Source organism: Somniosus microcephalus, chromosome 5, assembly GCF_052327205.1.
Source record: "Somniosus microcephalus isolate GS21.2 chromosome 5, FLI_Smic_1.0, whole genome shotgun sequence".
NCBI lineage: Eukaryota > Metazoa > Chordata > Chondrichthyes > Squaliformes > Somniosidae > Somniosus > Somniosus microcephalus.
This window is the reverse complement of record NC_140991.1, coordinates 110896632-111040810: the sequence shown is the minus strand read 5'-3', so window position 1 is coordinate 111040810 and position 144179 is coordinate 110896632.

The following is a 144179-nucleotide window of genomic DNA, read 5'->3' as shown; positions in this document are numbered from 1 at the left end:
GAGGGCAGAGAGAGAGAGAGGGTGATGGAGAGGAGGAGGAAGATGAGGAAAGGAGGACAGGGCACGAGACATGCAGAGGGGGAATGGAGGAGAAGCAGAGGGGTAAAGGGAAAGGGGAAAGGAGGCAAGCAAGACAGGAGAGGGAAGGAAATGGGAAGGGCAGAGAGTGAGAGCAGGAAGGGGAGTGCTTTGACTGAGGGATGGCCAGGAAACGTGTTTATCGGGGGAGATGTTTTGAAGATCGGAAGATGTCATCGGGGAGGGACATTTGTAATGTACAAAATGTTGTTCAGTGCAGTTGTGAAAATGCTGCAAAGGGGATTGTAGGATGGCACATCGATATTATGGTGATCACGGTGAGGAATTGGGCACGTCGATATTATGGTGATCACAGTGAGGAATTGGGCACGTCGATATTATGGTGATCACGGTGAGGAATTGGGCACGTCGATATTATGGTGATCACGGTGAGGAATTGGGCACGTCGATATTATGGTGATCACGGTGAGGAATTGGGCACGTCGATATTATGGTGATCACGGTGAGGAATTGGGCACGTCGATATTATGGTGATCACGGTGAGGAATTGGGCACGTCGATATTATGGTGATCACGGTGAGGAATTGGGCACGTCGATATAATAATCATGTGAGGAATTGGGCCACATCGATATTATGGTAATCACGGTGAGGAATTGGGCACATCGATATTATGGTGATCACGGTGAGGAATTGAGACACATTGATATTATGGTAATCATGGTGAGGAATTGAGCCACATCGATATTATGCTAATCACGGTGAGGAATTGAGCCACAATGCCATGGGACCATTAAGCTAAAGCGCATTAAGGCCATCGGGCCAAAGTGTGGGGGTACCATCAGGATGGAGTGAGCCACTGCCTTTTAGGTTGAGATGTGGCCAGAGCCGTGAGTCCAATTGCAGCAGGTATCCCAGGCTCCCGCTTTCACCTAAATGGAGACAAAGGGGATTTAAGGTCAAAGCTTACCCCTAGAGTTAGCAAGTAAGGTTATGCATCAACTCAAGCATGAAATCCAACAAAACAGTTCAGAGTCAGCTGGTTATGGAGTTTTCAGAGAATGGTACCTAGATAGGCCAGAAAAATCCTCAGGATGCGATCCCAGTGATGACACCAACTGATGCACTCTAGCGTTGACCCTCCCAGAGTATGAGGGGGTCCACACAAGGGCACCTCATTTGCATGGGGCCAGCGGGTACAAGTGCCATTGCAAGCACATCTTGCACACACGCTTGCCCATGCAGCTGAAAAATCTGCTACTGGGGCGGTGGGGTGGTTCCCTAGCCTGCCCCTCCACAGACCCTAGCCAATATGTGCTGGCTGTGTAAGGGGGCTAATGAATATCTTTTTATAAATTGCCCCTTTCATCGTAGGACCAGGCCGCTTGCCTAACCTAAACCCTCCCCCCACCCCCCAGTGGAACCCACGTCTGCGCATCTGGAGGCCAGTACACCTTATCTCGCTCAGCATACCATCCTCCAGTAGTATGCCAAGTCCCAAGTGAACCATTTAAAATGGAAATTGGCAACTTATAGCATCAGTTACAGATGTAACATGGAGGTAGATGTTGACACTTTTATAATGGATTTCTCCATCGCCTGAACCTGACATAGGAATTTTCTATGGATTTTAAATAAAATGCTGCGACCCCTCAGCATTTCCAATACATAATAAATGTTACATTTATTGCTTGCATTCAAGTTGCTCAATCTAAATTTTAAGATGCATTATAAGATTATAAATAAAGGTACAAATGTCAAGTTCAACTGATTGAATAGGAAAGATTTTCCTGTGTTTTACACCTGTGGAATGCTTCACAGGGCACTGGGATTCTGAGGCTTCTCCCAAGGTGGTGGGGAGAGTTTGTCTACAGTCGGGCAATTATTCAAATGAGGTGAGAAGGAGTATTTATAGCTTTCCTGCTTCACTTCCTTCAATATTGCTAGTAGGAGGCCCTTTTTGAGAGGCGGCCAAAAGAAGTGGGCCTTGTGTCAGCCCTCTCTGATTGGAAGGCAGCAAAATGGCAGGGCTCAAAGATAATTCCCTTCTTTTATCTATACAAAGACACAAGCCAGGGATCAGCACTTGAGGCTTTCCAACCACTGTTCTTTAATTACATGGGGAAGCCACTGGTCTACCGCTGTAACTTGGTGAGAGACCAGCAGAACCCACAGGAAAACAGTTGACTGCAGGGACCATTTTTAATGGTTAGTTTGGGCCTGCTGTTTGTCATAACTTTGTGGTTGCTAAGGGAATCTTTGCCATTCACTATGGGATTGGAGTGGGCCTTTGGCGTAGCGGTAGCATCCCCACCGCTGGGCCAGAAGGCGTAGGGTTTCAAACCCCGCTCCAGACAGTCCCGGCAAGTGGAGTCGGAGCTCCAGCTCTAAATTCTGCGTTGACATCCAGCGGGATACTTGCGTCCGTGGGTGTGGGTGGCCCACCCCCTCGTATGGGTTGTGGGAGCCCGTAAAACCCTCCTGCCATAGGACTAACCACCCTAATGGCTGGTACGAAGATGGTTACGGTCACAGAAGGAGCGTTAATCGCAGCCAGAAATCCTTCCACCACTTCATACAGTTCCCCAAAGGGAACAGTGTGAAGACACGTACGACGACGACCATGGGATTTTATGTGGTACATTGACGAAAAAGAAACAACTGTTGATTAAATGCACATAAAAGGAATAAAAGATTTCCATAAGAATCATTCAGAATGATTATTTCATGGGCTGAACAATATAGTTCACAGTAAAAATGTTTTTTTAGTAGATTATTCCGAGAGTTGTGAGGCTGTGGAATTTACTTCCAGGGTTAGTTATTGAGGCAGAAACAATATCAACATTCAAGATTAGATTGAATAGATGAATGAAGGAAAATGAGATGGAGTGAGTGATACAGGAATAGGCTGAGTAAATGTGATTCGGAGTATTTGCGTGCATGGGGAGTAAACACCGATGCAGACTGGTTGGGCTGAATGGCCTGTTTTCATGTTTTAACTTCTATGCATTTCTATATAGATTGCATCAATAACGCCATGATCAAATTCAGGCTACAGGCCTGGCAAAAGGATGTGCAATTTAAACCCAGTTAGATGGACATAACAGAGGTGAAAATAATGGTGACTTTCAAATCAAATAATACAATATATTCTGTTCCTGAAGTAGTGGTAGGCCAGCTGTGTCTGGAGTGTTGTTATGCTTACAATTGGTATGTAAACTGTGGAAGTTTAAACTGTTTACTGTTTACAAAATCAACTGTATTGAAGAAGTTGAATTAGCTCTAATAGGAAGTAGGAAATTCAAGTGAATTACATTATAAAAAAATCCAATTTATTTATTACAGAACATATGGCAAAAAATGACATCATTGCTAGATTAAGAGTCTCCAAAACTTTTACAGTTAAAACATGGTTACTGGATTTCCAATTTACAGTGATTGCTGAAAATAAAAACAAGAGATGGTTCAATGGCTGAGGTGATAATGATTGTAAGTAGCATAAGAAAAGAAGGTAAGGACATAAGAGAGACATAGAATGTGTAAACACCCGAGCAAACATGCAAGCCGTGATCCTGACCAACGGCTCCACCACAGACCCAATTCACGTACGGACCGGGGTCAAGCAAGGCTGTGTCATCGCACCAACGTTCTTCTTGATCTTCCTTGCTGTAATGCTCCATCTCACCCTCAGTAAGCTCCCCGCTGGAGTGGAGCTAATTTACAGAACAAATGGAAAACTGTTCAACCTCCATCGCCTCCAGTCCAGATCCAAGGTTGTCTCATCCTCTGTCATCGAATTACAGTATGCAGAAGACGCTTGCATCTGCGCTCACTCGGCGCGAACTCCAAACCACCGTCAACACCTTCACTGAAGCGTACGAGAGCATGGGCCTTACATTAAACATCCGTAAGACAAAGGTCCTCTACCAACCTGTCCCCGCCACAGAGTACTGCCCCCCGATTATCAAAATCCACGACAAGGCCTTGGACAACGTGGACCACTTCCATACCTCGGGAGCCTACTGTCAACAAGGGCAGACGTCGATGGCGAAGTCCAACACCGCCTTCAGTGTGCCAGTGCAGCCTTCGGTCACCTGAGGAAGAGAGTGTTTGAAGGCCAGGACCTCAAACCCGGCACTAAGCTCATGGTCTACAGAGCAGCAGTGATACCCGCCCTGCTGTATGCCTCAGAGACATGGACCATGTACAGCAAGCAACTCAAAGCACTGGAGAGGTACCACAAACGCTGCCTCCACAAGATCCTGCAAATCCATTGGCAGGCTAGGCGCACCAACGTCAGTTTTCTCGCTCAGGCCAACATCCCCAGCATCAAAGCATTGACCACGCTCAATCAGCTCCGATGGATGGGTCACATCGTCCACATGCCCGATACGAGACTCCTAAAACAAGCGCTCTACTCGGAGCTCCGGCATGGCAAGAGAACCCCAGGTGGGCAGAGAAAACGCTTCAAGGACTCCTTGAAAAAGTGCAACATCCCCACTGACACCTGGGAATCCCTGGCCCAAGACCACACCAACTGGAGGAGAAGCATCCGGGAAGGTGCCGAACACCTCGAGTCTCTTCGCCGGGAGCAAGCGGAAACCAAGCACATGCAGCGCAAGGAGCACACATCAACCCAAGCACCGCACCCACCCGCCCCTTCAACCACCGTCTAACCTACCTGTGACAGAGACTGTAGGTCTCGCATTGGACTCATCAGTCACCTGAGAACTTATTCTTAATGTGGAAGCAAGTCATCCTCGGTTCTGAGGGACTGCCTAAGACTGAAGAAACACCCAAGGGTAAGTCTGGTCTGGAGCTGAAACAGGGGATGCTGACAAAAGGGGAACAGGATCCAGTGGGCTGAGAAGATAAAGAGGCCAACACCAAAGTTTCAGACTCCCCCTGCTTGTAGGTGTTCCAACTGAGTAGGTAGGTATGCTGGAGTCCGTAAACAGGTGTGGGCAGTCCACCTCTGGTGTAAGCACACCTCTAACCTGTCCTTTTTTTAATCTAACTCAGCACATCTAAAGCAGAGAGGTCAAGCAGAGAGTAGCAATAAATGCAAAACGTTTTTAGGTCAGGCTGTTATAGCAACCGAAAATACCTGTTCCCTTTTTAGGAAGTTCCTTCCTGGAAGGCCAGAATGTTTCTGTCCTTTTACATTCATTACATAGAGGTGAGCTATGTGTACACTTAGATCCCATCACAAGGAATGGGATTTGTTCCCTGATCTAATTTATATGTCATTTACATTAGATTGCCCATTTAAATGATGCTCTTACACTTTTCACTGATTTAATAGGCCAGCCAGAAATTTGCATACTTTGCAAGACAAGTAGGGAGCTAGCAAAATGCATCCTCATCCAATTTCTCGACACCCCCCGCCACCAACACTACTATTCAAACCATTTACACCAACCAGAAATTCCTCCCCATCCTGAGAACTTCCAATAAAGTAGACAATGCCCTGCATGAATCTGTTCCACTACATACATATCATGTGGTATATGGTTATAGGACATATCATTGTGCACAGGGTCTCAAATGGCAAAGTGGGTGGCCTCTTGACGGTAGGAAAACCAGCAGAGCTACAGAATTATGTAACCCTATCATGCTTCTGCTGTAGGCCAGTGACAAAAGTGATGAAGTTGTTGGACTTCTCAAGGCATCCCTGACTTCTTTGACATGTCTGTAAAGAGCAAATTTGCAAACACTGCAGAAGTCTTCTGTGATCTTCTGGAAGGAGTGATCACTTCAAAATTGAGTTCCAATTTGACTGACACTACCATACTGATGTTACATTTGTGGAGAGCTCCTCATGAAGGTACAGCTCTGTCACAGTCTCACTGCTAAACCTCAGTCACTTTAGGCACATCTCTACACTCATTAACTGGTAGTTGTGTAGTGGACTGGGGGTCTTGACGGGGTTAAAGGACTAGGGGTTAAAGGTAGTTACTCAAACTGGCAAAAGGAACGGTGCTGGGGCCACTGGTGTTCACCATTTACATAAACGATTTGGGCTCAGGAATCGGAAGTACAATTTCAAAATTTGTGGATAACACCAAATTGGGAGGTATAGTTAATAATGAGGAAGATTTTGACAAAATACAAGAAGAAGTTAACAAACTAGCAGAATGGGCATGTAATATAGATAAGTGTAAGGTGGTGCATTTTGGTTGGAAGAATAAGGAGCCCACATACTTCTTAGAAATTGTCAGGGCTGAATATTCCAAGCCCCGAGGAGGCGGGCATGGAGGCGGGACAGCCGGTAAATTCGGAGTAAGTGGGGGCAGATGGCAAACCCGCCCCCATCCCGCCTCCATGCCCTTTTGCCAGGAGGCAGGAAGATGTGCAGCTTCGGGTCCCATCTCCTGGAGGCGGGAAAGGCTTTTAATCCTTTTAACTGCCTGTTAACAGGTAGTAAACAGGCAGATAAAAGGATTAGTGCCATTTTACCTTCACAGGTGATGGTTTCCCAGCCTCGGAGAACCCCGCCGGGTTGGAGGAGACGTGGAGGTGGCCGGCGGCGGTGGGAGGCACCTGGAAGTAAGGTGAGTGATGGATGCAAGTGTGGTAAGTATGCAAGGTGAGTGATAAGTTTTAAAAAGTGTTCACTTAGCTTGTTTTGCTCTTACAGCCTTCAGCCGCGGTGGATTGGGAAAGCCGACATCCTCCTTGTCAATTTCACAGACTGACTGTTGGAACCTCCGTACAAAGTTGAAAGGTATGATGAGTCCTGAACACAAGGGGGGAGAAATTCAGTATCGCCCCATTTGGGGTGCAATCATCGGCCGGGCGCAAAGATTAGCGCCTGGCACTAATTATCGCCTCTGTTGTGTCCGTCAGTAGTAAGACACAGACTGCAGGAGAATGGTACAACAGGTGTTTACTCAACGTGGCTCACTCTGGAACTGAACTGTACAGATTACTACTCAGTGCTATATACAGGTGTGGTCACTGCCGGTACTACAGTATATATGAGCTGTAAAAAGTAGTTCCCCCCTTAAAGGTATATACATTACAATTCCTCCCCTTTTAGATTAACAGTACCAGAACACTCATTTAACAATTAAATATCAAACTAATTACAATTACCACTTTTAACATACAACGCTAGCTGAAAATAGTCCCTTTATATATTCAGTCTTTGGGGAGGCTTTCTGATCCTTTCTGGATAGCGCCTTTCCCGAGTGTCTCGCACTTGGTGCGGAGGCGATTCTGGCACCCTGTCGTCGGTTGGGTCATCAGCTTCCGATGCTACTGTTTCTGGGGTAGATGCAACCTGTACGTCGGGTTCCTCACCAGGTACGTATGGGCGAGGCATGGAGTTGACTTGTTCCTGTGACTCTAGGATCTGGTCAGCATGGCGTCTCACGATGTTCTCCCCAACGTCCACTGTGTACATTAGTGGGCCCTGCCGTGTGCATATCGTTCCTGGCTGCCATTTTTCTGTTCGGTAGTCGCGGGCCAAGACTGGTTGCCCGACATTGAAGCTCCTTGTTGGCTTCTCATGGATGTGCTGGAATTGCTTACTCTCAACATCTCTTCGTACGTTTGGTCTGAGCAAATCCAGGCGAGATCTTAACCTTCGGTTAAAGAACATCATGGCCAGGGCCTGGTTGGTGACTGCATGTGTCGCATTCCGGTAGGCGAACAGGAAATTTTCCACCTTATGCTGCAGCGGAATGTTGTCATTGTACATAGCCTTTATTGCCTTCTTAAAGGTTTGTACGAACCTCTCAGCCAATCCATTTGTGGCTGGATGATACGGGGCGGATGTGTAATGCCTTACCCCATTCTTCTGCATAAACCTCCGGAACTCTTCGGACACAAACTGTGGTCCGTTATCGGAGCAAATCTGTTCTGGCAAGCCGTTCCTGGCAAAAATGGTCCGTAGGACTGCAATAGTTTTCTCCGTGGTGGTGGAGGACATTTTGATGACCTCAGGCCATTTCGAGTGCGCATCCATGGCTATTAAAAACATTGAGTCCATGAATGGACCAGCAAAATCAATATGCACCAGTTGCCATGGAGATGAGGGCCTCTCCCATGGGTGTAGAGGGGCATGTGGTGGTGTAGTATTGTAGACAAATTTGGCAAGAACTTATGGTAGTAGTTTACCAGCCCGAGGAACAACCTCAGTTGTGACATGTTTTCCGGTGCTGGAGCCTTGACTACTGCCTCAATCTTTTCTGGGGACTTATGTAACCCCTCTTTATCGATAACGTGGCCACAATACGAGATCTGTTTTTTAAAAAACTCGCATTTGGGGTGGTTAGCTCGGAGCCCATATTCCTTCAATATAGTGAGCACCTGCTCCAGATTGGCGAGGTGATCACTGTCATTTTCGCCCGTGACCAGGATGTCGTCCAAATAACACTGCGTCCCTGGGATCCCTTGCAGGACTTGTTCCATTGCCCTTTGCCAAATAGCCGGAGCTGATGCTACCCCGAATACCAGCCGGTTGTATTGGTAGAGACCTTTATGGGTGTTGATTGTGAGGTATTTTTTTGATACTTCTTCTACCTCCATTTGCAGATACGCCTGGGCCAGATCAATCTTAGTGAAGCATTTCCCTCCAGATAGCGAGGCAAAAATATCTTCAATCCGCGGAAGTGGATATTGCACGGTGTGAAGGGCTGGGTTCACTGCTACCTTAAAGTCCCCACAGATGCGAACCTTCCTTGGCTCCCCAGGCGTGCTGCTCAATGACTTTTTCATCACAGGGACGATGGGTGTAGCCCACTCGCTCCAGTCTACCTTGGACAGTACTCCTGAACGTTCCAAATTCTCCAGCTCTGCTTCGACAGCGGGCGGATCGCATAAGGTACTGGTCTGGCCTTAAAAAAATTTGGGCTTGCGTTTTCTTCGATTTTAATTGTTGCTGTCATGCCTTTCAGTGTTCCGAGTCCTTGCTGGAACACTTCTTGTGCGTCGGTTAGGATCTTTGACAGTTGCCCAGGTGTGACGTCGTCATCCTTTTTGGCAGCCACAGTCAGTGCTTGTATGGAATGCCAATCCAGCTGTATTTTCCGGATCCATTCACGTCCCAGTAATGGTGATCCTCCATCTTGCAACACATACAGGTCTAGTTTTGGTGTTTCCTTACCGTTATATATAACGGTCACCCTTATTTTTCCTTTGGGGTAGACTTTTTGCCCCGTGTACGTCTTCAAAATAATTTTTGTGTCTCTCAAGGGTATGTGTGAGAATAGCTGCTCGTAGTCCCGTCGGTTTATGACTGTTAGGGCTGATCCTGTGTCCAATTCCATTTTTACCTGGACTCCTGCTATCTTGAGAATGACCCAAATGGTTCGGTGATCCTCCGTTTTGATCACATTATGTAGTTTCAGACAACTCAGCTCCCTGTTTTCGGAGTTGGTATCACTCTTTTGTTCATCTGAACTATTCTCCGTCACCTTATGTACCTTCTTGTACTTTTCTTTTGGAGGTTTCTTATTGCTGGTTTTCTTTCCCGACCTGCAGACTCGTGCTATGTGTCCTACTTTTCCACACTGTCTGCACACTTTGTCTTTGAACCAGCAATCATTGTGGTCGTGTGTTGTTCTGCCGCAGCGATAGCACTTCTCTGTTCTGTATGACATTTCGTTCATGCCATATTCTTGCGGTCTCTGTTGTATCTCTGCAGCGCCCTGTGCTGCTGCTTCATATGATACCGCAATGCTGAAAGCCTTGTCCAGCGTAAGGTCCTTTTCAGATAAAAGCCATTTCTGGGTTCCTTCACTTTGAAGCCCACACACAAACTTGTCCCTTAAGGTATCTGCCAGTCCCGTTCCAAACTGGCAGTGTTTCGATAGTTTGCGCAGTTCTGTTAAATATTCAGCATTGCTTTCATCCTTATGCTGGTTCCATTTGTGAAACTTGAATCTTTCTGCTATCAGCAGCGGTGTGGGGTTTAAATGTTCCTGTCGTATCGTCACTATGTCTCCAAAACTCTTTTCCACTGGCTTCGCTGGGGTTACTAGATTTCGTAACAAGCCATACGTCTTTGCACCCATTAAATTTAACAATACCGGCACTTTCTTGTCATCTGACACCTCATTTGCCTTGCAGTATACCTCTATTCGTTCGACATATGTAGTCCAGTCTTCGACTTCATTGTCAAATGCGGTGATACTGCCACTCTTCGGCATTTTGGGTGTGGTTTAAAATGGCGTCTCCCGCACTTTCCTTCCTCCCCCCGCTGCTGCCAACGCCGCTCTCAGCGGTCCTCGTGGCAATGGCGGCGCCCTGTAGGTTTCGCGCGCTTCTCCTGCGCTGCTGCCAACGTCGCTCTCGGTGGTCCTCGTGGCAATGGCGGCGCCTCACGGGTTTCTGCGCGTCTCTCTCCCTCTCCTCGACGCTGCTTGGCCCCTGAACACCGGCTGCGGCCTGTGCGCTCTGCCCTCTCTCTCTCTCTCTCCCATCGACGCTGCTCGGCCCTTTGCTGTGCCGCTCAGTTGGGCTCTAGCCCACCGCTGTCCGGGAAGGGTCTGCGCACTACCTGTTGCCAGCCCGTTTCGCTGGACCACTGCGACTGGAAAGCCAAGCCTGGCTATCAACAGCCTCCCCCGCAATTCTCGAGTCTCTGCTGGATAACTGGGCGGTTGCCCGTGGTCGACGCCCGTGTCTCTGGCCTTGACCTCCAATCTACTGGTCTCCAGGAACGAATCCCTGGGAGGTGATGCAGAGTTGCAGGTAGGATCGAATTTGCCTCGTCGCCAATGTTGTGTCCGTCAGTAGTAAGACACAGACTGCAGGAGAACGGTACAACAGGTGTTTACTCAACGTGGCTCACTCTGGAACTGAACTATACAGGTGTGGTCACTGCCGGTACTACAGTATACATGAGCTGTAAAAAGTAGTTCCCCCCTTAAAGGTATATACATTACAGCCTCCAATTGCAAACTTGGCTTTTATCGCCCCTGGAGGTGATTGGAGCGCTAAATCAGGCGCTTCACACCTGCCTTAAGGCGCAAAGGCCGAGGAGCGAGGCGCTACCTCAGAGCGCTGGCGAAGCTCATGTGATGTCAGTCAGCAATGGAACACAGACACACTGGCGCCGGCCAGTTCTTAAAGGGGAGGGTTGATCTTGCTCTCCATCCACATCCTGCTCATTGCAGCCTTTAATCTCGGCCTGGAGAGACCTGTACATCAAATCTGCTGGAAAGAACAATGGAGAGACCCAGGGAAAGAGCTCAGAGTGCAGCCCCCACAGTCTCTTCTAAATCGATACAAGGAAGGGCAAATCAAAATGAACCTGCAAAGTGCTGCTCAGTATCCAAAACTCATTCACACAGCGTTGAATATCTCCAGAAGTCTCTCTCTCTCTTTCTCTCAGAATGCGTGGTGCAAAAATGTCACCAACAAAAAAAGGCAGGAAGCGTTCGCCTTTAAATAGCGCTCTCCTAGTCCCTTCCTGACTGCAAAACACTGCCCTCAACCTGTCGTTGCTAACGGCAGGCGGTAAGGCAGGGGGCGCCACTCAATATCCGGTCCGGGGCTCTACCAGGGCGTTGCACACTCGACTGGCGTCATGATCTGTTGGCGCAGGAGATCATGATGGTAGTGTTTAGCGGCCACCGCAAAATGTCCAGTAAATTTTGTGAGCGGCACAAACATCGCCGCGCAAGGGCGCTAGTTGCTTTGCGCACCATTAGCGCCCTCTTAAGGTGTTAACGGGAGGCGCAAACCAACGGAATTTTTCCCCCAAGGACTCATCAAATTAAAGAGAATGTCATTGTTTGATAGCTTAACAGAGCTGTCAAACGCTGACATTTCTTCCTTCAAGAAGTCTTGACAGATAGCACGTCTGATGTTGACGTGCTTTGTCAGTGACTTCCTCCCTAAATGGCCTGCCGAGCCCGCAGGGCGGGCTTAACAAGGGGAAAATCCCTTTGGTTGGTCAGGCCAGGATGGAGGCAGGACAGTGACATGACAAGCAGCAGTCCCGCCTCCAACTCACCTCCATTCACAAAATCCAGCCCTAAGAGTCTAAAAGTGATCTAGTGGTACACATTCACAAATCATTAAAAGTAGCAACACAAATTAACAAGGCCATAAAAAGTGCAATAATAGCACTGGGGTTCATTTCTAGAGGAATAGAATTGAAAAGCAGGGAAGTTATTTTTAACTTGTAAACAACCTTGGTTGGACAGTTAGGCCGGAATTTTCTGGGGTCGTGCGGGCGCGATTGGAGGCGGGTCAGGAGAGAAATTTGAAAAACATTGGAGTGGGTTGGGAACCCACGTCAGCCCGCCCCCATGCACCTTTCCCTCGGGCACGTTTGCTAGTGCTGCAGCGACCCGAACAGCAGAGGTGGCCGAGGTCAGTTAGATCATTATGAGGTACTTGTCAGATTCTTAAACCTCTTTTTAACCCTACATTTCAAATTTCACTCGATGAGCATAGGAATCACGCAGCTCGTGAACCACGTCTGTGAACCTAAGGCGGAAGTTGAGTGGCCATTGATCCACCTCATTAGTGCACATCATGAAAAGTACCATAAAAACTCCCAGCTGACAGCTGGTCACTTTCCTAAGGCCGATGCTGTTCCTGAGTTCATTGTCAGCAAAGATTTAGCTTTCTAGAGGTTGCAAGTCTTTTCAGCAAAGTTAGGATCCACGGTCACCTCATTATTGGTACCACTTATCACATCATTGACAGATTGCTTCTGTCATCTCTACTTGACCTGCCTTTTATTCCATCAGCATGGGTGCTGTTTATACTGTCTCACCCTGGTCCTCAGAATCAGACCTTGATGAGCCCCAACACCAGCAGCACCAGGCACACCAGCAGCACCAACAACAGCACCAGCAAACTTCTCCTCAACCACCTGATGTTGCACAGAACAGAGGCCATTAGCGCAGAGCTGCACCGCGCCGGAGGCGATACCCCCAACACAGGATATACAGGCAGAGGATGAGCTTCCTCAACATGATGGAGCAGCAGTGCCAAGGGAGGCACAGGCTATCGTGCCAGGTCGTTGCAGACATTTGCAGATTGCTGGAGCAAGACCTGCAGCCCAGAGGAGCGGGTGGACAGGCCTTATTAGTGGCTATCAAAGTCACCACCGCCCTCAACTTCTTCGCCTCAGGCTCCTTCCAGGGATCTGCAGCAGACATTTGCGGCATCTCACAGTCAGCTGCCCACAAATGCATCACACAGGTCACCGATGCCCTCTTTGACAACTCAGGCAATTATATCAACGTTGTCACTGATAAAGCCAATGTTACTGAGCGGGCATTGGCCTTTGCCGCTCTGGCTAGCTTCCCACAGGTGCAGGGTGTCATCAACTGCACACATGTGGCCATCAGGGCACCCCATCATCACTCAGGAGTCTTTGTGAACCGCAAGGGCTTCCACTCCCTCAATGTGCAGCTCGACTGCACCCATAGTAAGATCGTCATGCATGTGTGCGCCAAATTCCCTGGCAGCTGTCATGATTCTTTCATCTTGCGTCAGTCCACCCTCCCTCAGCTCATCGCTCCTCCAAACAGACTTTCCGGCTGGCTGCTTGGAGACAAGGGCTCATGACACCCTTGAGGAGGCCAAGTACTGAGGCTGAGAAGAGATTATAATGAAAGTCATATTTCCACCTGATGTGTCATAGAGCAGACAATAAACATGCTTAAAATGCACTTCAGATTTGTTGACAGGTCTGGAGGAGCCCTTCAGTACACACTAGCCAGGGTCTCCAGAATCGTCATGGTCTGCTGCGCCCTGCACAACATAGTACAGCAGTGAGGATTAGCACTGCATGAGGAGCAAGGCACTGAGCGCACAGCCTCTTCAGAGGAGGAGGAGGAGCTGGAGGAACCCGTGGTCCAGATCCCAGCAGCACCCTACCACATTGCTGCCCGGGAGGCCAGGGGTGGCCTCACCATGGCCAGATTCACTTAACTTCCTGCAATACGCCCATATGGCTGCCACATGCTGCACCAGGTTTCCACCGCCCCACAGCAGCACCATAAAGCATCCCTACAATGATCAGGCCATTCCTTTCACACTGACCCCTATTGCTGGAGGTAACGTTATATCTCACCATTCACTCCAACTCACTAAGCCACTACCAAAGTTGCACACAAATTTAGTCATGACCGGAAAGTGGTAAAAATCTGTGACATCACAGTAAAGGAAACTTAACACAAACATTTATGAAAACACCCAAGTGGTTACCCTTGTGCATCTACTTGTGTTTCGTCTTTCTCTTATGTGTGCTGCCAGGTGCTATCCCTGTGGCTTCAGCAGAGGTAAAGGCAGCCTGCTCACTTCCCTGCTGTGACTGCATAGACACTTTTGGCAGATGTCCTCTGGATTTTGGAACCTGTGATGGCCCCTCAACTGTGCAGGGGCAGACTCGGCCATCGTGGTCAGAGGAGCCATCTGGGGCTCTGACTGGGGGTGGGGGGGGGGACAATGGGGGAGGAGTGTAAGTACTTTGAAAGGAGCCCTCACTTCCATGTCCCCTCTCACCATCATCCCTCTCATGGGCCACCTGCACTTCCCTGCTAGTAAGGAGCTGGAGAGCACCTTGCTGCACAGCACTGGGGCCAGGAGGACCCACGTCTACGTTGACACCCCTCCTACATAGGAGGTCTATGAGCATCTGCCATCTATTCTCCATAGAGACCATGTGCTCCTGTGAGTGGCGCATTAGCTGTTCCATGCAGGTGGCCATCCTATTCATGGAAGGGCCTACAGTCACCATCGCCTGCGACACGGTGATGCTCATGTTAGAGATGGACTCCTCCATTCTCTGCACATTTGCAGATATCGCTGTGGCAAAACCTGCCAGAGCCTCCTGCACTTCTTGCTGCACCTCCAGGATCGCCCTCTTTCTGGATGGCCCCCATGGCTCAGTGTCTGCATGCAGCTGAGCTGAGCTGGGAGTGTCCTGCGCCCTCTGGTGAGGTGTCTCCACTGCTGTCCCTGTCTCCACCATCTGCTCTTGCTCACTTGTGAGTTGTGAGACACCAGGTGGCAACACTACTCTATCTCACGTGGGACCCACCGAGGTGTGCGTATCTGTGCTGGTGCTGGGTGCACTTACGTCTGGTGACGGTGCGCCCTCAGAGGCTGCAGGCTCCTCTGAGGAGTCGTCTTCCTCTTCCTCCTGGACAGTGCGGTGGGGCGGGGGTGTGAGGGGGGTGGGGGGGGTGTATCTTGATGGACCTGTGGGAGAGTAAAGAGATGAGTTAGATCTGACATATCAAGAATGGTTAATGATACCATTATGCAAATGATGAACATTCACTGGCTGCTGACATCAATCTCCATATGAGTGACTGCTGTATGCCATGTGGCTGTATGAGAAGTAATTCTGTCACCAGGTTGCTGAGATGTCCCTCTCTTCGTCTCCCACCTCCAGTTGCTCTGCAACTCCTGATAATTCCAAGGCAACCCCTCTGCTGCTGTCAAGGTGGCCAATGATGGACGGTCATCTCCGGTTTTCTCCCTCTCCCTCTTATTGTGGGCTCTCTTTTCCTGCAAGGAGGGAAAGAAGACAAGGTTGAGTGAGAGTGGTGGAATGTGTGTAAGGAATGGATGGATTTCATCTTTAGAGGGTGACTATGATGGAGTGGGGTGGCAATGCCAAGTGGCATCCTTGTGTGTTGTTAGTTGGTATGATTGCATTAGGATGAGGGTGAGTGTGAGGGGTGGTTAGTCAGATGGGGATGTGATAATGCAGATAGAGAGAGGGATGGGTAAGCGTGCAAGGTATGTTGGTGTGAGTAATGATGTGCAGGAGTAGGGTTGGGAAAGCAGTGAGATGGGGATGTGATGAGAGACACAGCAGGATGAAGCTGAGCACTCACCTTTCCTGATCTCACTGCTTTTCTTGATATATATTAATGACTTGGAGTTGGGTGTACAAGGCACAATTCCAAAATTTGCAGATGACACAAAACTTGGAAGTATAGTGAACAGTGAGGAGGATAGTGATAAACTTCAAGAGGACATAGACAGGCTGGTGGAATGGGCGGACACGTGGCAAATGAAATTTAACGCAGAAAAGTGCGAAGTGATACATTTTGGTAGAAAGTATGAGGAGAGGAAATATTAATTAAATGGGACAATCTTAAAGGGGGTCCATGAACAGAGGGACCTAGGGGTATATGTGCAGAAATCATTGAAGGTGGCAGGGCAGGTTGAGAAAGCAGTTAAAAAAGCTTACGGGATCCTGGGCTTCATGAATAGAGGTATAGAGTACAAAAGCATGGAATTTATGATGAACCTGTATAAGACACTGGTTCGGCCTCACCTGGAATACTGTGTCCAATTCTGGGTACCACACTTTAAGAAGAATGTGAAGGCCTTAGAGAGGGTGCAGAAAAGATTTACGAGAATGATTCCAGGGATGAGGGACTTCAATTATATGGATAGACTGGAGAAGCTGGTGTTGTTCTCCTTGAAGCAGAGAAGATTGAGAGGAGATTTGATAGAGGTGTTCAACATCATGAGGGGTCTAGACAGAGTAGATAGAGAGAAACTGTTCCTATTGGCGGAAGGGTCAAGAACCAGAGGACACAGATTTAAGGTGATTGGCAGAAGAACCAATGGCGACATGAGGGAAAACTTTTTTACGCAGCAAGTGATTAGGATCTGGAATGCACTGCCTGAAAGGGTGGTGGAGGCAGACTCAATCATGGCTTTCAAAAGGGAGTTGGCTAAGTACATGAAGGAAAAATATTTGCAGGGCTACGGGGAAAGGGCGGGGGAGTGGGACTTGCTGAAGTGCTCTTCCAGAGAGGCAGCACGGGCTCAACGGGCCGAATGGCCTTCTTCCATTCTGTAACCATTCTATGATTCTATGATTGAAACATTTCTGGCACTGCAGCCAGGTCATCCTGACAACATCCCTGCTGTTGACCTCCTCTACTATTTGGAGTCATGTTTCTTTTGTCTGCTGGAAAGGTCTCTTCTGCCCATCTGAAGGGAAGAAGACCTCACTGCATGCTCTGACTCCCTCCACAAGCATATGGAAGGAGTAATCTGAGAATCTGGGTGCAGCCCTCTGTCTCTGTGCAGTCATGTTTGCCACTCTTTCCAACACTCCAGTGGTGCGGTGCACTGACTGCACTATCCTAGATGAACCTTCAAATGCAATGTGGCCATGGCTCCTTTAAATATCCTGGCTGAAAACGTGTCATCGATGACGTCAGCAGTCCCGCACCATGTAATAGGGGCGGGTAACGCGCAGGGCAGTCTTAATAGGCACCATTAACTGAAAGTCGATCTCAGTGGGAGGGAATGAGGAATGGGGTCGCGACCCGCCACAGTGACTGCCCGCACCCGACCCACCCAGGTATAGAAGATTCTGGCCTTAGAGTACTGTGCACAGTGCTGGTCTCCATATTAAAAATAGGATATAGAGGCACTGGAGAAGGTGCAAATAGATTTACAAGAATGATACCAGAACTGAGAGGTTATAATTATCAGGAAAGATTGAATAGGCTGGAGTTCTTTTCTCTAGAGGGGTGACCGTGACTTGATAGAGGACTTTAAAATTATGAAGGGGTTTGAGAAGATGGTTCCAATTGTGGGGGAGTCCAAAACTAGGGGCCATACACATAAGATAGTCACTAATAAATTGGAATTGGAGGAATGTACGGAAGTCCTGCCCCACTGGAAATCCACCCTAGAGAGAGAATTCAGTCAGTTATATTGTTTTATTACAGCCTTACTGCAAAACCATGTGTTCTATTTAGAACATATAAATATTTATTTTGTGCCACTCATGTGGGATATTGAATCATCAAACTGATGTTTGTAATCTAATGTCTCATTTGCATAATGTATTCACGGCGAGGGAAATGGGACTAATTTTCTACTTCACTCAACCTCCACAACTGCCTTAGTTAATACTCTGAAAAGTGTATACTTATTATCTTGTCTCAGATCTAATCTAAATTTCTAGCTCTGTTAACATGCTGGCACGGTAAATAGAAATAAGTTTTTTAAATGACAGGTTGGCCTGTAAGAGAAGCAGGAATGGTATCACTGTTAACAGAGGCTAATGTTGAGGCTCATTAAAATTATTTTGATTTGTCACAGTTTTGAGGACTTAAAAGTGTCAGCGAAGTTATAAGTATGGTACTTAAATGATATAGCTCATGTGGCCATTCTTCATGTGTAAGACTAGACGGTAAATGTCAGCACGCTATTTAATCGTGGGAGCCATCACCGACAAACCTAATATCCATACATGTACCTTCCAGCAGGGGTCACTAGATAGCAATCAAGAGCAGGAACCCAGACTTATTTTTCCTCTTCCCTACTCCAGGGGCATTGAAGCTAATTGTAGCAGTTCCTATTGTACCCCAACTGAGATAAGCTAACTTAGCACAGACCAGGCATCAATCCTGGGAGCAAAAGAAAATACTGCAGATGCTGGAAATCTGAAATAAAAACAGAAAATGCTGGAAATACTCAGCAGGTCAGGAAGCATCTGTGAAGAGAGAAACAGGGTTAACATTTCAGGTCGAGGACCTTTCGTCAGGACTGAAAAAAAGCAGGAAATGGAACAGATTTTTAAGCAAGTGTAGTGGCTGGAAAATGGGGGAGGGGATGAAAGAACAAAAGGGAAGGTCTGTGATAGGCTGGAAGGCAGGAGAGATTAAGAGACATTAAGAGATATTCAAGGCAAAAGGAGATGGTAATGGGACAGGTTAAGAAAAGAAGGATGGCTCTAGATGAAGTGTAAATTGCGCTGGCAGAATGAAAGACAGCTGCCATGTGAGAGAGAAGAACAGAACAAAAGTGTGGATAAAAAAAATATATATATGTTATGGTCTGAAATTGTTGAATTCTATTTTGAGTCCAGAAGGCTGTAAAGTGCCTAATCTAAAGATGAGGTGCTGTTCCTCGAGCTTACGCTGAGCTTACGTGGAACAATGCAAGAGGCCGAGGACAGTGAGGTCTGAGTGGGAGTGGAGCAGTGAATTAAAATGACAGGCGACCGGAAACTCGGGGTCCCCCTTACGGACTGAACTGAGGTGTTCCGCAAAGTGGTCACCCAATCTGCGTTTAGTCTCCCCAATGTCATAGAGTCATAGAGTCATAGAGTAATACAGCACGGATAGAGGCCCTTCGGCCCATCGTGTCCGCGCCGGCCATCAAGCCCTGTCTAATCTAATCCCATATTCCAGCATTTGGCCCGTAGCCTTGTATGCTATGGCATTTCAAGTGCACATCCAAATGCTTCTTAAATGTTGTGAGTGTTTCTGCCTCCACAACCCTTTCAGGCAGTGAGTTCCAGACTCCAACCACCCTCTGGGTGAAAAAGTTCTTTCTCAAATCCCCTCTAAACCTCCCGCCCTTTACCTTGAATCTATGCCCCCTAGTTATTGACCCCTCTACTAAGGGAAAAAGCTCCTCCGCATCCATCCTATCTATGCCCCTCATAATTTTGTACACCTCAATTATGTCCCCCCTCAGCCTCCTCTGCTCCAAGGAAAACAAACCCAATCTGCCCAGTCTCTCTTCATAGCTGAAGCGCTCCAGCCCTGGTAACATCCTGGTGAACCTCCTCTGCACCCTCTCTAACGCGATCACATCCTTCCTGTAGTGTGGCGACCAGAACTGCACACAGTATTCCAGCTGTGGCCTAACCAGTGTTTTATACAGCTCCATCATAACCTCCTTGCTCTTATATTCAATGCCTCGGCTAATGAAGGCAAGTATCCCATATGCCTTTTTTACCACCTTATCCACCTGTTCCACCGCCTTCAGGGATCTATGTACTTGCACACCCAGATCCCTCTGACCCTCCGTCTTGCCTAGGGTCTTTCCATTCATTGTGTATTCCTTTGCCTTGTTAGTCCCCCCAAAGTGCATCACCTCGCACTTTTCCGGGTTAAATTCCATTTGCCACTGTTCCGCCCATCTGACCAACCCATCTATATCGTCCTGCAGACTGAGGCTACCCTCCTCGCTATTTACCACCCTACCAATTTTTGTATCATCCGCGAACTTACTGATCATACCCTTTACATTCATATCCAAGTCATTAATGTAGACCACAAACAGCAAGGGACCCAGCACCGATCCCTGTGGTACCCCACTGGCCACAGGCTTCCAGTCACAAAAACAACCTTCGACCATCACCCTCTGCCTTCTGCCACTAAGCCAGTTTTGTATCCAATGTGCCAAGGCACCCTGGATTCCATGGGCTCTTACCTTCTTGACCAGTCTCCTGTGCGGGACTTTATCGAAGGCCTTACTGAAATCCATGTATACCACATCCACTGCGTTACCCTCATCCACACACCTAGTCACCCCCTCAAAAAATTCAATCAAATTAGTCAGACATGATCTTCCCTTGACAAAGCCATGTTGACTATCCCTGATTAATCCTTGCCTCTCCAAGTGGAGACAAATTTTGTCCCTCAGGATTTTTTCCAATAATTTTCCTACCACTGATGTTAGGCTCACTGGCCTGTAGTTCCCCGGTTTTTCCCTACTACCCTTCTTGAATAATGGTACTACATTAGCGGTTCTCCAGTCCTCTGGCACATCCCCTGTGGCCAGAGAGGTCCTGAATATATGTGTTAGAGCCCCCGCAATCTCCTCCTTTGCCTCACACAGCAGCCTGGGATACATTTCATCCGGGCCTGGGGATTTATCCATTTTTAGGCCAGCTAAAACCGCCAATACCTCCTCCCTCTCGATGTTAATATGTTCGAGCATATCACAGTCCCCCCGCCCTATTTCTATGTCTACATCGTCCTTCTCCATAGTGAAAACAGATGCAAAAAATTCATTTAGAACCCCTCCTACATCTTCCGGCTCCACACACAGATTGCCACTTTTGTCCCTAATGGGCCCTATTTTTTCCCCAGTTATCCTCTTACCCTTAATACACTTATAAAACATCTTCGGATTTTCCTTTATTTTGCTCGCCAGTGTTATTTCATGGCCCCTCCTTGATCTCCTAATTTCTTTTTTAAGTATCCCCCTGCACTTTTTGTACTCCTCTAGGGCTTCCTCCGTCTTTAGCCTTTTGTATCTACCAAAAGCCCTCCTTTTTTTCCTAATCCATTCTCTTATATCCCCTGACATCCACGGTTCCCTGTGGTTTTTGGAACCACTCTTGACCTTTACGGGAACATGTTGCCATTGTATGATCTCAATCTCCCTTCTGAAAGCCTCCCATTGCTCCGATGCGGATTTTCCTACAAGTAGCTGATCCCAGTCCATTTTGGCCAGATCCTGCCTTATCCTATTAAAATCGGCCTTCCCCCAATTTAGAACCTTTATTTCCGGCCCATCCCTGTCCTTTTCCATGACCACCTTAAATCTTACCATATTATGGTCACTATCACCAAAGTGCTCACCTACTAGCGCTTTTTCCACTTGGCCGGCCACATTCCCTAGAATTAGGTCCAGTACCGCCCCCTCTCTTGTAGGACTTTCTACATGCTGGCTCTAAAAGCTCTCCTGGATGCACTTTAAGAATTCTACACCCTCTGAGCCTTTCACACTCTGACTATCCCAGTTAATATTGGGGAAGTTGAAATCCCCCATTATTATTACCCTATTATTTGCACATTTCTCTGAGATTTGCCTACATATCTGTTCCTCTATCTCCCCCTGACTGTTTGGAGGCCTATAGTACACTCCCAGCAAAGTGCTTGCCCCCTTTTTGTTTTTAAGCTCCACCCATATGGCCTCATTAGAGGACCCTGCTAATATATCATCCCTCCTTACTGCAGTAATTGACTCCTTAATTAATATTGCGGCACCCCCTCCTCTTATACCTCCCCCTCTGTCTCGCCTGAAGATTCTGTACCCCGGAATATTGAGCTGCCAGTCTTGCCCCTCCCTCAACCATGTCTCCGTGATAGCAACAATATCATACTCCCATGTGTTTATCAACACCTTCAGTTCATCCACCTTATTTGCAAGACTCCTTGCATTAAAATAGATGCCATCCAGCCTTGCCCTTATATATTTGCCCTGTCTACCAAGCTGACTTGTTTTTTTCTCTATAATTGGCAGCACATCCCCCCCTATTTCAGCTCCCCTCTGCATCCCATCCCCCTGCCAAGTTAGTTTAACCCCACCCCAACAGTGCTAGCAAACCTCCCCGCAAGGATATTTGTCCCGCTCTGGTTCAGGTGCAACCCGTCCGACTTGTACAAGTCCCACCTTTCCCAGAAGCAGGCCCAGTGATCCAGGAAAGTAAAACCCTCCCCCCTACACCAACTCTTTAGCCACACATTCATCTGCTCTATCCTCCCATTCCTATACTTACTAGCACGTGGCACTGGGAGTAATCCAGAGATGTAGAGGAGACCACATCGTGAGCAGCGAATACAGTATACTAAGTTGCAAGAAGTACAAGTAAATCGCTGTTTCACCTGGAAGGGGTGTTTGGGGCCCTGGACAGTGGGAAGTGGGGAGGTATAAGGGCATGTGTTGCATCTCCTGCGCTTGCACGGGAAGGTGCCGGGCGAAGGGGAAAGGGTGTTGGGGTGATAAAGGAGTAGACTAGGGTGTAGCAGAGGGAGCGGTCCCTATGGAATGCTGAAAGGGGAGGTGAGAGGAAGATGCGTTTGGTGGTGGGATCATGCTGGAGGTGGCGGAAATGGCGGAGGATGATACGTTGAATGTGGAGGCTAGTGGGGTGAAAGATGAGGACAAGGGGAATTTTATCATGGTTCCGGGAGGGAGGGGCAGGGGTGAGGGCAGAAGTGCAGGAGATAGAATGGACATGGTTAAGGGCCATGTCAACCACTGTAGAGGGGAATCCTCAGTTGAGGAAAAGGGAAGACATGTCAGAAGTACTGGTATGGAAGGTGGCATCGTCAGAGCAGATGCGGCGGAGACGGAGAAACTGGAAGAATGGAATAGAGTCCTTATAGGAGGCGGGGTAGGAGGAAGTGTAGTCCAGGTAGTTGTGGGAGTCAGTGGGCTTGTAGAGAATGTTGGTCAATAACCTATCCCCAGAGATGGAGACGGAGAAGTCGAAGAAGGGAAGGGAAGGGTCGGAGATGGACCATGTGAAGGTGAGGGAAGGGTGGAAATTCTGGGAGATTCTATTTTGTATGGTTGAGTTACAGTATTCTACCAATTTAACCATCGGAGGAAGGGGGAGGCCCTTAGACTGCTTCCTTCACTAACTCAAATGATTGAAAATCATTGGTCAGGATTAATTTTCTGAAGTTAAAGAGATCACACCTGTGAAACAGGCACTCCAAATCAAGTCTGTTCAAGTCACTCTACAATATGTCATAAATGATCACTATGGCTGCCTGGTATTAGACGGGAAATTAAACGCTAATCTTCCCCCACCACACCCCCCACCCCCACTCCCAATTTCTCCCCTCTTTGTCTCAATTCACTGGCCATTTCTAGGCTACATTTCAATGGGCAAAAGCAGATTTTCTGCACCACAAACAAGTGACCAGAATTCTTCATGTGAGCTTATACGCTGTGAGCTAGCAGGGTATTGAACTGTCCTCACCTGACATCCATACATGGTCGCTTCTTGGCAGGAATCACTGAGCAAGAATCAGGCAGGGAATCCTTGGTCATTTTTTCCCCTCTTCCTGTGTTTATTTAAATTTCTTCAGATTCTGCTGTTTACATGTATGGAGTTATCTGCAGCTTGTTTCAAAATACAGCACTAATATTTGTCCACATTAAACATTGTCAAAGCACTTATATAATTGCAAGAAAAATTGTTTGATATTTTTTCTAAAGAATACATTTTACTATCTATAAGTGATACCTGTGGAGGAAGTCAGTTCAGAAATCGTTGATCTGATTTGGCTCCATCTGCTCTGTGTGATCTGCGGCTCTGAGTGTTACCTATGTTGTCTGGTTAACAACATGTTTACCATCTGTCAACCGGTATCATACTGTGAGATCTATTTGCCTGCTTAACTGCTTCCTTCAATAATCACAGTAGCCTAGTAAAAGCGATCGGTAAAAGACTTAGCTCCATAGCGCCCGATTTGTTTTCCCGCCACTACAGGTGCCTTTTTGTGACAAAAATGGCATTGGCGCCACACGCACACACTTCTGGTGCATGCCACTCCAGGTGCTGTCTTGGTGAGGGTGGTAGCATCACCGCTGGGAGCGTGCACCAGAAGTATGTAGAGTAGGCAGATCGTGACGTCAATCAGCGTGCAACACTGATTTGACACCAGCACAGCCATTTTCATCCTCAACGCTGGAACTAACACCCTGTGTTAACCTTGCACAGCTGCACATGCATTCAGCAGCGGCAAGGACCCCCTACCAGCGATATTTAAAGGGATCAGAAACCAATCTAAGTTTAGTTGCTGATTAATTTCTACTGGCTCTGTGTAAATTTGTGGAAGTGGTTGGAGCTTTCTAGAGTTATTTAAAGTTGGTGAGGTGACAGGGAGTGGTGCTGCAAGTGGGGGAGGCCTTGCTTCTTACTTTAAGAGTTCTGGTCAGACCACTTGCTCCCAGTCATGGGTGCTCTAGTTGTCAACCCCTTGGCCTGCAGCATGACAGGGAGATGGAGCAGAGGCAGTGAAGAAGAGGACAAGCTGCTCGCAGAGGGAGGAGAAGAAGGGGGAGAAGGGCTCTCAGCAGGAGGGCTTACCCACGTAGGGTCTTCCGAGAACAATTCTCTTATCTCAGCCTGAGCCAGAAACAATGTGTGAGGCCTCTGTGCTTTATGAAGGAGATGCTCACAGAACTCTGCCATCTCTTGGAACCAGACCTGCAGCCTCACACCAGCGCAAGGACAGTGCTGCCAGGGGCTGTGAAGGAGACCATGGCCCAGAATTTCCTCGTGTCAGGATCCTTCCAGGCTGGAGCAGGTTGTTGTGTCTGTGTATAATAAGACACAGACTGCAGGAGAAACGGTACAACAGGTGTTTACTGAATGAGGGTTGCTCTAGAACTAACTATACAGATCACTACTCAGGGTTTATATACAGGTGTGGTCACTGCCGGCACTACAGTATACAGGAGCTGTAAAAAGTAGTTCTCTCCCTTAAAGGTACATACATTACAATTCCTCCTTTTTAGACTAACAGTACCATAACACTCATTTAACAATTAAATATCAAACTAATTACAATTAACACTTTTAACATGCAACATTAGCTGAAAATAGTCTATTTATAAATTCAGTCTTTGGGGAGGCTTCCTGATTCTTTCTGGATAACGCCTTTCCCGAGTGTCTCGCTCTTGCTGCGGAGGCGATTCTAGCACCCTGTCGTCAGTTGATTCATCAGCTTCCAATGCTATTGTTTCTGAGGTAGATGCGACCTGTACATTGGGTTCCTCACCAGGTACGTATGGCCGAGACATGGGGTTGACTCGTTCCTGTGACTCTAGGATCTGGTCAGCATGGCGTCTCACAATGTTCTCCCCAACATCCACTGTGTACATTAGTGTCCCCTGCCGTGTGCATATCGTTCCTGGTTGCCATTTCTCTGTTCGGTAGTCGCGGGCCAAGACTGGTTGCCCTACGTTGAAGCTCCTTGTCGGCTTCTCATTGATGTGCTGGAATTGCTTACTCTCAACATCTCTTCGTACATTTGGTCTGAGCAAATCCAGACGAGATCTCAACCTTCGGTTAAAGAACATCATGGCCGGGGCCTGGTTGGTGACTGCATGTGTCGCATTTCTATAGGCTAACAGGAAATTGTCCACCTTATGCTGCAGTGGAATGTCGTCATCGCACATGGCCTTTACTGCTTTTTTAAAGGTTTGTACGAACCTCTCAGCCAATCCATTTGTGGCTGGATGATACGGGGCGGATGTGTAATGCCTTACCCCATTCCTTTTCATAAATCTTCGAAACTCTTCGGACATAAACTGTGGTCCGTTATCAGAGCAAATCTGCTCTGGCAAGCCGTTCCTGGCAAATATGGTCCGTAGGACTGCAATAGTTTTCTCCGTGGTGGTGGAGGACATTTTGATCACCTCAGGCCATTTCGAGTGCGCATCCACGGCTATTAAAAACATTGAGTCCATGAATGGACCAGCAAAATCAATATGCACCCGTTGCCATGGAGATGAGGGCCACTCCCATGGGTGTAGAGGGGCATGTGGTGGTGCATTTTGGACCTTCTGGCATCCTGAGCAGCTCTTTGTCAGGTCCTCGATTTGCTGATCGATCCCCGGCCACCACACGTAAGCCCTAGCAAGGCTTTTCATTGTCACCCCTCCCAGATGACCTTCGTGAAGCTCATTGAGCACTCTCTCCCTTAACTTGGGTGGAATTACCACTCGCGATCCACACATCAAGGTCCCCTGGCATACTGACAGCTGTTCTCTTCTGGATGATAATACTGGCAACAGTGAGTCGCCATGTGCTGGCCATCCCTTCACCGTCAAATCATATACCCGAGACAGTGTCGGGTCATTTCGGCTCTCCTTCTCTATACCAGCGTTAGTTACTGGCAAGCATTCAATTATAGTCGAATGAAATACTTCGACAGGATCCACTGCTGGTGCTTCCTCCGCAGTAGGCAGTGGTAGGCGTGATAGCCCATCAGCGTTTCCATGCTGTTTCGTGCCCTTATATTCGATTTCATATTGGTGCACCCCTAGAAAAAGGGACCATCTTTGTAGCCGTTGCGCAGTCATCACCGGAACGCCCTTCTTTGGATTAAAGATGGAGACAAGTGGTTGGTGGTCAGTCAGCAAGGTGAACTTCTGCCCGTGCAGATAGTGATTGAACTTTTTCACTCCCCACACTAGGCTGAGGGCCTCCCTGTCAATCTGGGCGTAGTTACGCTCGGCTGAGGTTAGTGACCGAGACGCAAAGGCTACTGGCCTCTCCAAGCCGTCCGCGAATTTGTGCGACAGCACCGCTCCAATGCCATAGGGTGATGCATCACATCCCAACCGAATTGGTAGTGCTGGGTTGAAATGAGCCAACACCTCTTTTGATGTGATCAATGCTTTGCTCTTCTGGAAAGCTCATTTACATTCGTCACTCCACTTCCATGGTACCCCCGTTTGCAGTAGGGTGTTCAGTGGGTGTAGTACTGTAGACAAATTCGGCAAGAACTTATGGTAGTAGTTCACCAGCCCGAGGAACGACCTCAGTTGTGACACATTTTCCGGTGCTGGAGCCTTGACTACTGCCTCAATCTTTTCAGGGGACTTATGTAACCCCTCTTTATCAATAACGTGGCCACAATACGAGATCTGCTTCTGGAAAAACTCGCATTTGTGGTGATTAGCTCAGAGCCCATATTCCTTCAACCTGCTCCAGGTTGGCGAGGTGATCACTGTCATTTTCACCCGTGACCAGGATATCGTCCAAATAACACTGGGTCCCTGGAATCCCTTGCAGGACTTGTTCCATTGCCCTTTGCCAAATAGCCGGAGCTGATGCTACCCCGAACACCAGCCGGTTGTATTGGTAGAGACCTTTATGAGTGTTGATCGTGAGGTACTGTTTCGAGGCTTCTTCTACCTCCATTTGCAGGTACGCCTGGGCCAGATCAATCTCAGTGAAGCGTTTCCCTCCAGATAGCGAGGCGAAAATATCTTCAATCCGCGGAAGCGGATATTGTACAGTGTGAAGGACTGGGTTCACTGTCACCTTAAAGACCCACAGATGCGAACCTTCTTTGGTTCCCCAGGTGTATTACTCAACGACCTCTTCATTACAGGAACGATGGGTGTAGCCCACTTGCTCCAGTCCACTTTGGACAGTACTCCTGAACGTTGCAAACCTTCCAGCTCTGCTTCGACGGCTGGGCAGATCGCATAAGGTACCGGTCTGGCCTTAAAAAACTTTGGGCTTGCATTTTCCTCTATTTTGATCATCGCTGTTATGCCTTTTAGTGTTCCGAGTCCCTGCTGGAACACTTCTTGTGCGTCAGTTAGCATTTTTGACAGTCGTCCAGGTGTGACTTCGTCATCCTTTTTGGCATCTACAGTCAGTGCTTGTATGGAATGCCAATCTAGCTGTATCTTCCGGATCCATTCACATCCTAGCAGTGGTGGTCCTCCATCTGGCAATACATATAGGTGCATTTTTGGTGTTTCGTTGCCGTTATATATAATGTTCACTGTAGAAGTGCCTTACTTCTTAGCTCTGGGTAATGACTCAATACACACTTGGATTCGTCAGACAGACAGGCCTTTTATTTCACTTCTTGCAAGGGGAATCAGCACCTCCACTCAAGGGGTGAGGCTACTAATCCAATGATACAGCGTAAGCGTTCCATATTTATACAGTGTAACAAACAAGTTTAATTGACATTCCTTTGTTCCTCAATCAGGATACATTTTAGATTAATCATTAGGTCTTATGACATATTGACAGAAGGATCCTGGACACATAAGTCAACGGTTAAGATATAACAGGATATGAATCATGTAACCGGAGGTCCTCCTTAATCTTAATCATGTATCTGGAGACTAGATCTAACAAATTATTAGGTCACTGGGTATTTCAGAAACGAAACCCATTGTTTCACTTCTACATTCTCATTAGGTGGGCAGACATCTGTTCTTGGCTGTAATCCAGGTACGTGCAATAGCTCTAGTTACACATCGACTCTTTACCTGTGTCAAGTCTGAAAACTTTTACCAAGCAAGCACTTGAAATTAACCCCTTATATCATGTAGATTTCCTCCGGTCTGGCCTTAAAAAACTTTGGGCTTGCATTTTCCTCTATTTTGATCATCGCTGTTATGCCTTTTAGTGTTCCGAGTCCCTGCTGGAACACTTCTTGTGCGTCAGTTAGCATTTTTGACAGTCGTCCAGGTGTGACTTCGTCATCCTTTTTGGCATCTACAGTCAGTGCTTGTATGGAATGCCAATCTAGCTGTATCTTCCGGATCCATTCACGTCCTAGCAGTGGTGGTCCTCCATCTGGCAATACATATAGGTGCATTTTTGGTGTTTCGTTGCCGTTATATATAATGTTCACCCTTATTTTTCCTTTGGGGTAGACTTTTTGCCCCGTGTACATCTTCAAGACAATCTTTGTAACTCTCAAGGGTATATGTGAGAATAGCCACTTGTAGTCCCTTCGGTTTATGACTGTTAGGGCTGATCCTGTGTCCAATTCCATTTTCACTTGGACTCCTGCTATCTTGAGCGTGACCCAGATAGTTTGGTGATCCTCCGTTTTGATCACATTATGTAGTTTCAGACAACCCAGCTCCTTGCTTCCGGAGTCTGTATCACTTTTCTGTTCGTCTGAACTACTCTCCGTCACCTTATGTACTGTCTTGTACTTCTCCTGTGGAGATTTCTTGCTGCTGGTTTTCTTTCCCGACCTGCAGACTCTTGCTGTGTGTCCTACTTTTCCACACTGTCTGCACACTTTGTCCTTGAACCAGCAATCATTATGGTCGTGTGTTGTTCTGCCGCAGCGATAGCACTTCACTGTTCCGTATGACATTTCATTTGTGCCATATTCTTGCAGTCTCCATTGTATCTCTGCAGCGCCCCATGCTGCTGCTTCAGGTGATACTGCAATGCTGAAAGCCTTGTCCAGCGTAAGATCCTTTTCTGATAGAAGCCGTTTCTGGGTTCCTTCACTTTGAAGCCCACACACAAACTTGTCCCTTAAAGTATCCGCTAGTCCCATTCCAAACTGGCAGTATTTCGATAGCTTGCGCAGTTCCGTTAAATACTCAGCATTACTTTCATCTTTATGCTAGTTCCTTTTGTGAAACTTAAATCTTTCTGCTATCAGCAGCGGTGTGGGGTTTAAGTGGTCCTGTAGGATTGACACTATGTTTTCAAAATCCTTTTCTACTGGCTTCTCTGGGGTTACTAGGTTTCGTAGTAAGCCATACGTTTTTGCACCCATTGAATTCAACAATACCAGTGCTTTCTTGTCATCTGGCACTTCATTCGCCTTGCAGTATACTTCTATGCGTTCGACATATGTCGTCCAATCTTCGACTTCATTGTCGAACGCTGTGATACTGCCACTCTTCGGCATTTTTGGGTGTGGTTAGACTGGCTTAAAATGGCGTCACCCACGCTTTCCTTTCTTCCCCACTGCGGCTTAAAATGGCATCTCCCGCGCTTTCCTTTCTTCCCCGCTGCGACTTAAAATGGCATCTCCTGCGCTGCTGCCAACGCCGCTCTCGGCGGTCCTCGTGGCAAATGGCGATGCCCTGTGGGTTTCGTGCGCTGCTGCCAATGCCATTCTCTGCGGTCCTCGTGGCAATGGCAGCGCCTCATGTTTTCCTGCGTGCCTCTCTCCCCCGTTGACGCTGCTCGGCCCTTGAACACCGGCTGCACTCTGCTCTCTCTCGTCTCTCTCCCCATTGACGCCGCTCGGTCCTAAACACCCGCTGCACCCTGTGCGCTCTGCCCTCTCTCTCTCCCCCGTCGATGCTGCTCGGCCTTTTTCTGTGCCGCTCGGTCGGCTCTAGCCGCCGCTGTCCGGGAAGGGTCTGCGCAGTACCTGTTGCCAGCCCGTTTTGCTGGACCACCGTGACTGGAAAGCCAAGCCTGGCTCTCGACAGCCTCCCCTGCGATGCTCAACTCTCCGCTGGATGACTGGGCGGTTGCCCATGGTCGACACCCGTGATTCTGGACTCGACCTCCTTCCACTGTTCTCCAGGAGCGAATCCCTGGGAGGTGATGCAGAGTTGCAGGTGGGTTCGTATCTGCTCATCGCCAATGTTGTGTCTGTGTATAATAAGACACAGACTGCAGGAGAAACGGTACAACAGGTGTTTACTGAATGAGGGTTACTCTAGAACTAACTGTACAGATCACTACTCAGGGTTTATATACAGGTGTGGTCACTGCCGGTACTACAGTATACAGGAGCTGTAAAAGGTAGGTCTCTCCCTTAAAGGTACATACATTACACAGGTGACATCTGTACTATATACCGTTTGGCCGTCCACTGCTGCATAAGACAGCTGACAGACGCTCTTTATGCCAGGAGAGGGGACTCCATTGTCTTCTCTCTGACCAGAGAGAAGCAGGCAGAGCGTGCACGTGGCTTTGCCAGGATAGTAGGCTTCCCCATGGTGCCGGGCACCATCAACTGCACGCACGTGGCTTTGTTGGCGCCGCATGTAAATGCTGAGATGTACCGCAACTGCAAAGGTTACTACTCGTTGAATGTGCAGTTGGTGTGTGACCATGCTCAGTACATCATGATGGTGAATGCCCAGTATCCAGGAAGCAGTCTTGATGCTTTTATTCTGTGCCAGTCTGCTGTTCCCTCATTCTTTGAGCCACCAAGACAAACTAGAGAGTGGCTACTGGGCTACAACGGCTATCTGCTGACCACCTGGCTCATGATGCCACTCCACAACCAAACCACAAGTGGGCAGCATGCGTACAATGAGAGCCGTGCTGCCACATGCAATCAGGTAGAGCAGACCATTGGCGTCCTGAAACAATGCTTCCGCTGCCTGGACTGCTCAGGAGGAGCCCTGCAGTACTCACCAGAGCACGTCTCAAGATTCGTTGTGGGCTGCATGCTCCATCACCTCGCCATCATGAGGGCACAGCCCTTGCCAGCAGGCATATGGTGACCAGCTGAGGAAGAGGAAGCAGAAGGGAGGAGGCAACCCAGACAGCCCCTTTCTCCCCGGGCTGTCCGTAATTGATTCATCCGCCTGCAGTACCAGTGAACATAACCCAAATTCCCCATTCAACAATAGACCCAAACCTTACCTTCCCTCTGTTACTGACCATCACAACTGTAGTGTATGTGCTTTAAGTCAGAACTACTTTTTACAGCTCCTGTATACAGTAGTACCGGCAGTAACCACACCGGTATATAAGCTGTGCACATGCCTCTGTACTCCAGTCTAGAGATGACCCTCCTCCAGTAAAGACCTGTTGTTTGTTTATGTACAGCATCCGTGTAATTCTTTATCCACTGAACCACGGATCTAACAACAACGTCCTCTTGGCCACAATGCTGAAATAAAAGCCGCCACAAAAGAACCATTCCAATCCGACTTTATACATCAATCCATCCAATATTACATAACAAAGTCAACTAATCACGCTTATGCATTCCCTTAGTGCCTATCTTCAGTGTACCTTTGCATGTCTTGTGCTCCTATGTGGTGCTACCCTAGTGGCTGCAGCATGGCTGGTGTAAAACTGCTGACTTTCAGTGGGGGAGACTGCAGATGGTCTTGTAGGACGACTTCTAACAGCTCTGGGCCTAGAAGGCCCGGCTGCAGACTGCGCCACCTCAGCATGGGTGGCAGCAGTCTGGGCTGGCTGGTTGACAGGCAACATCAAGGGCACTGGCGGAGTGGCAGGGGTGGGAGTAGGAATGCTGTCATCCTGAGAGAGGACAGCAGGCTTGTGCTCCATGAAGCCAGTCCCACTCCCCCAGGGCGGTGCCTCAGCAATCCTAGCCATCTGTTGGAGGACAGATTGCTGGACTGCTGTGACACCCTGCAAGCCCCTTTCCACAATGGTAACCGCAGCCACAATAGCAGCAGTCTGAGCTTGCATGGCAGCAAGCTGAGGCTGATGAGAGCAGTCTGAGCTTCCACTGCAGCACTCAGACATTGGGTGGCTTGCGCTTGTGCTGCAATGGAAACTGAGGCATCAGCCATCAGACCATGGTTGAGTCCACAAGTGCGTTAATGGAGTTGGCCATCACTTCCATGCTGGAAAGGCTGGGCTCCAAGCTCTGTGCAAAGCCCTGTGCAAGGTTGGTGCCGGACTCCTCCATGATCGTTGACATTGCACTCGGACTTTCTGGCAGGCCTATCAATGCCCCAAGCATTTTGTTGTGCATACCCATCAGTGTTCTTCTGTAGTTCGCCCCATCGAAGTCCTCATCTGAATCGTGTGCAGCAGAACTCGTGTGCAATCTCGCCCTCCATGGACTTGGCATCTGTACTACCCTTTCATCCTGCGCTGGCTGCAACCCACTCGTGCCCAGTGACTCACCATGTGCAGATCCCGCCTCTAAGCTACCCTCTAAAGTCTGTACCGTGTCAATATCTGAGCTGGTGGCTGTGAGTGTGAAATCGAGTGACCGTGTTTCTTCTTCATCATCACTCTCCTCTGCCTCTTCCTCTTGCACCACTGGCAGGGCAAGTTGGCTTTCTTGAGTCTCTGAACTGAGAAAGGTACAAGGGTAGGGTTGTAGTGAGGGGAGGCGGGAGGAAGCAAGAGGTGCATTCTTACACCGTGTGCAGTTTGTAAATCAGAAGAGATTCTGAGATAAGGGGAAGTGGGATGTGAGAAGGAGGTTTAGGTATGAGGACACCGTCATCTTGGATTGCTTCAGCCCCACTGCTGGCCATGGGCTTAGCAATTTCCCTCCCAAGAATGGCCAGCACCATCTTCTCCATGGGGCTACTCCTTTTGGGTAGCCCCTACTGCCTTTGATTGTTAGCCAGCTTGATCTGCAAGAGAAAGGGAAGTGTGTCAGCGAGTGTGGTGCAATGTGTTTGGGTGATATGCCTGTCATAGTTGAATAGCTGGCAGTGTGTGCAAGCTGTGAGATGTGGGTGTGAGGCTTGCAGCAGTGGTAAGTGCATAAGGGTGAGGTGAAGCTCTGAATGTGAGGTATGAGTCATGTTTAGTACAGATTGTTGGTAGGTGACTGATGGCGGTGTGGTGCATTGAGCAGTGTGTGAGGCTAGAGCTGTAGCTGGTGCGATATGGCATTTGAAGATTAATTAACTGACCTTGACCACTCGTGTGAGGTCATTAAACCTCTTCCTGCTCTGCAGCCGGGTCCTCGGGGCTACACTGACAGCTATGGCAGCGGACCTGAGAGGGAGCGAGAGCGGAGCCTGAGGAATTAAAGAGTGCGGCAGAGCGAGACCCGAGAGTGGAGGCAGCGGACCTGAGAGGGAGCGAGAACGCAGCCTGAGGAAAAAAAGAGCATGGCAGAGCGAGGCCCAAGTGCGGAGGCAGCGGACCTGAGAGGGAGCGATGGCCGAGCCTGAGGAAATAAAGAGCGCGGCAGAGCGAGGCCCGAGAGCGGAGGCAGCGGGCCTGAGAGGGAGCGAGAGTGGAGCCTGAGGATATAAAGAGCGCGGCAGAGCGAGGCCCGAGAGCGGAGGCAGCGGACCTGAGAGGGAGCGATGGCCGAGCCTGAGGATATAAAGAGCGCGGCAGAGCGAGGCCCGAGAGCAGAGGCAGCGGGCCTGAGAGGGAGCGAGAGTGGAGCCTGAGGATATAAAGAGCGTGGCAGAGCGAGGCCCGAGAGCGGAGGCAGCGGACCTGAGAGGGAGCGATGGCCGAGCCTGAGGATATAAAGAGCGCGGCAGAGCGAGGCCCGAGAGCAGAGGCAGCGGGCCTGAGAGGGAGCGAGAGTGGAGCCTGAGGATATAAAGAGCGCAGCAGAGCGAGGCCCGAGAGCAGAGGCAGCGGGCCTGAGAGGGAGCGAGAGTGGAGCCTGAGGATATAAAGAGCGCGGCAGAGCGAGGCCCGAGAGCAGAGGCAGCGGGCCTGAGAGGGAGCGAGAGTGGAGCCTGAGGATATAAAGAGCGCGGCAGAGCGAGGCCCGAGAGCGGAGGCAGCGGACCTGAGAGGGAGCGATGGCCGAGCCTGAGGATATAAAGAGCGCGGCAGAGCGAGGCCCGAGAGCAGAGGCAGCGGGCCTGAGAGGGAGCGAGAGTGGAGCCTGAGGATATAAAGAGCGCAGCAGAGCGAGGCCCGAGAGCAGAGGCAGCGGGCCTGAGAGGGAGCGAGAGTGGAGCCTGAGGATATAAAGAGCGCGGCAGAGCGAGGCCCGAGAGCGGAGGCAGCGGGCCTGAGAGGGAGCGATGGCCGAGCCTGAGGAAATAAAGAGCGCGGCAGAGCGAGGCCCGAGAGCGGAGGCAGCGGGCCTGAGAGGTAGCGAGAGTGGAGCCTGAGGATATAAAGAGCGCGGCAGAGCGAGGCCCGAGAGCGGAGGCAGCGGACCTGAGAGGTAGCGAGAGTGGAGCCTGAGGATATAAAGAGCGCGGCAGAGCGAGGCCCGAGAGCGGAGGCAGCGGGCCTGAGAGGTAGCGAGAGCGGAGCCTGAGGATATAAAGAGCGCGGCAGAGCGAGGCCCGAGAGCGGAGGCAGCGGGCCTGAGAGGTAGCGAGAGCGGAGCCTGAGGATATAAAGAGCGCGGCAGAGCGAGGCCCGAGAGCGGAGGCAGCGGACCTGACAACAAAAACAAGGAGTGACGTCACAGGAAAGCAGGGAAGTGATTGGTTGGTCAGTATTTCTCTCTTTATCTTGGGCATTGGTTTAAATTAAGAGCCGGGACTAAAAACTAAACGTTCAAAAAAAGGGAGCTGATTGGTGAGTATCTGGTAAGTGTTTTTATTTGGCTTTCTTAAAGTTTTTAAGTTTATTCCAGCTAGGTTAGTAAATAGTCTGTTAATTAGAGGTATGGCAGGGCAACTCACACCCATGGAATGCACATCCTGTGCCATGTGGGAAGTCCTGGACACCTCCCGTGGTCTGGAAGACCACATGTGGGGGAAGTGTCGCCAGCTACAGCAGCTCGAGCACCGGGTTACGGAGCTTGAGCGGCGGCTGCAGTCACTGCTGTGCATATGCGAGGCTGAGAGCTAGGTGGATAGCACGTTTCGGGAGGTGGTCACCCTGCAGCTTAAGAGTGTGCAGGCAGAGAGGGAATGGGTGACCGTCAGACAGAAGAGGAGGACCAGGCAGGTAGTGCAGTAGTCCCCTGAGCCCATCTTGCTCACCAACCAGTATTCGGTGCTGAGTACTGGTGAGGGAGATGGTTCCTCTGGGGAGTGCAGCCAGAGCCAAGTCCACAGCACCATGGAAGGCTCAGCTGCACAGGCGGGGGTGAAGAGGAGAGGGAGAGCAATAGTGATCGGGGATTCAATACTTAGGGGAGCAGACAGGCATTTCTGCGGTCACAGACGTGACTCCAGGATGGTATGTTGCCTCCCTGGTTCCAGGGTCAAGGATGTCACTGAACGGCTGCAGGGCATTCTGAGGGGGGAGGGTGAACAGCCAGAGGTCATGGTCTATATCGGTACCAACGATATAAGTAGGAAGAGGGATGAGGTCCTGCAGGCAGAGTTTAGGGAGCTAGGAAAGAGGTTAAAAAGCAGGACCTCAAAGGTAGTAATCTTCCGAATAGCCCAGCCAACAGTCAGGCTGCACAGCTGTACCAGGAGAACAAACGGGAATATGAAAAGCGGGTATCTGCAATAGTGGAACAGAGCTGGCGGGATTGTTGACCCTGCCTAGTGCCTACGAACACTGTCAGGCCATAAGAATCATGAAGCATTTGAGTCCTTCTCGTTCTAGCATCATCGCATTATTTTGCAAGCTAATGTACCTTGTGCTAGTGAGTACAGAAATAGGAAGATAGAGCAGATGAATGCATGGCTGGAAAGATGGTGTAGGAGGGAGGGCTTTAGATTCCTGAGGAATTGGAATCATTTCTGGCGGAGCTGGGACCTCGACAAGCCAGACGGGTTGCACCTCAACAGGAATGGGACCAATATCCTCGCGGGAGGGTTTGCTAATGCTGTTGAGGAGAGTTTAAACTAGCTTGGCAGGGGGATGGGAACCTAAGTATAGAGTGAATAGGGTGGGAAGAAAAACTGGAATTGGTAAACAAAAACGTAGAAAGTAAATTGGATGGACAGAGGAATCAAGGGCTAGATAGTAGTCAACAAGGGGGTTTGCCTGTACTAAATGGTATATACTTCAATGCAAGGAGTATAGTGAACAAGGCAGATGAGCTGAGGGCACAGGTAGATACTTGAGACTATGATATTATAGCTATTACAGAGACATGGCTGAAAGAGGGGCAGGTATGGCAGCTCAACGTTCCTGGTTACAGGATTTTCAGATGGGATAGAGAGGAAGGTAAAAAGGGAGGTGCGTTTGCGGTATTGATTAAAGAAACTATTACAGCTGTGAGGAGGGATGATATGTTGGAGGGATGATCAAACAAGGCCATATGGGTCGAATTGAAAAACAAAAAAGGGGTGATCACACTGCTGGGAGTGTACTATAGACCGCCAAACAGGGAGAGGGAGATAGAAGAGCAAATATGCAGACAAATTTCTGAGAAGTGCAAAGACTATAGGGCAATAATAGTAGGGGATTTCAACTACCCCAATATTAACTGGGATAAAATTACTGCAAAGGTATAGAGAGTGCGGAATTCCTAAAATGCATCCAGGAGAACTTTTTTAGCCAGTATGTAGCAAGCCCAACAAGGGAGGGGCCGTTCTGGACTTAGTTTTAGGGAATGAAGCTGGGCAGGTAGAAGGTGTATCAGTGGGGGAGCATTTTGGTGCTAGTGACCATAATTCTGTTAGATTTAAGGTAGTTATGGAAAAGGAAAAGGATAGACCAGGAATAAAAATTCTAAATTGGGAAAAATCAAATTTTACTAAGCTCAGAGGGGATTTAGCCATAGTGGACTGGAAACAGCTACTTGAAGGTAAATCAGTGTCAGAGCAGTGGAAGGCATTCAAGCAGGAGATCCGGAGGGTTCAGACCAAATATGTGCCCTTAAAGAAAAAAGGTGGGACTAAAAAATCTAGAGCCCCCTGGATGTCTAGGGACATATAGGTGTGATGAAATATTCGATTCATCACTCATCAGTATTTCTCTGCCTGTGACTGTGGTTGGTTTCAGTTTCATTTCCATTGTATTGTACTGTGTGTAGGGCTCCGCCCATACCTGGCTCCTATGTAAGTTGGCCCAGCCTGCAGCACATCCAGTACGGCAGGCCTCTGGATGGAAGATACATTCTCCTCTGTGTGTTACCTTCTAAGTCAATAAAAGCCTTGTTTTGTTTCGCTAACATCGAGTCTCGGATTTATTGAGGCACATCAATTTTATTGACTTAATTTTCAACACAACGGATCAACTTTTGAAACCCGAACGTTTGGATTTGGACCAGCATGCTTCGGACACATCGGCATGCTTCGGACACTGGTTTATGTGTATGGAATTCTTCCTGGACAATTCCGCAGCCGTCAAAGACGCTACGGACGCTGCGAGTATGAAACTCGGAATTCTGCGGAATTGGGTAAGCCACCGGGTTTACCCCCTCATCCAAGACGCCGACACGTACCCGGCCGCCTGCGACATCTTAAAGGCGCATTACCAGCAGCCTACGAATGAGGTGTATGCTAGGCATCTGCTCGCTACTCGCGCACAGCGACCTGGGGAATCGGTGGAGGAGTTCCTAGGCACCCTGAAAACGCTTGGCAAAGACTGCAAGTGCTAAGATGTAAAAGCCGCAGTGTACACTGACGAGCTTGTTCGCGATGCCTTTATCACAGGCCTCAGCTCCACTTACATCCGGCAGAGACTGCTGGAGAAAACGGGATTGGACCTGAAACAGGCTGCGGACACAGCACGATCCCTGGATGTGGCCCAGAGAACCTCGGACGCCTACTCTTCAGCCCGCGCCGTCCACGCCGCCACGTGTGCACCAAGGGTGCCGCCATCTTGGAAGGCATCTTCCCCGCCCGGCAGCCCGACACCGTCGGGGCCCCGCTCTCCCCCCAGAAGCCCCACGACAGCCGCGACGCGTCGGGGGCCCAACTGCTACTTCTGCGGGCAGCCGAAGCACACCAGAAACCTGTGCCCGGCGAAAGGCACCACCTGCTTTAAGTGCGGTAAGAAGGGGCACTTCGGGAAGGTGTGCAGAGGGAACCCCGCCGGAAAACCCGCCACCGCCGCGTGTGCGCCATGGGAGCGGCCATCTTGGATGCCATCTTGCCCGACCTCGTGGGGTCCGCCATCTTGTGAGCAGACAGCGTGGACGCCATCTTGTCTCGATCAGGGCCCGACAGTGGCATCGGTCACAGTGGACCAGACCAGGCCGCACCCGCTATCCAAATCAATGGTGGACATCGAGGTAAACGGGTGCAGGGTTAAATGTTTAAATGACAGTGGAAGCACGGAAAGTTTTATCCACCCTGAACTGGTACAACAACTCTCCCTAAAGGTGGTCCCTACTCGGGGTACCATCTCTATGGCTGATAAAACCCAGACATCGACCATTATGGGTTACTGCACGGTACAATTGTCCGTTAACGGAACTATATACGATAATTTTAAAGTATTAATCATGAAGAATCTATGTGCGAGCGTGATCTTGGGCCTGGATTTCCAGTGCTACCACCAAAGCATCACGCTCAATTACGGTGGGTCCCAGCCGCCCCTCACAGTGTGCGGTCTGGTTACCCTGAAGGTAAAGCCGCCTTCGCTATTCGCGAACCTTACCCCTAACTGCCGGCCAATAGCGACCAAAAGCAGGAGGTACAGCTGGGAGGACAAGCGGTTTATCACGACCGAGGTAGACAGGCTCCTGAAAGAGCGCATTATTGAACGCAGCAATAGCCCGTGGCGCGCCCAAGTGGTGGTGGTAAGGGGTAGCGAGAAGAAACGGATGGTGATCGACTATAGCCAAACGATCAACAGGTACACCCAACTAGACGCCTACCCGCTACCCCGCATATCAGAAATGGTGAACCAAATCGCCCAATACCGGGTGTTCTCCACCATCGACCTCAAGTCAGCGTACCACCAGCTCCCTATCAGACCAGAGGACCGCCCGTACACCGCCTTCGAGGCGAACGGACGCCTCTACCAATTCCTCAGAGTCCCCTTTGGGGTGACGAATGGGGTCTCGGTCTTCCAGAGGGAGATGGACCGCATGGTCGATGACCACCACTTGCAGGCAACCTTCCCCTACCTCGACAACGTTACCATCTGCGGTCACAACCAGCAGGATCACGACTCGAACCTCGAGAGGTTCCTGAAAACCGCACAAAAACTCAACCTCACCTACAACGAGGACAAGTGCGTTTACAACACCACGCGCCTCTGCATACTAGGCAGCATGGTGGAGAATGGGGAAATCGGACCAGACCCCGACCGATTGCGCCCCCTACGGGAGCTGCCCCTGCCCAACACTCCCAAAGCCCTGAAAAGGTGCCTGGGGTTATTTTCTTATTATTCCCAATGGGTCCCCAACTACTCCGACAAAGCCCGCCCCCTCTTGAAAGCATCCTCTTTTCCGCTCTCTGTTGAGGCCCATGCCGCCTTCAAAAGCATTAAGCAGGATATTGAGCGGGCCACGCTACAGGCAGTGAACGAGAACACTCCCTTTCAAGTGGAAAGTGATGCGTCTGACTTTGCCTTGGCGGCCACCCTCAACCAGGCGGGGCGGCCCGTAGCTTTCTTCTCGAGGACCCTCCAAGGGCCCGAGATCAGACACTCCTCCGTAGAAAAGGAGGCCCAAGCCATCGTGGAGGCAGTGCGCCACTGGCGCCACTACCTAGCCGGCAAACGCTTCACCCTACTTACCGACCAGCGGTCGGCAGCGTTTATGTTCAATAATAAACAGAGGGGGAAGATTAAAAATGATAAGATTCTTAGGTGGCGGATCGAGCTCTCCACCTTCGATTATGACATCATTTACCGGCCAGGGGCCCTTAACGAATCCCCCGACGCCCTCTCACGAGGGATGTGTGCCAGCGCCACCGGGGATCGGCTACAGACCCTCCACAATGACCTCTGCCACCCAGGGGTCACACGGCTGTTCCACTTCATAAAGTCCCGCAACTTACCCTACTCGATTGAGGAAGTTCGGTCCCTGACCAGGAACTGTCGCACTTGCGCTGAGTGCAAGCCTCGGTTCTACCGCCCAGATAGAGCCCACTTAATCAAAGCTACACGGCCCTTTGAGCGGCTCAGCTTAGATATCAAGGGCCCCCTCCCGTCCGTCGACCGCAATGTTTACTTCCTGAACATTGTGGACGAATACTCTCGTTTCCCATTCGCCTTCCCCTGCCCAGACATGACCAGCGCCACGGTCATTAAATGCCTCAACAGTCTGTTCTGCCTGTTCAGTATGCCGAGCTACATCCATACGGATAGGGGGGCGTCCTTCATGAGTGAAGAGCTACGCCAGTACATGCTGTCCAGGGGGATCGCCACGAGCCGTACCACCAGCTACAACCCCCGGGGTAACAGTCAAGTGGAGCGAGAGAACGGGACAGTATGGAAAGCAGTCACTCTAGCTCTAAGGACCAAAGGCCTCCCTATCTCCCGCTGGCAGGAAGTCCTCCCAGATGTGCTCCATTCGATACGGCCGCTATTGTGTACTGCCACTAATGCCACGCCTCACGAGCGAATGTTTTTCTTTCCCCGGAAATCCACCTCAGGCGTATCCATGCCGTCATGGCTCTCCACCCCAGGTCCGGTATTTGTGCGAAGGCATGTGAGGGGCCACAAGACGGACCTTCTCGTGGAGTCAGTGCACCTACTCCACGCCAACCCCCAATACGCGTATGTCCGGCACGCCGATGGAAGGGAGGACACCGTGTCCATAAAAGACGTCGCCCCAGCCGGTAACGACAACAACCACGACAACAGCAGCAACAACGACCACAGCAACTCTTACCCACCCACTACTCTTTCATCACCCCAGGAAGAACATCGACCAACGGTACCCCCACCAACTACCCCTTCAACAACCCTGGCGGCACCCCCGGCAGAGACCCAGGAGGCCACCGGGGACACCCAGCCGACACCCACGGCACCACAACAGCCACGTCGGTCGCAGAGGACTATCAAACCCCGAACAGACTAAATCTATAGAAGGGGTGAATGTGATGAAATATTCCATTCATCACTCATCAGTATTTCTCTGCCTGTGACTGTGGTTGGTTTCAGTTTCATTTCCATTGTATTGTACTGGGTGTAGGGCTCCGCCCATACCTGGCTCCTATGTAAGCTGGCCCAGCCTGCAACACATCCAGTACGGCAGACCTCTGGATGGAAGATACATTCTCCTCTGTGTGTTACCTTCTAAGTCAATAAAAGCCTTGTTTTGTTTCGCTAACATCGAGTCTCGGATTTATTGAGGCACATCAATAGGGTAGGATAAACAAAAAAGGGAGGCGTATGACAGATACCAATGGCTAAGTACTCCAGAATCTTTAGAGGAGTACAGAAAGTGCAGGGGTACAATTAAAAAGGATATTAGGAAAGCAAAGAGAGAGCATGAAAAATTCTTGGCAAGTAAAATCAAGAAAAACCCAAAGATGTTTTATAAATATATTAAGAGTAAGAGGATAACTAAAGAAAGGGTAGGGCCTATTAGAGATCCTGAGGGTAATGTGTGTGTGGAGGCGGGAGATGTCGGTAGGGTTGTTAATGAATACTTTGCATCTGTTTTCACAAAGGAGAGGGGCGAAGCAGACATTGCTATCGGGGGGGAGGAGTGTGAAATATTAGCTGAAATATACATAGTGAGAGAGGAAGGATTAAGGGGTTTAGCAGCTTTAAAAGTGGATAAATCCACAGGCCCGGATTAAATGTATCCCAGGCTGTTAAGCGAAGCAAAAGAGGAAATAGCAGAGGCCCTGACCATCATTTTTCAATCCTCTCTGGCTTCAGCTGTGGTGCCGGAGGACTGGAGGACTGCTAATGTGGTACCCTTGTTTAAAAGGGGAGAAAAGGATAGGCCGAGTAATTATAGGCCAGTCAGCCTAACCTCGGTGGTGGGAAAATTATTGGAAAGAATTCTGAAGGACAGGATGAATCTTCATTTAGAAAGACACTGATTAATCAAGGATAGTCAGCATGGATTTGTTAAGGGAATGTCGTGTCTGACAAACTTGGTTGAATTTTTTGAGAAGGTAACACGGAGGGTAGATGAGGGTAATGCATCTGATGTAGTGTATATGGACTTTAGCAAGGCTTTTGATAAGGTTCCACATGGCAGACTGGTCACAAAGTTTAAAGCCCATGGGATCCAGGGCAAAGTGTCAAATTGGATTCAAAACTGGCTCGGAGGCAGGAAGCAGAGGGTAATGGTTGATGGGTGTTGTTGTGACTGGAAGGCTGTTTCCAGTGGGGTTCCACAGGGCTCAGTACTAGGTCCCTTGCTTTTTGTGGTATATATCAATGATCTAGACTTGAATATAGGGGGTATGATTAAGAAGTTTGCAGATGATACTAAAATCAGCTGTGTGGTTGATACTGAAGAAGGAAGCTGTAGACTGCAGGAAGATATCAATAAATTGGTCAGGTGGGCAGAACAGTGGTAAATGGAATTCAATCCGGAGAAGTGTGAGGTAATGCATTTGGGGAGGGCTAACAATGAAAGGGAATACACATTAAATGGTAGGACACTGAGTAGTGTAGAGGAACAACAGGACCTTGGAGTGCATGTCCACAGATCCCTGAAGGTAGCAGGCCAGGTAGATACAAGGTGGTTAAGAAGGCACATGGAATGCTTGCCTTTCTTAGCCACGGCATAGAATACAAGAGCAGGGGGGTTATGCTTCAACTGTATAAAACACTAGTTAGGCCTCAGCTAGAGTACTGCATGCAGTTCTGGTCACCACATTGCAGGAAAGATGTGATTGCACTAGAGAGGGTACAGAGGAGATTTACAAGGATGTTGCCGGGAGTAGAGAATTTTAGCTATGAGGAAAGATTGGATAGGCTGGGTCTGTTTTCCTTGGAACAGAGGAGGCTGAGAGGAGACCTTATTGAGGTGTATAAATTTATGAGGGGCATAGATAAAGTGGATAGAAAGGACGTATTTCCCTTAGCAGAGGGGTCAAAAACCAGGGGGCACAGATTTAAAGTAATTGGTGGAAGGTTTAGAGGGGATTTGAGGGGAAATTTCTTCACCCAGAGGGTTGTGGGGGTCTGGAAGTCGCTGCCTGAAAGGGTGGTAGAGGCAGGAACCCTAACCACATTTAGAAGTACTTGGATGTGCACTTGGGATGCTCTAACCTGCAGGGCTACGAACCAAGAGCTGGGAAATGGGATTAAGCTGGATAGCTCTTTCTTGGCTGGCATGGACATGATGGGCTGAAATGGCCTCCTTCCATGCTGTAACTTTCTATGATTCTATGGCTATTTGCTCCCATTGCTGCTTGCAATTTTGCCTGGAGGGCCTTGTGACCCCTGTGGAAACAGAACATCTCTCCTCCTAGCCACATCCTGCACCAAGGCCTCCAGTGCTGCATTCAAGAACATTTGTGCATGCTCTCTCCCCGGTTGTGCCATCATAAGTTGTTGTTCCTGCGCACCCAGCTAGTTCAATGAGTTACTGCAGGCACAATTCACCTCCCCTTTATAAGGTGCAGTCTGCTTTTAAGTAGTGCCGTAGTGCGGGCTATCTTTAAGCTGTGCTAGCCTCGCACGAACTTGGGCCCCCTGCTTAGTATTCAGCCACTCAGCAGTGCGTTCAGCACTGGGCTGAACGCCACAATCGTGGAACTTGGCGTGCTGCCTGCATTCTTCTGAATGGCCGTGAGTTGATCACGATCCCCACGCCGGTTTTTGGGGGCTAATGAATTTCTAGGCCAATGGATTTAGTGTAACATAGGTCATCTACAAGGGCCATAAAGCTTTTTTCCCCACCTTTTGCAATCTCCTTTTAGTCTGTACAACAATCATTGCCACGCAATAATTGGCGTGTAATTATACCATATACCAGAAACGCTGTTTACGGAGGTCACAGACCATCATCAAAGACCCTACCCACCCCAGCCACAGTCTGTTCGCCCTCCTGCCATCTGGGAGACGCTACAGATGCATTCACACCCGAACGACCAGATTTAGGAACAGCTTCTTTCCCAGGGCTGTCATCCTACTGAACTCCACAAATAAACTCTAAAGCCTGCACATCTACCAATGCACTTTATTATGGTTATGTTTATGTTAATGTATTACAAGCCAAATGAATGTTGAATGTTTAAATGTCTTAATCTAAATGTACACTCTCGGGAGCCACAAACTACATTTCGTTATACTGCACTTGTGCACTAACAATGACAATAAAGTTGATTATTATTATTTATTATAAATAACTTCTGTTAGTTATGGATCATGGCTTTTTATCAAACCATTCAACATTCTCTTCATTACTAGACAGCTATACTGGCAACTGCCCCTTCGAGCACACACAACTGGGTTAGTTCATTTATGTGCCTTGGGATTACTTGAGCTGATAAAATTAGGCCTATTTTGCATTATGTCTACTGCAGACATCTATGTCACTGTGTATAATGAAGAAAGCATATGACACAAAGAACAATGTCTAAAATACCATTGTGGACAACATAACTCAAGATTCATCAGAACAACTTAAACAATTTGTTTCTCTGATTTCTTTCTCCTCATTTTTTCATTGTTGCTTTCTCTGGTTTTGAAACTAAAAAGATTTCAAGGCTCACAGTGTTTTGAGTATAGGGAAGACATTTCATGATCCATTAGAATCATTGTCCAACACACTAAGCATTAATGCTCAGGACAGTTTTGTTCTTGTGCTGCACAGCATTCATGGTACTTGCAGTGCTTCTCTTAAAATTTGTCACTTGCATTTAACTGTTGTTACAAACATCAACTAACATTCATGGCATTGGTCAGGTTTAGTTTTCTTAAAGGCCATTTAAGGGCACCTTACTTGGCCTTCCCACTTCAAGGATGCATATGTCACCTGCTCAGTTGCTGTTAGAATCATAGAATGTTACAGCACAGATTCAGCCCATTGACTCACTGCTGGCTCACTATTAAAACTATTCACATACTCCCATTCCCTTACCCTTTCCTCATACCCTTTTATTTTTTTCTTCTTCAAATATTTGTCCACTTCCCTTTTAAAAGTTATGGATTCTGCTCCTACCACAGTCTCTGGTATGGCATTCCATGTCCTAACAACCCTCCTCATCATATATATAAATAGAATCTCCTAACCTCTCCTTTTATTTTTTGATGTTGATCTTATATTTATGTCCTTCAATTATTGACTTACCAACCAGTGGAAATTGTTTTCTTTCCCAATTTATCTTATTGAAACCCTTCAGAATTTTGAACACCTCTATCAAATCTCTTAACTTTTTCGACTCTAATGAAGCTTTTCTCGTCTCTCCTTGTAACTAAAGCTTCTCATCCTGGTGACTCACTCCTTCACTCTCTCCAAGGCCTTGACATCCTTCAAAAATAGGGCACCTAAAATGGGTCACAATATTCTAACTGCAGCCAAACTAATGATTTGTACACTTCTTGCATTACCTCTGTTATTACTCAATAAAGCAGCGGAAGAAATGGGAAGGTAAAAGGGAAGAGCAGGAACACAGTGGGAAAAGATGGACTACCTATATTAATGGAGACTTTTTAATTTTTTTGGATGTACTCTCCACACACCATAACACCTATTCCTCATCCAATTGATCCTGAGTCACATGTTCAACATTGCAAAAGGTGATATCATTAGCATGATTGGCTGTTCCCTCCCTTTATCAAAGGGATGCCTGGATGAGTGCAGCTCCAACAACACTCAAGAAGCTCGACACCATCCAGGACAAAGCAGCCTGCTTGATTGGCACCCCATCCACCATCTTAAACATTCACTCCCTCTACCACCGGCGCACCGTGGCTGCAGTGTGTACCATCTACAAGATGCACTGCAGCAATTCGCCAAGGCTTCTTCAGCAGCACCTCCCAAACCCGTGACCTCTACCACCTAGAAGGATAAGGGCAGCGGGTGCATGGGAACTCCATCATCTGCAAGTTCCCCTCCAAGTCACACACCATCCTGACTTGAAAGTATATCACCGTTCCTTCATCGTCACTGGGTCAAAATCCAGGAAATCTCTCCCTAACAGCATTGTGGGAGTACCTTCACCACACGGACTGCAGCAGTTCAAGAAGGCAGCTCACCACCACCTTCTCAAGGGCAATTAGGGATAGGTAATTAATACTGGCCTTGCCAGCGACCCCCTAATCCCAGGAACGAATTTAAAAAATGCAGTGACCTTGATTACTGGTTCCTTTTGACCTGGACTATAGTTGCAGAGTGTAACTATTAAAGCTGAATGGCAAGCTGATAAATCTTGTGAATAATGCTTCATAAATGTATGGGGATTTCTCCATGTTGCTGAATAGATTCAATGGGATGGACATGAAATTATTTTTTTAATGTAAATGAGAAGTAACTTTCTGGTGGATTCCCTTCAGCATTGCCTCCACCAAGGCACCCTCCTTTACACTCCATGTGCAAGGTTCAAGTTGTGCATATAGTACATGATGATCAGATTCGCAGTATTCAGAGGCCAGCTGATTGCTCTGGTGGCATGGAATTTGGGCTTCGCCCAGCAGTCCTGGTAGCTTTGAGCTGGGTCTACTTCCTCTTTGCATACTGTAAGGTCAAAACCTGGCTTTTCAGGTCTGCTCACGCTGGTTGCAAAATCTTCTGTGAGACTGTAGTTTGTTTCTAACAAAAGATAATGAAGTTGTGTTACCATAGTTACCAGAACCTACAAGCTAAAGAACATAAATTCCAGCACATTTACAATGATTATAAATAGCTGGCTGAATATATCTTCGATATATTTATTTTTACAGCCTTTTAAACTCCATCAGACTGTTTCTGTGACCCTCCTACATTTGAAAACCTTTTATAAACCAGTCTCTGCACATTCCTTATATGACAACACACAACACAGTCTAAGCAAAAGTACTGATTGCTTTACAGGTGTCCTGTAAACTAAGGACATGAGTATCTGTCACAGCAAAGAAACTGATGCTTCAAAACAATAATCTGTTATCTCCTTCTCTAGCATTTCAGATAGTTAGAGTTTCCGTGTAAATGACATTCATCTTCTGGTGTATGTTATTTGTGTTGCATTAATATTACCATGTCCCACCTAAAGCCCCAGGATGGATGTATAAGAAGAATATGTCAGTGCCTCCAGTTGGCATGGAGACTTAGTTCATGCAATAAATAGCTGTGGGGTGTGGGTTGTCATTTTGTTCTGGTGATGGGTAAGCTGAACTCTCAGCTGCATAGACATGCCAGTAATGGATGTTTTGCTTTAGGAGCAAGACTGTAGATCTACTCTATATGGTAGGGGTGGGGATGATGTTATAGTAGCTCGTACAGATGCATCATTTTGTGTTCCAGCAGATCAGTATCATTCATGAAAATGGGCCACCCTGCAGTGTGAGGCTTACAAGTTTGCTCTCAAGTTGTCAGCAGTCTTGTACAAACACCAAGCCCAGCTCAAGTATCAATAGAACACACCTCTGACCATTTGTATTTAGAGGTAACAACATCCTGGGACTGATGCAGCCACTTCCTAGCAGCTAGAGGCAGAGTAGGGGTATTTCATGCTATCAGCCCCTGGTCCAGAGCCACGGATCACAACACAGATAGAAAGATTAGGACATACAAGTTTGGGAAAGAATAACAGAACCACGAGCACTGCTGTCTATATACGCACAGTGAATTCATATTCACCTTCATTTCATGGCACATATTTGTTATGTTACACATAAACCATTGTATGTAAGTATACCTTTTCATACATCACAATTCTGTCCATGCTCTCTATTAAAGGCACAAAGACAATTACAACACACATAGGATCTGCCCAGTATTGCACGTTACTGTTAAATAATTAAACCACTAATTAGAACATCATGCTGCTTTTGCTTGTTCTGTAAACACCAAGGGGTGTCACCTCATGCTCAGGTTGATGAGTTACTAGTAAGATGCAGAGGAAGAGCAGCCAAACAAGAGAAAGACATCATTGCAGGCAACACAAGACAAAAGTCCCTGTGCAGCAATTCAGAGAAAAGGTCATCAATTAATAGTTACTGCTATTCTCATGGTGAAAGTATTCTGTCTTCCTTAGGGGTTAGATGTTGTTGTCTCTCCTCAATTTGCTCCTGCCCTGGTGCCTAGCAGTCATCAGCAAACTGGCTGTTGTCATCTTTATCAATGGCAAACTTGTGCAGTATGCAGCATACTGTTGCAATTTCAGCATCTTCAGAGGCATAATGAGGCAGAGAAATCAAAGCACCTGAAAAGTTCATGTCAAAGGTTAAGTTGGTTAGCACCCTCATCTGGCCATGGGCCTCATTGTTCCACAGCAAAGATGCTGTGAGCCACAACTGCAGTGCATAACCCATAATGTACAGCAGCAAGCCATTGATCCTTTCCTTCCCAAGTAACATCTGCCACCTAGGACAAGGGTAGCAGGTGCGTGGGAACACCATCACCTCCAAGTTCCCCTCCAAGTCACACACCATCCTGACTTGGATATATATTGCCGTTCCTTCATCGTCACTCAAAATTCTGGAAATCCCTACCTAACAGCACTGTGAGAGTACCTTCACCACACTGATTGCAGCAATTCAAGAAGGAGGCTCACCACCTTCTCAAGGGCAACTAATGTTGGGCAACAAATGCTGGCTTTGCCAGTGGCGCCCACATCCTGAGAATGAATATAAAAAATGTAAAACTGCACAAGGTAGTAGAGCTAACTTTGGGATTGCAGTTGCTGCTCCATCATCCAGTTAATATACTTGCAGGCAGGAGCCAGTCAGCTGTTTAGTGTCTTTATCGAGTGAATAGCAGCATATCCCTTTTGTAGCCTTCATCGTTGTTGTGTATGTACCTTTAAGGGAATAACTGGCCTTAGACTGCAGTACCGGCAGTGACCACCCCTGTATAAAAGGCCCTAGCAGGCTTCTGTAGTTTCAGTCTGACGCTGCCTCCTGTTCAGTAAAGTGCCTGTTAAACTGTTCTCCCGAAGTCCGTGTATTATTGAGGCACGGACTTTACAGTGGCGACGAGTAAGTTCGAACTCACCTGCAGTGTGGCATCATCTCACGGGGATCTCGCCTGAAAGGAAGGTCCTGGAAGGTCGTAGTCTGAGCAACGGGCGTCGACCGAGGGCAACCGCCCAAAGAATCCATCGGTGTTCGGAGAATTGCGGGAGAGACTGTGGTTCCAGCGAATCGTGCTGGTAGCAGGTAGCGCGCTGACCCTTCCAGACTGCGGCGGGCACAAGCTCGATCGAGTGGCTCTACAAAACGGGCCGCGCAGCGTCGCCGGGAAAAGAAAACAAGAGAGAGAGGGTGGAGCGCACAGGGCGCGGTCGGTGCTCAAGAACAGGACAGCGGAGAGAAACTAAACGGGGGGGAAGGAAAGCGAGACGCGCCGAAGCTGCGGGTCGCTGCCATTACCCCGTAGAACGCTAGGAGCAGCGTGGCAGTAAGGAGAAGAAGCAAAAGCGCGGGAGGCGCCATTTTATCCCATTGGGGAAGAAGCAAAAGCACAGGAGGTGCCATTTTATTCCATTGGGGAAGAAGCAAAAGCGTGGGAGGCGCCATTTTAAATCACCCAAGATGCCGAAAAGTGGCAGTATCACTGCTTTCGACAACGAGGTAGAAGACTGGACCACGTATGTGGAAAGAATTGAAGTGTACTGCAAGGCAAATGAGGTGGCCGATGGAAAGAGGGCGTCGGTATTATTAAATCTGATGGGTGCAAGTACGTATGGCCTATTGCGGAATTTAATTACCCCAGCTAAACCAATGGAGAAAAGTTTTGAGGAGATTGTTCATATCTCACAGGAACACCTAAGCCCTACACCACTGCTGATAGCAGAAAGATTCAAGTTCCATAAAAGAAACCAGCACAAAGATGAGAGCAATGCTGACTATATTACGGAACTATGCAAGTTATCGAAGCACTGCCAGTTCGGAGCAGGACTGGCAGACACCTTACGGGATAAGTTTGTCTGCGGGCTCCAGAGTGAAGGAACCCAGAAACGACTACTTTCAAAAAAGGACCTGACGCTAGAACAGGCTTTCAGCGTGGCAGTATCCTACGAAGCAGCAGCACGGGGAGCTGCGGAACTACAACAGAAACCACAAGAATAAAGCGCTAACGAAATGGTGTATGGAGCCGAAAAGTGCTATCGCTGCGGCAGAACAACCCATGAGCAGAAGGACTGCTGGTTTAAAGACAAAATATGCAGGCAATGCGGGAAAATGGGACATATATCAAGAGTCTGCAGGTCGGGAAAGAAGACCAACATGACAAGAACTACTAAGGAACAGTACAGGAAAGTAAAGAAACTGACAGATAGTAGTTCAGAAGATCAGGAGAGTGATAAGGACTCCGGGAGCAGGCGACTAAGTTGTTTAAAGTTACACAATGTGATCGCAAAGGAAGATCACCGAACCATTTGGGTCACCCTCATGATAGCAGGGTCCCCAGTAAAGATGGAATTGGACACAGGATCAGCCCTAACTGTCATGAATCGATGAGACTATGAGCAGCTATTATCACACATACCCTTAAAGGACACGTCCATTGTATTGAAGACATACACGGGGCAAAAGGTCTACCCCAGAGGAAAAATAAGGGTACCAGTTGAATATAACGGAAAGGAAACACAGAAACTATACATGTATATACTACGAGATGGAGGACCACCATTATTGGGACGTGAATGGATCCGAAAACTACAATTGGATTGGCATTCCATTCTGGCACTAACTGTGACTGACAAAAAAGATGATGACGTCGCACCTGGACGTCTGTCACAAATTCTATCTGACGCGGAAGAGGTGTTCCAACAAGGACTTGGGACTCTAAAAGGAGTAAAGGTAACCATAAAGATTGAGGGTAACGCAACCCCAAAATTTTTCAAGGCCAGACCTGTTGGATCCGTGGTTCAGTGGATAAATAATCACACGGATGCTGTACATTAACAAATAACAGGTCTTTACTGGAGGAGGGTAATCTCTAGACTGGGGTACAGAGGCATGCGCACAGCTTATATACCGGTGTGGTCACTGCCAGTACTACAGTATACAGGAGCTGTAAAAAGTAGTTCTGACTTAATGGGACATACACTACAAGACCGGTGCCATACGCGATGCGCCCAGCTGTGGAAGCTGAACTGGAGAGTCTGTAGCGTTCGGGGGTGCTGTCTAAGGTGGACTGGAGCGAGTGGGCCACACCCATCGTTCTTGTAATGAAGAAAGCATTGAGCAGCATGCCTGCGGAGCCAAAGAAGGTTCGCATCTGTGGGGAATTCAAGGTGACTGTGAACCCAGTCCTGCACACAGTACAGTATCCACTTCTGCGGATAGAAGATATTTTCGCCTCACTATCTGGAGGGAAACATTTTACAAAGATTGACCTGGCTCAAGCGTATCTACAAATGGAGGTGGAAGAAGCATCTAGGAAATACCTCACGATAAACACTCACAAAGGCCTTTACCAGTACAATCGACTGGTATTCGGGGTAGCATCGGCCCCGGCTATTTGGTAAAGGGCAATGGAACAAGTCCTGCAAGGGATCCGGGGGACCCAGTGTTATTTGAACGACATCCTGGTTACGGGCGAAAATGACAATGAACACCTTGCCAACCTGGAACAGGTGCTCACGAGATTGCAGGAATATGGGCTACGAGCCAACCGTCCCAAATGCGAGTTTTTCAGGAGACAAATCTCATATTGTGGCCACATGATTGATGAGGAAGGGTTGCATAAGTCGCCGGACAAGATTGAGGCTGTAGTCAAGGCTCCAGCACCGGAAAATGTGTCGCAACTGAGGCCGTTCCTCAGGTTGGTGAACTACTACCATAAGTTCTTGCCGAATTTATCTACAATTCTGCACCCACTGAATGCCCTACTTCAAACTGGTGTAACATGGAAATGGAGTGATGAGTGTAAGCGCGCCTTTCAGGAATGTAAATGCCTAATCACTTCAGAAGAAGTATTGGCCCACTACAACCCAACACTACCGATTCGGTTGGCATGTGATGCGTCACCTTACGGCATTGGAGCGGTGCTGTCACACAAAGTCCGTGACGGTTCAGAGAGGCCAATAGCCTTTGCATCGCGCTCGCTAACCTCAGCCGAGCGTAACTACGCCCAGATTGACAGGGAGGCCCTCAGCCTGGTGTGGGGGGAGAAGAAGTTCAATCACTATCTGCACGGGCAGAAATTCACCCTACTGACTGATCATCAACCCCTGGTCTCAATTTTTAACCCAAAGAAGGGCATTCCGGTGATGACGGCGCAACGGCTGCAAAGATGGTCACTTTTTCTAGGGGCACATCAGTATGACATAGAGTATAAAGGTACGAAACAACATGGAAACGCTGATGGGCTGTCTCACCTACCGTTGCCTACGGCGGAAGAAGCACCTGCAGTAGACCCTGTGGAGATATGCCATGCGACCATAGTCGAATGTTTGCCTGTTAAAAACGCAAGTATTGAGAAGGAAACCCGAAATGACCCGACACTCACTCGGGTCTATGATTTGACGGTGAAGGGATGGCCAGCATATGCCGACTCTCTGTTGCCAGCATTCTCGCCAAGGAGAGAACAGCTGTCAGTGTGCCGGGGAACCTTGATGTGTGGATCCCGAGTGTTAATTCCACCCAAGTTGAGAGATAGAGTACTCAATGAGCTTCACGAGGATCATCTGGGAGGGGTAAAAATGAAGAGCCTAGCCAGGGCGTTTCTGTGGTGGCCAGGAATCGATAAAGAAATCGAGGATATGACCAAGAGATGCGCAGGATGCCAGAAGGTCCAAAACGCTCCACCACAGGCCCCGCTACATCCATGGGAGTGGCCCTCATCTCCATGGCAACGGGTACACATTGATTTTGCTGGTCCCTTTATGGACTCAATGTTTCTAATCGCTGTGGACGCCCATTCAAAATGGCCAGAGGTCATTAAAATGTCCTCCACCACCACGGAGAAAACTATTGCAGTCCTAAGGACCATCTTCGCCAGGAATGGGTTGCCAGGCGCACAGTTTGTGTCTGAGGATTTCCGGAGGTTCCTGAAGAATAATGGGGTGAAACATTACACATCTGCCCCATATCATCCAGCCACAAATGGATTGGCTGAGAGGTTTGCTCAGACCTTTAAAAAGGCCATAAAGGCAATGTATAATGACGACATACCACTGCAACACAAGGTGGATAACTTCTTGTTTGCTTACCGGAATGCGACACATGCAGTAACCAACCAAACTCCAGCCGTACTGTTTTTCAACCGGAGACTAAGATGTCACTTGGATTTGCTCAAACCAAACATAAGACGAGATGTTGAGGATAAGCAGTTCCAGCACATAAATGAGAAGCCAACCAGGAGCTTCAAGATAGGGCAACCAGTCTTGGCCCGCGACTACCGAACAGAAAAATGGCAGCCAGGAACGATATGCACACAGCAGGGACCACTAATGTACACAGTGGACGTTGGAGAGAGCATCATGAGACGCCATGCTGACCAGATTCTAGAGTCACAGGAACGAGCCAAACCTGTACCACAAGCATGTGCACCTGGCAGTGAGCCCGAAGTACAGATTGCATCTACCTCAGTAGCAGGGGTATTGGAAGCTGACGAACCAACCAATGACAATGAGCCAGAATTGACTCCACCGCCAGAACAGGATACTCGAGAAAGGCGCTATCCAGTCCGGATCAGGAAGCCTCCTCAAAGACTGAACTTATAATTGACTATTTCAGTTGATATATATATTACTGAGAAAATTGTAATTAGTTATTATTTAGTTGTTAAATGAATGTTATGTACTGTTTATCTAAAAGGGGAGGAATTGTTGTGTATGTACCTTTAAGGGAATAACTGGTCTTAGACTGCAGTACCGGCAGTGACCACCCCTGTATAAAAGGCCCTAGCAGGCTTCTGTATTTTCAGTCTGACGCTGCCTCCTGTTCAGTAAAGTACCTGTTAAACTGTTCTCCCGAAGTCCGTGTATTATTGAGGCGCGGACTTTACAATCGTTGGCAGAGAAATTGAGTGCAGCCATTACCTTGACTGCCACAGTGGGTGTAGTGCTGACTGAAGTTGCCCCAGAAGGCCTTTGTTCAAGAGGTGACACAGGCGATAACCTATGGACAACCGCAACCATTGCTCTTCCATTAAGATAGGTTTGCTTCGACTAGGCCTGTAAACAGCCCGCGGGGTAGTGAATGTGAGTGGCTGATAGTATTCTATGAAGCCTTTGCTCCCAATCTGTCCTGTCTCCTGCACCAATGCAGGAGAGCACATATTGCACCCATGCTACTCACCGGCCTGTTAACCTAACCTAGATATGCAATAACTGCAACTCTGGAGCCAACAGGGAATGGAAAACAGTACCAATCAACATTAAGTGCTGTAAACAAATTCTTAATATATTAAGCAGTTGCTGTTAAAGAAAATGACGGAAGAAGTGCTAATGAATTCTTTTTCACAGGGCAAAAAACGTGGGTACGGTGCTCCGTGGGTGCCAGCATTGGAAAACTTGCCCAGTGGTTCGTAATAACCCATTTCCACATGAGAATAAGAATACTCATCAAACTATAGGCATGATATAGAAAAACAATAATGGACGAAAGTACACATTTTCAGTTGATTAAACATTTATGATCTATTTAGTCATTGAGAATGCAGTTTCAAACTTCAATATTTTTATATTCCTTCTGAAATTGTGACAGTCTCCTTGTGCTTTGGAAATATTAAGTTTACGTGTAATCACATAACTTCATGATATTTGAGGGACTCAGTAGAATCCAGACAGACTGATGGCTTGAATATCTCTTTCCTTTAAGCTGTAAGGGTCCTAAGTAAGTCATTGGTGAAATTGGATTTAGATTAGGAAATTGTACCCAAAGAAGCTGCTTTTAATTAATTGATTTTTCAGTAGAGATATATTAGGAAGTAGTCTATACCTTACAGTTTTCCCCGTAAAGTAATATTGGAGTGGTTATTTGAAAATATTTCTTGATGGGAATGATGCATTCTGATTCTTTGAAAATGTAAATGTTTCAGTTTTAAATTCTGAGCAGTGTGTTACTATTTCAGTCTAACTGCAGCTGCCTGCCAAATTACCCAAAATGACAGCACATTGTGTAGCTAGTGAAGTAGAACTGAGAATCCAGATGATGAATAGGGTGAAAATGCAAACTATCTTCCAAGCAATAACTAAAAGCATGCAAGCAGAAGCATGAGGGTCATTGTGTCACTTCTGTGCAGCAGGGGATTTCCTCTCTGATTTGCACTCCCAGATGTTCCACTCTCTGTAAATACTGCTGCAGGATACACACAGCATGATGCCCATGTTGAGCTGGGTTATAAAAGGCTGCCTCACCGAACCTAATTGCACACCTAACAAATGTTTTTCATCCTTAAAAAGAAACCATGCAACAGATTGAAAATATGCATTCAGTCTGAAAAGATTGCTCACTTTTTATTATTATTCTACCGCAGGCTGTCAAGTAATGATGATTGAAGTAATAAGGCCAAAGTACCCATTTTCCCATAATTTACTTGTTGATTTCAGATCAATTTCATGAACACAGCAGGAATTGACTAGAGATCCTATAGATCCTGCAGTTGGAATGTCAGGAAATCAATCACTGTAATTTTTGTTTTTAACATTTTAAAATACAATTGATCAAAATTAGTTAGCAAATTGGTGTATTGATAGAAACAGGTTACATTAAATCCTCTTGCCATGCTGAAAATCTTCAATATGAAATAAAACTTCTTTTATTTTACTTGTAATTTATTTTACTATCACTCAGGTCTGCATGTCTCCATCTCATCACCCTGTCTTATTACTGGGCACTATAATTCATATAGACAGGAAGGGATACCTTTTTTAGCAACTACGTCTGGTCCACACCAATTATTGGTACAGTGTACATTTACAGTTGGTGAGATACTTCGTCCCTTTCTTCTGGTGATAATGTTGAGATTTCCTCTTTTATCTTCCCATCCTCAAAAAAATAGGAAAATTGATCTTTTTAAAAAATTGTTCTTAAGATATGGGTGCTGCTGACAATGCCATGTTTATTGCCCATCTCTAGTTAGCCTGAGAAGATGGTGGTGAACATTCTTGAACTACTACAGTCCTTATGGTGATGAGGCTCCCACAATGGTGTTAGATGGGGAGTGTCAGATGGGGAGTGCTAGATGGGGAGTGTTAGATGGGGAGCGTTAGATGGGGAGCGTTAGATGGGGAGTGCTAGATGGGGAGTGTTAGATGGGGAGTGCTAGATGGGGAGTGTTAGATGGGGAGTGTTAGATGGGGAGCGTTAGATGGGGAGTGTTAGATGGGGAGTGTTAGATGTGAAATGGGGAGTGCTAGATGGGGAGTGTTAGATGGGGAGCGTTAGATGGGGAGTGTTAGGTGGGGAGTGTTAGATGGGGAGCGTTAGATGGGGAGTGTTAGATGTGAGATGGGGAGTGCTAGATGGGGAGTGTTAGATGGGGAGTGCTAGATGGGGAGTGTTAGATGGGGAGTGTTAGATGGGGAGTGTTAGATGGGGAGTGTTAGATGGGGAGTGCTAGATGGGGAGTGTTAGATGGGGAGTGTTAGATGGGGAGCGCTAGATGGGGAGTGCTAGATGGGGAGTGTTAGATGGGGAGTGCTAGATGGGGAGTGTTAGATGGGGAGTGCTAGATGGGGAGTGCTAGATGGGGAGTGCTAGATGGGGAGTGTTAGATGGGGAGTGCTAGATTGGGAGTGCTAGATGGGGAGTGTTGGATGGGGAGTGCTGGATGGGGAGTGTTAGATGGGGCGTGTTAGATGGGGAGTGTTAGATGGAGAGTGTTAGATAGGGAGTGTTAGATGGGGAGTGTTAGATGGGGAGTGTTAGATGGGGAGTGTTAGATTGGGAGTGTTAGATGGGGAGTGCTAGATGGGGAGTGTTAGATGGGGAGTGCTAGATGGGGAGTGTTAGATGGGGAGTGCTAGATGGGGAGTGCTAGATGGGGAGTGCTAGATGGGGAGTGCTAGATGGGGAGTGTTAGATGGGGAGTGCTAGATGGGGAGTGCTAGATGGGGAGTGTTAGATGGGGAGTGCTAGATGGGGAGTGTTAGATGGGGAGTGCTAGGTGGGGACTGCTAGATGGGGAGTGTTAGATGGGGCGTGTTAGATGGGGAGTGTTAGATGGGGAGTGTTAGATAGGGAGTGTTAGATGGGGAGTGTTAGATGGGGAGTGTTAGATGGGGAGAGCTAGATGGGGAGCGTTAGATGGGGAGTGCTAGATGGGGAGTGCTAGATGGGGAGTGTTAGATGGGGAGTGTTAGATGGGGAGTGTTAGATGGGGGGTGTTAGATGGGGAGTGTTAGATGGGGAGTGTTAGATGGGGAGTGTTAGATGGGGAGTGTTAGATGGGGAGTGTTAGTTTGGGAGTGTTAGATGGGGAGTGTTAGATGGGGAGTGTTAGATGGGGAGTGTTAGATGGGGAGTGCTAGTTGGGGAGTGTTGATGGGGAGTGCTAGATGGGGAGTGCTAGATGGGGAGTGTTAGATGGGGAGTGTTAGATGGGGAGCGTTAGATGGGGAGTGTTAGGTGGGGAGTGTTAGATGGGGAGCGTTAGATGGGGAGTGTTAGATGTGAGATGGGGAGTGCTAGATGGGGAGTGTTAGATGGGGAGTGCTAGATGGGGAGTGTTAGATGGGGAGTGTTAGATGGGGAGTGCTAGATGGGGAGTGCTAGATGGGGAGTGTTAGATGGGGAGCGCTAGATGGGGAGTGCTAGATGGGGAGTGTTGGATGGGGAGTGCTGGATGGGGAGTGTTAGATGGGGCGTGTTAGATGGGGAGTGTTAGATGGAGAGTGTTAGATAGGGAGTGTTAGATGGGGAGTGTTAGATGGGGAGTGTTAGATGGGGAGTGTTAGATGGGGAGTGTTAGATGGGGAGTGTTAGATTGGGAGTGTTAGATGGGGAGTGCTAGATGGGGAGTGCTAGATGGGGAGTGTTAGATGGGGAGTGCTAGATGGGGAGTGTTAGATGGGGAGTGCTAGATGGGGAGTGCTAGATGGGGAGTGCTAGATGGGGAGTGCTAGATGGGGAGTGCTAGATGGGGAGTGTTAGATGGGGAGTGCTAGATGGGGAGTGCTAGATGGGGAGTGCTAGATGGGGAGTGTTAGATGGGGAGTGCTAGATGGGGAGTGTTAGATGGGGAGTGCTAGTTGGGGAGTGCTAGATGGGGAGTGTTAGATGGGGCGTGTTAGATGGGGAGTGTTAGATGGGGAGTGTTAGATAGGGAGTGTTAGATGGGGAGTGTTAGATGGGGAGTGTTAGATGGGGAGAGCTAGATGGGGAGCGTTAGATGGGGAGTGCTAGATGGGGAGTGCTAGATGGGGAGTGTTAGATGGGGAGTGTTAGATGGGGAGTGTTAGATGGGGGGTGTTAGATGGGGAGTGTTAGATGGGGAGTGTTAGATGGGGAATGTTAGATGGGGAGTGTTAGATGGGGAGTGTTAGTTTGGGAGTGTTAGATGGGGAGTGTTAGATGGGGAGTGTTAGATGGGGAGTGTTAGATGGGGAGTGTTAGTTTGGGAGTGTTAGATGGGGAGTGTTAGATGGGGAGTGTTAGATGGGGAGTGTTAGATGGGGAGTGTTAGATGGGGAGTGTTAGATGGGGAGTGTTAGATGGGGAGTGTTAGATGGGGAGTGCTAGATGGGGAGTGTTAGATGGGGAGTGTTAGATGGGGAGTGCTAGATGGGGAGTGTTAGATGGGGAGTGTTAGATGGGGAGTGTTAGATGGGGAGTGCTAGGTGGGGAGTGTTAGGTGGGGAGTGTTAGATGGGGAGTGTTAGATGGGGAGCGTTAGATGGGGAGTGCTAGATGGGGAGCGTTAGATGGGGAGCGTTAGATGGGGAGTGTTAGATGGGGAGTGTTAGATGGGGAGTGCTAGATGGGGAGTGCTAGATGGGGAGTGTTAGATGGGGAGTGTTGATGGGGAGTGTTCGATGGGGAGTGTTAGATGGGGAGTGTTAGATGGGGAGTGCTAGATGGGGAGTGTTAGATGGGGAGTGTTAGATGGGGAGTGTTAGATGGGGAGTGCTAGATGGGGAGTGTTAGATGGGGAGTGTTAGATGGGGAGTGTTAGATGGGGAGCGTTAGATGGGGAGCGCTAGATGGGGAGTGTTAGATGGGGAGTGTTAGATGGGGAGTGTTAGATGGGGAGCGTTAGATGGGGAGCGTTAGATGGGGAGTGTTAGATGGGGAGTGTTAGATGGGGAGTGCTAGATGGGGAGTGTTAGATGGGGAGTGCTAGATGGGGAGTGTTAGATGGGGAGTGTTAGATGGGGAGTGCTAGATGGGGAGTGTTAGATGGGGAGTGCTAGATGGGGAGTGTTAGATAGGGAGTGTTAGATGGGGAGTGTTAGATAGGGAGTGCTAGATGGGGAGTGTTAGATGGGGAGTGTTAGATGGGGAGTGTTAGATGGGGAGTGCTAGATGGGGAGTGCTAGATGGGGAGTGCTAGATGGGGAGTGTTAGATGGGGAGTGCTAGATGGGGAGTGTTAGATGGGGAGTGTTAGATGGGGAGTGTTAGATGGGGAGTGTTAGATGGGGAGTGTTAGATGGGGAGTGCTAGATGGGGAGTGCTAGATGGGGAGTGTTAGATGGGGAGTGTTAGATAAGGAGTGTTAGATGGGGAGTATTAGATGGGGAGTGTTAGATAGGGAGTGTTAGATGGGGAGTGTTAGATGGGGTGTTAGATAGGGAGTGTTAGATGGGGAGTGTTAGATGGGGAGTGTTAGATAAGGAGTGTTAGATAAGGAGTGTTAGATGGGGAGTGTTAGATGGGGAGTGTTAGATGGGGAGCCTTAGATGGGGAGCGTTAGATAGGGAGCGTTAGATAGGGAGCGTTAGACGGGGAGTGTTAGATAAGGAGTGTTAGATGGGGAGTGTTAGATGGGGAGTGTTAGATGGGGAGTGTTAGATGGGGAGCGTTAGATGGGGAGTGTTAGATGGGGAGTGTTAGATAGGGAGTGTTAGATTGGGAGTGTTAGATTGGGAGTGTTAGATGGGGAGTGTTAGATGGGGAGTGTTAGATGGGGAGTGTTAGATGGGGAGCGTTAGGTAGGGAGCGTTAGATGGGGAGTGTTAGATGGGGAGCGTTAGATGGAGAGTGTTAGATGGGGAGTGTTAGATGGGGAGCGTTAGATAGGGAGCGTTAGATGGGGAGTGTTAGATGGGGAGTGTTAGATGGGGAGTGTTAGATGGGGAGCGTTAGGTAGGGAGCGTTAGATGGGGAGTGTTAGATGGGGAGCGTTAGATGGGGAGTGTTAGATGGGGAGTGTTAGATGGGGAGTGTTAGATAGGGAGTGTTAGATGGGGAGTGTTAGATAGGGAGTGTTAGATTGGGAGTGTTAGATTGGGAGTGTTAGATGGGGAGTGTTAGATGGGGAGTGTTAGATATGGAGTGTTAGATTGGGAATTACAGTATTTTGACCCAGTGACAATGGAGGGATGCTGCAGTTGCATTGTCAGGAAAGCTAGAAATATAATAAGAGATAGTAATTGTTTCTATTGCTATTTAAAAAAGAAAAGATTTCACATAGTGAGCGTTGGTCCTATAGAAAGTGAGTCTGGGGAATTAATAATGGAAAATAAGGAGATGGCAGTTGAATTGAACAGGTATTTTGCATCGGTCTTCACTATAAAGGATAGAAGGAACATCCCAGAAATAGCTGTAAATCAGGAAATGGAAGGGAGGAAGAGAGGAACTCAAGAAATTTACAATCACCAGGGAAGTGGTACTGAGCAAATTATTGGAGCTGCGGGCTGACAATTCCCCGCGTCCTGATGGATTTCATCCTAGGGCCTTAAAAGAAGTGGCTCGTGAGATAGCTGATGCATTGGTTTTAATTTTCCAAAATTCCCAAGATTTGGCGAAGGCTCCATTAGATTGGAAAATAGTGAATGTAACTCCTTTTTTCAAAAAGGGAGGGAGACAGAAAGCAGGAAACTACAGACCAGTTAGCTTAATATCTGTCATAGGGAAAATGTTAGCAGCTATTATTAAAGACGTTATAGCAGGGTACTTAGAAAAGTTTGAAGTAATCAGGCAGAGTCAACATGGTTTTGTGCAAGGGAAATCATGTTTAACCAATTTATTGGAGTTCTTTGAGGAAATAACATGTGCTGTGGATAAAGGGGAACCGGTGGATGTACTGTACTTAGATTTCCAGAAGGCATTTGATAAGGTGCCACATCAAAGGTTATTGTGGAAAATAAATGCTCATGTTGTAGTGGGTAACATATTGGCATGGATAGAAGATTGGCTAGCTAACAGGAAACAGAGAGTAGGCATAAATGGGTCATTTTCTGGTTGGCAAGATGTAACGAGTGGTGTGCCACAGGGGTCAGTGCTGGGGCCTCAACTTTTTACAATTTATATAAATGACTTGAATGAAGGGACCAAAGGTATGGTTGCTAAATTTGCTGATGACACAAAGATAGGTAGGAAAGTAAATTGTGAAGAGGACATAAGGAGGCTACAAAGGGATATAGATAGCTTAATTGAGTGGGCAAAGATCTGACAAATGGAGTTTAATGTGGGAAAATGTGAAATTGTCCATTTTGGCAGGAAGAATAAAAAAGGAAGCATATTGGGCCAGAAATTCGTGACCAAATGCGTGAGTACGGTCTGGGTACTCACGCATCTGGCCGTTGGAAATGCCGGCGTTCAGCATGCACATCGCATGCGGGGAACGCCGGCATTTCCAGACCTCGGAACGAAGGGGTTCATAGGCACAGCGCGTGCGACTGCACAGGCAACGCTTGCGCAGTGAACTTCGTAGATTTCATTCATGGATTCAGTGAGGGTAAGTCCTTACAAGTTACACTTGAAAAAAGCATGTGTAAAGTTGTTCCAAGGCTGCGGAGGAAGATATATTTTATCGTGGAGCTTCTGAAAGGCAATATTTTTGTTTGGGAAAGGGAGGGAAGTTATTTTAAGAAATTTTAAGTAAGTTTAAAAGTTTAAATTTTTTTTTTTAAACGGGTTTTCAGAACGGTAGGTAGAAGGAGCAATTGTGGCTGTGTGAATTGAATGTGAAAATGAGTGTTCTAAAATGAGTAATGTAACATTTCCAGCACTTTTAAGAAAGAAACTTTTCATCAGTAATAAGTAATTATGTATGTATGTCCACATATATTCCTTTACGTATATGTATGTATGTTTTATATTCCTTTACTTATGTGTATGAATGTATGTTTTTAATTATGATTTTCCAATAAGTTACTTTCTCTGAAAGTCATAATTAAATAATACATTCATACACATAAGTAAAGGAATATATACATAACACGCAAAGGAATATATACAGACATACATACTTTCAGAAGCTCCACGATAATAAATATCTTCCTCCGCAGCCTCTGGAGCAACTGTACCCATGCTTTTTTCATGTGTAAGTTGTAAGGACTTGACCTCACTGAAAGCATGAATGAAAGCGGCGAATTTTACTGCGCACGCGCTGCCTGTGCAGTCGCACGCGTTCTGCTTCTGAACCCCTTCGTTCAGAGGACAGGAAATGCCGGTTTTCCCCACATGCACTGTGCATGCTGAAAACCGGCATTTCCTCCGGCCAGACGCGTAAGTACCCCGACCATACTCGCGCATTTGGAAGGGAATTACTGGGCCAACATTTTACATGTCAATAAAATGAAAAATTTAACAATTGCATGATTTGCCCCCTCGCATCTGCAACTGAGGGTCCAAGGAGGTGCATTGCGCAAGAGGTCATCGTCGTACGTATCCTCACACTGTTCCCTTTCGGGAACTGTATGAAGTGGTGGAAAGATTTATGGCCGTGATTAACGCTCATTCCGTGACCGTAACCATCTTTGAACCAGCCATTAGGGTGGTTAGTCCTATGGCGTGAGGGTTTCACGGGCTCCCACAACCCATCTGAGGGGGGCGGGGGCCACCCACACCCACGGACGCAAGTATCCCGCTGGATGTCCACCCAGAATTTATAGTTGGAGCTCCGACTCCACTTGCCGGGACTGTCTGGAGTGGGGTTCGAAACCCTACTCCTTCTGGCCCAGCGGCGGGGATGCTTACTGCTACGCAAAAGGCCCACTCCGCACAAAAGGTGACACCCATATGTTTCCTGTGCCTTTTCCCTCCCCGTGACTGGAGCCCTATGCTGCCACTTGAAAGACCAAGCTATCATCTGCCCTTTTTGCGGCGCCTTTGACTTCTCATTACCAATGATGAGCAGGCGCTGCGCCTCCACCTCCTTGAGGAGATTGCTGAGGTCATCATCAGTTCAATTGTGAGTTCTTTTAATGCCGTGAATTGTGCTCATTCCAGCCATTTCACGTTGCTAATCGGATTGGGTCTTTGGCATAGCGGTAGGATCCCCGCCGCTGGGCCAGATCAGGGTAGGGTTTCGAACCCCGCTCCAGACAGTCCCGGCAAGTGGAGTCGGAGCTCCGGCTCTAAATTCTGGGTTGACATCCAGTGGGATATTTGCGTCCGTGGGTGTGGGTGGCCCCCCCTCCTTGTATAGCTTGTGGGAGCCCGTAAAACCCTCCCGCCATAGGACTAACCGCCCTAATGGCTGGTTCAAAGATGGTTACGGTCACGGAATGAGCGTTAATCATGGCCATAAATCATTCCACCACTTCATACAGTTCCCCAGAGGGAACAGTGTGAAGACACGTATGACGACGACATTGCTAAATAAATAAATGGAATTTAAAAAAATCTTTTAGGGCTTTTAAAAGTCTTTAAATTGCTTTAATTCTGTTTAAAACTACTTCAGATTCTTCAAAATAATGTAAACGTTTTTAAAAATTTATAAAAGTTACCAAAAGCTTCAAAAAACTTCCAAAAACCTATTTAAACTGCTGCTTTGCATGTAAAAATGCTTAGCAGCTTGGCAGAAACATTGGGGGCGTGTCCTGTTAAACTGAGACCTCAAGGGGTGTGTCTCAGTTGCACAGCGCGCTCCAGGCTTCGCGCTGGCTGCACTCCTGGGCAGCGTGACGTCAAACGCTGCCCGGGATTCTTCAGATTCAAAATGGAATTCCAGACGTCCCTGGAGGTGATCGGCAGGCGCGTCGGGTAAGTGCAAATCGGGACCTTGCACGCGCGGCAAGCCCCGTTCACGAATTTCTGGTCCAATATCTAAATGGTGAGAGATTGTAGAGCTCTGAGATGCAGAGGGATCTGGGTGTCCGAGTGCATGAACCGCAAAAGGTTAGTATGCAGGTACAGCAAGTAATTAGGAAAGCTAATAGAATGTTATTGTTTATTGCTAGGAGAATTGAATACAAAAGTAGGGATGTTATGCTTCAGGTATACAGAGCATTGGTGAGACTACATCTGGAGTGCTGTGTACAGCATTGGTCTCCTTATTTAAGGAAGAATGTAAATGCGGTGGAAGCAGTTCAGAGAAGGTTTACTAGACTAATACCTGGAATGGATGGGTTGTCTTATGAGGAAAGGTTGGACAGGCTAGATTTGTATCCGCTGGAGTTTAGAAAAGTAAGAGGTGACTTGATTGAAACATATAGGGGGAAAAATTGAGTCATGCCCCCTTTGGGGTGCAAACTTCGCTGGGCGTAACTTTTAGCCCCCCCAAAAAATTAGCGCCCCCCATGGCCGAAATTCATCAGTAGCGCCCCAAGAGGGAAGTGGCGTGCTACTGGGGCACTGCGAGTGAATATCGCAGCGCATGCTCTTAAAGGGGAGGGGCCTAGCGCAGCATGGCCCGGGGCCCAGCTAGGCCACCAGGGATCGGAGTGTTGGCAATAGAGCCCGGCACTCAAGAGAAGTGCCGGGCTCACGGAGTGCAGCCGGCACTCCGCGGGGGGCTGCAGAGGAGGCCAAGGATGGCAGAGGGGCCACGAGCTGGCAAGCGGCCAGCAACAAAAATGGCCGTCCGACACCCCCTTTTTAATTAGCGCTGCCCCGGCCACAGGTAGGCCCCCCTGTCCCCGTCGGACATAGCGCCCAGCGGTAAGTCAGGGGCGCTACCGAAGATCACGGCCGGGGCACAAGCAGGGCGCTGCGCACGGTGATGACGTCATCACCAGAGGCAAAGCACCGCAGGGCGCTAACGGTTGCTGCCGCTGCTAACCTCCTACTGAATTTCGCGGGAGGCGTTGGCGAGGCCGCACCCAGGCACTAGTTGCTTTACGCCCCCCTCTTAGGGCACTAACGGGAGGCGCAAAGCAACCGAATTTTTAGGCCATACGATCCTGAGGGGTCTTGACAGGGTGGATGTGGAGAGGATGTTTCTTCTTGTGGGAGAATCTAGAACCAGGGGCCACTGTTTAAAAATAAGGGGTCGCCCATTTAAGACAGAGGTGAGGAGAAATTTTTACTCACAGAGGGTCGTGAGTCTTTGGAACTCTCTTCCTCAGAGGGCGGTGGAAGCAGAGTCTTTGAATATTTTTAAGGCAGAGGTAGATAGATTCTTGATAAGCAAGGGGGTGAAAAGTTTTCGGGGGTAGTGGGAATGTGGAGTAATCAGATCAGCCATGATCTTATTGAATGGCCGAGCAGGCGCGAGGAACCGAGTGGCCCACTCCTGCTCCTAATTTGTATGTTCGTATGTATGTTTGTATGATATCAGTTGCTCTCTGTATCTCAAGCACAGCGATTACTGACTCTGACTTTAGTAGAAAAGAAAAGAAAGCAGAGTGTAAAACGGGTAGCTGATTCGCGATTGACCGTTTTGTGCTATTGTCCAAAATTAATTTATACCCCACTGATCCCATAGTCTGCTATTTATGTGTCCAGTTATCATACTCCCACAAAAATGGTCACTCTGAGCAAATAACCCCACCAGAGTACTAGGTTAAGCAAGTTGTAGAGATGCATAGAACCATAGATTGCAATTGAAATGAATACTATGTTTGTATAACTAATAGACAACCACAGAAAGATGACAAGTCAGACAGTTGCTACCATAAAGTGAAGACTTACTGGACTCCTGTTGTTACAAGCCTACTGTAACAGTTAACCCCCCCCCCAATTCTAGTGGTAACCTCATAATAATCAACAGGAGAGTTCAAACCTTTATGGATGAGATCTAGTTAAGTCAATCACTATGAGCTTGCAATATCTAGATTTGACATTATAGGTGAAATAAAAATAATTACTTATCTATTGCTCACTGCCTTGCCGCCTCTGATGTCCAAACATCAAGAAACACGGCAGAGCACAATATTTTTTGATGAGCAGAATGAAGTTCTAATGATTCTAAAATTCTTTGGAGCTCATCCTAGGTTATATAAATTAAAAAAACTATTTTCATTAAACATGAGTCCATAAAAAGCAGGTCTTTGATACTTCAAAGCTGTGCTAACTGAAACCAAAAAGAAACTATTTTATTTTTCATCAGACACTAACATAACATCCCTTGAAACAATTGTTTTTCAGCACAGATATATTGACATTTTAGCTCAAACCCTTTATAGCATTACACACCTGGTAAGTGCTGTCCTCTTCTGGTTAATTCTAACAACATCAACCTTCTCCTCAAACAAATTGATTATGCTGAATTACAAAATTAGATCTTTGTTATATGATCAGGGTTAAGCTACTACATAACAAAGTTGGCTTTAATATGTTAGCAAAACCACTCGTTCACATACAAACCCAAAACCAATTTAGTATGACCATCAACACCTGTAATTCATTCCTCTACCATATGTTATGGTAGTTTCCCTCACGGCTTCCACTGTGAAAATTTGTTGATGGCATGAGCCAATGACAATGATGAAGAGAAGGCTGATAATAAAGAACAATGGGTGCATGATGCCAGTGGATGCAAGGGGACATTGGGTGCCTGATATCAGGGGTACAACATTTACAGAAAAACTACGTGCCAGAAATTGGTGAACGGGGCTTGCCGCGCGTGCAAGCCCCGTATATGCACTTACCCCGCGCTACTGCCGATCAGCTCCAGGGACGCCTGCACTTGGTGTTTGAAAAAGAAGAATCCCGGGCAGCGTATGACGTCACGCCGCCCAGGAGTGCAGCCAGCGCGAAGCCAGGAGCGTGCAGTGTAAGTGAGACACGCCCCTTGAGGTCTCAGTTTCACTGGACACGCCCCCAATGTTTCTGTCAAGCTGCTAAGCATTTTTACATGCAAAGCAGCAGTTTAAATAGGTTTTTGGAAGTTTTTTGAAGATTTTGGTAACTTTTATAAACTTTTTAAAATGTTTACATTATTTTGAGTAATCTGAAGTAGTTTTAAAGAGAATTAAAGCAATTTAAAGACTTTTAAAAGCCCTAAAATAATTTTTTTAATTCCATTTATTTATTTAACAATGTCGTCGTCATACGTGTCTTCACACTGTTCCCTTTGGGGAACTGTATGAAGTGGTGGAAGGATTTATGGCCATGATTAACGCTCATTCCGTGACCGTAACCATCTTTGAACCAGCCATTAGGGTGGTTAGTCCTATGGCAGGAGGGTTTTACGGGCTCCCACAAGCTATACAAGGAGGGGGGCCACCCACACCCACACCCACGGACGCAAATATCCCACTGGATGTCAACCCAGAATTTAGAGCCGGAGCTCTGACTCCACTTGCCGGGACTGTCTGGAGCGGGGTTCGAAACCCTACCCTGATCTGGCCCAGCGGCGGGGATCCTACCGCTATGACAAAGGCCCAATCCGATTAGCAACGTGAAATGGCAGAATAGGGCTCCAGTCACGGGGAGGGAAAAGGCACAGGAAACGTATGGGTGTCACCTTTTGTGCGGAGTGGGCCTTTTGCGTAGCAGTAAGCATCCCCGCCGCTGGGCCAGAAGGAGTAGGGTTTTGAACCCCACTCCAGACAGTCCCGGCAAGTGGAGTCGGAGCTCCAACTTTAAATTCTGGGTGGACATCCAGCGGGATACTTGCATCCGTGGGTGTTGGTGGCCCCCCCCCCCTCAGATGGGTTGTGGGAGCCCGTAAAACCCTCCCGCCATAGGACTAACCACCCTAATGGCTGGTTCAAAGATGGTTACGGTCACGGAATGAGCGTTAATCACGGCCATAAATCCTTCCACCACTTCATACAGTTCCCCAAAGGGAACAGTGTGAGGATACGTACGATGATGACCTCTTGCGCAATGCACCTCCTTGGACCCTCAGTCGCAGATGCGAGGGGGCAAATCGTGCAATTGTTAAATTTTTCATTTTATTGACATGTAAAATGTTGGCCCAGTAATTCCCTTCCAAATGCGCGAGTACGGTCGGGGTACTTACGCATCTGGCCGGGTGAAATGCCGGTTTTCAGCATGCACAGTGCATGTGGGGAAAACCGGCATTTCCTGTCCTCTGAACGAAGGGGTTCAGAGGCAGAACGCGTGCGACTGCACAGGCAGCGCGTGCGCAGTATAATTCGCCGCTTTCATTAATGCTTTCAGTGAGGTCAAGTCATTACAACTTACACATGAAAAAAGCATGGGCACAGTTGCTCCAGAGGCTGCGGAGGAAGATATTTATTATCGTGGAGCTTCTGAAAGTATGTATGTCTGTATATATTCCTTTGCGTGTTATGTATATATTCCTTTACTTATGTGTGTGAATGTATTATTTAATTATGACTTTCAGAGAAAGTAACTTATTGGAAAATCATAATTAAAAACATACATTCATACACATTAGTAAAGGAATATAAAACATACATACATATACGTAAAGGAATATATGTGGACATACATACATAACTCATTCTCACATTCCATTCACACAGCCACAATTGCTCCTTCTACCTACCGTTCTGAAAACCCTTTAAAAAAAAAAAATTTAAACTTTAAAACTTACTTAAAATTTCTTAAAATAACTTCCCTCCCTTTCCCAAACAAAAATATTGCATTTCAGAAGCTCCACGATAAAATATATCTTCCTCCACAGCCAATGAACAACTTTACACTTGCTTTTTTCAAGTGTAACTTCTAAGGACTTACCCTCACTGAATCCATCATTGAAATCCACAAAGTTCACTGCGCAAGCGCTGCCTGTGCAGTCGCACGCGCTGTGAATAGACCTCGGGTCTGGAAATGCCGGCGTTCCCCGCATGCGCTGTTCCTGCTGAACGCCGGCATTTCCAACGGCCAGATGCGTGAGTACCCCAACCGTACTCACGCTTCTGGCCGCGAATATCTGGCCCATCTGTAAAGATCTGATGTATGGACAGGGATGTTCTTTTCAGAAAATAAAAATGAGAACAAAGAATGTTATATCGATGGTAAATCCACAGAGTTGTTTGCAATTATTTATAAATCATTTGAAGTAGAATTAAAAAGATGGTGTCTAGCAGAATCACAACCAGCAAAATCCCATTTGCCTTGCATGTCAAGCTTACTGGTCTCCTATGTTCTATTACATTTTTAAAAGGCGTAATGAAAAAGATCAAGTACTATTCACTTGGCTCTGCTTCACTTAGAAATGAGAGCCAATATTAAGGCTAGTTTTGCTGCAGATTCATGTCCAGTGAGCGCGAGATTGAGACTGCTCAGATCCATTTCAGTTCCAATAGCCATTGGAAGGACAGAACTGTTACCTTATTTCTCTACTCTCAATCTGAGGTAAAGCAGATGTTACAATATCCTGGGCTATGCAGTCCCCATAAGACCAGTGATATTTAATGTGGTTGGTAGCAAAGAAAGCATCTAATATTAAAAGGTCTGCAATTTTGTGAGAGTCTAGAATTTATACTGATTCACCATTCATTCAAACTTAATTCAAGTTAACTGGTCCAAATATAGACCCATAATCCATAGCTTCTATCTCTATGAAGAAACTAGAGTAAATAATCATATAAAATATTTTTAGAGCAGGTAGGGCATCTGACCTACCAATATTTTGCATGTTACTTTCAGCTATGCCTTTGCTGATTTTTAAATCATGTTATTTACACCATTTCCAGATTATCATCCACCTAAGCGTATATCATCATCACAGCCTCAGGGCATTGCTGCAGGAGTTCCTCAGGGCAGTGTCCTAGGCCCAACCATCTTCAGCTGCTTCATCAATGAACCTCCATCCAACATAAGGTCAGAAATGGGGATGGTCGCTGGTGACTGCACAGTGTTCAGTGCCATTCACAACTCCTCAGATAATGAAGCAGTCCATGCCCGCATGCAACAAGACTGGAACGACATTCAGGCTTGGGCTGATAAGGGGCAGGTAACATTCGCGCCACAGAAGTGAAAGACAATGACTATCTCCAACAAGCAAGAGTCTAAACACCGGCCCTTGACATGTAACAGCATTAACATCGCCAAATCCCCCATGATCAACATCCTGGGGGTCACCATTAACCAGAAACTTAATTGAACCAGCACATAAATACTGTGGCAACAAGAGCAGGTCAGAGGCTAGGTATTCTGTGGTGAGTGTCTCACCTCCTGACTCCCCAAAGCCTTTCCAACATCTACAAGACACAAGTAAGGAGTGTGATGGAATACTTGCCTGGGTGAGTGCAGCTCCAACAACACTCAAGAAGCTCAACGCCATCCAGGACAAAGCAGCCCATTGATTGGCACCCCATCCACCACCTTAAACATTCACTCCCTCCACCACCGGCATACCGTGGCTGCAGTGTGTACTACCTACAGGATGCACAGCAGCAACTCGCCAAGGCTTCTTCGGCAGCACCTCCCAAACCCGGGACCTCTTCCACCTAGAAGGACAAGAGCATGGGAACACCACCACCTCCAAGTCACACATCATCCTAACTTAGTTCCTTCATCGTCACTGTGCCAAAATCCTGGGACTCCCTATCTAACAGCACTGTGGGAGTACCTTCACCACACAGACTGCAGCGATTCAAGAAGGCCGCTCACCACCACCTTCTCAAGGGCAATTAGGAATGGGCAATAAATGCTGGCCCTGCCAGTGATGCCCACATCCCATAAACAAATGAAAAAAACTATCACAGTTATGCTAATGGTGAATTATTCAGTGACAGTATTTATAGCCATTCTAGTAATGTAGACACAGCCAGCATGGACAGGCATTTCTGCAACCAGCAGATGAGTCCTACATGGTGTTGCCGCCTCCTTAGTGCCAGGGTAAAGGATATCACTGAGAGGGTACAGAATATTTTGAGGGGGTGGGGGTGCAGGTGAACAGCCAGAAGTCATGGTCTATGACATAGGAAGGAAAAGGGTTGAGATCCTGCAGTCAGAGTTTCAGAAACTAAAGAGGAAATTAAAGAGCAGGGCCTGAAAAGGTAGTAATCTCTGGATTACTCCCAGTGCCACGCACTAGTGATTATGGGAATAGTAGGATAAGACAGGTTAATGCATGCAATGGTGCAGGAGGGAGGGCTTCAGATTCCTGGGGCATTGGGACTAGTTTGCAAGCACACATCACATATGGGACTATGATAAAGTAGCAATAACAGAGACCTGGCTCAAAGAAGGGGCAGGAGGGACCTGTTCAAAATGGACAGATTGCACCTCAAAAGAGCTGGGACAAATGTCCTCGTGGGGAGGTTAACCACTGCTGTGGAGGAGGGATTAAACTAATTTAGCAGGGTGATGGGCACCAAGATGCAACATTAGAGAGGAGAAACAAGGTGCACAGAGGACTGGCAGAGACCAATAGCACCAGAGTAAAGAATAGTTCAGAAATAGGAGGGATCAGACAGGGGGAAAATGTGAGGCAGTCTAAGATGGGTTTTGAGTGCATGTGTGTAAATGCACGGAGCGTGGTACATCGGTTGATGAGCTGCAGGCACACATCACATATGGGACTATGATGAAGCGAGGCCCAGAGTCCCGTGAGAGCAGAGAGGCGGCGGACCTGCGAGGGAGCACCAGAGGCGGCGGCGGTATTTAAGGAGCAGCCCTGAGGCGGCGAGCAGCGAGGCTCAGAGCCCCGAGAGAGCGGAGAGGCGGCGGACCTGTGAGGGAGCACAAGAGGCGGCTTACCAATCCAGGTTCCGGGAGAGGGAAGCAAAAAATAATCGAAGTGTGACGTCACCAAGAAGCAGGTAAATGATTGGTTGGTGAGTATTTTGTTTCTAAATTTTTCTAAACTTAAATTTTGTGGTTTCTAAGGTCTCTGTTGTGTAGCGGAGACTACTATTAAGCAAGGGCCTTTGAGTATATCATTTAATTGAAGTGAAATTGGTGGGATTCATTTAATTTTAATTAATTAATTAAAGGGTAAGTCATGGCAGGACAGCCCAGCCCTGTAGTATGCTCCTCCTGCTCTATGTGGGAAATCAGGGACGCTTCCTGCATCCCTGACAACCATGTGTGCGGGAAGTGTGTCCAGCTGCAGCTACTGACAGACCGCATTGCGGCACTGGAGCTGCGGATGGATTCATTTCGGAGCATTCGCGATGCTGAGGACGTCGTGAATATCACATTTAGCGAGTTGGTCACACAGCAGGTAAAGGGTGTACAGGCAGGAAGGGAATGGGTGACCAGCAGGCAGAGTAAGAGGTGCAGGCAGGTAGTGCAGGAATCCCCTGTGGCCATCCCCCTCTCAAACAGATATATCACTTTGAATACTGTTGTGGGGGATGACTCATCAGGGGATGGCAGCAGCAGCCAACTTCCTGGCACCATGGGTGGCTCTGCTGCACAGACTGGGAGGAAAAAGAGTGGAAGAGCTATAGTGATAGGGGACTCAATTGTAAGGAGAATAGATAGGCATTTTTGCGGCCGCAATCGAGACTCCAGGATGGTGTGTTGCCTCCCTGGTGCAAGGGTCAAGGATGTCTCGGAGCGGCTGCAGAACATTTTGGAGGGGGAGGGCAAACAGCCAGTTGTCGTGGTGCACGTAGGCACCAACGATATAGGTAAAAAACGGGATGAGGTCCTAAAAGCAGAATATAGGGAGTTAGGAAGTCAATTTTAAAAAAGGACCTCAAAGGTAGTAATCGCAGGATTGCTACCAGTGCCATGTGCTAGTCAGAGTAGAAATAGGAGGATATTTCAAATGAATACATGGCTAGAGGAAAGGTGCAAGGGGGAGGGATTCTAATTCCTTGGACATTGGAACCGGTTCTGGGAGGGGTGGGACCAGTACAAACGGGACAGTTTGCACCTGGGCAGGGCCGGGACCGATGTCCTAGGGGGAGTGTTTGCTAGTGCTGTTGGGGAGGGTTTAAACTAAAGTGGCAGGGGGTTGGGAACCTGAGCAGGGAGACAGAGGAAAGGGAAACAAGGAAAAAAGCAAAAGACAGGAAGGAGAAAAACAAAATTAGAAGGCAAAGAACTCAACAGTTTAAATCAAACATGGTCACAGTAAATAATAATTCATATAGGTCTGAGAGCGTTAAAAAAACAAGCCTGAAGGCTTTGTGTCTTAATGCAAGGAGCATTCGGAACAAGGTGGATGAATTAGCTGCGCAAATAGAGGTAAATGAATATGATTTGATTGGGATTACAGAAACATGGCTCCAGGATGGCCAAGGCTGGGAACACAACATCCAGGGGTATTCAATATTTAGGAATGGTAGGCAAAAAAGAAAGGGAGGTGGGGTAGCATTGCTGGTTAAAGAGGGGATTAACACAATTGAAAGGAAGGATATTAACTCTGATGATGTGTATGGGTAGAACTGAGAAATATCAAGGGGCAGAAAATGTTAGTGGGAGTGGTATATAGACCTCCAAACAGTAATACGGAGGTTGGGGATGGCATTAAAAGAGAAATTAGAGAAGCATGCAGTAAGGGCACAGCAGTCATCATGGGTGACTTTAATTTACATATAGATTGGGCTAACCAAATTAGTAAAAATACTGTGGAGGAGGAATTCCTAGAATGTTTACGGGATGGTTTTCTGGAACAATATGTCGAGGAACCAACCAGAGATCAGGCCATCTTAGACTGGGTATTATGTAATGAGAGAGGATTAATTAGCAATCTTGTTGTACGAGACCCCTTGGGTCAGAGCGATCATAATATGATAGAATTCTTCATTAGGATGGAGAGTGAAGTTGTTGACTCGGAGACTAGGGTCCTGAATTTAAACAAAGGAAACTACGATGGTATGAGGCGCGAATTGGGTAGGATTGATTGGGGAATGTCACTCAAAGGGTTGACGGTGGATAGGCAATGGCAAACATTCAAAGACAGCATGGATGAACTACAGAAGTTGTTCATCGCAGTTTGGGATAAGAATAAAACAAAAAGGGTGACTCAACCGTGGCTAACAAGGGAAATTAGGGATAGCATAACATCCAAGGAGAGGGCATATAAATTGGCCAGAAAAAGCAGTAACCCTGAGGATTGGGAGCAGTTTAAGATTCAACAAAGGAGGACAAAGGGATTAATTAAGAAGGGGAAAATAGAATATGAAAGTAAGCTTGCAGAGAACATAAAAACTGACTGTCAGAGCTTTTATAGATATGTGAAGAGAAAAAGATTAGTGAAATCAAGTGTAGGTCCCTTGCAGTCAGAAGCAGGGGAAATTATAATGGGGAACAAAGAAATGGCTGACCAATTAAATGCATATTTTGGTTCTGTCTTCACAAAGGAGGACACAAATAACCTCCCAGAGATGTTGGAGAACATAAGGTCTGATGAGAGGGAGGAATTGAAAGAAATCAGTATTTGTAGGGAAATGGTGTTAGGGAAATTGACGGGATTGAAGGCCAATAAATCCCCAGGGCCTGATAATCTACATCCTAGGGTACTTAAGGAGGTGATCCTAGAAATAGTAGATGCATTGCTGATCATCTTCCAAAATTCGCTGGAATCTGGAACTGTACCCATGGATTGGAGGGTAGCTAATGTTACCCCACTATTCAAAAAGGGTGGTAGAGAGAAAGCGTGGAATTACAGACCGGTAAGCCTGACATCGGTAGTGGGGAAAATGCTAGAGTCCATTATAAAGGATGTAATAGCTGAGCACTTGGAAAACAGTGACAGGATCGGACAAAGTCAACATGGATTTAGAAAAGGTAAATCGTGCTTGACTAATCTACTGGAATTTTTTGAGGATGTAACTGGGAAAATAGATAAGGGAGAACCAGTAGATGTGGTGTGTTTGGACTTTCACAAGGCTTTCGATAAGGTCCTGCCTAAGAGATTAGCGTGTAAAGTTAAGGCACATGGGATTGGGGACAAGGTATTGACTTGGATAGAGAACTGGTTGGCGGACAGAAAGCAGTGAGTAGGAAATAACGGGTCTTTTTCCGAGTGGCAGGCAGTGACTAGTGGGGTACCGCAGGGATTGGTCCTTGGACCCCAGCTATTCACAATATACATTAATGATCTAGATAAGGAAACTAGATGTATTATCTCCAAGTTTGCAGATGACACAAAGCTGGGTGGGCGTGTGTGCTGCGAGGAGGATACCGAGAAACTCCAGGATGATTTGGACAGGTTAGGTGATTGGGCAGAAGCATGGCAGATGAACGTGGATAAATGTGAGGTTATCCACTTTGGTGTCAAAAACAGAAAGGCAGACTATTATCTGAATGGCAATAGATTGGGAGAAGGTGAAGTGCAACGAGACCTGGGTGTCCTTGTGCACCAGTCGCTGAAGGTAAGCATGCAGGTGCAGCAGGTGGTGAAGAAGGCAAATGGTATGTTGGCCTTCATAGCGAAAGGGTTTGAGTACAGGAGCAAGGATGTCCTGCTGCAGTTGTACAGGGCCTTGGTGAGACCACACCTTGAGTACTGTGTGCAGTTTTGGTCATCTTATCTGAGGAAGGATGTTCTTGGGAATGTCAGCAGTTGTCTCCGAGGGTCAGGAGCCCACCAACACCCCCCACACCCTCTCAGGAAGACCATGCTCTAAAACTTGTTAAAGGAAGGAGTTCAGCGAAGATTCACAAGGCTGATCCCTGGGATGGCAGGAATGACGTATGAGGAGAGATTGGGTCAATTGGGCTTATACTTACTGGAGTTTAGAAGAATGAGAGGGGATCTCATCGAAACTTATAAAATTCTGACAAGTCTGGACAAACTAGATGCAGGCAGAATGTTCCCGATGGTCGGAGAGTCCAGAACCAGGGGTCATAGTCTAAGGATAAGGGGTAAGCCATTTAGGACAGAGATGAGGAAGAATTTCTTCACCCAGAGAGTGGTGAACCTGTGGAATTCTCTACCACAGAAGGCAGTTGAGGCCAAGTCTTTAAATATATTCAAGAAGGAGTTAGATATATTTCTTAGAGCTAAAGGTATCAAGGGATATGGGGAGAAGGCAGGTACGGGGTACTGAGTTTGGATGATCAGCCATGATCTCATCGAATGGCGGAGCAGGCTCGAGGGGCCGAATGGCCTACTCCTGCTCCTATCTTCTATGTTTCTATGTAAAGCAGCAATAAGAGAGACCTGGCTCAAAGAAGGGGAGGATTGGGATCTTAATATTTCTGGTTACAAGGTATTCAGGAAAGAAAGGAAAAGAAAAAAGGAGGGGGTGGTAGTATTGATCAAATAAACTATTAAAGTAATGGAGGGGCGTGATATCATTGAGGGGTCTATTTGGTTAGAATTAAGGAACAATAGAGGAGCTATTACACTGCTGGATGTATGCTGTAGGCCATCAAATAGTGGGAAGGAGATAGAGGAGCAAATTTTCAGGCAAATTACAGACAGATGCAAGAACTATAGAGTAGTCATAATGGGGGAGCTTCAATGAACCTAATATAGACTGGGATAGTAACAGTGCAAAGGACAAAGACGGGGAGGAATTCCTGAAATGTGTACAAATTAATTTTCTTGATCAGTGTGTTTCCAGCCAAACAAGGAAGAAAGCAGTGCTGGATCAAGTTCTAGGGAAATGGAAGTGGGGCAAGTGGAGCAGGTGAAGCATGTTTGAGTTGGGGAGCATTTGGGGAACAGTGACCATAATATCAGATTTAGAATAGTTGTGAAAAAGGATAAGGAACAATCAAGCGTATAAATCCTTAATTGGAGGAGGGCTAATTTTAGTGAGTTGAAAAGGGAACTGGCCCAGGTGGATTGGAATCAAAAATTGGTAGGTGAAACCGTAACTGAACAATGGGAGCCTTCAAAGAAGTTACTGTTTACTGTTTAAAATCTAAATTTCCCAGCTTTAAGCAGGGTTAAAAAGGGATATACAAGGCTTACAATTCAGAGCAGCTGAAGGCAGTTAATTAGGGAAACTAGATTAAACTGGTTCTTCTGTAGCAGAACCCAGCATGCTCCTTTGTTTCAGGGCCTATAAAAACAGGCTTTGCAGTGCGATTTTGCACTGAGCGTGGTTTAAATAGAGTGCTGCGAGTTGGGTGAGTCAGGGAGTTAGGTGAGGAGTGGAAGGAGGAGCTATCTTGCTTCACCTTTGCTTTTCGTAACTTTTCACCCTGTAGGAATTGGTTCTTAACTTACACCAAGGAAAGAGTCTGAGAGTGAGAGCAGTCAAACAACAACAAGTGCGAAACCGCTAAAGTGACGTCACAACCAGGGAAGGAGCTGATTGGTAAGTAGGACCTGGTGAGTATTTCAACAGTCCGGTCGTTAAAGTAAAAGTAAGGACTCTAGTTTAGAGTAAGTAGTGCTTAAAGGGAAGTAAGGTCCCTAGTGTATTTAATATTCTTTAATTTAAAGGAAGTAAAGGGAGTAAATTAAGGGTAGGACATGACAGGTCAGCTCAGCAGCATGGAGTGCTCCTCCTATGCTATCTGGGAAGTCAGGGACAGATTAGGTGTCCAGAGCGAAGACATGTGCAGGAAGTGTCTCCAGCTGCAGCTACTCGAAATCTGTGTTTCGGAGCTGGAGCTGCGGCTGGAGTCACTGTGGAGCATCTGCAAAGCTGAGATCTTCACAGATAGCACGCTTAACAAGGTGGTCACATCGCAGGTAAAGAGTGCACAGGCAGACAGGAAACGAGTGACCACCAGACAGAGTAAAAGAACTAGGAAGTTAGTGCAGGAGTCCCCTGGGTCCATCTCCCCCTCCAACAGATTTTCCACTTTGGACACTGCTGGGGGAGATGGTTTCTCAGGGGAATGCAGAAAGAACCAAATCCGTGGCACTACGAGTGGCTCAGCTGCACAGGAGGGGAGGAAAAAGAGTGGGAGAGCAATAGTGATAGGGGATTCTATCATAAGGCGAACTGTAGGGTTCTCAAAATTCCCACATTCCCTGAAAGTTATGGATAAAGGGTTCCTGTATGGACAAGTTATTAAAAAGGGTACCCAAAATGGCTTCTGAAACCTCATGACCAAAGCCTACAGGATTTTAAAAGCAAGGCCCTGCAAAAGGCAGGCCCTTCCAAAACCTAATCTTGAGACCATTAACTTTTTGCATAAATAATCAGTAACAGCTCAACGTGGCCACCAAGCCAGGAAAGATGATTAAATTTCATAAATAACAAACAGCCGGATATTGAAGCCATTAAACCAGGAGACAACTGCCCCAAAAGCCATTAAAGTGGATGACTGTAATCATTTTAGATGAGCCCACCAAAATTCAGACAAAGAACTGACCTGATTTGGCGCGCAGATAAGGGGTGAAGAACCGAGTATAATTGTAGGCCCACTGGTAGCCAAGCGCTCTCTCTTGCCTCTCGCTCTTGCCTCGTGCCTCGTCGCGGGCTCTCTTCTCCCTCCCCGCGCTGCTCGACACCGAGGACGCCCATCACTACACCGGAGGCCAAACGCGGGAGGAGAACAGGACCCGACTCGAACGCACACAGGACACACAGGGCCACAAATGGGCAGACGAGATGAGACGAATGGTAAAACCGATAAGGCAGAGAAGGGCAGCAAAAAAGAAGCATTGGGGACGAGCGGGTACACACCCCGGCCTAGTTATAAGCTGGCGTTTGAAGCATGGGTAGAAAAATCAAAATGACAATATAAACAGCCAACCGAGCCCCAACCGCAACAAAACCAACGGCGACCAAACCGCCACCAGAAGAACAACCATTTCTGCAAAGTAAAGTACCCAACAAAGACTTTAATGGAGGAAAAGGAGGGTATTTTGCACAGATGACTCCATCGCCGCACCCTGTGAACACGTGACGACGGCAGGTCACAAGGGACAACAAGAGCGAACCCCAAGACCACAACCGGCTCGATCAACAGGTTTTGAATTGTCAAGGAAACCCCATTGGTGAGCACAAATCCCTGGCCTCTCATAGCTTAAACTAGTTAGGTATTGGGGGTGGGATAAGGGTAGTGGGATTTTTAATGTGTTTGTTCCCTCGATGTGCCATGTGTTCCTCATTCCCAAATAAGTGTAATTTTATATGCCTGTAATTATCCTAGTAATTCTCAGTGTTGTGATTTTATTGTGCCTTTAATAAAATTTATGGTTTTCTTGTACCAAACCAATTGTCTACTCTATTTTCTGTATCGCCGCCTGTACCTAAGTCCGGTGTCTAGAACCCAGGGGTGTGGGAGCGATTCGAACCGCTCAGACAGTCAGGGGCAGAGCTGACTGGGCACACGCCACCCCCTACAGAAATGGTGACCGCGGCAGGACACCGGCAACAGGGGTGCGATAGAGTAGACAATGGTTCGGAAGAGCAAACCATGATGAAGGAAAGGATTTCTGATTATGTGTTTAGTAAGGTGAATATCACAAAGAAGTGGATCACCAATCTGTTAAAGGCTGGGCGTCTGGTAGATGCCGCAGCTAAGTGGACAGAAGGAAAGGAGGACAAGAAATCCCTAGAGAAGGCAATCTGGCTGATGTGCTTCAAGAAGCAGGTCCAGCTTTTGGACAGGCTCGTTGCAGCACAGGCAGCCGAGATAAGGGAGTCAGCCCTGGAGGTCCAGGACAAGGCTCTAGCAGGGTAGAAGTTACTGGTAGCATTGCAGGCCCTGAATCAGGAAAGCGTACAATTAATGGGAGAACATAAGGCCAGGTTGGAATACCTACAGTGCCAAGTCACCGAAGCCAAGGGTAACGAGTTGAGGTTACAGGAAAAGAACGCACGCCTAGCGAGACAAGTAAGAGAGCAGGAGGAGAAGGTAAAAGAAGTAAAGGCAGCCTATAAGTTGGCAAGCGAACAGGGGTTTGAAGATGCATATCATGGCCCCTGCAAGGAACAGATAGAAAATCTGAGCCTGCCCCTAAGGAAGGCAAAGAGCATGGTGTGCCTCACAAGCCCAAAGGCAGGCCAGGCAGATTTCCCAGGGAATGAGGGGAGAACGGTTCAGACACCACAGGTAGTGCCAAGGGGCGACCCGGTTGAGGAACAGGAGGTCCCGTGACCACCACCTGTAGCGCCAGGTTTTAGCGAGGTCTGGCAGCAAGGGGGGGTGAAGTCAGGGGTAGAAGCAGAGGTGGAACAACCCCCGCAAGAGAGGCTAGAACCAGGCCCGATGTGGCCAGCCCAGCATTGGAGGTTCGGCCCACCCGCTAATGGCGAGGACGAGAACTCCAAAACCATTTTGTATTACCAAATAGCACCCAACAGTTTAGGGCAATGATGAGCCATATCTCAAAGCTCACCGAAAAGGGGGACCCCTCGGTCCACTTCAGGGAAGTGGAACAGGCCGCCAGCATCAACGAATGCGATGATGCTGAGCAGGCTAAAATGCTGCTTGTTAGATCGTGATTCTGAGAGTATGATGTTTTTCAATAACTACACGGATGCTGTAACTTAACAATCAACAGATGTTTACTGGAGTAGGGTAGTCTCAAGACTGGGGGTACAGAGACATGCTCAAGGCTTATATACAGGTGTGGTCACTGCTGGTACTACAGTATACAGGAGCTGTAAAAGTAGTTCTCTCTTAAAGGTACATACACTACAATTCCTCCCCTTTTAGATTAGCAGTACCCATAATATTAAATAACAATTAACACTTTAACATGTACATTAAACAACAATAGTCCATTTATAGATTCAGTCTTGGGGCGGCTTCCTGATCCTTTTGGGATAGCGCCTTTCCTGAGGTTCTTGTTCTTGGTGCGGAGGCGATTCTGGCCCCTTTTCGTCGGTTAGTTCATCGGTTTCCACTGCTACTGGTTCGGAGGTAGGTGCTACTGGTATGTCGGGTTCATCCCCAGGTACGTGAGACATGGGGTTGACTCGTTCCTGTGACGCTAAGATCTGATCGACGTGGCGTCTCACAATGTTCTCCCCGACATCCACTGTGTACATTAATGGCCCCTGCCTTGTGCATATCGTTCCGGGTTGCCATTTCTCTGTTCGGTAGTCACGGGCCAAGACTGGTTGTCCTACGTTGAAGCTCCTTGTCGGCTTCTCATTGATGTGCTGGAATTGTTTATCCTCAACATTTCTTCGCACATTTGGTCTGAGCAAATCCAGACGAGATCTCAACCGTCGGTTAAAGAACATCATGGCCGGGGTCTGGTTGGTAACTGCATGTGTTGCATTTCGGTAGGCTAATAAGAAATTGTCCACCTTATGCTGTAGTGGAATTTCATCGTCGCACATGGCCTTTATCGCCTTTTTAAAGGTTTGTAGGAACCTTTCAGCCAATCCATTTGTGGCTGGATGATATAGGGCAGATGTGTAATGTCTTACCCCATTCCTTCTCATAAATTTCCGAAACTCTTCGGATACAAACTGTGGTCCATTATCAGAGCAAATCTGCACTGGTAAGCCGTTCCTGGCAAATATGGTCCGTAGGACTGCAATCATTTTCTCTGTCGTGGTTGAGGACATTTTTATCACCTCAGGCCATTTCGAATGAGCATCCACTGCTATTAAGAACATCGAGTCCATGAATGGACCAGCAAAATCAATATGCACCCGTTGCCATGAAGAGGAGGGCCACTCCCATGGGTGTAGAGGGGCATGTGGTGGTGCATTTTGGACCTCCTGGCATCCTGAGCAGCTCTTGGTTAGGTCATCGATTTGTTGACCGATTCCCGGCCACCACACATAAGCCCTAGCAAGGCTTATCATTTTCACTCCCCCCAGATGACCTTCATGAAGCTCATTAAGCACTCCCTCACTTAACTTGGGTGGAATCACCACTCTGGATCCACACATCACTGTCCCCTGGCATACTGACAGCTGTTCTCTCCTGGATGAGAAGGCTGGCAACAGTGAGTCGCTATGTGTTGGCCATCCCCTCACCGTCAAATCAGACACCCGAGACAGCGTCGGATCATTGCGGGTCTCCTTCTCTATATCCACGTTCGTTACTGTCAATCGTTCAATTATTGACGAATAAAATATCTCGATAGGGTCCACTGCTGGTGCTTCCTCCACAGTAGGCAGTGGCAGGCGTGATAGCCCATCAGCGTTTCCATGCTGTTTCGTGCCTTTATATTCTATTTCATATTGATTCGCCCCTAGAAACAGGGACCATCTTTGTAACCGTTGTGCAGTCATCACTGGAACGCCCTTCTTAGGATTAAAGATGGAGACAAGTGGTTGGTGGTCAGTCAGCAAGGTGAACTTCTGCCCATGCAGATAGTGGTTGAATTTTTTTACTCCCCATACTAGGCTGAGGGCCTCCCTGTCAATCTGGGCGTAGTTGCGCTCGGCTGAGGTTAGTGACCGAGACGCAAAGGCTACTGGCCTCTCCAACCCGTCTGGGAATTTGTGCGACAGCACCGTTCCAATACCAAAGGGTGATGCATCACACGCCAAACGAATTGGTAGTGCTGGGTTGAAATGGGCCAACACCTCTTTTGATGTGATCAATTCTTTGCACTTCTGGAAAGCTCGTTTACGTTCGTCATTCCACTTCCATGGTACCCCTGTTTGCAGTAGGGTGTTCAGTGGGTGTAATACCGTAGACAAATTTGGTAAGAACTTATGTAGTAGTTTACCAGCCCGAGGAATGACCTCAGTTGTGACACATTTTCCGGTGCTGGAGCCTTGACTACTGCCTCAATTTTTTCAGGGGACTTATGTAACCCCTCTTCATCGATGACATGGCCACAATACGAGATCTGCTTCTGGATAAACTCGCACTTGTGGCGATTAGCTCGTAGCCCATATTCCTTTAATCTGGTGAGCACCTTCTCCAAGTTGGCGAGGTGATCACTGTCATTTTCGCCCGTGACTAGGATGTTGTCCAAATAACACTGGGTCCCTGGAATCCCTTGCAGGACTTGATCCATCGCCCTTTGCCAAATAGCCGGAGTCGATGCTACCCCGAACACCAGCCGGTTGTATTGGTAGAGACCTTTATGAGTGTTGATCGTGAGGTATTGTTTCGAGGCTTCTTCTACCTCCATTTGCAAGTACGCCTGGGCTAGATCAATTTTGGTGAAGCGTTTACCTCCAGATAGCGAGGTGAAAATATCCTCAATTCGTGGAAGCGGATATTGTACCGTGTGAAGGACTGGGTTCACTGTCACCTTAAAATCCCCACAGATGCGGACCTTCTTTGGTTCCCCAGGCGTATTACTCAACGACTTCTTCATTACAGGGACGATGGGTGTAGCCCACTCACTCCAGTCTACTTTGGACAGTACTCCTGAACATTCCAACGCTTCCAGCTCTGCTTCGACGGCTGGTCTGATCGCATAAGGCACTGGTCTGGCCTTAAGAAACTTTGGGCTTGCATTTTCCTCTATTTTAATCATTGCTGTAATGCCTTTTCATGTTCCGAGTCCCTCCTGGAACACTTCTTTTGCGTCAGTTAGCATTTTTGACAGTCGTCCAGGTGTGACGTCGTCATCCTTTTTGGCCTCAACCTTCAGTGCCTGTATGGAATGCCAATCTAATTGTATCTTCCGGATCCATTCACGTCCTAGCAGTGGTGGTCCTCCATATGGCAATACATACAAGTCCATTTTAGGTATTTCCTGGCCTTTGTATGTCACTTTCACCCTTATTTTTCCTTTGGGGTAGACTTTTTGCCCCGTGTACATCTTCAAGACAATCTCTGTAGCCTTCAAGGGTATATGTGAAAATAGCCGCTTGTAGTCCCTTTGGTTTATGACTGTTGGGGCTGATCCTGTGTCCAATTCCATTTTCACTTGGACTCCGTCTATCTTGAGTGTAACCCAGATAGTCTGGTGATCCTCCATTTTGGTTACCTTATGTAGTTTCAGACAACCCAGCTCCTTGCATCCGGAGTCTGTATCACTTTTCTGTTCGTCTGAACTACTGTCCATCACCTTATGTACCTTTTTGTACTTCTCCTGTGGAGATTTCATGCTGTTGGTTTTCTTTCCAGACCTGCAGACTCTTGCTATGTGTCCTACTTTTCCACACTGTCTGCACACTTGGTCCTTGAACCAACAATCCTTCTGGTTGTGTGTTGTTCTGCCGCAGCGATAACACTTCCCTGTTCCATAGGACATTTCATTGGTGCCATATTCTTGCGGTCTCCGTTGTATCTCTGCAGCACCCCTTGCGGCTGCTTCGTGTGATACTGCCATACTGAAAGTCTTGTCCAGCATAAGATCCTTTTCTGATAGAAGCCGTGTCTGGGTTCCTTCACTTTGTAGCCCACACACAAACTTGTCCCTTAACGTATCTGCTAGTCCCACTCCAAACTGGCAGTGTTTCGATAGCTTGCGCAGTTCCGTTAAGTACTCAGCATTGCTTTCGTCTTTGTGTTGGTTCCTTTTATGGAACTTAAATCTTTCTGCTATCAGCAGCGGTGTGGGATTTAAGTGGTCCTGTAGGATTTCGACTATGCTTTCGAAATTCTTATTCACGGGCTTCTCTGGGGTTATTAGGTTTCGCAGTAACCCATAAGTTTTTGCACCCATGGAATTTAACAAAACCAGTGCTTTCCTAGCATCTGGCACTTCATTCGCCCTGCAGTACACCTCAATACGTTCCACATATGTCGCCCAATCTTCGACTTCATTGTCGAACGTAAAGATACTGCCACTCTTCGGCATCCTTGGGTGTGATTTAACTGTCAAAAATGGCATCTCCCGCGCTCTCCCTTCTTCTCCGCTGGCATAAAATGGCGTCTCCCGCGCTTTCCTTTCTTCCCGCGCTCGCCCTTCTTCTCCGCTGCAGCTTCTAAAAATGGCGTCTCCCGCGCTCTTCCTTCTTCTCCGCGGCTCAATGGCGTCTCCCGCGCTCTCCCTTCTTCTCCCCGCGGACACTGATCAGCCCTTGAGCCCTGGCTGTGCTCTGCGCGTTTTTTTTTTTTTCTGTGCGCCTTTCCCATTTCCGCCGCTCGGTGCTGAACCCGGCTGCTGCTTTACCCTCTCTCTCTCCGTTTTGTCTTTCCTCGACGCCGCTCGATTTTCAACCCCCGGCTGCACCCTGTGCGCTTCACCCTCTATCTTACCCCGTCGACGCTGCTCGGCTTTTTCTCTGCCGTCGGTCGGCTCCAGCCGCCGCTGTCCGGGAAGGGTCTGCGCTCTACCTGTCGTCAGTCTGTTGCTGATCGTCGTGGCTGGGGAACCAGGCCCGGCTCTCCACAGCCTCCCCTGCGATGTTCACTCTCTGCCGGATGACTGGGCGGTTGCTCGTGGTCGACGCCCGTGCTTCTGGCCTCGACTTTCTTCCACCGCCCTCCCGGAGCGAATCCTCGAAGGGAAATGCAGAGTTGCAGGTAGATTCGAATCGACACTCGTCGCCACTGTTAGATCCGTGATTCTGAGAGTATGATGTTTTTCAATAACTACACGGATGCTTTAACAACAATCAACAGGTGTTTACTGGAGTAGAGTAGTCTCAAGACTGGGGTACAGAGGCATGCTCAAGGCTTATATACAGGTGTGGTCACTGCTGGTACTGCAGTATACAGGAGCTGTAAAAGTAGTTCTCTCTTAAAGGTACATACACCACACTGCTGTTCTCTTTGGAGAGTAAGCTCCTCCAATCCCTCTCTGACGAGTGTAAAAGGGGGCAGGGCGGGTATGAGGCGCTCAGGGATGAAGTTCTGGAGGCCATGGGGATGAATGAGGGAAGTCCTTTCTCCCGTGTGAAGAAGACAGTGCAGCTCGCAGGGGAAACCCCACAAGCTTTCGCGGACAGGTTATGGCCGGTGTACAGGAGTGCCTGTCCTGGGGCACCTGACCGGGCATTCCTGGGCGGGGATCAGCTGGCCCACTGGCTCCGTTGCAAACAGCTTGCCACAGGTCTGGGCCAAGGCGGAAGTCTGGTTCGACCCTAGGAATCCCCTGATCACCGAACTTACGGTGATCAGACAGTTGACCATAGTCTATAAGAACGGTAGGGGAACTGATGCACCCACACCTAAGGGGAAGTTGCATGAGGTGAAACCCGGACAGGGTAGGAAGGAGTGGCATCAGGAAGGGAATAAGCCTTCGAGTACTAAGCTCAATTGTTACGGGTGTAGGAAGGATGGTCACTGGAGGAAGGAGTGCAAAAACCCTTGGAAAGATAACAAGGGAAAGAATTCCACAGCCCCAGTCCAAAAGGCAAAGGCAGGGATCGCTCCCGCCGTGGTCGAGTCATTTTTGGACACCATGAGGTCCTTATTGACTGGCCAGGGGAGAGTAGCAGCCGCTACCGGTGCTCTGACCCCGTCAGCCCCATCTAACCCATAGCCATGACTAGAGCCAGCGCAGCCTGTTTGCCTGTGGTCCCATCGGTACGATGTATGGAAGAGACCAATCGTGGAGATGGAGGTAGAAAAGATGAAGGGGACCTATCTGTTGGATACGGGGGCATCATGCACCATGGTCCATTCAGCTAACCCCACCATCTTGCCTCTATCTAGTGGGGTCCCATACAGTCTGGCAGGATTCACAGACAGAGAACAGGCCGGCTCGTTTTCCATCCCGCTCTCCATTCGTTTGGGTACACTCTGCTCTAAGTGGACCTGTATCCTAATGAAGTGGGAACAGGAGGGTGGAAAGGGGATTCTGGGAGCCGACTTTATTGTAGGGAACGGGATCCTGGTGCATTTAAGAAACCATTGCCTATGGGGGGCAAGTACAGGAAAGGAAGGCGAAGTAGTCGTCATCCCAGGGAAAGAAGGGAAGGGGACCCTGTGCACCATGAAGCCTAAAGAGGGTTATAACCTCGAGCTCATGTTCAGCAATGCCCCAAAAGAGTTCCAGGCATTTGTGCAAGCCCACATAGCCACATTTGCCACACACAAACATGACTGCGGGAGGGTCAACGGGTTTGAGGTCAGCGTAGACGGGGACCCCATGGCCCGACCACAAAAACAGTACAACTTCCCCAGGGAAGCGGAGCCAGACATGGAAGCAGTCATGTCCTCTTTAGTACAGCAGGGGGTCCTGAGACCTATAGCCACCCAAGTAAACTCTCCACTGTGGCTGGTTAGAAAGCCGGACAATTCCTGGAAGGCCACGGTGGACTATCGGGTGCTCAACAGCAACATCCCAGCCTGTGCACCCACGGTAGCAGCAGTTGCCGACCTGATAGGAAGTATCTCAGCATCCGCGACCACGTTCACGGTGCTGGATATTTCCAACGGGTTTTGGTCCATCCCTTTAAGGAGGGAGGACCAGTGCAAGTTTGCCTTTACATTTAAAGGGCAACAGTACACCTGGAACTGTTTGCCTCAGGGCTTCCACAACAGCCCCAGCATTTTCCACCAGTGCATGGCAGGCAGTTTAAAGGATTTCAGTCAGCCCAGGCAGTTGGTACAATATGTGGATGACCTGCTCTTGTTCCACGATTCGAGAGAGGAGCATGGCCCACTACTGGCCGAACTGCTGGAGCTGCTCAGGCAAAAGGGTTTTAAGGTAAACCCAAAGAAAGCGCAGAGCGGCCAGCAGGAGGTGAAATTCCTGGGCCTGACCGTACGCGCTGGGGAAAGGGCCATAGATAAGGCTAGGAGGGAAGCGGTACAGGAGTTACCAGTCCACAACACAGTCACGGGTGTGTGGTCGTTTCTAGGGCTAACCGGGTACTGCAGAGTCTTTATTGAGGACTATGCAGCCACAGCAGCCCCTCTGCTCTGACTCCCACACAAGGGAGTGGAGTGGGCTTGGGATGAGGGTTGCCAGGCAGCATTTGTCAGGCTCAAAAAAGACCTGCAGACCGCACCAGCTCTAGGAGCCATAGATGGGGGAGAAGAGTTCTTCCTGGAGGTAGCAGCCAGCGGGGACAGCCTGAGTGCTGTGCTGCTCCAAGAGCGGCATGGCAGGCTGAGGCCGGTGGTCTACTCCTCCAGGATACGCACGGATGTGGAGAAGAGCTACTCCAATTGTGAGAGGCACCTCTTGGCCACGCATTGGGCTGTGAAAAGATCACTAATCTTCACAGGCACCTCTCCCATCACCCTCCTCACCCATCACACACCCACCCAGATGCTCCTGGATGGGAGGATCAAGGAGGGGACGGTGAGCAGTGTCCGCATTGCCCGCTGGACACTGCTCCTCTCACAGATGGACCTAAAGGTGAAGGGTGTCTGCGAGCCAAAGCTCGCAGCCAACCTGGTATATCCTAGAACAGCCCACCGGTGTTCCAGAGAAGGGGTTTGGGAAGTGGACATAGGTTTGTGAGCCGGGATAAACCCTACAGGCTGCGAAATCTATCTGGATGGCTCCAGCACCGTATCTGCTGGTGAGCGTCTCAGAGTGTGGAGTTTATGACCCAGCGGCGAACATTGCCCTGGCAATTAAGCTCCCCAGCACCATGAGCGCCCAGCAGGCTGAACTGTCCGCGGTAGTGTACGTCGTTACACACCCCGAAATCTTCCCCACCCCGTACACGATTTGCTTGGACAGTATGTTCACATGCAATTCGTGTACGGAGTACCTGGCCATCTGGTCCCTCCACGGATACACCTCCGCTGACGGGAGACCCCTCACAGTGAAACCCCTGCTGGAGAAAATCTTAGAAGCAGTGGGGGAGGAAGAGGAGGTTTTCATCCATAAGGTGAAAGCCCATTCCTCCACAGAACCCTGTAGTCAGGTCAACCAGCAGGCTGACCTGCTAGCTAAGAAGGGTGCCCGCACAGGCACTTTCTGGGACCCCTATGGGTCCAGGCCCATAGCAGCAGTCAGGGGTAGGGATGGGACACAGGGGAGTGCAGGGGTAGCTTTAGCCCCAGACCTTAAGACGGTCCAAGCCCAAGACCCCATCCTCAAGGCAGTCCTCAGTGCAGTGACTGAGGGAAAAAGGGCAGAGGGCCCTTACGGCACAGCAGCCCTCTCCGTGAAAGAAGGCATGCTGTTTAGGGGAGAACAATGGGTGGTACCACAGCAGCACTGGAGGGAATTCCTTCAACTGGCCCATGAGGGTCCAGGAGCGGGGCATCCTGGGCCTGAGACCACCTGGCAATGGGTGGAACAGGCGAGATGGTGGCCAGGACTCAGGGAAGATATCCGCGACTTCTGCGCCGGCTGTCTGGTGTGTGCTGCTAACAACCCTGACCCCCACAAAAGGAAGATACCTATGGAACATATCAGGAGGGTAGAGGGACCATGGCAGTCGATACAGGTCGACTACATCAGGCCCCTGCCCACTGCTCAGGGAGGCTATAAGTACTGCCTAGACCTGGTAGATGTGTTCACGAAATTGGTAGAAGCCTTCCCCTGCAGAACAGCCACAGCTCTGGGTACAGCCAGGATCTTGGTCCGGGAAGTGTTCTCGTGATGGGGGCTACCACAGAATGTGGATTCCGACCAAGGGAGTCACTTTACCGGGCAGGTAATGCAGAATACCCTTATGCTGCTCGGCATCGAGGGGAAGTGGCACGTTGCCCACAACCCACAGTCATCAGGGATTGTGGAGAGAATGAACAGGACCTTGAAGGAAAGGCTGAGGGAAGAGACAGTGGACTCGCCTAGAAAATCGGCCGAGGTCCTACCGTTGGTCCTGATGGGGATCCAAGCCAACCAGTCAAAAAGCACGGGGGACTCCCCACACGAGCTGATGACTGGCAGGGTTATGCGGACCCCCACCCATGTACTAGCCCCGGTGCTCACAGAAGGTCAGCTCAGGGAGGTAAACCGGGACAGGTTCGCCCGAAACCTCTTCGAGCACCTTGAGCAGGTCCACGGGCAGACGGCTGGGAACTTGGGAAAGCAGCATCGGAGTAACCGATTGCTGTTAGAACCCCGAAAACACCACGAGTGGGAAATGGGGGATCAGGTCACGGTGAGGAATTTTGCTCGGGTAGGAAGTCTAGGACCGCTACACATGGGGCCCTACAGCATTGTAGACAAGGCCAGCCCCATGGTGTATGCCATTAAGATGCCTCGGCGCACCAAATGGTTCCATATTAATCAGTGTAAACTGTTTAAGCCCGAGAAGAGAGAACAGCCAGTTGGGGCAAGGTCTGAGGATAGAGATCCTCAGCCTGCAGCGGGAACAAGTTCACAGACTGCACAGGCAAGCGCTGTGGCTTGTTTAAGGGGAGGGGCCATCCCGCCTACTGCTTGGGACACTCCCCCACTCTTCTGGGATTCAGATGAGGAGGGACCCGAGGGCGAAGACCCCGCCCCCGACCCAGGTTCAGATGAGGAGGGACCTGAGGGCGGAGACCCCGCCCTGGACCCAGATTTGGGACCTGAGGGTAAGGACCCTCAGCCTGCAGCACCAGGCTGTGAAGACTTACCTGCCCCTAGCCCAGGTTCAGGAGAGGTAAAGCCTGAGGATGAAGATCCCCAGCCGGCGGTAGTGGTAAGTCCACAGACCGCACCGGAGGGGGCAGTGGCTCGGTGTAAAGGCCCACCAGCCAGAAAAACCCCACCTGCCAAAGTCCCCAGAAGGTCCCCACGGACGCCCCAGCCAAGGAAACCATGGTCACCGGCTCCCCAGTTTGAATGGGCAGCCTCCCGAGCCAGGGATCGGTCTGAGGGCAGAGGTCCCCAGCCAGCAGCCATAGGCTGTGAGGGACTGAAAGTACAGGACGGCGCAGCCACACCGAAGGGAGCGGTGTGCCGCAGCCCGAACAGGAATTAGGCTGGCCGCCCAGAGACGGGCGGCAGATGTACATAGTTTTACGTAATTTTCAAGTTTAATATTGTTAAGTTTGGGTGTTTAGTTTAATTTTAAATAAGGTGATTGGTAGCTTAAGTATTATTGTTTTAAGAATTTTTATATTGAGTCGAGGTCGCGAGACTCGAATATGCTTCACCCAAGCCAGAGAATATCCTCGGGACCTGGCTATATGTTTTTGTATCTCTTTGCAGAGAGGATTTAAAGATGAAGGGGGGCATACTCCTACTCATCCTGATAGGAATGAGCATTGGAAAGCGAGGTGACGTGGAGGAATCCCACATCTACGGGTGCTCAGGAGAGAGAGCACCGATAGTTACCGATGGAAGTGGCGAACGGGATGTGGAGGAGCTCGCCATTTACTTCCACGAGGGAAGGTGGCCAGTGTGGCTGGGGTCCAATTCGTCTCAGTACTCCAGCCAGACCGGGTTCACGTATGGGGAGGCCTCCGACCTGTGCCCCAGGGTACAGGTTGTGGCCACAAGGGTGAGCGTCACCGTAGGGAAACGTGTATGTTTAACATGCAAGGGACAGTTTCCTTTGGATAGGTGGTGGTGGCTCAGAAAACTGAGCAAGAATATGGGAAACCCCGCAGTCGAGTGGGAACGATTGGGGAACAATACCCATTGGACGATTACAGGGACTCACGGGGGATTAAGTGTGTGCTGGGACAAGTGGTGGGAACCGGATCAGGGGATTTATGTCTGTATGTGGGGGTCAGAGAAGGTCTGCCCCACAGCCATATCCATCATTTTCCACCGGCAGTGGCAAGACGCCGGGGAGGGGGTGAAGTAGGATTCCAGCCTGAAGGCGTGCGCGGTCCCATACTCCCCGATCACAGTCAATGTCATTGAACTTGTGACCCGCCTCCGAAAGCCCCTGCCCATGACCAAGGCAGCAAGGACACATAGGGAGGAGTGCCCCGCCACCACCAAGGGACCAGGGAATGGGCTGGTACTAGTGCCGATGGATCAGGTGCCGTACCAGTGGGTACACTACGCGGTAGCCTCCGTGATTTTGAACCTCATCGAGGTACACTTACCGGAGAGTTGCCCCAAAGAGACAGAACAGCTATACCAGGCCCTGTTAAAAGACATGTTTAGGAAATTCTACGAGTTCGATTTTGCCAATGTAGACAAAACAGAACTGTACACTACACACCATGAGTATTTTGGTAATGCGGGAAGACAAAGAAGGGGAGCCTGGAATGATGCTTTCACAGCGTTTAACACAGGGTCCTCTGTCATCAACAGCCTGGATGACATAGAATTGCAGACACAGATAAACGGTTTGAAAACACAATTGAGGAAAATCTTGATGGATGAAAACAAGGTAGTAGGCTCAGAGTTACATGAGGACCAGGCCGTGACGGCCCATTTAAAAGAAATTATAGCTGAGCTGGAAAGACACGCCAAGACTGTAAATGCCCTTATAAGAGAGGACAGAAATGCTTCTGATCAGGCTGCACAGAATGAGGTGTGCATACTGTACGGGGCATGGTTGCTTGGCAAGGGCCGCAGTAATCTGGAGGATTTAAAACAGGGTTTAGTCCCCTCCTGGATCAGCAACAAACACCTCGCAGCCCTCCACCCATTTGAGAATGCATTAAGCCCGTGTCAACTCCGGCTAGCTTCTGAGGCCTACCCAGTCCCAGTAGATTGTGGACGTTCAAACAATACTATTATGGGTATAGTAGTAAGGATGCCGGTCATGGGTGGGAGAGCCCGACCCGCGCCGGTATACAGGGGTAGAGAACATTGAAGTCATTCAAGGGGGTGCATACATCCGTTTCACAGCGGTCCCACCTTATGTCATAAAGTGGGAGCACGCTATGACAGGTACTGACCTCTCGGGGTGCTGGAGCCGGGGAGCACACATAATACTGTGTCCCCAGCATTTGAACACCTATTCAAAACCACAGTGTGGGTTTAAAGCTGCTGGCGCAAAACCTATAAACTGTACCATGGAGGTAATGGCACAAGACCATGTTCCCCCACAGGTAGCATATATAGGAGGTGGGACATATTGTGTCACCACAGGTGCACCCCACTACCAGCATGGACAGCATAGCTGGTGTCCGGTAAGTGACAGCAGTTTCTGCTTTAAACCTGAGGCAGAAGTTCAAGTGGCCCAGGAACGAATCGTCCCCATTCCTGAAACCTCCACTTTTCACCTCACTGTAAAAGAGAATTTCACCAACCTGCAAAAGTATGTAGCACATTTCGGCTATGAAATTCCCCCTCTCCCAGAACATCTTACCAAAATATTCAAAGCAGTACTAGTCGCACAGGAACATTTCTACACTCTAGAGCAGAAGACAGTAGAGCTAGGGGCCAAAATACTGGACATTGTAGTTCCACCCTGGTGGGACATTTTTGAAAACATAGAGGTCCCTTCATGGATTAGACTGGCTTCCCACATTCTTGTGGTTTGCCAGCTGCGAATAGTATTGTACCTAGTGTGCACTCAGTGCAAGGGAAAAGGCCAAATACTAGAATTCCGAAACCAAAGGACCTGGAAGGAACATTATGTTAAGGTGGCGGGAGATACACCTGTTTGAATATTTTTGTGTGTTTCTGAATAAAGTTTGTTTTTCTTTTGTTTTTGTTATTTTTAATAAAGACTTTTCAATTTGCTATTTTTAATAAAGATGTATGAGTACCAAGTGGTGGAGGTGGTGTTGGACCCCCTCCATGCTTGGATGTGTGTAAACGCCTGTATTCTGTCTATGTATGCTTATGTACACTACATATTTATAGAATGGGAAATGCATGTGTCGTGGAATCATAGATAGGTAATTACAGGGGAAGATTGACCATGGAGGGTCGGGAATTTTGTTCACCTTGTCAGGATGATACTTAAAGCGAGTTTAGTATCAACAGGGGGGAGTGTAGGGTTCTCAAAATTCCTACAGTCCCCGAAAGTTATGGATAAAGGGACCCTGTATGGACAAGTTATTAAAAAGGGTACCCAAAATGGCTTCTGAAACCTCGTGACCAAAGCGTACAGGATTTTAAAAGCAAGGCCCTGCAAAAGGCAGGCCCTTTCAAAACCTGAAACGAAACCTAACATGCATGGATCTGTGAAAGACTTTGTGAAGCCAGACAGCTAGGTAAACACAGAATATGCATTCTTCATCTTGGAACAGATCAAGCCAGGACCTAATCTTGAGGCCATTAACTTTTTGCATAAATAATCAGTAACAGCTCAACGTGGCCACCAAGCCAGGAAAGACGATTAAATTTCATAAATAACAAACAGCCAGGATATTGAAGCCATTAAACCAGGAGACAACCAGCTTATAACTAGGCCGGGGTGTATACCCGCTCGTCCCCAACGCTTCTTTTTCGCTGCCCTTCTCTGCCTTATCGGTTTTACCGTTCGTCTCGTCTCGTCTGCCTGTGTGTCCTGTGCATATTCGATTCGGGTTCCGTTCTCCTCCCGCGTATGGCCCCCGGTGTAGTAATGGGCGTCCTCGGTGTTGAGCAGCGCGGGGAGGGAGAAGAGAGCCCGCGATGAAACATGAGGCAAGAGCGAGAGGCAAGAGAGCGCGCTTGGCTACTGGTGGGCGTACAATTATACCCGGTTCTTCACCCCTTATCTGCGCGCCAAATCAGGTCAGTTCTTTGTCTAATTTTTGGTGGGCTCGTCTAAAGTGATTACAGTCATCCACTTTAATGGCTTGCTTTTAAAATCCTGTAGGCTTTGGTCATGAGGTTTCAGAAGCCATTTTGGGTACCCTTTTTAATAACTTGTCCATACAGGGTCCCTTTATCCATAACTTTCGGGGAATGTGGGAATTTTGAGAACCCTACACTCCCCCCTGTTGATACTAAACCCGCCGTTAAAGTAACACGTGAAACAGAAACACAGAATATTAAAAAACCATGTGCCTTTGAAAAGATGGCATCAAGTAAAAGAAGCACCTGCTGGTGAAATAGTTTTTATGTTAAACTTGGAAGACAGGAAACACGATTAAAAATGCAACCAATTGAGATAGCTAGAAATGCATGATACACTCTGTTTAAAGTGGTTTTAATTTACATATAGTAAATATGATACCTGCAGAACACTTTGAAGGTATGACTTCAATAGATGCACCAAGCAATTACATTGATTTTGTATTGAACTTGGAACACCACAGAGTCACAACGTTTGCTAAAAAACAGTTAAGCCAATATTAAGAATTGAATGAAAGGATTTTGTAAAAATGGCATCAAACAAAAACCATTGCGGTCATATTGTTTTTATGATAACTATTGAACACCTAAAGGTAGAGACATAATTATGCATGCAGCAGCTGAAATGACAGTAAGAATAGAAAGAATTCAATAGAGAGAATGAATAAGACAATTAGCTTACATCAGCAGGAAACTTCAAAGAATATACCATTCAAAAAGGGTATAAAAATAAGAGCTTTTCAAACAGAAAGTCAGAAGTCGCTGAACGGGCAAGCGTTTCTCAACTTCACAGGCATGCTCTGTAAGTTTTTAACTTTGAGTCTCGGGTAATCAAGGTATTTGATTTTGGTGGATGTTCTGGATTTAGAAATAAGTAAGAAGTGTGGAAATGTAATGAAGTAAAAATTTGAAAATAAGGTTCTCTGAGAAATAAGGAATGTAAGCTAATTATTTTTGAACTGTTAATGTTGCGACTGACTCAACAGCTGTTAACTGAATGTCGGCTTATAAATAAATCTATATATTTTTAGAATTGTCTCAGAGTATTTCTGTATAAACTTGTGAACCCAATTTTTGTACACTCTTTTGTAAGGAGTTGCAGAATTCTGGGGGGTATTCCGGACCCTCATAATATCCGGAAGGTTACAGTCTAGTTAAAATTATTAAAAGTGCTATCCGGAGGACAGTAACATCTTCAGTCATTCCTTTCCTTTCGTGAGAGATAGCCTGAATGTTTCAACCCATTTAAGCATCTTATAGAATTCGGCTATCTCTAACTTTAGTTGAAGGTGAACGTCTGGGGAATACACCTGATCTGGGATAGCCTGAAAAGGGCTAGGACTTGTAATTATCCCTTCAACACATCTGGCATCTTTTTCATTTCATAGTCAGATAATAAAGTCATATATCAAAAAATCATGAATCTCTTTCTGGAATAATATGACCAGCAATACCATTCATTAAATTTTGTTCAGAACAGACACTGTCAACTCCCCTTTCTAGATAATACAGCAGTAAGCAGCAATGACAGTTTTTGCAAAGGGAACATGGCCCCTTTAAATTTTCAAACAAACAACGCGATATCAGACGTGAGAAACTGACATCCTGCAAGCAATTACCTGGAGGGACCCACATGTCGGCCATAACAAGGCCAATGAAGCAAAAATTGAAAGTGCTAATGTGAAGGAATAAGCCATATAACCTATTCAGAAAAAATACACCATTCTATGAAAGAATTCTGGCTTTATTAAAACATGACAAACTGGGTCTGGAAATCTAGAAACCTAACTATGAAAAAGCTGTGATAGCATTTTGGCTATAGAGATAAGATAGTTGTTGACACTGAGTCAATAACCTTATTGAAACAGGAGGTTAAAGGCTCTGGTAGGCTGAACCTTTTGGAATGAGACAATGGTTCACCCTGGTTAAGGTGTTCTAATTTAAACTTTGTAAAGAAGCACATAAAAGTAAGAAACATCTGCCGTCGTAAAAATGACATCAAGTAAAACATACCTGCTATTACACCATTTTTAATGGTAAACTTAGAACACCGAGAGAAGAGATATGATTCTGTAATGCTACCAGCTGATCTGGCAGTAAGAATTGCAGAGGTCAGCAGAAAAATGACTATAGATAATTAGCTTACATCAGCAGAAAACCTTAAAGGAAATACCACTGGAAAAGGGTATAAATATTGAACTCTCAAATGGGATAGTAGACTCGCTTTAAAGGGGCAAAGCGATTCTCCGCTTCAGAGGTGGCTCTGTAAGTCTCCAACTCTTTGTACCTTGGGGATCAAAGGTATTTGATTTTGGTGGATATCCTGTAGAAAACTAAGAACTGTAAAACTGTAGCGAAGTTAAGATTTGAGGGTAAGGTTCTCTGATAAAAGAATTGTAAGCTTTCTCTTTTTGGAACTGTTAATGTTGCAATTGACTCATTAACTGTAAATTACATGTCGGTTCTTTAATAAATCTATACATTTTTAGAATTGTCTCACATAAGACTTCTGTATCAAACTCGCGAACTCAATCTCTGTACACTCTTTGGTGAGGAGTTGCAGAATTCTGAGGGAGCTTTCCGGACCCTCATAATATCCCGAGCTTTACAGTCTAGCTAAACTTATTAAAAGTGCTATCTGGTGGACAGTAACATTTTCAGGTTGTTCCTTTCCTTTAGGGAGAGATAGTCTGGACCTTTAGACCCAATTAAGCATCTTTAGGATTCGGCTACCTCAAACTTTAGTTGAAAGTGAATGTCTGAGGAATACGCCTCATCCGGGGTAGCCCTAAAGGGGCTAGGTCTAGTAATTATCCCTTCACTGGGAGGTGGCAGCCAGGTACGGGTCCAAAAACTGCTGAGCAGCGTGCCCGCCCTTAACCCGCCTCTGTTAATAAAATCGAGCCCCAGAGGTCTGAGAAAATAGTAATGGATTGATCTATTCATTAATAATCAATAGCAACTGTGGACAGCTCTGATCTGTATTTATAATTTTCTGCTTGGGGTTAGTTGTTTCTGTCTTTACGACTGACACAACAGGTTGTGCAGTTCCTCAATAATTAAGACATTGGCCCAGTAATTCCGGGCACAACGCGTGAGTAAGGACGGGGTACTCACGTGTGTGCCCGGAGGAATTGCCGGTTTTCAGCATGCACAGCGCATGCGCTGAAAACTGGCATTTCCTGTCCTCTGACCCAAGGGGTTAAGAGGCTGAACGCGTGCGCGGTATCGGGCAGCGCGTGCGACTTGGATTTCCTCTATTTTTACAGAGTTGCGCGTGTGTAAAGGCCTCCGGTATTTACGCATTGAAAAACCACACGTAAGTACTTAGTTTTACAGGTAAGTGCTCTATTATACAATTGAGAATTTTTTTTTCCACAGGTTTGTTATTTTTAAAGAATTTACAGTAAGGTAAGTTTAGTTTTAGCCCCGATTTTTTATATAATCTTTTTTTTCAAATTTTAAAATTATTGTTTAAAATAGTTTTTCAGAGTTCTTTATGGTTCATTTAAGAAGTGCAATGTTTTTTTAAATTTTCTTTCAGGTTTAAGTAGTGTTTTGGGGCCAGGAGTTTTCATGAGTTTGACAGCTCTTGCTGTCAAACTCATGAATGAACTTTTGCAACCTCCCATTGGTTGCCCTGTGCTCACGTGATCCCAGCCGGTTCATTACACTAAGTACGCCGCTGGGTCACGCATGCACAGCGCGGCAGGACCTCAAGCGGGCCAGTGAGAGGAAATGCAATGCGGGCCAGAATTAAAATGTCAGCGCGCCGGGTAAGTGAACATCGGGGGCTTGCACGCGCGGCAAACTCCCGATCCTAATTTCAGGGCCATTGTAGGCTTACTAATTATTTTTCACAGTGCCAGACATATGATGCTGCACAATTAAACCTGGGACTTTCTTTCCTGGATTGCGAAGCCTGGAGAATAAATCAGACACTTTTGTTGAGCCATTGAGGTTCATTTTCCAAGTACATGGCCACGGTAGGAAACCTCGCCCACTGCCATTGCAAATTGGAAAATTACCCCTATTATCAACAAGTTTTGTGCGCACCACAGCTGGGTCACATTTTTTAAAATTTATATTCACTGTTAAGTACCAGTTAAGTTGCTTGAGAAGTGTGAAGCACCATTATTATATGAGGGTTCTGATTAAAGATAGAAGTGTGGTTACTTTAGGATTCTGAAACATTACTGCTTTTGTAGCGTTGAATCACTATTTCATCCAGCTCCTCAACACATTGACAAGTCCTGTTTCCTATACTCTTTGGCTTGTTTTCACATTTGCTGAATTTCCCTTTGCCTCATTTTAGGCAAGGCTTCTGGTTGATAAGAATAAGCCTCTACATTTTTCCCAAATTAACATACCCCTGCAGAACTCTTCTATCAAGTTACTAGCCTTTTTTGAAACATTTTCTAAGATTCACTACAGTTTTCTGCAGTTCTGACTGCCTCCTGTCCATGCGTTTGTATATCTGTTCATAAAAGTTACTTTTTTACATACTAGATGTGATTTTGAATTCAAGGAGGCCTGCGTCACCATATCTTGCAAGGCTGGCCCCAACTCTCTTCAAGGGTTGCTGCATTATATTAAAGGGGAGGAGTGTTTTTGTAGTGCTGAAAGTTTTGCTTGCTGGAGAAAAACTGAGCTACAGCCAAAGTCACCAGAGGTGCACGACAGCAGAAATGTCTACTAGTAGAAATTGATGACAACCTCACTCCTTTAACCGAGAAAGTCTTGGCAGCCCTGCAGCAGGAGGTGCAGGAAAGGTTAGGTTGGCCCCTTTGGAGCAGAATGCCTCTATCCTGCCAAAGCGGAGGTTAAAGTTGCCTGGAGGCTGCAGAGAGAATGGATGGAGTCTCCCAGGTCTATAAGATCAGGGAACAATTGTGGAACTTCAGTGGTAAGAGGAGGAGTAAGTGTATCCAGGTCTGCATACATCATTTTGCTACTGGAGCATAGGTCACATGGGCCAAATCTGTGAGCTGCAGTGCTCTCGCATCAAGGAAAGTATAGAAACAACCTTTTTCTCCTTTTCAACACATTTTTTTAATCCAATTTCCATATTCTAACCACTCTCTCTGGGTAAAGAAGTTTCTCCTGAATTCCTTATTGGATTTATTAGTGACTACCATACTCACAGATATGCGCAGTGATGCGAAGGCTGTGGGAGGCTTCATATTACAGTTACTGAGCTTAATAGCAGCAGGGTGACCAACCCTGAATCTTCCCAACTTCACGTTACAATAGCTTCACTTTTATCCTTCCGCTAAAGACCATTACATCATACCTCTTCCATGACCTTTACTCTTGTTTTACATTAGGTACCGTTAACTGAATATTCCAAAGACGCACTGTCGCCTGGTACCAGGGAGTGAAATACTCCACAGTGGGCCTCAGGACATAACATAAGCTGTCTTGTCTCCTTACATGCACAGAAAAGGTAAACATATAATTGTCAGACACTGGATGGTCAAAACTACACAAGAAATCAGAATCTATCGTATATGACATCAATGCAAAGGGGCCTTGGAGATATGTGTTGTCTTGTTGATATTCTCCAGATGCTGCCTGTTTCATCAAATTCTGGAGCCCTCAATACAAAATGGATTCAGAGCACAACTTCACATTCTCGAACATTCAGAATATGAAATATTTTGAATCATCAGACTTTGCAGGAAAAAGCTTGAAATATATCTCAGGTGTTTTAATATATTATAGCAACAAGAATCTACACAAGGCCAGACCCATGTTCTATTTTTATCTACTGTAGTTCATTACTGTATTACAGTTTATTCTTAGAATACACTTTTTAACAAATAGCACAGCACTCAATGTTATGTTATATAGTCTGGAGGATTTAAATATAGATGCTGTCAAAGATCAACTTTTAGAAAATCTCAGGCAGCATTTGTTGCTCATCAGATTAGATTTTTAAACTGATTATTTCTGTTTAATGGTGAATACTATTTAGGAAGTTGGTGGAAATTATGTTTATTCCATGAGTGAAGGAGACGCAGTAACTTACTCTCTCAAAATAGACTTTGTAGTTTGTAATAACCTAAAATTCAACTATTCCTACATTATAGATGTGCTATTTATATAACAAAATCTGCTCCAGTTTGATTTTACTTTGTTAAAAAATAAACTTACATTATTGCGCAGTTTTAGTTTAATATAGCTGTCTTATTTCTTGTCCAGAGCAGAATATTATGAAACAGCTCATGGACTCGATGTCAGTTGCTATAGTTATAGCTGTCACTGCTGCTCTAAGCGAATACACAGCTGTTTGAATTTTTCAGTACCAGCAGCTCTTGGAAAAGTAGTTCTGGTCAAGTTGTTAGTTCACATATATGAAATAAATTTCCATTTGTCAAATGGCCACATATTATGTAAAACCAGATAGAAATGGTCAGAGTCATACCAGTGTGAATATTCTGTCAGCTATTCTTGATTGATTAAATATCTTCAGTACAAGAACAAGGAGTTGGTAGTGCAGCACCTCTGTCAATTTATTAATGAGCACTTCTAATTGAGTTCCCAACCAATGGAATTAATTACCAAACCAATGGAATGACCCATGATTGAATATTTAGTCATTAACATTTTTATTGGATAGCGATACAAGATCATTATCATGCATTATCATGTTAACTATTAGTCAGAACAATCAAGAGAACATTTTTTTTATATAGGATGTCAAGGCCATAGAAAAGGTGCAGAGGAGAGTTACCAGAATGTTACCAGGGATGAGGGACTTCAGTTATGTGGAGAGCCTAGAGAAACTGGGATTGCTCTCCTTAGAGCAGAGAGTGGTACCTTAATTTGTAATGAGGCTGGAAGCCTCTTTTCTTACCTCCATTTTGAATTTAACTGCCTGTGGACAGGTTTCACACAATTTGTGGAACCTGGCAGTTAAACCGAGGTGGGGGCTGCTGCATCCTGGAGGTAAATGGCTTTATACCTACCTCCTGGACCCAGGGTCCCGAACTAATACACCTCCCACCCCCCTTGCGATCAGAGAACCCCCCCACGAGGCCTCCAATCCACACCATGAGGCCCCACCCCATCGATGATGCTGAGGCTGACCACAATCCTCCGGTGGCTGGCCCTGATCCTCTCTCCCCCTCTGCCGACCACACCCTGACTCTTCCGCCCCCCCCACCCCGTTGGCCCCCGTGATCTCTGACCCCCCCCGATCCCCGAACTAGCCCCTGCCGATCCTCCAACCCCCTCCCCATTCCCTGCCGATCCTCCAACCCCCTCCCCATTCCCTGCTGATCCTCCAACCCCCTCATGATCCCCGATCCCCAATCCCCTGCCGATCCTTCGGCCGACAACCTCCCCCACCCCAGAGAGCCCACGATACCCGACTATGCTGACCCGCGACTCCCCACCCCCCCACCAATCCCCAACCATACAGACCCTGCAATCCCACCCCCGGACTGACCCCTCGCATCTGAGGCCTACACACCTGCAACCAGCCAGCCTCTCAAGCTGGCTGGCTGCGGGCGGGAATCCGAGGCCTCACAGTCAAATCAGGCCCAACCGTTAAAGTCGGCAGGGCCTGCGGGAAACCTGGCCTCTCGGGTTTCCTGCCCGCCTCGGAGGCTCCATGCCCCCAACCCGCCTCCCTTGAGAAAATTCCGGTCAATAGTAACAAATAAAAGGGAATTGGATACATACTTTGGAAAAAGGAAAAATTTGCAGAACTGCGGGAAAAGAGAAGGGGAGTGGGATTAATTGGATATCTATTTCAAAGAGGCACAATCTGCCGAATGGCCTCTTTCAGTGCTGTATGATTCTATGAAACCAAGCTGAAGGACCCATGCCATAGAGCAGAGCATTGCCAAGATTGAAAAGATTAAAAGAGAATAGTTGACAGGCAAAGTTGAAGGCACTTTATCTAAATGCATGTAGCACTCGCAACAAGGTGGATGGGTATGATGTAATTGCCATTACAGAGACATGGTTAGAGGGTAACCAAAGCTGGGAATTGAATGTTCCAGGGTACTCAACATTTAGGAAGGACAGACAAAAAGGAAAAGGAGGTGGCGCAGCGCTGTTAATAAGAGATGTGATCGGTACGGTAGAGATAAAAGATCTTGGCTCGGCAGATCATGATGTAGAAATGGAATCAGTTTGGGTGGAGCTAAGAAACAGCAAACGGCGGAAAACATTGGTGGGAGTTGTGTATAGGCCACCAAAGAGTAGTGGTAATGTAGGGCACAGTATCAATCAAGAAATTGGTCACAAAGTTAAAAGCCCATGGGATCCAGGGCAAAGTGTCAAGTTGGATTCAAAATTGGCTCGGAGACAGGAAGCAGAGGGTAATAGTTGGTGGGTGTTTGTGACTGGAAGGCTGTTTCCAGTGGGGTTCCACAGGGCTCAGTACTAGGTCCCTTGCTTTTTGTGGTATATATCAATGATCTAGACTTGAATATAGGGGGTATGATTAAGAAGTTTGCAGATAATTGTAGTGTATGCACCTTTAAGAGAAAACTACTTTTACAGCTCCTGTATACTGTAGTACCGGCAGTGACCACACCTGTATATAAGCCTTGAGCATGCCCCTGTACCCCCAGTCTTGAGACTACACTACTCCAGTAAATACCTGTTGATTGTTAAGTTACAGCATCCGTGTAGTTATTGAAAAACATCATACTCTCAGAATCACGGATCTAACAGTGGCGACGAGTGTCGATTCGAATCTACCTGCAACTCTGCATTTCCCATAGAGGATTCGCTCCAGGAGGGCAGTGGAAGAAAGCCGAGGCCAGAAGCACGGGCGTCGACCACAAGCAACCGCCCAGTCATCCGGCAGAGAGTGAACATCGCAGGGGAGGCTGTGGAGAGCCGGGCTTGGTTCCCCAGCCACGACGATCAGCAACGGACTGACGACAGGTACAGCGCAGACCCTTTCCGGACAGCGGCGGCTGGAGCCAACCGACGGCAGAGAAAAAGCCGAGCAGCGTCGACGGGGTAAGACAGAGGGTGAAGTGCACAGGGTGCAGCCAGGGGTTGAAAACCGAGCGGCGTTAAGGAAAAACAAAACGGAGAGAGAGAGGGTAAAGCAGCAGCCGTGTTCAGGACTGAGCGGCGGAAACAGGAAAGGTGCACAGAAAAAAAAAAATGCGCAGAGCACAGCCAGGGCTCAAGGGCTGAACAGTGTCCACGGGGAGAAGAAGGGAGAGCGCGGGAGACGCCATTGAACCGTGGAGAAGAAGGAAGAGCGCAGGAGATCCCATTTTTAGAAGCCGCAGCGAAGAAGGGCGAGCGCGGGAAGAAAGGAAAGCACGGGAGACGCCATTTTGTGCCAGCGGAGAAGAAGGGAGAGCGCGGGAGATGCCATTTTTGACAGTTAAATCACACCCAGGGATGCCGAAGAGTGGCAGTATCTCTACGTTCGACAATGAAGTCGAAGATTGGGCGACATATGTAGAACGTATTGAGGTGTACTGCAGGGCGAATGAAGTGCCAGATGCTAGGAAAGCACTGGTTTTGTTAAATTCCATGGGTGCAAAAACTTATAGGTTACTGCAAAACCTAATAACCCCAGAGAAGCCCGTGAATAAGAATTTCGAAAGCATAGTCGAAATCCTACAGGACCACTTAAAGCCCACACCGCTGCTGATAGCAGAACGATTTAAGTTCCATAAAAGGAACCAACACAAAGGCGAAAGCAATGCTGAGTACTTAATGGAACTGCGCAAGCTATCGAAACACTGCCAGTTTGGAGTGGGACTAGCAGATATATTAAGGGACAAGTTTGTGTGTGGGCTACGAAGTGAAGGAACCCAGAAACGGCTTCTATCAGAAAAGGATCTTACGCTGGACAAGGCTTTCAGTATGGCAGTATCACACAAAGCAGCCGTAAGGGGTGCTGCAGAGATACAACGGAGACCGCAAGAATATGGCACCAATGAAATGTCCTATGGAACAGGGAAGTGTTATCGCTGCGGCAGAACAACACATGACCAGAAGGATTGTTGGTTCAAGGACCAAGTGTGCAGACAGTGTGGAAAAGCAGGACACATAGCAAGAGTCTGCAGGTCTGGGAAGAAAACCAACAGCAAGAAATCTTCACAGGAGAAGTACAAAAAGGTACATAAGGTGATGGACAGTAGTTCAGATGAACAGAAAAGTGATACAGACTCCGGAAGCAAGGAGCTGGGTTGTCTGAAACTACATAAGGTAACCAAAATGGAGGATCACCAGACTATCTGGGTTACACTCAAGATAGAAGGAGTCCAAGTGAAAATGGAATTGGACACAGGATCAGCCCCAACAGTCATAAACCAAAGGGACTACAAGTGGCTATTTTCACATATACCCTTGAAAGCGACAGAGATTGTCTTGAAGACATACACGGGGCAAAAAGTCTACCCCAAAAGGAAAAATAAGGGTGAAAGTGACATACAAAGGCCAGGAAATACCTAAAATGGACTTATATGTATTGCCAGATGGAGGACCACCACTGCTAGGACGTGAATGGATCCGGAAGATACAATTAGATTGGCATTCCATACAGGCACTGAAGGTTGAGGCCAAAAAGGATGACGACTTCACACCTGGACGACTGTCAAAAATGCTAACTGACGCAAAAGAAGTGTTCCAGGAGGGACTCGGAACACTAAAAGGCATAACAGCAACGATTAAAATAGAGGAAAATGCAAGCCCAAAGTTTCTTAAGGCCAGACCAGTGCCTCATGTGATCAGACCAGCCGTCGAAGCAGAGCTGGAAGGGTTGGAACGTTCAGGAGTACTGTCCAAAGTAGACTGGAGCGAGTGGGCTACACCCATCGTTCCTGTAATGAAGAGGTCGTTGAGTAATACGCCTGGGGAACCAAAGAAGGTCCGCATCTGTGGGGATTTTAAGGTGACAGTGAACCCAGTCCTTCACATGGTACAATATCCGCTTCCACGAATTGAGGATATTTTCGCCTCGCTATCTGGAGGTAAACGCGTCACCAAAATTGATCTAGCCCAGGCGTACTTGCAAATGGAGGTAGAAGAAGCCTCGAAACAATACCTCATGGTCAACACTCATAAAGGTCTCTACCAATACAACCGGCTGGTGTTCGGGGTAGCATCGGCTCCGGCTATTTGGCAAAGGGCGATGGATCAAGTCCTGCAAGGGATTCCAGGGACCCAGTGTTATTTGGACGACATCCTGGTCACGGGCGAAAATGACAGTGATCACCTCGCCAACTTGGAGAAGGTGCTCACCAGATTAATGGAATATGGTCTACGAGCTAATCGCCACAAGTGTGAGGTTTACAAGAAGCAGATCTCGTATTGTGGCCACGTCATCGATGAAGAGGGTTTACATAAGTCCCCTGAAAAGATTGAGTCAGTAGTCAAGGCTCCAGCACCGGAAAATGTGTCTCAACTGAGGTCGTTCCTCAGGCTGGTAAACTACTACCATAAGTTCTTACCGAATTTGTCTACGGTATTACACCCACTGAAAACCCTACTGCAAACAGGGGTACCATGGAAGTGGAATGACGAACGTAAATGAGCTTTCCAGAAGTGCAAAGAATTGATCACATCAAAAGTGGTGTTGGCCCATTTCAACCCAGCACTACCAATTCGTTTGGCATGTGATGCATCACCCTATGGTATTGGAGCGGTGCTGTCGCACAAATTCACAGACGGGTTGGAGAGGCCAGTAGCCTTTGCGTCTCGGTCACGAACCTCAGCCGAGCGCAACTACGCCCAGTTTGACAGGGAGGCCCTCAGCCTAGTATGGGGAGTAAAAAAATTCAATCACTATCTGCATGGGCAGAAGTTCACCTTGCTGACTGACCACCAACCACTTGTCTCCATCTTTAATCCTAAGAAGGGCGTTCCAGTGATGACTGCACAATGGTTACAAAGATGGTCCCTGTTTCTAGGGGCGAATCAATATGAAATAGAATATAAAGGCACGAAACAGCATGGAAACGCTGATGGGCTATCACGCCTGCCACTGCCCACTGTGGAGGAAGCACCAGCAGTGGACCCTATAGAGGTATTTTATTCGTCAATAATTGAACGATTGCCAGTAACGAATGCGGATATAGAGAAGGAGACCCGCAATGATCCGACGCTGTCTCGGGTATATGATTTGATGGTGAGGGGATGGCCAACACATGGCGACTCACTGTTGCCAGCATTCTCATCCAGAAGAGAACAGCTGTCAGTATGCCAGGGGACAGTGATGTGTGGATCCAGAGTGGTGATTCCACCCAAGTTAATGGAGAGAGTGCTAAATAATCATAATCATAATCATAATCAACTTTATTGTCATTGTTAGTGCACAAGTGCAGTACAACGAAATGTAGGCTTGCGGCTCCCGAGAGTGTACATTTAGATTAAGACATTTAAACATTCAACATTCATTTGGCTTGTAATACATTAACATAAACATAACCATAATAAAGTGCATTGGCAGATGTGCAGGCTTTAGAGTTTATTTGTGGAGTTCAGTAGGATGACAGCCCTGGGAAAGAAGCTGTTCCTAAATCTGGTTGTTCGGGATATTCGAGCATCATGAAGGTATCTGGGGGGAGTGAAAAAGAAAAGCCTTGCTCGGGCTTATGTGTGGTGGTCGGGAATCGATCAACAAATCGAGGACCTAACCAAGAGCTGCTCAGGATGCCAGAAGGTCCAAAATGCACCACCACATGCCCCTCTACACGCATGGGAGTGGCCCTCCTCTCCATGGCAACGGGTGCATATTGATTTTGCTGGTCCATTCATGGACTCAATGTTCTTAATAGCAGTGGATGCTCATTCAAAGTGGCCTGAGGTGATAAAAATTTCCTCAACCACGACAGAGAAAACGATTGCAGTCCTACAGGCCATATTTGCCAGGAACGGCTTGCCAGAGCAGATTTGCTCTGATAATGGACCACAGTTTGTGTCCGAAGAGTTTCGGAAATTTATGAGAAGGAATGGGGTAAGGCATTACACATCCGCCCCGTATCACCCAGCCATAAATGGATTGGCTGAGAGGTTCGTACAAACCTTTAAAAAGGCGATAAAGGCCATGTGCGATGATGAAATTCCACTACAGCATAAGGTGGACAATTTCTTATTAGCCTACCGAAATGCGACACATGCAGTTACCAACCAGACCCCGGCCATGATGTTCTTTAACCGAAGGTTGGGATCTCGTCTGGATTTGCTCAGACCAAATGTGCGAAGAAATGTTGAGGATAAACAATTCCAGCACATCAATGAGAAGCCGACAAGGAGCTTCAACGTAGGACAACCAGTCTTGGCCCGTGACTACCGAACAGAGAAATGGCAACCCAGAACGATATGCACAAGGCAGGGGCCATTAATGTACACAGTGGATGTCGGGGAGAACATTGAGAGACTCCACGTCGATCAGATCTTAGCATCACAGGAACGAGTCAACCCCATGTCTCGCGTAACTGGGGATGAACCCGACATACCGGTAGCATCTACCTCCGAACCAGTAGCAGTGGAAACCGATGAATTAACCGACGAAAAGGGGCCAGAATCACCAAGAACAAGAACCTCAGGAAAGGCGCTATCCCGAAAGCATCAGGAAGCCGCCCCAAAGACTGAATCTATAAATGGACTATTGTTGTTTAATGTACATGTTAAAGTGTTAATTGTTATTTGAATATTATGGGTACTGCTAATCTAAAAGGGGAGGAATTGTAGTGTATGTACCTTTAAGAGAGAACTACTTTTACAGCTCCTGTATACTGTAGTACCGGCAGTGACCACACCTGTATATAAGCCTTGAGCATGCCTCTGTACCCCCAGTCTTGAGACTACCCTACTCCAGTAAATACCTGTTGATTGTTAAGTTACAGCATCCGTGTAATTATTGAAAAACATCATACTCTCAGAATCACGGATCTAACAATAATAAAATCGACTGTGTGGTTGATACTGAAGGAGGAAGCTGTAGACTGCAGAAAGATATCAATAAATTGGTCAGGTGGGCAGAACAGTGGCAAATGGAATTCAATCCGGAGAAGTGTGAGGTAATGCATTTGAGGAGGGCTAACAAGGAAAGGGAATACACATTAAATGGTAGGACACTGATTAGTGTAGAGGAACAAAGGGACCTTGGAGTGCATGTCCACAGATCCCTGAAGGTAGCAGGCCAGGTAGATAAGATGGTTAAGAAGGCATACGGAATGCTTGCCTTTATTAGTCGTGGCATAGAATACAAGAGCAGGGGGGTTATGCTTCAACTGTATAAAACACGAGTTAGGCCCCAGCTAGAGTACTGTGTGGAGTTCTGGTCACCACATTACAGGAAAAATGTGATTGCACTCGAGAGGGTACAGAGGAGATTTACAAGGATGTTGCCGGGAGTAGAGAATCTTAGCTATGAGGAAAGACTGGATAGGCTTGGAACAGAGGAGGTTGAGGGGAGACCCTACTGAGGTGTATAAAATTATGAGGGGCATAGATAAAGTGAATAGAAAGGACCTATTTCTCTTAGCAGAGGGGTCAAAAACCAGGGCCACAGATTTGAAGTAATTGGTGGAAGGTTTCGCGGGGATTTGAGGGGAAATTTCTTCACCCAGAAGGTTGTGGGGGTCTGGAACTCATAACCACATTTAAAAAGTGCTTGGACGTGCACTTGGGATGCTCTAACCTGCAGAGCTATGGACCAAGAGCTGGGAAGTGGGATTAGGCTGGATAGCTCTTTGTTGGCCGGCGCGGACACGATGGGCCGAAATGGCCTCCGTCTGTGCTGCAACTTTCTATGAAATTAGAACTGCATGTAACAAAGGCAATACGGTAATCATGGGGGACTTTAATCTACATATTCATTGGGCAAATCAAATTACCACTATGGTGTGGAGGACGAATTCTTGGAATGCATGCAAAATGGTTTCCTGGGTCAGTATGTGGAGGAACCAATCAGGGAACAGGCTATTTTGGATCTGGTACTGTGTAATGCGAAAGGGCTAATCAATAATCTTGTGGTAAAGGGGCCTTTAGGATCAAGTGACCATAATATAATTGAATTTTACATTAAGTTTGAGAGTGGTGTAGTCCAAACTGAAACTAAGGTCTTCAATCTAAACAGAGGAAACTACAAGGGTATGAGGGACAAGTTGGCATTGGTAGTTTGGGAAACTACACTAAAAGGTATGAAGGAGGACATATAATGGATAACATTCAAGGAAATAATGCATAATTTGCAACAAACATATATTCCTCCAGAGCATAAAAACCCAAAAGGAACAGTGATCCAACCATGGCTAACAAAATAAATTAAAGCTGGTATTAAGTCAAAGGAGGAAGCTTATAAAGTTGCCAGAAAAACCGGTCAGCCTGAGGATTGGGATCTTTTTAGAAATCAGCAAAGGGGGACCAAGAAATTGATAAAGGAAGGGAAAATGGAATATGAGCACAAACTAGCGAAAAATATAAAAACGGATTGTAAAAGCTTCTATAGGTATGTGAAAAGGAAAAGACTGGCGAAGGTAACTGTAGGTCCTTTACAGTCAGAGATGGGAGAATGTATAATGGGGAATGAAGGAATGGCAGAGAAATTAAATAAATACTTTTTTTCTGTCTTCACAGAGGAAGACACAAAAAACCTCCCAGAAATACGAGAAAACCAAGGGTGTGGCGAGAATGAGGAACTTAAAGAAATTATTATTAGTAAAAAAAACAGTACTAGCAAAATTAATGGGACTAAAAGTCGATAAATCTCAAGGACCGGATGACCTACATCCTAGGGTTTTGAAAGAGGTGGCCATTGGGATATTGGACGCATTGGTTGTCATATTCCAAAATTCTATAGATTCTGGAATGGTTCTTGCAGATTGGAGGGTAGCAACTGTAACCCCGCTATTTAAGAAAGGAGGGAGAGAGAAAACGGGGAACTACAGACCTGTTAGCCTCACATCAGTAGTTGGGAAAATGCTGGAATCTATTATAAAGGATGCAATAACTGGGCACTTAGAAACTAATAGTAAGATTGGGCAGAGTCAACATGGATTTATGAAAGGGAAATCCTGTTTGACAAACCTATTGGAGTTCTTTGAGGATGTAACTAGTGAAGTAGACAAAGAGGAACCGGTAGATGTGGTGTATTTGGATTTTCAGAAGGCCTTCAATAAGGTCCCACACAAGAGGTTGGTGAACAAAATTAGGGCACATGGAATTGGGGGTAATATACTAGCATGGATTGAGAATTGGTTAACAGACAGAAAATGAAGAGTATTGTTAAACGGGTCTTTTTCAGGATGGCAGCCTGTGACTAGTGGGTTCATTGCTTGGGCATCTACATCAATGATTTGGATGAGGGGACTAAATGTAACATTTCCAAATTTGCTGATGATTCAAAGCTAGGTGGCAGTGTCAGTTGTGAAGAGGGTGTGAAGAGGCTCAAGGGGATCTCAACAGGCACAGTGAGTGGGCGCGAACATTGCAGATGGAATATAATGTGGATAAATGTGAAGTTATCCACTTTGGTAGAAAAAATAGAAAGGCAGTGTATTTCCTAAATGGTGAAAGATTGAGGAATACAGATGCTCAAAAGGGACCTGGGTGTCCTCGTACATGAGTCACTGAAAGTGAATGTGCAGGTGTAGCGAGCCATTAGGAAGGCAAATGGTATGCTGGCCTTCATTACAAGAGGATTTGAGTGCAGGAGTAAAGAAGTTTTACTCCAATTATATAGGGCCTTGGTAAGACCACACCTGGAGTACTGTGTACAATTTTGGTCTCTTTACCTACGGAAGGATATACTTGCCATAGAGGGAGTGCAATGAAGGTTCACGAGTTTGGTTCCTGGGATGGTGGGACTGTCTTATGAGAAGAGATTGAGTAAACTAGGCCTGTATTCTCTTGAATTCAAGAGAATGAGAGGGGATCTCATTGAAGCATACAAAATTATTACAGGGCTTGATAGGGTGGATGCTGGGAGAATGTTTCCCTTGGCTGGGGAGTCTAGAACCAGGGGCCACAGCCTCAGGATAAAGGGTAGGCTATTCAGGACTGAGATGAGAAGAAATTTCCTCCCACAGAGGGTGGTGAATCTTTGGAATTCTCTACCCCAGAGGGCTGTGGAGGCTCAGTCATTGGGTATATTCAAAACAGAAGTCGATATATTTCTGACTAGTAAGGGCATCAAGGGATGTGGCAATAAGGCCGGTGAATGGAGTTGAGGCAGGAGATCAGCCATGCTCTCATTGAATGGCGGAGCAGGCTCGAAGGGCCAAATGGCCTACTCCTGCTCCTATTTCTTATGTTCTTATTTTGACACCAATCTTGGGTTTTAAAAGCCTGAAGATTGTAGGAGGAAGAAAAGACTGAGAGATATCAAGTTTCACATTTTTGAGGTCTGGGAAAGAATAAGTAGGAGAGACAGCGATAAAAATTGACTTCAATAAAATAAGGATTTAGGGAAGAATATGTAGGATACTGTATCTGGAGCTTAGAAGGAACAAAACAGGAAAGTTAGAAGGAACACTCACCATGGTAGTGTTTTTAAAATAGAGAGAGGCAAGAAAAGTTGTGACAGAGCACGCTGTTAGAAGTTAGAGGTGAGAAAAGGATTGCTTATCAGATGATGAGATTTATCCTGTATCTGCTCAAGAATGCAAGCAAGGAAACCAAGCTTTTTGGAGGCAATTTTAACAACAGACATGTGGGAGATCCACTTGGCATCAGTGAGGCCAAGAATGTTGGTACATACGGAAGGACTAAGAACGGAGCCATTAAAATTAAGAGCTGTAGCTATTGCTTAGAACTAGAAGAGCCATTGAGTATAACTTGCAACTTTGCCAGGGTTGGAAAACTGGCAGCAGTGAATCAGCCACTCGTTATATACCCCATTGAAAGGAAAATCAGGCGGGATGTATAATAGGAATCAGCCACTGCCAATGTTTAAAACTTACTCCATTAAGAAACTGGAACTGATTATGAAATGACAGGTGCCAGATGTATTATAGGGAGTATTATGGAGGACTAAGGTCTTCAATGTGCCTGATAGGCTCTGCATCGCCCAGTGTTGCCAACTATTGTGAGGGAACGAGGAACATGGTCACAAACTTTGTGCAAGGCTCACTAGACTGTAAAGAAAATATTAATTAGGGGGTTTCCCCAGAACATTATGGCAATGTTCTCTCCCTGCCAATTCTGCTCCCTTTCCCCATTTCTTTTCACTGCATCTTCCTTCCCCTCCCCTTCTCCCATCCACCAGATGTGCCAGAAAAATACTTGAATGAGCTGACCTATTGTTATTGGGCCAGGTCAGCTCACTTGTGCGTAGGCCTGAGGGATAGCGGGCCAGGCCGTGTCTTTGTTGAGAAGCTGAATGAAACAAGGTTTTGTAGCCCAATTTGAGGGCATGGAAGACATTGATGTATAGTGACTTACTGCACTGCGAGGGATCTATAGAACAAAGCACTGAGCAGGTGCATTCTAAGGAAGTTGGTGAATGTCAAGAGAAATCATCAGTTAATTGATATGAAGAAGTGTGGGAGAGAGCACCAATAATTGGAAAATCCCTGATTTAATGCAAAAAGTCTCAAAATGCACAGTGCCAAACTCAGTCAAAGGTTTTGGAGAAGGCAACAAAACATGATTCAATAAAGTGTCTATGAGCAGAACTCCAGAGGTGCATAATGTGGTCAACGAGATCACCAATAGAACAGCCATGCTGCAAACTATACCAGTGGTCATGTATTAGAACTTTCAAGATGATGGATAATTTGAGAGTTGGAAGTACCAATGATAGACTGCAGTATGAAGGATAAGAAAAATCAGATTTCCCAAGGATAGGGTGGTCATAAGCAAATTACTAATGACAAGAAAATGTGGGCTGTGGATGAGAGAGAGTAAAAAGATGGGTTACACTAGGGTAATTACATAGGATTACATAGGATATACGGCATAGAAACAGGCCATTTGGCCCAACCAGTTCATGCCAGTATTTATGTTCCACATGAACCTCCTCCCATCTTTCCTCATCTAACTCTCTCAGCATAACCCTCTATTCCCTTCTCCCTCATATGTTTATCTAGCCTCCCCTTAAATGCATCTATACTATTTGCTTCAACTACTCCATGTGGTAGCGAGTTTCACATTCTCACCACTCTCTGGGTAAAGAAGTTTCTTCTGAATTCCCTATTTGATTTCTTGGTGACTATCTTATATTAATGGCCTAGGTTATGCTCTTCCTCACAAGTGGAAACACTCTTTCTGTATCTACTCTATCAAAACCTTTCATCATTTAAAAGATCTCTATTAGGTCTTATTTCAAGAGAAAGGAGACCCAGCCTGTTCATCCTTTCTTGATAGGTATGCCCTCGCATTTCTGGTATCATCCTTGTAAATATTGAGGACAACGGGAGGACTCCATCAGGGCAAGACAAATTATTCTACAACAATATGTGCCAGAGGCAACAGGAGGCATGCCATATTAGATTTAGTAATGAGTAATGAGTCAGATTTAGTTAACAGCCTAACTATGCGTGAACAATAGCAATCATAACATGATCGAGTTCAACATAGCATTTGAAAGGGAGAAATGCGAAACAGCTACTAAGATTCTAGATTTGGGTAAGGCCGACATCAAAAGGATGAGACAGAGACTGTCCACAGTAAACTGGGAAAATCTGTTAATGGGTGAAATGACAGAAGATCAGTGGGAGATGTTCAAAAAAGAATTTAAGGCGATACAGAACTGATTTATACCCCTGAGGGGCAAGAGCTCTACATGCCAAAAAATAACAACCATGGATAATTAAAGAGGTAAGGGACAGCATAAAAGTAAAAGAAAAAGCATACAAAAATGCAAAAAAAGCACAGATCCTGGTGAATGGGAAATATACAAAGAACAGCAAAGGGTCACAAAACAGATAGTAAGAGCTATAAAAAGGGAGTATGAAAGGAAACTTGCAAGGGATATCAAAATCAACACAACATTTTTTTACTATTATATTAGGAAAAAAGTGAGGAGCAATGTTGACCCCTTCAAAACTGAAAGCGGTGATATTATCAATGATAATAAGGAAATGGCAGACACGTTGAATAATTACTTTGCGTCGGTATTTACAGTAGAGGAAGAGGATAGCATGCCAGAAATCCCATGGAAACTAAATTAGGGACAGGAACTCAATAAAATGAATGTAAGTAAAATAACAGTAATGAAGAAAATAATGGCACGAAAGAATGATAAATCTCCAGGACCAGATGGTTTCCATCCTAGGGTGTTAAAGGAAGTAGGTGAGTACATTGCAGATGCCCTAACTATAATCTTCCAAAGTTTTCTCGATTCAGGAACCATTCCTTTAGATTGGAAAATTGCGCATGTCACTCCGCTAAAAATGGCGAGAGAGGGAAACCAGGGAATTATAGACCAGTTAGCCTAACATCTGTTGTCAGGAAATTGCTACTAGAGTCTATAATTAAGGATAGGGTGACTGAACACCTCAAAAAATTTTAGTTGATCAGAGAGAGCCAGCATGGATTTGTGAAAGGTAGGTCATGCCTGACAAATCTAATTGAATTTTTGAGGAGGTGACTAAAGTAGTGGACTGGGGAATGTCTATGGATGTTATTTATATGGACTTCCAGAAGGTATTTGATAAAGTCCCACATAAGAGACTGTTAACTAAGGTAGAAGCCCATGGAATTGATGGCAAATTAATGACCTGGTTAAGAAATTGGCTGAGTGGCAGGAGACAGGCAGTAGAGATAATGGGTAGGTACTCAAATTGGCAGGATGTGACTAGTGGTGTTCCACAGGGATCTGTGTTAGGTCCTCAACCATTCACAGTATTTATTAATGGCTTAGATGATGGCATAGAAAGTCATATATCCAAATTTGCCGATGACACAAAGATAGGTGGAATTGTAGGCAGTGTAGATGGAAGCATAAAATTGCAAAGGGCTATTGACAGATTAAGTGAATGGGCAAAACTGTGGCAAATGGATTTCAATGTAGGCAAATGTGAGGCCATCCACTTTGGAACTAAAAAGGATAGAACAGGGTACTTTCTAAATGGTGAAAGGCTAAAAACAGTGGAGGTCCAAAGAGACTTGGGGGTCCAGGTACATAGATCATTAAAATGTCATGAACAGGTACAGAAAATAATCACAAAGGCTAATGGAATGTTGGCCTTTATATCTAGAGGACTAGAATACAAGGGGGTAGAAGTTATGCTGCAGCTATAGAAAACCCTGGTTAGATCACACCTGGAGTACGGTGAGCAGTTCTGGGCACCCCACCTTAGGAAGAATATATTGGCCTTGGAGGCAGTGCAGCGTAGGTTTACCAGAATGATACCCGGACTTCAAGGCTTAAGTTACAAGGAGAGATTACACAAATTAGGGTTGTATTCCCTAGAATTTAGACGGTTAAGGGGTGATCTGATCGAAATATTCAAGATATTAAGGGGAACAGATAGGGTAGATAGAGAGAAACTATTTCTACTGTTTGGCGATTCTAGGACAAGGGGGCATAGTCTAAAAATTAGAGCCAGACCTTTCAGGAGTGAAATGAGGAAACACTTCCACACACAAAGGGTGGTAGATGTTTGGAACTCTCTTCTGCAAACAGCAATTGCTGCTAGATCAATTGATAATTTTAAATTGGAGATTGATAGCTTTCTGTTAACCAAAGGTATTAAGGGATATGGGCCAAAGGCGGGTATAAGGAGTTAGGTTGCAGATCAGCCATGATCTCATTGAATGGCGGAACAGGCTCGAGGGGCTGAATGGCCTACTCCTGTTCCTATGTTCCTATTCGGCCCCAGAATGTAGAAGATTCACTAAAACATCATGCAGTATTTGTCTTAATGGTTGAACAGAATGGAGCAATAGAGGAATACTCTTTCTTGAGATCACTGGGAACAGATTTAAAGTGAGCCAAAAAAGTCAGCTTTCTCTTTAGGAAAGCTACAACTATACTATCACAACAAAAGAGAGGTGGAAAACAGGATTAACAGAAGGCATGAGACGCAACTTTGGCAAGGGATCAGAAGGTATCAGGCTTGAGAGATAGCAAGACTGCAGTTGATGCTTTTTTCAATAAGATTGGGTTTGGCAGCTATAATAAGATTCACAGAGGTTACGAGCAGAGATAAAGTTAGCTTGGAATGCTTCCTAATTTTAATGAAAGATGGCAGAATGACAGGCATGATTGAATCAGGATGTAATACCAAATGCAGCAGAAGGAGAAGAGTGAAATATTCCATGCCAGATAGAATAATATTGAAAATTCATTGGCACAAATAGATTGATCAGAGCAGTAAAAGCAACTGTTGGACCACAAAAAGGCAGCAGAGATTCTTGAAGATTTAGTTGGTTAGTTTATCGTGTGGAACAAGACAAGCGTATTTACAGAGTGTGATTTCTCCTTTGTACTTCCACAGCACTGCTCTTTTGGGGGAGATTTTCCTTTCAGTGCACTTTGGTATAAAGGATTATCTGGTCACAACACAAAAGAAAATCTGGTGGGGAGAATTGCACAGGCATACCTATCTGATTTTGTACTAATAATTTAACTGGATGGAAAATTGGTCGGGCTTTATGTGTACGCGATCTACTCCTCCCAATTTTCCTCTATCTGCTGCACTCAGGTGATGCACAAGAGAGAAATCTGTCCGTACATCTCCTTCAGCGGTTTCTCCTCCCGTGCCCTTCATCAACATCATTTGTAAGCATAGCATCAGCTTCCACATGTACACCAATGACACCCGGCATTACCTCTCCACTTTCACCTTCGACTCCACTGCTATCACTGCTCATTTTAACTGCTGATCCAACATTAAGACATGAATGAGTTGTAATGTCCTCCAGCTTAATGTTCAAATCCATCCTCTGTTGCTCTCACCAGCATATCGGAGTGGGCCTGTGGCGTAGCGGTAGCATCCCCGCCACTGGGCCAGAAGGTGTAGGGTTTCGAACCCCGCTCCAGACAGTCCCAGCAAGTGGAGTCGGAGCTCCGGCTCTAAATTCTGGGTTGACATCCAGCGGGATACTTGCGTCCGTGGGTGTGGGTGGCCCCCCCCCCTCGTATGGGTTGTGGGAGCCCGTAAAACCCTTCCGCCATAGGACTAACCACCCTAATGGCTGGTACGAAGATGGTTACGGTCACGGAAGGAGCGTTAATCGCGGCCAGAAATCCTTCCACCACTTCATACAGTTCCTCAAAGGGAACAGTGTGAAGACACGTACGACGACGACCAGCATATCCATGAGTCTGGCCTTGACTCCATCAATCTTCCCAGCTATTACTTAATTGGGAGCTGTAAAGTATTCCCATCCTCAACTTCAAGCTAGGTTTACTTACCAACATTGGATCTACTGGCATGACTATGGGGGAAAAATTCACCCTGTTTGGAGCGCCATTATCGGCCGTGTGCAAAGTTTAGTGCCTGCCGCTAATTATTGCCTCCGATGGCAAACTTGGCATTTATCGCCCCTGGAGGTGATTGGAGCGCTAAATCAGGCGCTTCACACCTGTCTTAAGGCACAAAGGCCGAGGAGCGAGGCGCTACCTCAGAGCGCTGGCGAAGCTCATGTGATGTCAGTCAGCAATGGAATACAGACAAAATGGTGCCGGCCAGTTCTTAAAGGGGAGGGTTGATCTTGCTCTCCATCCACATCCTGCACATTGCAGCCTTGAATCTCAGCCTGGAGAGACCTGTACATCAAATCTGTTGGAAAGAATAATGGAGAGACCCAGGGAAAGAGCTCAGAGTGCAGCTCACACAGTCTCTTCTAAATCGATACAAGGAAGGGCAAATCAAAATGAACCTGCAAAGTGCTGCTCAGTACCCAAAACTCATTCACACAGCGTTGAATCTCTCCAGAAGTCTCTCTCTCTCTCTCTCTCTCTCAGAATGCGTGGTGCAAAAATGTCACCAACAAAAAAAGGCAGAAAGCGGTCGCCTTTAAATAGCGCTCCCCCAGTCCCTTCCTGACTGCAAAACGCTCCCCTCAACCTGTCATTGCTAGCGGCAGGCGGTAAGGCAGGGGGCGCCACTCAATATCCGGTCCGGGGTGCTACCGGGGTGTTGCGCACTCGACTGACGTCACGATCTGCCGGCGCAGGAGATCGTGGCGGTAGTGTTTAGCGCTGCCGCAAAATGTCTAGTTAATTTTGCGAGCGGCGCAAACATCGCCACACCCGGGCGCTAGTTACTTTGCACCCCATTAGCGCCCTCTTAAGGTGCTAATGGGGGGGCGCAAACCAACTGAATTTTCCCCATCATTCTTCCACCCTCAAAGCAATGCCCACCTCTGTCCTGTCATTAGGTGCCTAAAATGGAAAGTACTCTATTCCTCAATTGAAAGGGGAAAAAAAGCAAAAGTGAGTTGCAGAGATCAAAACAAACATAAAATTAAAGAAAGATAATATTTTTATTTTCCTCTCAAAAATATCTGACATAAAAAATACAATTGTTATATTTAACTCAATAAACTGAAAAGGGCTAATTTACTAAGCACATATTGTAATCGTCAAAGCTAAACATTGTAGATACGCTCATTTTGAGTGGAACCCAGCTAAGGCTGTACATTGCAAGTCTGTACAGTTATGCTCTGATGGATTAAATATAGTGAATATTTTGTTGTAAATCCAAAACCACTTTTCTGTTTGTGCTGATTAGTTTAACAGTCATCTTATTCTTATATCCACTATATAGAAGTTTCATAATAAAATGGTTGTTAGTTGTAAATGGAAATCTTATCAGTCCTTGGGAGAGCCAAGAGTTGGGTTCTTGCAATTGATTCAGGCCAAGTAGGATGACTGCAGAATGAGTCAAACCAGGTATCGCAAAAAACTAAACATAAGCATCAACCTCCATTCATTATTCTTTCTACAACATGTACCTTTCCCTTTGCCGTGTTAGGATCTACATGGATAGCACTCCTTTAAAGCCTCATCAACAATCAAGCAGTAGTAAGGCTGCAAACTATTAAAATTTAAACTGAATGTGCGCTGATCTTTTTAATCTACCTTGCAAGATGATTAATCTAATATATATGTTACTCTGTTGGAAAACAATGTGTTGTATCCACCCATGTGAATTCTGACAATTAAACCAGTAGACCAAGCATACTATTCAACTTGGGTTCAAATCATGCTCATAACTGGTTTTGTTTCAACATTTCTCTATTCGTCTAGTAGAAATAAACAGTACCCATAATGCTTTTAGTGGCAAAATTTTGATGAAATATATAATTTAAAACCTTATTCTATGACCAGAGAATAGAGTAAGGAACATAATAAATATTGTGTTGAAGCATAAACTTTGTAATCAATTATATTGGCCCAGAAATTCGGGTCTCCACGGGTGAGTACGCACTGGGTACTCACCCGTAGGCCCAATGGAAGTGCCGGTTTCCTGCATGCACTGCGCATGCGCGGGAAACCGGCACTTCCGTTCCTCTGAATGAAGGGGTTCAGAGGTCGAACACGTGCGCAGGAGAGGCTGCGCATGCGCATCGAACTTCATTTTTTTTAACAGGTTTTCCCGGGAGAGTAAGTCTCCAGAATTTAGAAATGTAAAAAGCAGGCGTAAGGCCTGCTTTTTACAAGGTAAGTGGTGAATTAATTAAAATTAAAACATTTTTTCCACAGGTTTATTATTTTTAAATGCTTTAAATCAAGGTAAGTTTATTTTTAGCCCCGTTAGAAAATAAAATTATTGTTTTCAAAAATTTAAATTATTGTTTCAAATAGTTATTTCATGTAATTTATAGTTTATTTAAAAAATGTGATTTAAAAAAAAAATTATTTGAAGATTTAGCGCTGTTTTAGGGCTGTAGTATTTATAAGTCTTGACATCTCTTCCTGTCAGACTTATGAATGGAGCATTCCCTGCTCTGATTGGCTCCCCATGGCCCACGTGATCCCAGGGGATGCATCGAACTAACTGCCCCCCTGGGATACGCAAGCACTGCGCGCCGGCAGATGGACCAGGCCCCGGATCGGAATTCCACGGGGGCCCAGAGCTCAATGGCCGGCGCACTAGGTAAGTGCAGATCAGGGGCTTGCACCCGCGGGAAGCCCCCAACCCGAATTTCTGGGCCATTATTGCATGATGACAGAGCATAGGATCTTTTTCCCCAAAGAGTACTGGAATAGACTCCTAGCTACAGCAGTGAATGCCATGTCAATTAACATCGCCAGGGGAAAAAAAGCTGTATAAATATGTGGTTGGGAAAGATTACAAGGATAAGTACACATTGAAAATCGGCTCCAGACCTCATTACAGCCTTGGTCTGAACATGGACAAAAGAGCTGAATTCCAGAGGTGAGGTGAGAGTGACTGCCCTTGACATCAAGGCAGCATTTGACCGAATGTGGCATTAAGGAGCCCTAGTAAAACTGAAGTCAATGGGATTCCGGGGGAAAACTCTCCACTGGCTGCAGTAATACCTACCACAAAGGAAGATTGTTGTGGTGGTTGGAGGTCAATCATCACAGCCCCAGGACACCACTGCGGAATTTCTTCAGGGCAGCGTCGTAGGCCCAACCACCTTTTTTTTTATACATTTATGGGATGAGGGCATCGTTGGCAAGGCCAGCATTTATTGCTCATCCCTAGTTGCCCTTGGGAAGGTGGTGGTGAATCACCTTCTTGAACCGCTGCAGTCCATGTGGTGAAGGTACTCCCACAGCACTGTTACATAGGGAGTTCCAGGATTTGGACCCAGTGACGATGAAAGAGCAGTGATATGCTTCCAAGTCAGGATGGTGTGTGACTTGGAGGGAAACTTGGAGATGGTGGTGTTCCCATGCGCCTGCTATCCTTGTCCTTCTAGGTGGAGGAGTTTGCGGGTTTGGGAGGTGCTGCCGAAGAAGCCTTGGCGAGTTGCTGCATTGCATCTTTTAGATGGTGCACACTGCAGCCACGGTACGCGGTGGTGGAGGGAGTGAATGTTTAAGGTGGTGGATGGGGTGCCAATCAAGCGGGCTGCTTTATCCTGGATGGTGTCAAGCTCCTTGAGTGTTGTTGGAGCTGCACTCATCCAGGCAAGTGGAGAGTATTCCATCACACTCCTGACTTGTACCTTGTAGATGGTAGAAAGGCTCTGGGGAATCAGGAGGTGAGAATATCTTCAGCTACTCCATCATAAGGTCAGAAGTGGGGATGTTCACTGGTGACTGCACAGTGTTCAGTGCCATTCGCAACTCCTCAGATAATGAAGCAGTCCAAACCCACATGCAGCAAGACCTGGATGATATTCAGGCTTGGTAAGTGGCCAGTAACATTCACGCCACAGAACTGCCAGGCAATGACTATCTCCAACAAGTGTGTATCTAACCATCGCCCCTTGACAACGGCATTACCATTGCTGAATCCCCCACAATCAATATCCAAGGGGTCACCATTGACCAGAAACTTAACTAGACCAGCCACATAAATACTGTGGCAACAAGATCAGGTCAGAAGCTAGGTATTCTGTGGCCAGTGTCTCACCTCCTGACTCCCCAAAACCTTTCCACCATCTACAAGGCACAAGTCAGGAGTGTGATGGAATATTATGCACTTGCCTGGATGAGTGCAGCTCCAACAACACTCAAGAAGCTCAAAAACATCCAGGACAAAGCAGCCCGCTTGACTGGCACTCCATCCCCCACCTTAAACATTCACTCCCTCCACCACCAGCGTACCGTGGCTGCAGTGTGTACCATCTACAAGATGCGCTGCAGCAACTCTCCAAGGCTTCTTCAGCAGTACCCCCCAAACCTGCGACCTCTACCACCTAGAAGGACAAGGGCAGCAGGCGCATGGGAACAGCACCACCTCCAAGTTCCCCTCCAAGTCACACACCATCCTGACTTGGAAGTATATTGCTGCTCCTTCATCATCACTGGGTCAAAATCTTGGAACTCCCTTCCTAATAGCACTGTGGGAGTACCTTCACCACACGGACTGCAGTGGTTCAAGAAGGCAGCTCACCACCACCTTCTCAAGGGCAACTAAGAATGGGCAATAAATGTTGGCCTTGCAGCGACGCCCACATCCCATAAACAAATTTAAAAAAAGAATGGTCAAATATTCCAAAGCAAACAATGCTAATATGCTGCTGGTTGGCAGCAAGGCAATGTTCAAATTGTGGAGATAGATAGATATTCTGGAAATTGATCAATTATCTTGGCATGAGAAGGCTTTTGAAGTTAAGTAGAGATATAGCAAAGCACAGGGAAGAGAAATACAGAGTATGGGCCATGATGGCTGAAGGCTGTCACACTGATGATAGAGTGTAGAGAAGGAGAACACACAGACCCTTTGGGCTTGTACATGGGCCTGGAGGAGGCTACAGGAGACTTGGAGAAGTCCATGGAGGAATGTGTAAACAAAGAAAAGGACTGGTAATTCAAAATACAGGGCAGTGGGGAGACACTGAAAGTCAATGAGGGCTGGATGACTGGGCAAGGTTTAGTATGTGAACCATAGCTGAGTTGGGGTTTATATGGGGTGGTAGTTGGAGGCCAGCTGGGAAGCATTGGAAAGGTCAAGCATGCAAGTGACAAGGTATGGATGAAGGTTACAGCAGCAGTGGGGATGAGGTTGGGACAGACGCAGGCAATATTTCAGAGATGGAATTTGTGACAGTTTGGATATGGGGTGAATCAGGGCAAAAAGACCATTTGGCCCAACAAGTCTACCCGTTTTAAAACAATCTCCACCTCACTAGCTTGCTATCTCACTATATGCCTCTACTTCCCTTTTGCCCAGAAATATATTTGTTTATCTGCTAAACCGATTTATAACATTTGCTTCAGTGGTCTCTCTAGCAGCATGGTACAAATACTTGCTCCCATTGTGGAGCGTTGCTGGTCAGGATCACATATCAGGAATATGTGATCCTGATATGTGATCCTGACCACATGGAGGTCAGCAGTCCCACAGGATCTTCCATTCATTATTGACGAAAAATTCTACAAGACCAACTGACAACTGTGCTGAAATTCCCAACATGTGGCTCCGGTGGGTGATGTACCATGACAGGAGCGTAAATTCATAAAGTTTACTCTCGTATGCAATTTGCTGAATTCCCTATATAGCAATTATCCACAATAACCCCAAAGACCTTATGCAGCACAACTGATATTTCATCATATATTCTTTTGAGTCCTTGCTTCAATATCTATTATTTTATATATGTCGACATTAAATGATATTTGCCATCTACTGGCCCAGTTCCCTGAAAGGTCCTGAATCTGGTCACATTATTCCTCATTATTTGCTCTGTCCAATTTTTTAATCATCTGCAAATGTGAAGTATTTGCTTTCATTATCCTCATTCCAAATCATTTATACATCTTTAAGTAACAGAAGCCCAAACATAACCCCTGGAGTACCCCACTTATGACACCATTCTTGCTTGAAAAGTTTTCATTTATAGCTATGCTCTATTCCCAGTTTTTGAGCTTTATTTAAAACCAAGAGCACCATTGTACCCCAATATTCCTTAGCTCAATGATTAATTTGGAAGTTTATCTACATAAAAATCTGCTAATATTCTTTTCACATCTACTAAGTGATACTTCCTTTCAGTGGAAGAAACACAAGGTGGCAGATAAATCCTCAGTGTCACGAATGCCTACAACAGATGGAAAACAGATCATTTTTGCCAAGAAAGACAGATGAGATCTGAGAACTGCCTATCTATGTGCCAAAAAAGAAAAGGTGCATCAAATATATATGGCTCAGTTTGCTTTACTTGATAGCACTCTCACCTCTGAGTGATAAGGTTGTAACTTCAAGGGTTGGAATGCAAAATGTAATCTGATACCCCAGTGCAATAAAAGGGAATGCTGTGTTGTCTGGTGTACTGTCCTTCAGTCATGGGGGAAAAATTCAATTGGTTTGCGCCTCCCATTAGCGCCTTAAGAGGGCGCTAATGGGGCACAAAGCAACTAGCACCCGGGCGCGGCGATATCTGCGCCTCTCACGAAATTGACCAGACATTTTGCGGTGGCGCTAAACAATACCGCCCGATCCCCTGCGCACGCAGATCTTGACGTCATTCGAGCGTGCAACGCCTTTGTGGCGCCCCGGAATGGAAATTGAATGGCGCCCCCCTCCTTTCTGCCTGGCGCAAGCAACGACAGGTAGGTTGGAATGCTTCCCAGTCGCTGTGGGGCTGAGGGGGTGCTATTTAAAGGGGGTCTCTTCCTGGCTTTTTCTGTGGTAGACATTTTTGCACCACTCATTCTGAGAGAGAGAGAGAAAGATTCTGAGAGAGAGAAACAGAGACTTCTGCATTGAGTCAACGCTGTGTGAAGTAGTTTTGGCTACTGAGCATCACTTTGCATGTACTTTGGTTTTTGACCTTCATTACTTTGATTGCCAAGAGACTATGGGGGCTGCACTGATTGGGGGCGTCGTCCTGCGCCAGCAGAATTGGAGTCCACAGAGACGCAGAGAGCGAGTGGCAAACATGGCCAGACGGAGGAGGGCCAACAGGCCTCTGTACAGGAGACCTTACCCACCCAGGGTATTTCGCCAACAATTCTCCTACATTAATATGTCTGAGGAGCAGTGTTTGCAAAGGCTGCACTTCAGCAAGGTGGTGGTCACTGAGCTCTGCCACCTGCTGCAGCCAGATCTGCAGCCTTTACTGAGGATCAGGACATCTCTGTCGGTGGCAGTGAAAATCACAGTGGCTCTGAACTTTTATGCCACCGGCTCCATTCAAGCAGCTACTGGGGACATCGCCAATATCTCCCAGTTCGCGGTCCATTGCTGCATCCATCAGATCACAAATGCCCTCTATAAAAGGAGACGACAGTACATCTCTTTCCCCATGACCCCGGCCAAACAGCATGAACGCGCATTGGGATTTGCGAGGATAGCGGGCTTCCCCATGGTGCAGGGCGCCATTGACTGCACGCATGTGGCTTTGCGTGCACCACATGAGAATACAGAGGATTTCCGCAACTGAAAGGGCTTCCATTCCTTAAATGTCCAGTTGGTCTGTGACCACAGACAGCTGATACTCGCTGTGAATGCCTGCTATCCTGGCAGCAGCCATGATTCATACATCCTGCGCCAGACTACTGTGGCAGAACTTTTCCAGGCACCGCATCACCCAGGTGGTTGGCTTCTCGGGGACAAATGATAGCCACTGTGCACCTGGCTGATGACACCGCTCCGTACGCCCAACACCCCTGTTGAACTGCGGTACAACGAGAGCCATCTCGCTACCAGGAATATCGTTGAGCACACAATCGTCATGCTCAAGCAACGGTTCCGCTGTCTGGACCATTCTGGAGGAGCCCTGCAGTACTCGCCTGAGCGAGTCTCCCTCCTCGTAGTTGTGTGCTGCATGCTGCATAACCTGGCAATCCTCAGGACCCAGCCAATGCCACCAGGCCTTGGAGCACCACCAGAGGAGGAGGAGGATGAGGAGGAGGAAGATCAGCAGCAGCACCAAGGCGGGAGGGAGGCCCACAATATAGAAACGGGAAGGGCCATCTGTCAACATCTGATAGCAAGCCGCTTCTAGGCCTCTGCTGAGGAAATGGCTTCTGCCATTGAGAACAACATGAATGAAACCGACCCGCAACCCCTAAGCCAGCCAAGGCAGCAATGATTCCAAAGACCAAACATGTACATTTTGAATGCAAAAATGTTTTTATTTTACAAACTCTGTGTGTGTCATTTCCTCAAGACAAACTAATAGAAAGAAACACAAAAAAACAGTCATTAACATAACTGGTTCTCACAACCTGGAGATAATTGTAAAGTCTGTGGGTTGTGCAGTTAATAAATACACAGACTTCAGAAGTAACAAACAGGTCTTTACTATTCGAAGGTCCGGGCGAATCTGCCCTAGTTATCCTGCCACAACACTTATATACTGGTATGGTCACTGTCGGTATTACAGTATACAGAAGCCAAACAAGTAGTGCCACACCTAAAGTAGTTCTCTTAAAGGTGAACGGTTACATTCAATAGTTCCCTTAAAGGTAGACGGGTACATACACTACAATCCTCCCTTTTTAGCTTATTACTTACAGAGTCCCCGTTAAACATACATATCTTCAACTTCATATAACAATTTACAGATATAATCTCGGTGGGAACAGTTCACAGGTTCAGTCTCTGTGGAAACAGTTCATAGATTCAGTCTCTGATCTTGACTCGTTCCAAACAGTATCTCTTTGGGGTAGCCGGTTCACATGGCTAGCGTGACTCCTCCATAGCCTTTTTCTTGACGTAACAGCTTGAACTTTCGTCCTGTAGAACCAGCAGTGCGGACTTTTACAACCAACTGGCTGTCTTGCTAATTTCCGGTTTTTCAACTAATTTAGCTCCTTTCGTAGTGTCCCGCCTGAGATGGTAGAAGTGATACTATTTTAGACAGTTATTATCTTCTGCTTCTTCTTTTTCTTTTCTGCCTTTTTGAAACTCTCGGAGCTCCTTTCTCGGCTGCCAGCTGTAATGCCACCAACTCTCTATGTTCCTTAGACCTTAAGTGCTTCATCCGGATTTCAGCACTTTGGGAGTTTTCATCACAAACTGGGCAGACCACATCCTCGTAATATTCAGTGTCACTCAACAGGTCATGGTAATATTCGGGTTCGTCCTGAGTTAGGCCAGCGAGAGAGCCTTCTTCTTCCTCCTCACCCATCTGGACGTTAGCTGACGGTGGTTCCTTCCCTAGACATCTTTCTTGAAAAGACTTCTTCATGCATTCATATTCATCCCGCTCTTCCTGGGTTATCTGCCATTCCTTCACGACGGACCTCATTTGTGAGTTCAATACCTTCCCTTCCATCGGGAATTGCGTTATCAGGCTATTTAATCCTTCTACTGACGTAACTGTTTCCACATTCTTCTGTTCACCTTGACGTGATTCAACGTACTTTTGGCATCCTTGTAAAATCTGTGTTGCCACCTCAGCTATCTCCGTGACTTTTGAGAGCTCCGAACTCCTTCCCCCTGAAGATTGAAGCTCGTGTTCAGATTGTTCCCCTTGCAGAGTCTTGTCCTTCAGCATATGAAGGAGTTGGCTGACCGTTAACTCTTCCCTGGGAACACGGTGGATCAGAGTCTTCTCCCTTTCATCCACCTTTTCCTCCACTGAAAGGATTCCCAGTTGAATCTGTTCTTCAAGTTGTTGAACCTCGGTCATTGCCGCCTCATATTTGTCTTGGGTTTCCTTCAATATTTTTATGAGTTCTTGGACATCCTGTCTTTCATGTTCTGCCATGTTTTTCACCTCTAATTTCTCATCTATGGATGGAACTTCTACCGATGAGTCTGTCTTGGCCTTGAGCTCATCAAGAATTTCCTGCAGCCTTTGGACTTCTTGCTCATGTTCAACCTTTAGTTGTTCATATGCTTCTACTGAAACTAGCTTTCCGGAGGTTGCCGAGTTAACCCCCTCCAGAATTGTAGCCTGGGCCTGTTCATACTGTTTTTTCGACTTCTCACACTCTGCTTGTAAGGAGTCGTAGAGAAGAACTGGAATAACATCCTGGCTTCCTGAAGATTCCTCTTCATTTGCTTCTTTCGCAATTTCCTGTTGGAGTTCAGCCAAGGCTGCTATGCTATCTGCCTCTCGAAGTCTCACTGCCATCAAATCTTCTTTATTCTTGCAGTCTATCTCAGCCATTTTCCGTTTACTTTCATTTAACTGAGTGAGTAGTCCCTTATTCTGGGCTGAGAGATATTGCACCCTCTCATGTAGACCATAGCACTCCTTCTCTGCTCGACATAGCTGGTTACTGCTGATTTGGTTCTGTGTTTCAAGTTCCAACATCCTTTGCTTAGCTTCTTTCAGTTTCGCCCCTATAAGCTCCTCTTGCAACATGGCCACATTATTCACATCAGGTAAAGAAGCGTTTCTCTTTTCCATGTCCAAGATTTTTTTCTGCATCTCTTTAAGTGCACACTGCGATTCAGCTTCTCTTAATCTTGCCTGCACTAGCTCCGTCTCCAATTGCAGAACAAAATCCTCAGTGTAGTGTGGTTTGCCTTTATGCTGTATCTCTAGATCATGCAAATATTCTAACTCCTGAACATCATAAGGGAGATGTGATCGGTAATTTGTCACGATGGCTCTATGGATGCTCTTTGCTTGAGCTAGCTGCCTCTGCTGTCTTTCCAGGTTCTCCCATTCGGTGTCCCAGAACTTTTCCATTGTTTTCATCTCTTGTACGAGACGGTAACTCAACTGTTCTAATTGTTGTCGTACTTTGAAATAAGTTTGAGTCCGAGTTCGGTGTTCTTCCGTCGTGGATAAGTCCTTAACTTGAACAGGCTCAGAATTCTCTGTCAAACTGAAGTTCTGCTCTGAAGCTTTATTCTTCTCGGTAGCATAAGTCTTTATGCATGTCTTCGTTTTCTCCACCATAGACGGCAAGTCCATTTTAGCCTTGTCTTCCATATTTGCGTTGGTCTTATCGTCATCCGTTTCAGAATCTGAGTTGATAGCTTGCACCGAGTCCTCACTCATTATGGCTTTTAGATAGTGCCATTCCATGTCTATTCTCTTGATCCACTCCCGTCCTAGAAGTGGTGGTCCCCCCTCAGATAATACGTACAAGTTCATTCTTGGGTGTTCTTTACCCCTATCTCTCACCTTGAATCTTATTTTCCCCATGGGGTATACGTTATGCCCCGTGTATGTCTGCAATACGAACTTGGTATTTCTTAAGGGTATGTGAGAGAATAGCTGGTGGTAGTCCCTTCGATTTATGACTGATAGAGCTGATCCAGTGTCCAACTCCATTCTTACTTGGACTCCAGCTATTTTTAGTATGACCCAGATAGTTTGTAGGTCAGCTTCCTTACTCACATTGTGAATTCTCAGACTACCCAGCTCCTGGCTGTTTGGGTCTGAGTCTGAATTCTGTTCGTCTGAACTCTTCTCAGCCACCTTGTGTACCTTGTTGTACTTTTCTTGTGGTGGCTTCCTTTGGTTGTTGGTCTTCTTCCCTGACCGGCATACCTTAGCGATGTGACCCAGTTTGCCACATTTCCTACATTCTTGGTTCTTAAACCAGCATTGATTCTGGTCGTGTGTTGTCTTCCCACAACGGTAGCATTTTATTGTGCTCGAAGTAATTTGGTCCACCCCTAGTGCCGCCGCCTTTAGCTGCATTTCCGCCGTTCCTTTCGCTGCGGCTTCGTGCGATGCAGCTATGAGGACAGCCCTGTCCGGTATGAGGTCATTTTCTTCCAGTAGTCGCTTCTGCGTTCCTTCTTTGGACAATCCGCATACGAACTTGTCACGCAGTGCCTCTGTCAGATTCCCTCCGAACTGGCAGTATTTCGCTAGCCTACGCAGTTCGACCAAGTATTCCGCATTGCTTTCGTCTTTCCTCTGCGTTCTTGCATAGAATTTGAATCGTTCAGCCAGCATCAACGGTGTGGGGTTCAAGTGATCCTTCAGCACTGCTACCATATCATCGAAAGTCTGATCTGCCGGTTTAGCTGGTGAGAGAAGATGCTTCAACAACCCGAATGTTTTCGCACCCATCATGTTAAGTAAGGTTAAAGCTTTTTCATCCTTAGCTATTTTGTTAGCCTTACAATGTATCTCAATACGTTCTACGTACGTGGCCCAGTCTTCTATCTCCGAATTGAACTCGTTGATGTCCGCCCGCTTAGGCAACTTCCTTTCCTTGGGTACAACACAAGTATTTCTTTAAATATCCTTATTTATTTGTTTATTTCTAAGATGGCGGGTTTCCCGCAAAAATGGCGGTTTCCCGCTCTTTCCTTCTCACCCCGCCCACTTCAATGGCGGTTTCCCGCTTCTGTCGTCTTCTCCGCCTAATGGCGGCTTCCCGCGTTTCTTCCCGGTGGAAGGGGTACGCTTCCCCCACAGCGGACAGGTTTAGCCGCTGGGCTGGCTTCCACACAGCTCCCCTTACTCGGCTTTGTCTTTTCCTCCCGCCCGCACGGCTCTACCGGCGCTGGGTACACCCCGTTAACGGAGGACAGTTCAGCCGCTGGACTGGCTCTCGCGCAGTCTCTCTCTCCGTACCCGGCTCTGTCGCTCTCTCTCCCGCACGTTCGGTTCCACCGGCTCTGGGTACCCCGTTGGTGGAGAACAGCTCAGCCGCTGGACTGGCTCTCGCGCAGTCTCTCTCCCCTTGCTCGGCTCTGTCTCTCTCTCCCACCCGCACGGTTCCTGTTCGCCTCCCAGCCCTCTCGCAGACCGGTGTTTCCCTCCCCAGCTGCGGCTGGGTTTCTCTTCCCGCGACTACTCCCAGTCTCAGCGCTTCATGGCTGCGGTCGCTGCCCGGCTATTCCCGCCGATCGAGGTCCGACTGTCTCACGACGCCGTTGGACCCGACTTTCTGACCGACTCCGTTCCCCCTCGACCGTGGTCGAGTGCACAGCCCGTATCCTCCGGATATTCTCTACACCTTCCCCTACTCACAGTCTCCGCGGCCGCCTTGTTTCCTGCTGATCGGCTCACTCCGCACCGTGGTAGAAGGGTAGTCAGTGCCTGTTGCTAATGGAAGCTTTTGTTGCTAAAGTCTTCCTCCTTCCTCCTGCTGCAGCCTCGTGTTTTCTTTCAGCAGCACGACGAGGGCGGTTGCCTCTCTTCGACGCTCTTCGTTGCTTTGGTAGTCTTGCCGCAGGGTACGATCGGACTCGTCGCCACTGTAAAGTCTGTGGGTTGTGCAGTTAATAAATACACAGACTTCAGAAGTAACAAACAAACAGGTCTTTACTATTCGAAGGTCCGGGCGAATCTGCCCTAGTTATCCTGCCACGACACTTATATACTGGTGTGGTCACTGTCGGTATTACAGTATACAGAAGCCAAACAAGTAGTGCCACCCCTAAAGTAGTTCTCTTAAAGGTGAACGGTTACATTCAATAGTTCCCTTAAAGGTAGACGGGTACATACACTACAATAATGTCCAAAACACTAAACAAAAGTTTGACCACGAACCTCGGCCTTTAATAAAAAAATGACCAACATTTTGTCACACCTCCTACTTTTTGGCCTTCGAGGGTGATCTCTTTCCCTTGCGCACTTCCCCGCTTCCCACCCTACTGCTCCTCTGTAATGGGACCCAAGTGGCTGCAGCAAAGCTGGTGGAAGGCTGCTGATTGTCAGAACCTGAGACTGCAGATGCCCTTGAAGGATGGCATCGACCAGCTCTGGGCCTGGAGGGCCCGGCTGCAGACTGCACCAACTCTGCATGGGCGGCAGCAGTCTGTCCTACAGGCGGTGGCAAGTGCAGTGGAGAAGTGACAGTGGTGGCAGCAGGAATGCTGTCATCTTGAGAGAGGACAGCAACTCCCTGCTCGACTGACACACAGGCACTCCCATGGGGCAGCATTTCAGCATCCGGAGCAATCTGCTGGAGCACAGATTGCCGGCCTGCTGCGGCGTGGTGAGAGCCCCGGGGAAATGTGTCCGAACCAGCGAGGATGGCAGCAGTCAGTGTTTGCGTGGCCTCAATCTGAGTCTACATGAGAGCAGTCAGAGATGGGGTCATGGCAGCCAGTGACTGAATTGCAGCACTAAACATTTGCGTGGCATCCGCCTGTGCTACAGCGAAGTGCTCCACACTCCTTGCCAGTGATTCAATGCATTTGGGCACCCTTCCCACTACACCCATGAGCTCAGTGTGCATGTCCACCGCCTGGGTGTTCATTTCAGCGATGAGCCGCTCCTCCTCTGCGTCCAGTGCAGTAGGACTCGTTGGCATACTCTCTCTCCGGGGAGAAGGCCCCCGAGCTTCCCTACCCCCATCGCATTGCTGCAGCCCGCTGGGTCCTGGAGCTTCACCCTCATCAGACCCTTCCCCCCTGCTCCCCTCCAGGGAAGGCATGCTCCCAGTGTGGGCATGGGCTTCCTCGGGAGAGGGTGGCACTGATGCTCCAGCTTCATCTTCCTCCTCGCCTGCAGCTTCACTCCCACTGGCAGCTTGAGGGCCAGTCTCCTCAGCTGGTGAATCACCAGCTGAAAGCAGGGAGGTACAAGAGTGGCTTTAGCATGAGGACAGGGTGGCAGTAAGGGAGGAATGAGTGCAGCAATTTAGTAAGTTGGATTGAAAGTGTCAAAGGCTGGTGTTGTGAGGGACAAGTGGAAGGAGAGAGGACAAAAAGGTGATGACCTTACCATTGCTGTCCAGAACGGGGTCGGCCTCTCCAGTGGTGACAGGACTGATCACCCGGCTTGCCACAATCCTCTGGACGCGTACCTCAAGATCGCTGAGGGGTTGCAGCTGAGGCCGCCCTCCACCTGTCCATTGCTGCTGTCTCCTATTATGAGATAGCTTGGCCTGCAAGAAAAAAGACGGCGTCCGAATAAGTATACAGCCATGGTCTTGCCTGATGTGTCTCCCATAGGTGAATAGCCCTTACTGTATGCAAAGTGTGGAATGTGCATGTGTGTTTCATAGAAGCATAGAAGGTAGGAGCAGGAGTAGGCCATTCGGCCCTTCGAGCCTGCTCCGCCATTCAATGAGATCATGGCTGTTCCTGGGACTAGGTACAGGGTCACTGGCAAGGCTTGGAAGCTAAGCAGAGCCAGGCCTGGTTAGTACCTGGAGGGGTGACCATCAGGGAAGATCAGGTGCAGAAGGTCACGGAAGGAGCCCCGAGGAGGGGCAGTTGGTGAGAAGGTCACGGAAGGAGCCCCGGGAGGGGTGGCTGGTGAGCAGGCCCGGGCGTTGGGCTGAAGATTGTCAGACAGGAGGAATGGTGGAAATGGAATGGCGGCGCGCACAGACGCAGCGGCTTTGCTTCTCCCAGGACGGTGCTATTTACGTTTAATGTTAATGTTATTTGTACTGGACTCATGGGAGCTTGCAAGATCACATTTCGTTGTACTTGTGCATTGTACAATGACAATAAAGTTGAATTATTATTATTATTAAATTCAGTAACCTGTCCCTGCCTTCTCCCCATATCCCTTTAGCCTCAAGAAACGTATCCAACTCTTTCTTGAATATATTTAATGAACTGGCCCCCACCGCCCTCTGTGGCAGAGAATTCCACAGGTTCACCACTCTCTGGGTGAAGAAATTCCTCCTCATTTCTGTCCTAAATGGCTTACCCCTTATCCTTTGACTATGACCCCTGGTTCTGGACTCCCCGGCCATCAGAAACATCCTTTCTGCATCTAGTCTGTCCAGACCTGACAGAATTTTATAGGTTTCGATGAGATCACCTCTCAATCTTCTAAACCCCAGTGAGTATAAGCCCAATCGACACAATCTCTCCTCGTACGTCATTCCTGCCATCCCAGGTATCAGCCTGGTGAATCTTCGCTGCACTCCCTCCATGGCAAGAACGTCCTCCCTCAGGTAAGGTGACCAAAACTGCACACAATACTCAAGGTGTGGTCTCACCAAGGCCCTGTACAACTGCAGCAAGACATCCTTGTTCTTGTACTCGAACCATCTTGCTACAAAGGCCAACATACCATTTGCCTTCTTAACCGCCTGCTGCACCTGCATGCTTACCTTCAGCGACTGGTGCACACTAACACCCAAGTCTCTTTGCACTTCCCCTTCTCCCAATCTATTGCCATTCAAATAATAATCTGCCTTCCTGTTTTTGCCACCAAAGTGGATAACCTAACATTTATCCACATTATAGTGCATTTGCCATGTTTCTGCCCAATCACCCAACCTGCCCAAATCGTACTGGAGTTTCACGACATCCTCCTCACAGCTTACCCTCCCACCCAGCTTTGTGTCGTCTGCAAATTTGGAGATATTACATCCAATTCCCTCGTCCAGATCATTAATATATATTGTGAACAGCTGGGGTCTGAGGACCGATCCTTGCGGTATCCCACTAGTCACTGCCTGCCACTCGGAAAATGACCTGTTTATTCCAACTCTTTGCTTTCTGTCCGCCAACCAGTTCTCTATCCAAGTCAATACCTTGCCCCCAATCCCATGTGCCTTAATTTTGCACGCTAATCTCTTATGTGGGACCTTGTCGAAAGCCTTCTGAAAGTCCAAATACACCACATCCACTGGTTCTCCCTTATCTATTTTACCAGTTACATCCTCAAAAAATTCCAGTAGATTAGTCAAGCAAGCTTTACCTTTTGTAAATCCATGTTGACTTTGTCCGATCCTGTCACTGCTTTCCAAGTGCTCTGCTATTACATCTTTTATAATAGACTCTAGCATTTTCCCCACTGCTGATGTCAGGCTTACCGGTCTATAATTCCCCGCTTTTTCTCTGCCATCTTTTTTGAATAGTAGGGTAACATTAGCTACCCTCCAATCCATGGGTACTGTTCCAGAGTCTATCGAGTCCTGGAAGATGACCAGCAATGCATCTACTATCTCTAGGGCCACTTCCTTAAGTACCCTGGGATGTAGACCATCAGGCCCTGGGGATTTATCGGCCTTCAGTCCCATCAATTTTCCTAACACCATTTCCCTACAGATACTTATTTCTTTCAGTTCCTCCCTCTCATTAGACCCTATGTTCCCCGGCATCTCTGGGAGGTTATTTGTGTCCTCCTTTGTGAAGACAGAACCAAAGTATGTATTTAGTAGGTCTGCCATTTCCTTGTTTCCCATTATAAATTCCCCTGATTCTGACTGTAAGGGACCTACGCTCGACTTCACCAATCTTTTTCTTTTCACATATCTATAAAAGCTTTTACAGTCAGTTTTTATGTTCCCTACTAGCTTACTCTCATATTCTATTTTCCCTTTCTTAATAAACCCCTTTGTCCTCCTTTGTTGGCTCCTAAACTGCTCCCAATCCTCAGGATTATTGCTTTTTCTAGCCAATTTATATGTCCTCTCCTTGGATCTTATGCTATCCCTAATTTCCCTTGTTAGCCACGGTTGAGTCACCTTTTTTGTTTTATTTTTATGCCAAACTAGGATGAACAAATTCTGTAGCTCATCCATTCGGTCTTTGAATGTTTGCCATTGCCTATCCACCATCAACCCTTTGAGTGCCATTCCCCAATCAATCCTACCCAACTCGCTCCTCAGACCATCGTAGTTTCCTTTATTTAAATTCAGGACCCTAGTCTCTGAGTCAACTACTTCATTCTCCATCTTAATGAAGAATTCGATCATATTCTTATCGCTCTGACCCAAGAGGCCTCATACAACAAGATTGCTAATTAATCCTCTCTCGTTACATAATACCCAGTCTAAGATGGCCTGATCTCTGGTTGGTTCCTCGACATATTGGTCCAGGAAGCCATCCCGTAAACACTCCAGGAATTCCTCCTCCACAGTATTGTTACTAATTTGGTTGGCCCAATCTATATGTAGATTAAAGTCACCCATGATGACTGCTGTGCCCTTATTGCACGCTTCTTTAATTTCCATTTTAATGCCATCCCCAACCTCCGCCTTACTGTTTGGAGGTCTATATACCACTCCCACTGATGGTTTTTCCCCTTGGTATTTCTCAATTCTACCCATACAGATTCCACATCATCAGAGCTAATATGCTTCATTACAATTGTATTAATCCCTTCTTTAAACCAGTAATGCTACCCCACCTCCCTTTCCTTTTTGCCTATCTTTCCTGAATATCGAATACTCCTGGATGTTGAGTTCCCAGTCTTGGCCATCCTTGAGCCACGTTTCCGTAATCCCAACCAAATCATATTCGTTTACCTCTATTTGCGCAGCCAATTCATCCACCTTATTACAAATGCTCCTCGCATTAAGACACAAAGCCTTCAGGCTTGTTTTTTTAACACTCTTAGACCTATTAGGATTATTATTTATTGTGGCCATGTTTGATTTAAACCGTTGATTTCTCTGACTGCCACTTTTGTTTTTCTCCTTCCTATCTTTTGCTTTTATCCCTGTTTTCCTTTCCTCTGTCTCCCTGCTCAGGTTCCCAACCCCCTGCCATTTTAGTTTAAACCCTCCCGAACAGTGCTAGCAAACCTCCCCGCAAGGATATTTGTCCCGCTCTGGTTCAGGTGCAACCCGTCCGACTTGTACAAGTCCCACCTTCCCCAGAAGCAGGCCCAGTGATCCAGGAAACTAAAGCCCTCCCTCCTGCACCAACTTTTTAGCCATGCATTCATCTGCTCTATCCTCCTATTCCTATACTCACTAGCACGTGGCACCGGGAGTAATCCAGAGATTACAACCTTTGAGGTCCTACTCTTTAATCTGCTACCTAGCTCCCTAAATTCTTGCTGCAGGACCTCGTCCCTCTTCCGACCCATGTCGTTGATCCCAATGTGAACCATGACCTCTGCCTGTTCACCCTCCCCCTTCAGAATGCCCTGCAGCTGTTCAGTGACATCCTTGACCCTGGCACCAGGGAGGCAACAAACCATCCTGGAGTCACGTCTACGGCCACAGAAACGCCTATCTGTTCCCCTTACGATAGAATCCCCTACCACTATTGCTCTCCCACTCATTTTCCTCCCTTCCTGAGCAGCAGAAGCACCCCTGGTGCCAGGAAGTTGGCTGCTGCTGCCTCCCTCTGGTGAGTCATCCCCCTCAACAGTATCGAAATTGGTATACCTGTTTGAAAGGGGGATGGCCACGGGGGTCCCCTGCACTACCTGCCTGCTTCTATTGCTTTGCCTGGTGGTCACCCATTTCCCTTCTGCCTGTGCAGCCCTACCCTGTGGTGTGACCAACTCATCATACGTGTTATTCACAACCCTCTCAGCATCGTGAATGCTCCACAACCCATCCATCCGCAGGTCCAGCGCCTCAATACGGCCCGTTAGTAGCTGCAGCTGGATGCATTTCTGGCACACGTGGTCATCAGGGACACTGGCAGAGTCCCTGAATTCCCACATAGAGCAAGAGGAGCATAACATGGGGCTGGGCTCTCCTGGCATGACTTACCCCTTTAATTAATTTAAATTAATTCAATACCACCAGTTTAAGATATACTCTAGGGCGCGTATTTACCAACTGTCCCCACTACATCACAGAGACCCTAGAAAATATAAACCGCAGAATTTAAGCTTGTAATAAAAAGAAGAAAGAAATACTCACCAACCAATCACTTACCTGCTTCCTGGTGACGTCACACTTGGATTACTTTTTACCTCTCCCCTGCTGTTGAATTGGTACACCTCGTTTGCCGAACCAGCCGCCGCTCCCCAACTGCCGCCGGTTTTTGAAACTCCTCAGCTGCTCCCTCGCAGGTCCACTCTGGTCGGGCCTCGTTCGCTGAATCATGAGAGGGCCATAGGTGTTGGATGACTGTTGGGCATTGGGGCTTAAAGACCCTCAGGCCATAGAGTGAGGTTGAGATGGAGGGATGGAGAGGTATTAAAAAAAGCCACTCACCCATATGACCCGAGTGAGGTTGTTGAACTTTTTTCTACATTGTATATAGGTCCTGGGCACCATGCTCCTGGAGGAGATGCTCTGAGCCACCTCCCTCCACACTCTTCTGTACTCGTGCGGCAAAGGCCTCCTGCCACTCTCTGGGTACAGTATTGATCTTCTGCGCTCCACCACGCCAACCAGAGCCTCCAAGGTCCAATCGCTGAAGCGCTTTGCTCACTCCCTGGCCCTCTCCATAGTTCTTGGCTTCAAGATTTAGCCACAGGTCTCTCCAGGCTGAGATTCAAGCCTCCAATGAGCAGGGTGTGGCTGGAGAGCAAGATTGACCCTCCCCTTTAAGAACTGGCCGGCGCCAGTGTGTCTGTGTTCCATCGCTAACTGATAGCACATGCGCAGCGCCCGCGCTCTGATTTAGCGCCTCGCTCCTCGGCCTTTGCGCCTTAAGACAGGTGTGTAGCGCCTGATTTAGTGCTCCAATCAACTCTAAGGGCAATAAAAGCTAAGTTTGCAGTCAGAGACGATAATTAGCGCCAGGCGCTAAACTTAGCACACGGCCGATAATCGCATCCCAAATGGGGCGATACTGAATTTTTCCCCCAAGGTGTTAAGTCAAGGCCTCATCTATGTACTCCAGATTTTCAGCTCAAAGTAGCAGATCTACCATAGTGTTACTGGTAGTTAATGTTGCTGTAAGTGTGGGGAAGGATTGCACAGTCTAGAAACTTAATGGTGCCGTGCCCATTTTACCGGCATAAAACAGATGCCCAAATATTAATGTTCCCTCTAATTTTTTTGTGTGTGGTCTCTTTATATTTGCGCATCCGCGCATGTGCGGTATCTTTTCCAGCGGGAACAACTGGCAAGCGTCCTGCGCACACACCTTAGTGGGTACGCTGTTAAGCATCATATATGGCAGATGGCATGTGCACCCTCAATCCACGACAAAAGTGCACCGCCTGCCATATTATAAAGGCTCTTTTTAAAACCTATATCGAAGGGATGGCTTTCAGATAAATTAAAACAGCACCAGTGCCCTTGTAGAGAGGGTAAATTGATATCAAAAGATACAATGAGAAATAATAAGTCAACATCCCAAATAGGATTGAGTAGTATATATGTGAAAGCACAAAGCATTCAAAAAAATTTTTAAAATGGAGAATCAGAAGCATTAATAACTATGGATAGATAAAATCTAAAAACGTGGCTTAAATTTGGACTGGACTGGGAACTCAGTATTCCTGGTTAGATCAATTTCAGGAAAGATAGGGAAGAGCGACGAGGGAAAGGTGCTGGGGTTACGGTGTCAGTAAATGATTCTATCTCAGCACTAGATGTCCTAAGGGATTGTGTTAAGACAGAATCTATATGGATAGAGTTAATAAATAGGAAGGGTACACTTCGCATGTGTGCGTTACATGCCATTAAATAACAGAGATGAGATAGAGGTGGAGATCTGCAGATAGTTCAGAGAGTTACACAAGAACAACAGCGTACTAATACTGGGTGATTTTAACCATCCCCAAATTAACCATATACAATACCTATTCCAGCCTAAGTGGGGAACACTTTTTAGAATGCATTCAGGACTTTTTCCTAGATCAGTGTGTTTCTAGTCCAATAAGAAATGAAGCATTGTTTGATTTAGTTCTGGGAAATGAAGTAGGAAAAATAACTGATGTGAGAATAGGAAAATAATTGAAAGATAATGCCCACAACATAGTTACATATAATGGCCCAGTAATTCCTCTCTGAACGCGTGAGTACGGTCGGGGTACTCACGCGTCTGGCCGGAGGAAATGCCCGTGTTCAGCATGCACAGCGCATGCGGGGAAAACCGGCATTTCCAGTCCTCTGAACAAAGGGGTTCAGAGGCACAGCGCGTGCGACTGCACAGGCAGCGCTTGCGCAGTGAACTTCGTCGATTTCATTCATGGATTCAGTGAGGGTAAGTCCTTACAAGTTACACTTGAAAAAAGCATGTGTAAAGTTGCTCCAAGGCTGCGGAGGAAGATATATTTTATCGTGGAGCTTCTGAAAGGCAATATTTTTGTTTGGGAAAGGGAGGAAAGTTATTTTATGAAATGCTGAGGTAAGTTTTAAAGTTTAAATTTTTTTTTTTAAACGGGTTTTCAGTACGGTAGGTAGAAGGAGCAATTGTGGCTGTGTGAATTGAATGTGAGAATGAGTGTTCTAAAATGAGTAATGTAACATTTCCAACACTTTTAAGAAAGAAACTTTTCATCAGTAATAAGTAATTATGTATGTATGTCCGCATATATTCCTTTACGTATATGTATGTATGTTTTATATTCCTTTACTTATGTGTATGAATGTATGTTTTTCATTATGATTTTCCAATAAGTTACTTTCTCTGAAAGTCATAATTAAATACATACATTCATACACATAAGTAAAGGAATATATACATACATGCAAAGGAATATATACAGATATACATAAATAATTACTTAAAAGAATATATTACTGATGAAAAGTTTCTTTCTTAAAAATGTTGGAGTCATTTTCACATTTAATAAACACAGCAAATTCAATTCACATAGCCACAATTGAGCCTTCTACCTACAGTACTGAAAACCCATTTTAAAAAACAAAAATAAACTTTAAAACTTACCTCAGCATTTCTTAAAATAACTTTCCTCCCTTTCCCAATCAAAAATATTGCCTTTCAGAAGCTCCACGATAAGAAATATCTTCCTCCGCAGCCTCTGGAGCAACTGCACATGCTTTTTTCATGTGTAAGTTGTAAGGACTTGACCTCACTGAAAGCATGAATGAAAGCGGCGAATTTTACTGCGCACGCGCTGCCTGTACAGTCGCACGCGTTCTGCCTCTGAACCCCTTTGTTCAGAGGACAGGAAATGCTGGTTTTCCCCGCATGCGCTGTGCATGCTGAAAACCGGCATTTCCTCCGGCCAGACGCGTAAGTACCCCGACCGTACTCGCGCGTTTGGAAGGGAATTACTGGGCCAACATTTTACATGTCAATAAAATGAAAAATTTAACAATTGCACGATTTGCCCCCTCGCATCTGCGACTGAGGGTCCAAGGAGGTGCATTGCGCAAGAGGTCATCGTCGTACGTATCCTCACACTGTTCCCTTTCGGGAACTGTATGAAGTGGTGGAAGGATTTCTGGCCACGTTAACACTCCTTCCGTGACCATAACCATCTTCATACCAGCCATTAGGGTGGTTAGTCCTATGGCGTGAGGGTTTTACGGGCTCCCACAACCCATCTGAGGGGGGCGGGGGCACCCACACCCGTGGATGCAAGTATCCCGCTGGATGTCCACCCAGAATTTATAGTTGGAGCTCCGACTCCACTTGCCGGGACTGTCTGGAGTGGGGTTCGAAACCCTACTCCTTCTGGCCCAGCGGCGGGGATGCTTACCGCTACGCAAAAGGCCCACTCCGCGCAAAAGGTGACACCCATACGTTTCCTGCACCTTTTCCCTCCCCGTGACTGGAGCCCTATGCTGCCACTTGAAAGACCAAGCTATCATCTGTCCTTTTTGCGGCGCCTTTGACTTCTCATTACCAATGATGAGCAGGCGCTGCGCCTCCACCTCGTTGAGGAGATTGCTGAGGTCATCATTAGTTCAATTGTGAGTTCTTTTAATGCCGTGAATTGTGCTCATTCCAGCCATTTCACGTTGCTAATCGGATTGGGCCTTTGGCGTAGCGGTAGGATCCCCGCCGCTGGGCCAGACGGGGTAGGGTTTTGAACCCCGCTCCAGACAGTCCCGGCAAGTGGAGTCGGAGCTCCGGCTCTAAATTCTGGGTTGACAACCAGTGGGATATTTGCGTCCGTGGGTGTGGGTGGCCCCCCCTCCTTGTATAGCTTGTGGGAGCCCGTAAAACCCTCCCGCCATAGGACTAACCACCCTAATGGCTGGTTCAAAGATGGTTACGGTCACGGAATGAGCGTTAATCACGGCCATAAATCCTTCCACCACTTCATACAGTTCCCCAAAGGGAACAGTGTGAAGACACGTATGACGACGAGATTGCTAAATAAATAAATGGAATTAAAAAAATTCTTTTAGGGCTTTTAAAAGTCTTTAAATTGCTTTAATTCTGTTTAAAACTACTTCAGATTCTTCAAAATAATGTAAACGTTTTTAAAAGTTTATAAAAGTTACCAAAAGCTTCATAAAAATACCAAAAACCTATTTAAAATGCTGCTTTGCATGTAAAAATGCTTAGCAGCTTGTGAGAAACATTGGGGGCGTGTCCTATTAAACTGAGACCTCAAGGGGCGTGTCTCAGTTGCACAGCGCGCTACAGGCTTCGCGCTGGCTGCACTCCTGGGCAGCGTGATGTCAGACGCTGCCCGGGAGTCAACATTTTAAAACAGCAATTCCAGGCGTCCCTGAAGCTCAATGGCCGGCACGTCGGGTAAGTGCATATCGGGGGCTTGCACGCGCGGCAAGCCCCCGACCCGAATTTCTGGGCCAATAGAAGAATAGGAAGCAATAATGAAGAGTCAAAAATAAGGGTTCTGGACTGGAAAAAGGCAAGGTTCAGGAAGATAAAAAGGATAAATGAAAAATGTATGGAATAAGAAAAAGAATTACCTAATCAATCCGATTCCATCCATTAACAATGTGCTCTGAGACTCTACCTGACTTATTTAATCTCCTGAGGGAAGGTTTGAAAGGTTTCACCTTGTAACCCCACAATCCCTTGCTAATTTGATCAAAATGATCTAATGTTATAATCTACCTTCTTCGTCTTTGACCAGTTGCTGTCTGATGCATGACATTTCAACAAAGAAGTGTTTGCTAGATTTTCCTCTGGTATTGGGGTGAATGAGCTAGTTCAAATCATACTTGAAGATTTCTCTGTTGAAATATTCAATTTTTGTTACTTGCTTCTGTCCACATGCTTTAGGGTTTCAGAAGACATTTTCAATGTGCTGTTATCATACCATAAGAACATAAGAAATAGGAGCAGTAGTAGGTCATTAGGCCCTTCGAGCCTGCTCCACCATTCAATAAGATCCTGGCTAATCTTCTATCTCAACTCCACCTTTCCCCATAACCTTTGATTCCCTTAGTATCAAAAAATCTATCGACCTCTGTCTTGAATATACTCAACGACTGAGCATCCACAGCTCTCTGAGGTAGAGAATTCCAAAGATATACAACCCTTTGAATGAAGAAATTTCTCCTCATCTCAGTCCTAAATGGCTGACCCCTTATTCTGAGACTGTGACCCTTAGTTCTAGACTCCCCAGCCAGGGGAAACATCCTCTCAGCTTCTACCCTATCAAGCCCTTTAAGAATTTTATATGTTTCAATGAGATCACCACTCGTTTTTCTAAACTCGAGGGAATATAGACCTAGTCTACTCAATCTCTCCTCATAGAACAATCTCCTCAATCCAGGAATCAGTCTGGTGAACCTTCGTTGCACTCCCTCTATCTACCATAGAGTCATAGAGTCATAACGGCACAGAAGGAGGCCATTCGGCCCATTGAGTCCGTGCCGGCTCTTTGTGGAGCAATCCAGTCAGTCCCATTCCCCCACTCTATCCCCGTAACCCTGCAAGTTTATTTCTCTCAAGTGCCTATCCAGTCTCCTCTTGAAAACATCGAGTGTCTCCGTTTCCACCACTTCCGTCAGCAGCGAGTTCCAGGTCCTCACCACTTGTTGCGTAAAAAGGTTTTTCCTCACGTCCTCCCTGTATCGCTTGCCCAAAACCTTAAATCTGTGTCCTCTAGTCCTTGTACCATCAACTAGTGGGAACAGCCTTTCCCCGTCTAGCCTATGCAAACCCATCATAATCTTGTACACCTCTATCAAATCAGCCCTCAACCTCCTTTGTTCTAATGAAAACAAATCTAGCTTCTCCAACCTGTCCTTGTAGCTAAGATCCCCCATCCCCAGAACCATTCTGGTAAATCTCCTCTGCACCCTCTCAAGGGCCTTCACATCCTTCTTAAAGTGTGGTGACCAGAACTGGACGCAATACTCCAGTTGTGGACTAACCAGCGCTTTATAAAGG